At 34.4% G+C, this 104,921-nt stretch overlaps 4 protein-coding genes across 4 annotated transcripts; 3 read left to right on the top strand and 1 right to left on the bottom strand.

Moving 5' to 3' along the window:
• The first annotated feature begins 16,621 nt into the window (after positions 1 to 16,621).
• Positions 16,622 to 17,958, top strand: LOC131622140 (uncharacterized). Its single transcript, XM_058893173.1, has 4 exons — positions 16,622 to 16,740; positions 16,825 to 16,945; positions 17,077 to 17,149; positions 17,589 to 17,958. Exons 1-4 carry the CDS (start codon positions 16,710 to 16,712, stop codon positions 17,835 to 17,837), a joined length of 474 nt encoding a protein of 157 aa, XP_058749156.1. The 5' UTR covers positions 16,622 to 16,709; the 3' UTR covers positions 17,838 to 17,958.
• A 245-nt stretch (positions 17,959 to 18,203) lies between these two features.
• LOC131622139 (phosphatidylinositol 4-phosphate 5-kinase 5-like) lies at positions 18,204 to 22,049 on the top strand. Its single transcript, XM_058893172.1, has 8 exons — positions 18,204 to 19,849; positions 20,007 to 20,174; positions 20,270 to 20,435; positions 20,519 to 20,635; positions 20,756 to 20,949; positions 21,071 to 21,201; positions 21,291 to 21,363; positions 21,522 to 22,049. Exons 1-8 carry the CDS (start codon positions 18,600 to 18,602, stop codon positions 21,808 to 21,810), a joined length of 2,388 nt encoding a protein of 795 aa, XP_058749155.1. The 5' UTR covers positions 18,204 to 18,599; the 3' UTR covers positions 21,811 to 22,049.
• A 2,370-nt stretch (positions 22,050 to 24,419) lies between these two features.
• On the bottom strand, positions 24,420 to 27,606 carry LOC131622170 (uncharacterized). Its single transcript, XM_058893200.1, has 5 exons — positions 27,424 to 27,606; positions 26,950 to 27,339; positions 25,894 to 26,865; positions 24,994 to 25,821; positions 24,420 to 24,911 (listed from the first exon to the last, which is right to left on the bottom strand). The coding sequence occupies exons 1-5, from the start codon at positions 27,604 to 27,606 to the stop codon at positions 24,420 to 24,422; spliced, it is 2,865 nt and encodes a 954-aa protein (XP_058749183.1).
• Positions 27,607 to 55,809: 28,203 nt separating this feature from the next.
• LOC131622195 (ferredoxin-dependent glutamate synthase, chloroplastic-like) lies at positions 55,810 to 79,743 on the top strand. Its single transcript, XM_058893218.1, has 33 exons — positions 55,810 to 56,215; positions 57,335 to 57,647; positions 57,998 to 58,440; positions 58,527 to 58,658; positions 60,506 to 60,604; positions 61,558 to 61,628; positions 62,245 to 62,341; positions 62,811 to 62,903; positions 65,466 to 65,611; positions 66,154 to 66,313; positions 67,453 to 67,563; positions 67,668 to 67,883; positions 68,752 to 68,909; positions 69,336 to 69,465; positions 69,947 to 70,005; positions 70,190 to 70,295; positions 71,612 to 71,708; positions 71,873 to 71,988; positions 72,073 to 72,270; positions 72,431 to 72,541; positions 73,445 to 73,684; positions 73,774 to 73,872; positions 73,991 to 74,086; positions 74,176 to 74,373; positions 74,455 to 74,529; positions 74,705 to 74,833; positions 74,938 to 75,036; positions 77,424 to 77,566; positions 77,659 to 77,752; positions 78,429 to 78,667; positions 78,791 to 78,869; positions 79,006 to 79,089; positions 79,209 to 79,743. Exons 1-33 carry the CDS (start codon positions 55,958 to 55,960, stop codon positions 79,368 to 79,370), a joined length of 4,851 nt encoding a protein of 1,616 aa, XP_058749201.1. The 5' UTR covers positions 55,810 to 55,957; the 3' UTR covers positions 79,371 to 79,743.
• Positions 79,744 to 104,921: the final 25,178 nt, after the last annotated feature.

Raw genomic sequence — 104,921 nt, 5'->3', positions numbered from 1 at the left:
CATTGTTATTGTCATATTCTGTTAAAACTTGTTTATCAAGTAGGACAAGTTGTACCAAACATCTCATTCAACATTTGTCCCTAGAGGAACGAAATTTTAGAAACTAAAAAGTCATCTTATGACTTGAAGGAGAGAAACATACTCATTTATGTATTAAGCACAAAAGTGTATTATTCAATTTCACATCATAAGACTACATAGTCGGTGTGGAATTATCTTCAAGTGCTCTTTAAGGGTATTGAAGATTTAAATAAATATAAAATTAACATGTTGACTGGGGAGTAGGAACTATTCAGTATGGAACCTGGTGAACTCGTGGAATCCATGCATATGAGTTTTCTTCATTTAATCAACAAGCTAGGAAATTTGGGTAAATCTCTATCTAACTAGGATTGTGCTAACAAAATTTTTAAATCTATATACATGGAATGACAACCTAAGATAACCTCTAATAAGGAATCACACGATCTCAAAAATTTAGATGTTTCAACCTTGTTTGGAAAAATTAGTGAGCATGGAAATGAATTGAAAAGACTTGTTAGAAGTGAAGTCAATTTTAAAAAGAAAGAGAAAGAAAAAGAAGATAAGTGGGACATCTCCTTGAAAGCTTTTTCTTCCAAGGCAAGAAAAGTAGAGGAAGATGGTGAAAGTTCTTACTTAGACTCTTCAAAAGAGAAACAAATAGGTTTATTTTTCAAGCGCCACAATGGATATATAAAGAAACACTGGCTTAAGAATTCTGAAAATAATATGATTAACTTTACGAAATCTCATCCACATAAGAAAGAAGAAAATAAAAGGAAGAAAATAACTTAGAATCCTTAAAGGAAACACATGCATCTCTTGTATGCAAGTATCTATGTGTTTCACTTTCAGATACTTTAAAAGAAAGGGTAGCTAAAATGGAATGTGACATTTTTCTAACTTTGAAAATTGAAAATGAAAACCTAAAAGGACAAATGGCACGTGTCATTTCACTATCTAATGATGTTTCTACATTTTCAAGTGATAAAGGGCATAATTTTAAGAAAAACACTCACTACACTAAGAAAGATAGAAGGAACGTTTAATCTAAAGCTACTTGTAATTATTATGGTGATAAAGGTCAAATTAGGTATCTTTTCCATGTTAGGAATATCAAAAATCATAATGGTATTATGGCATGGATACATAAGTGTCATCTTACTAACCCTCCAGGACCCACTAGCTGGGTACCTAGATTACACGTTTGACTTCTTATAGGATGGTCTTGCCTCCGAAAAAAGGATGTGGTTCCTATATAGCGGATGTTCCAGACATATGACGGGGAACACTTTGATGTTCATCAAGTTTGATCACAATGTACACGATCACGTCATGTATGGAGACAACAATAAAGGTAAAATTCTAGGAGAATATGCTTTGGAAAATCTCTCCACAATCGTCATAGATGGTGTTTTATTAGTTAAAGGGCTTAAACATAAAGCGTTAGTCAATTATTTGGAAAGGGGTATTCAATTGACTTTGAAACCTTGAGTTTCCTAATTAAACACAAGTGTAGTAAGAGTCTTGTGTTTAAGGATTCAAGGGTTAATAATATTTATTTACTAGACCTAGATGATGTGTCAAGGTATGGTACTAAATGTTTGATACCTAAGAATGACGATTCATGGTTATGGCACCAACGTTTAGGACACATACACTTTGACTTGATAAACACGATAGTTTCCAAAAACCTAGTAGTTGGTCCACCTAACATAAAATTTTCTAAAGATAAGTTTCGTTATGCTTTCCAAATGGGAAAATAAATGTGATTTTCTTTTAAACCTAAAAATGTTGTTTACACACTCCACAACATAATGGTGTTGTTGAGCGCAAGAACTCCGTTTTAGAAGAATTGACCCAGACAATGATAAGTGAAATGATCTTACCCAAGTATTTTTGGGCGGATGTAATTAATATCGTGTGCCATGTCTTCAACAGGGTAGTCATTGACCTATCCTAAAGAAGACACACTATGAGCGAGTTAAAGGTAGAAAATCTAGTATTTCCTATTTTTATGTTTTCAGCTCCAAATGCTTTATTTTAAATAATGGTAAAGAAATACTTGGTAAATTTGATGCAAAGTCTAATGAAGGAATTTTTCTAGGGTACTCATCATTGAGTAAGCCGTATAAATTTTTAAACAATAGAAAATCCTTTTTTGAAGGGTCAATTCATGTGGATTTTAATCAACTACCGGGATCCCAAAAATATTTTTTTTGTGATTTTAATTCAAAAATGATAGGCTTCTCAAGGTTTTAAGTGTGTGTGTGTGTATGTGTCTGTGTGTGTGTGTGTGTGTGTGTGTGTGTGTGTGTGTGATTTAGCAGTAATTTTTCCAAACATTCCCTTGTGTCTTTACAATATACTGATCACACAGACAGACATGATTAATTGAGCTTTCACACTTTCTCTCTTTCACACTCTGAAGCTTTAAGTCTTGACATCATTATATTTTATTTTTTTCATCACACAAAAACCTTAAATCTTCTTGATGAGGTTTCTGATATCTTCATTTTGATTACCATCATCTGAGAGTTGAGAGGTAAAGTTGTCGATAATCCTTAAAACTCGAGTCTTCACTTGAAAATCGTTGGACTATAATGTTGACCTTAAGCAAATTTTTATCTTGATTAAGGAGGATATCTTAATCAACTTTCTTGTGTATCTTTTATCGCTTGAGCTATCTTTAACTATTTATTGACTTTAAGTGTTATCATCATCAAAGCAAAACAACTATTGGTTGACTTACGTCCTTGTTACCCCTATGATTTACCATCTTGGATCAATTCTTAAATATGCATACAAGTACATAAATCCACACATGGCTCGGGGTTCTCTGTCTCCATCGTCACTATGATTGGTTGTTGTCTCTCTAGTCTCCGACCATTTCCCAAATTTTATTGCTCCCCAACCTTTCTCCACCTCTTATTCTAGGAGTTCTTCGTCATAATTGATGTAAGGCTAGGCCATAATCAAGATATCGTTTAAGCTAATTGTTCCTTCTAACCGTAAAATCTCGGGGAACAAGCAGTCTGGTGTTAATCCCTTTTTATGTATCTAACACTTTAATATATTGTTTGCTTCCCTACTTCTATAGCTAATTTGGTAAACCAATTAATGTACTCATGTAAGGTCTCCTTATTTCATTGTATCCCACTATGTACGCCTATCATGGTGAGATTTCGTTTTCAAGTAATGGATTCAAGATTAAAAGAGTGACAAAGTTCCTTCCAACACTTTATGCTTCCGTCAAGGAGGGCCTTGAGTCATGTCATTGTGGCTCCTTTGAGGGTTAGCACAAAAATTTACATTTCATATGCACCTGAGTGTGGTAGTAGTCGAGTCTGGTGTCTACATGCTCGATATAATCGTCTGGATCTCTAGTGCCATCATAGTCGTCCACCTTGAGAAGTTTCTCAAGATATTATAGGGTCCTACTATTGAGGATGCTCTTCGAGAACAAATTCCTTTCCCTTTGATGTTGCGTCTTTAGTCTCTACGGGAGTAGCGTGATAGTGAATGGTGGGGACAATAGATTTCTGGTGGAGTGTGAGTGCATCCTCTTCCCCTAGACTCGCTGGTGGTGTATGATGTTCTCGATGTCGGATGCGATTTAGGGATTAAGGACTGCTCTACATGGAGAGTTGGTGTCAACAAGAATCACTTCTAACTGAACTCCCTGATCGCCCTGTGAGATTGCCTTGCTAACATAATGGTCCCTAAGAGAAGCATACTGTAAATTTTCTTCGATCTGAAGTACTATTTAGGCTAAAGAGTGTGAATTCTATTGTTGCACCAGATTATTGACATTGTTAAGTAGATAGTTGGCCTCTTGTGTACCTATATTAGCTTTTAGTTATTGGAGGCTTTGAAGCATCTCTTGTCTGAAATTCAACAATTGTGATGGAGGTTGTTTCGAGGTCTGTCCTTGAAGTGGTTATTGAAATGATTGAAAAATCAGAGGGACTAAGAATGTGTATTGGCCGATTTTTAGAGGGAATGGATTTTTTAGTTGAGGAACAGAAGGAGAAGTCACCATGAGCATATCATCATCGAACATATGAGGAATCAAAGCCTCCCTTGTGAGACTTAGAGCATTGGTTTTTGTAGCGACTACATCACTGACGTTGCATTCAGTGGCTAATTGAGTATTTTTCAATGTTCTCATAGTTTTACGAGTCTTATTAGTGATTCAAATAACAAATATATCATATATTTGTCGAATTTCTGCGAAGAGGTTGTGGTTTCTCGTGGTATTTCGCAGGAATTATATGTCACATTTCCACCGACAATGCCATTGTTCTGTGTTGGAACCAAAAATAGTTGATGAAAAAATGAGTTAGGGTTCAGGTGCGGTGGATTGTGCTTGCGATGCGACAAAACAGGATGGACCAACAAGGTTAACACTCCAATGCTCAAGTCAGGGAATGAATGAGAAGTAATTTGAGTGTGAGAATGAATATAATATCTGAATTTGGCACGTGGAGAGCTATATATAATTTGAGCGATTAGAACCGCTTTATCTTAATTTGATGCTTGCGTGGATCACCGTCCACTTGGATTTAACGGTGGGAAGTCGACATTAGGTTAGAATTACGTGTTTCGTGCTTTAGCGGAGTTGCACCTGTTCCTCATACTTTGTCTCGTGATGTTTGTGATTGGACCTTGATGTGTGGACCTTATGAACAGCCAAGAACATATATGATATGTGAATGGTTTGTAAGAAATGCATAACATATTCATTTGTAGTTTCTTTGGCATTGGAGGCACCGACAATTCTCTTTTAACTTTCAAAATGTCTTTCTTAGCGCATCTACATAGAGAGAAATTACTGTGCAGATGATTAATAATGGATTATTTGTTGTCATCAATATGTTAAAAAAATATTCTAAATACTTTTTTAAATATTAAAAAATTAGACTTAGGCTCAGTTTGATAAAAATAGCGGTTAGTTTATAAGTTAGCTGATAACTTATAGTTTATGACTGAGGGTTGATGATTTATAGTTTATAACTTATAACGGACGGTTTATGATTTATAGCTGATAAGCTAATTGATGTGTTTGATAAAATTAACGGTTCAATTAATTGATAAATTAAAATGATATAAAAGACATTTAATATATAATTTTTATTTTAAATTAAAATAAATCATAAAGCACAGTAGTGGATTTTAGTTAAAAGAACGAGGACAAAAAAGGAAGAAAAAATAATAAGTTAAAACACTATTTGAAATAGCTTTTGAAAAATAAGCTATAAGTTAGTAAAATAAACTATAAACTCGTGAAAAAATTGTTATCAAATAGGTCTTTTATTCTCATACAAACTTATAAACTATAAGCTCAAAAAATAACTTGACAAATAGAGTTTAGAATTGTTATATAACTTTTTTGGATTTTGACTTCTATTTGTATATTTTCCTTTTCAATATATTATAGTCTATAAAATAAATAATTTAATTGATTAATTAATTTTATATAAAAAAGATTTAAAAAGTGTTGACAATCTATTATTATCTATTTAGATAATTTATTTACTTACAATTTATAGCACAAGTGCATAAACTACTTTTAAAATTAAACACTACTAAAAATATTACATTTGGTTACAAGATTTTACATCAGGTATAAATATAACTGATGTGAAAAATATATGTCAAAGAATTTTACATCGGGTTTTATAACAAATTGATGCGAAAAAAATTTGATTTAGGGATTTTACATCAGACATTTAATGGAGCTGATGGGAAAAATAACTCAAAAATTAGAAATCCAATACACGGTGGCATTACTGTAAATAAAACGAAATTTTTTATAAAGGCTTTTACATCGGGCCATATAATACCCGATGGAAAAAGTCTACCAGAAAGGAATTTTCCATCGGCCCATATAATACCCGATGGGAAAAGTCTACCAAAAAGAACTGTTACATCGGCCCGTATAATATCCGATGGGAAAAGTCTCCCACTATTTCCAACTAAACCCTAGCCTTCTTCACTCACAAAACCTATTTCTTTTCTTTGTTCCCTTTCTATGCGTCTGAACAGACATAGCAACAAAAATCCACGACAGCCGGTAACACCCAGCAGACTCGCCGGTAACGCCACCGTCGTCGATCCATGACTCCGCCAACCCGCGTTTCTGGTCTTCTACTGTACCTCACCGTCTCTGCGTTAGTGTATGATCTCTTCCTCCTTTCTTTATTGTCGTTTCGTTTCAATCTTTCAAACTCGCTTCTCTCGGTGTCTCTCAAACTCACAGCATTGTCACTCGAATCACTTTCGTTGTCTCTGATTGATAGAGGCTCGTCTGTGACCCTCCCCGTCTCTCAAACTTGTATTGTTTTCAAATCTCGCACCTCTCTCTTTCTCTCTCTCTCTCTCTCGATAACTCCTCTGGTTATTCTACTTCAGGTAATTTACGTTTCTCTTGTCAGAACTTAGAACTCTTATACCATTGCATTCATTTTTTTTTATAAATTCATCAAGTAAATAGGAGAATTTATCTTATTGTTGATGTTATGATTATCCTTTTGTTACGTAGTGGTTTAAAGAGACGTGTATAGTTTTAATCAGTAATTGATGATTGAAGGAACTCAGGTTGTGTTGTTGATACCCGGCTCTCTGATACATAACATAGCACGTTTGAAATTGAAGGAACTACTTTTTGTTTGTGAAAAAAATGGAAATTTTATGATGGGTTTTGAATTAGAGAGTTTAGTACTGGGAAAATAATATTTTGCTTAAGACATATCTTGGTAGTTTTTCAGGATCTCCGGCTGGGAATTACGGGGTCCTGTTATTCTTCCTCTAGAATTGGAAAGAATTACTCATTCTCCCAAAGATACAATAAAGCCTAAAGAAGGGTTTCTTTTGCTAGTAAGTTTTAACCCTTATGTGACTTGCCTTATGTTTATGAGTTTTCACAATTAGATATGGAGATAACTTGATATGTTGTTTTGCTCAACCCGCTGCTTATTCCTCACTCTTAACTATGCTAAACTTCTATGCTTCAGAAAATTTCATGTCAACAGTAAAAGTAACAGTCATGTGCACCATGGTCACTGTCCTATCTCGAGAACCATATAATGAACAAAAGGTTCTTAAAAATCTATAAACATGCCCATACACGAGCATCTGAGCTTGGTTTTGATTGCTTCTTTGGAAAATAGGAGGTTTGAAGACACGAGTGAACTTGGTACGTTACGACTTTACGGAACTACGATACAATAACATGACATAATAAGAACTACGACTTGTCTGTCGGGTTTTTAAGATTTGCATCAAGTTGTTATGCTCTAGTTAAAGGGTCTCATGATGAAAGCAATGTTATGGTTTGTAAATCATTAGCTATTTTTGTGTCATCAATGATGGCTTTAAAATTTCAAAGATAGACTGCTAAGTCAGAAACTGAAGTCAAACAAGCTGTAACTTTACTAGATACTAGATATAGCTGGGGAGATATGAAAATGTTGTTTTCTTCATTACATTTGTACCTTATATATTAGTTTTTTCTAATTAGTCTTTTCCTTGTTTCAGGTCTTGGTGGTATTTGTGATGCTGAGTATGTCAAGAAAAACCTATTCATTAATATGATAAGCCACTCAAAGTTCATTTTTTGCACCAATGATGCAATAGGTATGTAGTTTCTTCCCAAAATATTTTAGTTATTGATGATGGAACCATTGTGTATCTAGTTTTGGTTCTTTTATCAGTTTTTGGTATTTTGATTCGTGTTGGCATGTGTTGAGATCTTTTAATTTAGTATACTTAATCTTGTTTGAGTCATTATCATCAAAGTGATTAGTTTTGATTTTATCATTTTTTTGTGTGCATTATACTCAAACTTCTTGGAGTCATTTTTTTTGTGTGCTTTATATACCAAAAAAATGTCATCCTTAGCTACTGGTGGTGTTTAGATATATGTTTAGATATATCATATAGCTATTAGTGGTGACGTTTAGATATATATTTAGAAAAGAGAGTGAATGTACCAGCTTTATTTGAGTTTTGATTGAAGCAATTAATTTAGTGTATTCCTCTATCTGCCTGCAATACAAAAGTGATTCATATATATTATAGTTAATTGTTTTGGCTCTTGTTTTACTATTATACTATTTTTTTTTCTTTATATATATTATAGTTAATTGTTTTGGCTCTTGTTCGAGAATCCATTATTTTAGAGTTAATTGTTTTGGCTCTTACTCTAAAATTATTTTCTCGAATCATTTACATGAGTATGAGTAATGTCGCTTCCTCAATTTGTTCTTTTTTATGTGCGGGTTAGTAGGTAACTAACGGTTGGACCGGCAAAAGTTATTTTAAATTCAACACTTTATTATATTTTATAATCATATATATATATATATATTAACAACATATGCCATATACTGTATGTGTAGTCTCATTTCACTATTCCAGACTGTTGTGTTAAAGATAAGGATGGTAAAGTCAAGGATTCATTGAAGAAAGAATGGATTAAATATGCGGGAGAGAGATGAAGAGGTTTTAAGACATAACTCACAAACGAGTATGAAAGAGAGCACGACAAAAGAACATTTGTAGACAAGGAAACAACATAACTCTAATGATTGTGGATACTATGTGATGAAAAATATGTTGGTAGTTGTCTCTGCCAATATAACTGAATCTTGGATGCAGGTAATAAAATAACTTTAATTTGTTATTTACTTTGCGTTTTGCAACTTAATGTGAATTTTCAAAGAATAACTCTATTGTTATTGACATATTATAGGTATTTGATGATCCTACAGAATTAACACAAGAAGATTTGTATGATTTGCGACTCCGTTGGGCAAAATGTTTCTTTGAGTTATATAAAGAATAACTTTATGTTTCTCGTGGGTGCATGTTGGTTTTTCAAGTGCGCGGAAGGACTTAAATGGTTGGATATTTCTTGTGTTGTTATTTTGTAGTAGAAAACCGTGTGTAAACATTTCTTATCATTTTGTACACTTGTGTATCCTAGATTAATATTTTTGTATATTTTGACACACACACATATATATATATATATATATATATATATATATATATATATATATATATATATATATATATATATATATATATATATATATATATATATATATATATATATATATATGCATCTTAGCTATTTGGTGCAATTAAATGTGGTCTGTGTGTTGTGGGAAAAATGTGCAAAATAACGACCTAACTTTGGTCTGTGTGGTATTTGAATCTTATATGGAAAATTAGGTACAAAAAAAAATACAGGTTAAAATAGGAAAAATAGGAAAAACAACCATTATATGCTTAAAAGTAGAAAATATATTACATCGGGCATTATGAAAACCGATGTAAAAACCAGTCTATTACATCGGGCAAAGTTGAAAATCGATGTAAAAACTATCTATTACATCGGGCAAAGTGGACAACCGATGTAAAATATGGCGTATATTTTTTTATAAACAAATTGCATTATTTTTCACATCAGACATCTGAATTCAACCGATGTGGTATGTTAATTTTTCACATCGGGCCAAGGCCCGATGTAAAATGTCTCAGACTTATTACATCGCCTGGCTTTACATCGGGCCCAGGCCTGATGTAAAAAGTGCTTTTCGCCCGATGTAAAAAGTACTTTCTGCACTAGTGAAAGATAAATAAATTAAATTATTTTTATCTATATTATAAGTTACTTTTGTAAATAAAAAACATAATAAAAAATAAATTTAATATAGTTCACGAAAAATGTCATAAAATATTTTTATAAAACTCATATAATTTTTTTTATAAACTTCATATCAAAAGAGACACACTAGTGCAGAAAGTACTTTTTACATCGGGCGAAAAGCACTTTTTACATCAGGCCTGGGCCCGATGTAAAGCCAGGCGATGTAATAAGTCTGAGACATTTTACATCGGGCCTTGGCCCGATGTGAAAAATTAACATACCACATCGGTTGAATTCAGATGTCTGATGTGAAAAATAATGCAATTTGTTTATAAAAAAATATACGCCATATTTTACATCGGTTGTCCACTTTGCCCGATGTAATAGATAGTTTTTACATCGATTTTCAACTTTGCCCGATGTAATAGACTGGTTTTTACATCGGTTTTCATAATGCCCGATGTAATATATTTTCTACTTTTAAGCATATAATGGTTGTTTTTCCTATTTTTCCTATTTTAACCTGTATTTTTTTTTGTACCTAATTTTCCATATAAGATTCAAATACCACACAGACCAAAGTTAGGTCGTTATTTTGCACATTTTTCCCACAACACACAGACCACATTTAATTGCACCAAATAGCTAAGATGCATATATATATATATATATATATATATATATATATATATATATATATATATATATATATATATACATATATATGTGTGTGTCAAAATATACAAAAATATTAATCTAGGATACACAAGTGTACAAAATGATAAGAAATGTTTACACACGGTTTTCTACTACAAAATAACAACACAAGAAATATCCAACCATTTAAGTCCTTCCGCGCACTTGAAAAACCAACATGCACCCACGAGAAACATAAAGTTATTCTTTATATAACTCAAAGAAACATTTTGCCCAACGGAGTCGCAAATCATACAAATCTTCTTGTGTTAATTCTGTAGGATCATCAAATACCTACAATATGTCAATAACAATAGAGTTATTCTTTGAAAATTCACATTAAGTTGCAAAACGCAAAGTAAATAACAAATTAAAGTTATTTTATTACCTGCATCCAAGATTCAGTTATATTGGCAGAGACAACTACCAACATATTTTTCATCACATAGTATCCACAATCATTAGAGTTATGTTGTTTCCTTGTCTACAAATGTTCTTTTGTCGTGCTCTCTTTCATACTCGTTTGTGAGTTATGTCTTAAAACCTCTTCATCTCTCTCCCGCATATTTAATCCATTCTTTCTTCAATGAATCCTTGACTTTACCATCCTTATCTTTAACACAACAGTCTGGAATAGTGAAATGAGACTACACATACAGTATATGGCATATGTTGTTAATATATATATATATATATATATATATATATATATATATATATATATATATATATATATATATATATATATATATATATATATATATATATATATATATATATATATATATATATATGATTATAAAATATAATAAAGTGTTGAATTTAAAATAACTTTTGCCGGTCCAACCGTTAGTTACCTACTAACCCGCACATAAAAAAGAACAAATTGAGGAAGCGACATTACTCATACTCATGTAAATGATTCGAGAAAATAATTTTAGAGTAAGAGCCAAAACAATTAACTCTAAAATAATGGATTCTCGAACAAGAGCCAAAACAATTAACTATAATATATATAAAGAAAAAAAAAATAGTATAATAGTAAAACAAGAGCCAAAACAATTAACTATAATATATATGAATCACTTTTGTATTGCAGGCAGATAGAGGAATACACTAAATTAATTGCTTCAATCAAAACTCAAATAAAGCTGGTACATTCACTCTCTTTTCTAAATATATATCTAAACGTCACCACTAATAGCTATATGATATATCTAAACATATATCTAAACACCACCAGTAGCTAAGGATGACATTTTTTTGGTATATAAAGCACACAAAAAAAATGACTCCAAGAAGTTTGAGTATAATGCACACAAAAAAATGATAAAATCAAAACTAATCACTTTGATGATAATGACTCAAACAAGATTAAGTATACTAAATTAAAAGATCTCAACACATGCCAACACGAATCAAAATACCAAAAACTGATAAAAGAACCAAAACTAGATACACAATGGTTCCATCATCAATAACTAAAATATTTTGGGAAGAAACTACATACCTATTGCATCATTGGTGCAAAAAATGAACTTTGAGTGGCTTATCATATTAATGAATAGGTTTTTCTTGACATACTCAGCATCACAAATACCACCAAGACCTGAAACAAGGAAAAGACTAATTAGAAAAAACTAATATATAAGGTACAAATGTAATGAAGAAAACAACATTTTCATATCTCCCCAGCTATATCTAGTATCTAGTAAAGTTACAGCTTGTTTGACTTCAGTTTCTGACTTAGCAGTCTATCTTTGAAATTTTAAAGCCATCATTGATGACACAAAAATAGCTAATGATTTACAAACCATAACATTGCTTTCATCATGAGACCCTTTAACTAGAGCATAACAACTTGATGCAAATCTTAAAAACCCGACAGACAAGTCGTAGTTCTTATTATGTCATGTTATTGTATCGTAGTTCCGTAAAGTCGTAACGTACCAAGTTCACTTGTGTCTTCAAACCTCCTATTTTCCAAAGAAGCAATCAAAACCAAGCTCAGATGCTCGTGTATGGGCATGTTTATAGATTTTTAAGAACCTTTTGTTCATTATATGGTTCTCGAGATAGGACAGTGACCATGGTGCACATGACTGTTACTTTTACTGTTGACATGAAATTTTCTGAAGCATAGAAGTTTAGCATAGTTAAGAGTGAGGAATAAGCAGCGGGTTGAGCAAAACAACATATCAAGTTATCTCCATATCTAATTGTGAAAACTCATAAACATAAGGCAAGTCACATAAGGGTTAAAACTTACTAGCAAAAGAAACCCTTCTTTAGGCTTTATTGTATCTTTGGGAGAATGAGTAATTCTTTCCAATTCTAGAGGAAGAATAACAGGACCCCGTAATTCCCAGCCGGAGATCCTGAAAAACTACCAAGATATGTCTTAAGCAAAATATTATTTTCCCAGTACTAAACTCTCTAATTCAAAACCCATCATAAAATTTCCATTTTTTTCACAAACAAAAAGTAGTTCCTTCAATTTCAAACGTGCTATGTTATGTATCAGAGAGCCGGGTATCAACAACACAACCTGAGTTCCTTCAATCATCAATTACTGATTAAAACTATACACGTCTCTTTAAACCACTACGTAACAAAAGGATAATCATAACATCAACAATAAGATAAATTCTCCTATTTACTTGATGAATTTATAAAAAAAAATGAATGCAATGGTATAAGAGTTCTAAGTTCTGACAAGAGAAACGTAAATTACCTGAAGTAGAATAACCAGAGGAGTTATCGAGAGAGAGAGAGAGAGAGAGAGAGAGAGGTGCGAGATTTGAAAACAATACAAGTTTGAGAGACGGGGAGGGTCACAGACGAGCCTCTATCAATCAGAGACAACGAAAGTGATTCGAGTGACAGTGCTGTGAGTTTGAGAGACACCGAGAGAAGCGAGTTTGAAAGATTGAAACGAAACGACAATAAAGAAAGGAGGAAGAGATCATACACTAACGCAGAGACGGTGAGGTACAGTAGAAGACCAGAAACGCGGGTTGGCGGAGTCATGGATCGACGACGGTGGCGTTACCGGCGAGTCTGCTGGGTGTTACCGGCTGTCGTGGATTTTTGTTGCTATGTCTGTTCAGACGCATAGAAAGGGAACAAAGAAAAGAAATAGGTTTTGTGAGTGAAGAAGGCTAGGGTTTAGTTGGAAATAGTGGGAGACTTTTCCCATCGGATATTATACGGGCCGATGTAACAGTTCTTTTTGGTAGACTTTTCCCATCGGGTATTATATGGGCCGATGGAAAATTCCTTTCTGGTAGACTTTTTCCATCGGGTATTATATGGCCCGATGTAAAAGCCTTTATAAAAAATTTCGTTTTATTTACAGTAATGCCACCGTGTATTGGATTTCTAATTTTTGAGTTATTTTTCCCATCAGCTCCATTAAATGTCTGATGTAAAATCCCTAAATCAAATTTTTTTCGCATCAATTTGTTATAAAACCCGATGTAAAATTCTTTGACATATATTTTTCACATCAGTTATATTTATACCTGATGTAAAATCTTGTAACCAAATGTAATATTTTTAGTAGTGACACTCAAATAAGTTAATCCAAAAAATTTGTATATATGTTGGCTACTTCTATATTTAAGTTAAGTTGTTGATCAATCATTTACTGCAAAAATTCAAAAAACATGTGCTTCTATATATTGCCGCAAGATTCAATTCCAATAGATACAAAATTTGGTGTTATGCCACACACTTGTGCTATAAATTGTGTCAGAAGAGATAAGAGAGATATGGCAGGGTTTAAAAAAATTCTAAATATGTATTTTTAGAATAGATTAAAATCATTTTGAAACCAGTTTTTAAGAAAGTGAAGTTTTCAAATTAAATTTTAAAAATATAATTTGAAATGCTACTTGTTATATATGAAGAAGTAATTGGTGATGAGAACAACAAGTCAAGAACAATATATTGAATGGATGATTAATTTAAGATTCATTTCTTTTGTAGTTATTGGAGGCTTTGAAAAGATTGAAAAATCAGAGGGACTAAGAATGTGTATTGGCCAATTTTTGGAGGGACTGGATTTTGTAGTTGAGGAACAGAAGGAGAAGTCACCAGGAGCAAATCATCATCAAACATAGGAGGTATCAGAGCCTCCCTTGTGAGACTCAGAGCATTGGTTATTGTAGCGGCCACATCAATGACGTTGCATTGAGTGGCTAATCGAGTATTTTTCAATGTTGTCATAGTTTCACGAGTCTTATTAGTGATTCAAATAACAAAGATATTATATATTTGTCGAATTTCGGCAAAGAGGCTATGGTTACTCGTGGTATTTTGTAGGAATTATATGTCACATTTCCACCGACAATGCCATTGTTCTGTATTGGAACCAAAAATAGTTGATGAAAAAATGAGTTAGGGTTCAGGTGCGGTGGATTGTGCTTGCGATGCGACAAAACAGGATGGACCAACAAGGTTAACACTCCAATGCTCAAGTCAGGGAATGAATGAGAAGTAATTTGAGTGTGAGAATGAATATAATATCTGAATTTGGCACGTGGAGAGCTATATATAATTTGAGCGATTAGAACCGCTTTAGCTTAATTTGATGCTTCGTCCACTTGGATTTAACGGTGTGAAGTCGACATTAGGTTAGAATTACGTGTTTCGTGCTTTAGCGGAGTTGCACCTGTTCCTCGTACTTTTTCTCGTGATGTTTGTGATTGGACCCTTGATGTGTGGACGTTATGAACAGCCAAGAACATATATGATATGTGAATGGTTTGTAAGAAATGCATAACATATTCATTTGTAGTTTCTTTGGCATTGGAGGCACCGACAATTCTCTTTTAACTTTCAAAATGTCTTTTTTAGCACATTTAAATACAGAGAAATTATTGTGCAGATGATTAATAATGGATTATTTGTTGTCTTCAATATGGTAAAACAATATTCTAAATACCTTTTTTTTAAATAATAAAAAATTAGACTTAGGTTCAGTTTGGTTAAAATCGGTTAGCTTATAAGCTAGCTAATAATTTATAGTTTATGACTGAGGGTTGATGATTTATAGTTTATAACTTATAACTGACGTTGATAAGCTAATTGAAGTGTTTGGTAAAATTAACGATTCAATTAATTGATAAATTAAAATAATATAAAAGACATTTAATATATAATTTTTATTTTAAATTAAAATAAATCATAAAGGACACTAGTGGATTTTAGTTAAAAGAAAAGGAAAAAAAAAAAGAAAAAATGATAAATTAAAACGCTATTTGAAATAGCTTCTGAAAAATAAGCGATAAATTAGTAAAAAAATTATAAATTTGTGATGAAAAGATTGTTACCAAACACATATTTTATTGTCATACAAACTTATAAACTATAAGCTTAAAAAAAATAACTTGTCAGCCTTAGAATTATGATTATATAACTTTTTAGGATTTTGAATTCTATTTGTATATTTTTCTTTTCAATATATTATAGTCTACAAAATAATTAATTTAATTGATTAATTTTATATAAAAAAGATTTTAAAAGTATTGACAATTTATTACTACTATTATCTATTTAGATACTTTATTTATTTATAATTTATAGCACAAGTGCATAAACTATTTTTAAAGTTAAAGATAAAATAAATTAAATTATTTTATCTATATTATAAGTTACTTTCGTAAATAAAAAACATATAAAATAAATTTAATATAGTTCACGAAAAATGTCAGAAAATATTTTTATCAAATTTATATAAATTTTTTTATAAACTTCATATCAAAAGACACACTCAAATAAGTTAATCCAAAAAATGTGTATACGTTGGCTACTTCTATATTTAAGTTAAGTTGTTGATCAATCATTTACTGCAAAAATTCAAAAATCATGTGCTTCTTTATATTGCCGCAAGATTCAATTCCAATAGATACAAAATTTGGTGTTATGCCACATACTTCTGCTATAAATTGTGTCAGAAGAGAATAGAGAGAGATGGATTAAAAACATTCTAAATTTGTAATTTTAGAATAAATTAAATTCATCTTAAAACCAGTTCTTAAGAAAGTGAAGTTTTCAAGTTAAATTTTAGAAATAAAATTTAAAATGCTACTTGTTATGAACAAGTAACTGTGATGAGAACAACAAGTCAAGAACAATAAATTGAATGGATGATTAATTTAAGATTCATTTCTTTTGTAATAATTTTGCTTGTTACCTAAGATATCCAATGTTCTATACCCTAAGAAACAAGTTTTATTTAGCTTTTATTCTCTATAAAGTTCCTCTAATTTTTGTTTCTCATTGTCACAAAATCTATCTCTATTAACTCAAAACAAAACAAACAAACAAAATGGGCCAATCTCTGAAGAAATTATCATCTGGTTCTATATCTAACTCTCTCAATTTTTCTTAGAAACTGGTGTTTTTTATAAATAGTTTTTTTTTTTAATGAAAATTTGATGCAGGAACTGATGAAAAGAAGGCTAAAGAACTTGGTCCTATTATAAATGAATTATATGACAAAAATATTAAAAATGCGTCAAAAGACTTCCCTGATTTCTACAGAGGAGTATGCGAAATTGTCGAGTACTTATCATTTTTCATATTAAATACTTATTTAAGTGATTATTTAGCATAAATAGTATGCACTGATTATTTATTTATTTTATCAGATATGAAACTTTTATTAATTACAAATTCTTATCATTCTATGGCAGGGAACTTAATAAAAAGCTTGGATACACCCAGTTCAAACTCCCAAAAACGGATGAACTTGAGAAGGCATACAATGTATGTGCATATATATTTCTCTCTTTATCTTATATTTAAGATCATATATAGTTTTGATGCGGTGGAGTAAATTTTTTGCGGTGCGGAGTGGAGGCTAACCTGCTAGTTAAAGAGTACTTTAACGGACAAGTTAGTTCCCGAGTAAAAGGTAGCGCGAAAGTAAATTATGGTTAGAACATACTTTAGGTTTTGTGCGTGATCCTTTATATATGAAGGGCGGTTAGAGACCTTCTTACTTTTTAGAGTGCTATGCGAGGAGCCGTTGGATGACATTCATCAGCGAAGGATGATCCATTGTGTGGTCACCCATCGCAGTTTTGATACCAAATACTATTTGCTTTAATATATAACTCATATTCATAAGTGGTTGGCAGATAAAAAGAGTAACATGGTGTGTTTATGATTTGTGTGTGATGATCTTTTAAATCTTATATTATAGGAACATCACAATGAGAAAGACAAGGTATTAACAAAAGAAGAATTCCAAGATATCATGAAAGAGATGGTTAAGAAATCAGGATTCACAGGTGTGGGAGCAAAAGAAGCACTTTTGTACATCTTTGGTGTTCCTGTGACTGCTCTCTTTATTAAGCAGAGAGTCATGCCTCAAGCAATTCCAAATGAATTTTTCATTCCAGGAATCACTTCTGTTACTGTTTTAATTCTTGCAGCACTTAACAAAATATGATATATTGTAACCAACCTAGCAACAACAATGTATTTGCTTGTAACCGAAATGTGATCGCACTTTGTACCGCTATAGACCTCTATATATACATAAAAATTTCGACAGTTGACACAGACGTTTAGATCTTCAGCTCACACCAATTGTGACTAGTTTTTATTATATTAAATACAAATTTATTATATATTATTTATTTGATTCATAGTTTAGAGCATAAGATGTGCTAAAAAATACAAAATAGAAATTTTGTTAAATAGTCCAAAAATAGCATGCAAACACCTTGATTTCATGACATGGCTCCATTTGTCATGGCTCTTAGAGGTTGTAGAACATGAACCACGCTCTCTTTCATGAATGAATCACAAAAATACACACAAAACATTATGAATTTTAACAAACTAACATGGTATACACCAAATTAAGGTTAGTTTGCAATTGACAGGTGTAAAAAATTTGACTCAATTTGTGCATCTCCTGTAACAATTAACGAACATGTCCCCAATTTTTTGGAAACATGAGAAAACAAAAAAAAACATTACCACAACATCAAATCTGGTTTTGAAACTTTTGGTATGTTCCCTCTGCATGCATGTTAGTTACATGACATTGTTGGTTTCATGAGATTCAATTCAAGCTTATCGTCTGTTTTGTTTGTTAACGACGTATGCATGAAATCATTTGAATTCATGTATTCATTCGAACGAATGTTAATGGAGAAGGGTAACGAAAAATAAACGAAAAGCATTGGAAGGAAGAACACACACGATGATTGGTAAAGATGGAGGTGTTTTTAAGGCATGGGAAGCCACGGTGAGAAGAACGCATGCAGTAGCTAAGAAACGCGCGAATAGTATATTTGGGATTGGGACGTTATCGATATCAAATACAGACGAAGAAGAACACCACATCGACGATCATGAAGATATCGGAAATGATACGTTGGAAGTATATAATGAAGAGAAATTTCTTCCCAATGGAGATTATTATACAGGACAGTGGGCGGAGAATTTTCCGCATGGAGAAGGAAAATATCTATGGATAGACGGGTGTATGTACGTCGGACAATGGTTCAAAGGAAAAACAAAGGGAAAAGGTAGATTTAGTTGGCCTTCGGGAGCTACATACGAAGGCGAGTTCAAGAGTGGTTTCATGGATGGTGTAGGAACATACACGGGTTGTAACGGTGAGACGTATAAAGGACAATGGGTGATGAATTTGAAACATGGTCATGGGTTTAAGAGTTATGTTAATGGTGATTGGTATGAAGGTGATTGGAGAAGAGGGGTGCAAGATGGAAAAGGGAGGTATGAATGGGGAGATATGAGTCATTATATTGGTGAATGGAAGAATGGTACAATTTGGGGTAAAGGGTCATTTTTTTGGCCTAATGGAAATAATTTTGAAGGGTTTTGGGAAGATGGTTTACCAAAAGGAACTGGAACTTATAGATGGCAAGATGGAAGCTATTATGTTGGAAATTTTAATAAAGATGGTAATGATGAAGATGGTGAAAAAGGAACACTTTGTCCGTTTGATCCGTCATCTGATGAGACGCATTTGGATTGGGATCCTCAAGAGTTGTATCGCGAGTTGAGTTGTTATTCAGTGTGTCCTGGCGAGAAGGTTTTGGTTTTGCCATCACAAAAGAGACTTGCGGTGATGAAGTCTACAAAAGGATCGGATTTTGGTAAAGCTAGGAGAATGTCGGTTGATGGAAGGGTGAGTATTAGTGGGGATAGAGTGAATTTGTGGGATGGTGGTGGGAGTAGTCATGGAGGAGGAGGAGGTGGTGGAGGAGACTTTGATGTTAGTAGCTGTGGAAATAGAACTCCTCCCCCTATTTTAGGGAGTGATCATGATGATGAATCAATTGGTTCAAGGGTTGATGATGCTAATGATGCTTTGAATCAACTTCAACCTTTGAAAGCACCTAAGAAAGCAAAGAGGCAGGGTGAGACTATTTGTAAAGGCCATAAAAATTTTGACCTCATGCTTAATTTGCAGCTTGGAATTAGGTAATGTTGCTTTGGATTTTTCGACTTTCGTGTTACTTATCTTCTAGAAAGAAAACACTACTGAATTCTTGTTTTTTCTAAACCTGTTGTTGATGCGAAGTATCTACCGACTTTGTCTGATTTATTGATCAGTTTACAATTTGTCCGGACTTTCTAGGCACTCGGTTGCAAGACCTGCTCCGACTGCTTCACTTGATCTTAAACCTTCGGCTTTCGACCCGAAAGAGAAAGTATGGACAAGATTTCCACCAGAAGGATCAAAATATACTCCACCACATCCATCATGTGACTTCAAATGGAAGGACTATTGCCCTGTAGTTTTTAGGTCAGTCCCACTAATACTTTACATATAGTTTCTTTGTGCATGTTATAAAGTTCTTCCATCAATAATCATGATTTTGTATTACAATCTGTCTTCAGGACTCTTAGGAAGCTATTCAATGTGGATCCAGCTGATTACATGCTATCCATATGTGGAAACGATGCTCTTCGCGAGCTTTCGTCTCCTGGAAAAAGTGGCAGTTTCTTTTACTTAACCAATGACGACCGTTACATGATTAAGACAATGAAGAAAGCCGAAGTGAAAGTGAGTTTCAAAACTTAAACTTTGTCACGTTTGAAATTTCACATTTATTTTCATAATTTAGTTGCTTCGGATTTCGATTGCAGGTCCTCATAAAAATGCTTCCGGCTTATTACAATCATTTTCGAGAGCATCAAAATACGCTATTAACGAAATATTATGGCTTGCATTGCGTAAAGTTAAATGGACCAATCCAAAAGAAGGTACACATTTCATATTATTAGTGTTACATAATCTTCATGTAACATAAAAATGAATTCTAACATTTATACCTCTTTATTATAATTCGGCGTAATAAGTTTTATAATATGTTTGGTTTTTAGGTTCGGTTTATCATAATGGGAAACCTCTTTTGTTCTGAGTATATCACTCATAGACGCTATGATTTGAAGGGCTCTTCGCTTGGTCGCACGTCAGATAAGCTTGAGACAGAGATTAGCGAAACTACTATTCTTAAAGATCTTGACCTTAATTTTATATTTCTACTTCAGAAATCGTGGTTCCAAGAGTTTTGCAGGTGATATAAAGTTTCTGATACATCAACTTATACAATTGCAAATCCAAACATGTTTTGCAAATTTTTGTTTCTTATAAAATTATGCTAAGCATATGAAACATGTATTTGTTTTGTTGTACAGACAAATTGATAAGGACTGTGAGCTTTTGGAACAAGAAGGGATTATGGACTATAGTCTTCTACTTGGCATTCATTTCAAAAATATATCACAAGATGGTGATGTTATTCCTTTAGTATCGCTTACTCCAACCGGTAACTTTCTTATCCTACACGTAGTAATGTGCATGCGCGTGTTCGTATTTTGACAATTTAGTACAAACTTTCTTACTTTTCAACGGCAGATGAATCAGAGAACGAAGGAACTCCATGTACTCCGGTAGAAGACATAGATCAACTTCCTTCCGATCCTTCAAGGTAAGATGTCCGTAAATAATTCACATTAGAAAGTAAAATAAGTAATCTCAATCGCTAAGGAGAAAATCAAATCAACGGTTGATATTCAAACGCCCGTGATTTGTTATGCATAATAGTTGATTTTTTTCACCAATATTTGTCTATCTGGTTATATGCAGTACACTATTAGGTGTGAATATTCCAGCGAAGGCTGAAAGGACGGTAAGAAGAGGCGATATCGAAACACAACTAGTTGGAGAACCGATTGAAGAGTTCTATGATGTTCAACTTACTTTTGGTGTCATAGACATACTTCAAGACTACGATATCAGCAAGAAGCTTGAGCATGCTTACAAATCAATCCAATATGACCCTACCTCAATATCAGCTGTTGATCCTAGACAATACTCGAGGCGTTTTCGCGATTTTATATTTCGAATTTTCATCGAAGAGACTATTGAAACATAGAACACGGCTCTTCTATTCCTCAAGTATATTGTTGCTTATCATAGTTGATGATTTTTTGATTTTTTGTATAGTACATTATGTATATGAGCACATTGTGAAGAAACTCTAAAAGCATGAGGTACTGTATGTATATGCATATTGTACACATTTGATAGAATATAATATTGTATCTAGGATTGTTATATTCCAATATTTTGTATCAGATTGGGATGTATATATAGGTGAATGGAAATGGATCAATGTACATGTTTATTTTTTTTTTCACTCCTTGATGTACTTAGTTATCTCATCAATCAGTATTTGTCATTGATTAGTTAACAATCAAGATCACTAAGATGGACTTCATTTAATGAAAAGGCTCAAGTTTGAGTTTAAAAAAAAAAATAGCTAATCGATTTAAATTATCACGAAAAAGACTGATTCAAGTCATTTGTGTTTTTCTTTATCTCCATTTAGATGATTGTTAACATTATGAGTAACTAAGTTTTTTTAGGTTAGGCCATCTTAGATGAATTTGCCATAAACTTGTTTGATTAATGTAGTTCACTGAGAGCCAAAGATTAGATGGAAACTTTGTTCAATGGTACCATAATTTCATGAGAATAGCTAGATGAGAAATTTGGATTATATTCGGCAAACAAATATGTAGATAAAATAGAGAACATCACCAACTTCGAGTAAGGAGATGGTGAATCTCTCTACGATGCATGGAATAGATTCAAACTTAAGCTGAAAATGTGTCAATCACACAATCTCGATGAAATGGCTCAAGTGCAATATTTTATGAGGGACTTGGAGGTAGCACTCAAATGCTACTAGATGCTTATGTTGAAGACATTGTGAGGAACAAAATTAATTATAAAAAATTTAATTATAAATATTTAATAATAAATATTTAGTCATATAGTAAATCTTTAAATATTTAATTATAAAAATAAATATTAGCAAAAATTTATATTAAATAAATAAAATCAATAAGGTTAATAATACTAATATTATATATAATAAAAAAAACATAAAACAACAAATATTTTCTTTTCCTTGGTGTTTTGGAATTTTATTAAGCATAAAAAATTAAGTTTCAAGGATCGAACCTGTGTCCTTGGTAAGCTAAAACATTCCACTAGCCGCTACGCTACATATACAATATATTCTAACTTTTTGAATTAACGTATATATAATAAGTTTTATTAAATTTCATTAAGCCCACACCCCAAAATTTGAGGCCCCTCTTTTTTTGAGACCCTGGGCTGTGGGCCTGCTTGCCCTAGCCCAGGGCCGGCCCTGGTTCTACTGTAAGCTAATATGCCTGTGAGATAGATAACACAAGAATAAAAGATGAATAATTCAAGAAGTTCATGAAAATGTTCAAGTTCTTACAAGTAGGCATTCCTTTTTTAAAAGTATTATAAAAAAAGGTTAAATAGTGTTCACCCCCCTGCCAAATAAGCGAGATTCGGTTTTCCCCCTTATTAAAAAAAAAATTAGCCTTTGCCCCTTAACAAATAAAGATTCTCCAGAGGGAAACCTTATTGAGGAAGATTCCATCAGACATGCCTACGTGTAATGGATCTTCTTGCTTATGTGGCTGGTTGTGACACGGTGGCAAGGTCTCCTCATATAATTTGGGATTTAGGGTTCACGATGGTATTCATTCTGATTTTCTTCCATTGTTGCTCCTTCAATTTCTTCTCCCTCAACGTGGGTGCGTTTATTCCCAAATTTTAGGGTTACGCAATCTCTTCTGCCTTCTTCCAGTTGCTTCATCCTCTCTTCGTTCATACTCTCAATCTCTTCTGCGTTCTTCCAGTTGCTTCATCCTCTCTTCGTTCATACTCTCACCGGTGGAAATGGAATCCAGTAAAAGTATCGGTAGCTGCAATTCCTACATCTCCAACTTGAAGATTCCCACATGTGGATGCAGTCGTCCTATGAAGATGTGGGTAGCCAAGACGTCCAAGAATCGCGGACGGAAATTTTGGAAGTGCAAGAATGCAGGAGTAAGGTTTTAGTTATTTCATTTTTTATTAAATGGGTTTACTGAAAATTGATTAAGATTGCTATTTTGTAATTGTTGCAGATGGAGAATAGTTGTGATTTTTTTATTTGGGATGACGAAATCAGCAGTTCGGAACATTTATGCAAGGACTGTGAATTGGCAAATATGAAGGTTAAGTTGATGGAAGGAATTCTGGAAAAAACCAAATTGAAGCAGGTTGTTTTGAAGAGAAGCATTTCTCATCTGAAAGTGGCATTGTTCATGTCTTGGTTTTTGTTTGGTGTAATGTACACATATATGTAATGAAATGAATTCATATTTGAGATAAAAGATGTAACCTACAGTTATATGCAATGTAATGTGTTTTGGTTGTTCAATTAATGTGATTTAGTATGATTCATTAAAGTCTTATAATTTGTTGAAAAGTTTGGTTGATAATGTAGCATAAAATTACTTAACAGACAAAATGGATAACAAATGGACAACCATTGTACCATTGTACCAACATTGTACCAAAATACATCATCATTGTACCATAAACAAATGACATAAACAAAATATTGAAGTTCACTAGCATTATACATAACTAGGACTTATACATAATCATGACTTAATACTTCTTCTTCAATTTCTTCTTCCCACGCCTTGACTCATCATTGTTCTCTTCATCAGTCACTGATAATGGTTCTTCAGAGCTAGCACCTGGGCCAGTTAATGGTTTTTTAAACCAGAACAACTTCTGTCTTTCACTTGTCCTCCTCTTGATTGGCTTGGTAGGTGACATCTTTTTCTTACCTCTCCTTTGTGAGGTTCCATCCACAGCAGAGCATTGGGTAGAGTTAAAGTCTGGCAGGCTTGAGATCACATCATCAGTGATGTCTCCAAAAAAATCAGTCTGAAGTGTCTCAGTTTGAACTCCATCTGTTGCAGCAGTTTGAACTACATCTGTTGCAGTAGTTTGGGCTACATCAGTTGCACCAGATTCAGCTTCATGAGTTGCAGCAGTTTGAGCTCCATCTGTTGCAGCAGTTTGGGCTACATCAGTTGCACCAGATTCAACTTCATGAGTTGCAGCAGTTTGGGCATCCAACTTAACTTTTTTCTACATGAATGAAGAACAACATTTGTTAATTTCATATACAGGTTGAAAAAACAGTTTGAGTTGTGATAGGGACTAGACATACCTTTCTTTTAAGTGCATTGGGATTCTGAGTTGTGCTTTTGCAAGTTTGAGCATTGTGACCAAATTTGTCACAAATGGTGCACCTATAAGACACACCTGGTAATCTCCTTCTTCTAGCACCTTCTTCTCCACACTCTCTAATCCTTAATTTCTTAGGCCTGCCAGGACCTCTCTTGTACATGGGGGGCATTATTGGATCAGCTTCTACTTCAGGCCACATTTCTTCACCATTTATTGGACTTATAGCAAAACTATAACATATGGCATACTTGTCCCTATGATAACAACTGTCTACAAAATCTTCTGGATTCTGTTGTCTGAAAGACAGAGCAGCAATAGCATGTCTACAAGGGATGCCAACTAGCTCCCAGAAATTACAAGTACAACTTCTCTTAGCAATGTCAACTACAAACTTCTGACCATTATAAGAATGATTCACCTCAAAGGTCTCTTCCATTGCCCAAGTGGGCAACCAGTGTCCACTTAGCATGACTTCTTTATCAAGCCTCTTCCTAGGTATTGGCATTACTTTATGAGGCCATTTTTTTAGCTTGGCTGATGAGGCAGAACATCTATTTATCAAGTACAGCCTAATCCACTCACACATGGTCAAAATAGGTTTGTCTCTTACACTTAAAATGGTAGCATTAAATGATTCAGATATGTTATTCATTAGTACATCACATTTAGGGTAAAAGGAAAAAGCATGCTTACACCATGATTTTGGAGGAACACCCATTAACCATGTCCAGGCATCAAGATCTATCAACTTTAAACAAACCCTGTGCTCAATTCTCTCAAACATCTCCTCAAAGACTGCAACAAGACCCTGCAAGTTGAATTACATTAGTAACACACAACAATAACTATAGAGGTTGACAAAAGTCTCATGAAAACATACCTTTTGTTGGTCTGATATGAACACATATTTGTTGCTCTGGCCCACATCATTTATCAACAGCTCCAAGAACCACTTCCAGCTTTCTTTTGTTTCTGTCTCCACAACCCCAAAAGCAAGTGGAAAATACTGATCATTAGGGTCCCTCCCTACAGCAATTAGCAACTGACCACCATACTTTGTTTTAAGATGGCAGCCATCCACTCCCACAAAGGGCCTACATCCATTAATGAAACCCTTTTTACATCCCTCAAAGCAGAAATAAAAGCAACCAAATCTTGGTGGGATTGTTGGATTAGGCCTTTCAACAGTTATAGCCAAAGTGTTTCCAGGGCTGGCCCTTAATAACTCTGCAGCATACCTCCTCAATATTGCATACTGCCTATCTGCATCTCCCTCCAACATCTTCTTGGCTATGAGTTTTGCTTTCCAAGCCCTACAAACAGTTATACCTACAGAGTAATTTTGCCTCAGATCTTGTATAATATCAGTGATTCTGACATCCTGTGAGGTCTGCATCTTCTTCAAAACAATCTTAGCCACCCACCTTGAATTTGCAGATTTATTGTCTAAAACCCTAGCACAAGTGTGTTTGTCTACAATGGTTTTTATAGCAAATGTCCTCTTGTGGCTCACTTTGGAGCATAGCATTAAAAACCCACAATTGGCCCTGCACACCACCCTAACCCTGTCGCTTTCATTTTTGATAAAAGTAATTTGTCTCCCATTTAATACAGACCATTCACGTATGGCATACCTAAACTCATCTAGGGAGCTGAATTCCATACCCCACTGAAATTTAAAATCCTTATTTAAATGCTCCTTTTTGAATTTTTCAAACTTTTGGACTTTAGCTTTCTCACTATCAGACAAATCAGGATCAGAACTTTCCAACTCATCACTAATATATTCATCTTCCTCACAAGGTTTCTCTTTACTAACACTAACATATTCAGCAACTTTTGGTATCTCTTTCTGTGGTAAACTTATATCTACCCCCTCAAAACCATCAACAAGCGCAGTGGCCCTCTCATCTTAACTATCACCTAGCCCCTCAACCTCATCTTCATCACTTCCTTCCATCTCACCAACCTCATTAACACACCTAGGAAGTCTTACTGTTGCTTCCATATCTACAACATCATGCTCTATAAAAAGTTCCCCGTCTATTCGATTCGCACAGTTATATGCAGCAAAGTCATAACAATCGTCATCCTTTCTAATCTGAAAATAATCTTCACATATTTCACGAATTAGAGTCCAGATTCTATATGTCCCTTCCCGGTAACCCCAACCCATCACCAACCTATGTATACTATCCAAGGTAAACTCTTCTAAACGGAGTTCCGAAACTAACGACGACATACCACCTCTATAAATCGTACGACCGTCGTTCAAAAACACAAACTCCCCACCATATTGGAGTACAGCACTGAACTTATCGTTAAACTGAAATAAGAATAATCATACATTACAAAAACCCAACATTTACCCTAATCTTAACTGAAAAAACAAAAGACTAACTACACATACCTCCTCATCACGAACGGAGGTTCCTCCTTCTTCGTTCTTGTTTGCATGCCTGACTTGCTTCTCCTTCTTGGACTTTACCGGCTCCTGCTCCTTTTTCTTCCTGTGCTTGGACTGTGACGGCGGTTTGTTGGCCTTTGACGGTGGCGGAACCTTGTTCTTACACGCACGCTTCTTCTTCCCCATTTCAAGTTTCTAACAATGTTAAACCCTAAAATTGCAAGGGGGATTATGTATATAAGGATGAAGAAATATTAGGATACCTTGCCACCGTGTCACAACCAGCCACATAAGCAAGAAGATCCATTACACGTAGGCATGTCTGATGGAATCTTCCTCAATAAGGTTTCCCTCTGGAGAATCTTTATTTGTTAAGGGGCAAAGGCTAAATTTTTTTTTAACAAGGGGGAAAACCGAATCTCGATTATTTGGCAGGGGGTGAACAGTATTTAACCCTATAAAAAATGTATGTTTATGCAAAATTTACAAGTAAGCATTCCTTTTTTTAAAGTATTATAAAAAATGTATGTTTATAAAATATTATCTGACCAAGAAAATGAGACCCCTCCACAACAAAATTGTTGATTTATCTAATAAGTGTAGTGTGGTGATCCAAAAATTATTTCTCTTGATGGTTAACTTGTATATGAAAAAAACTAAAGGTGCAAGTCAAACCAAGGTTGCATGACATCTCATCATCCATAATGTATTAACTATGGGAGTGGATCAGTTATGTCATTGTTTGGTAACTAAGCCTGGGTGATTAGAGGAATGATCATGAAGGTAGATCAAGATTGATATCACATGATGAATTTGTGCTCAACAAAAGTATGAAATTGTAACTTCCCTGTCTGAGTGTGTGAAGTTTGCTTCATGTGATTTTTGTTGGTGTTCTAGTGTTCATCATCAATAGGAGGGTTGTCTGTCTAAGACATGGGAAGTTAAGTCTTGTACATGGATTATTGCCTTAATATTATTGTCATTAAGATCTTGTGTGTTGGTTAATCTTGTGGAGATGATGTATCTCGTGTAAGATTTTAATGTCAGACAACATGTCTTGACATAAGGACTACCAAGCTTTGTGTCCTTGTTGTTGTTGTTGTGATATTGGGATGACATGTATGGTTCTAATCATAATTGAATCGTGTAAGCCCTTGTCTATTTGGAACACTTAGAGGGACAACATTATGCATAAGAAAATATATTTTCCTCTCCTGCTTGAGGCGTGACTAAAGAAGGCTTAAGTAGGGGTGTACATGGTTGGTTATTTTCAAAAACCAAACCATAACCATTTTAAAACCATTTAAATGGTTTTGATTTATAACCATAACCACATTTTAATCAAAACTGGTTATAAAATCGGTTATAAATTTGGTTATGATTATATAACTGATTTTTTTAAAAAATCCAGTTTTGAAAAATTTTTTTTCCGAAATTTTTTTTTTCAATTTTTTTTTATTTTGAGAATTAAAATATTTGGATTTGGATAATAATCTGATTATAACCGAATCCAGAATAATTTAACCGGTTAATAACCATTTAATTATATCCGGATTATATAAATAGATAACCAAACCATTAATAACTAACCCGGTTAATAACCATTCAATTATATCCGGATATTTAAAAGTGGTTTAGGTTTGGTTATGGATTTGGGCATCACAATTGGATATTTTGCACACCCCTAGGCTTAAGGATACAAGAGAAAGCACACAATGTCTGAAAAGATGTTAGGACATTGTTTAGGACTTGGGTCTCTCAATACCAACAAGAGAATATTTTGGACAGTGCAATCAAAAAACACATCAGAAGTGTGTAAAACGTGTCTGTGCATGCACATTTATTGGAACCAACGTTTCAAGGGAATCGGTCCAGGGTCAATAAAGCATTCAAAACTGACTTAAACGGTGTATAGTTATTTGCGATGATATTATATTCCTCAAATAACGTTCTCTTTGACCAAGACCATCGTTACTATTAGGGATCGTTATCTCTACTCATTTGGTGTTATTCGCTTTCTAAATAGGGTTATGGCGTTTGTTCGGGTATGGGTGAGTATTTTCTAGGTATGGATCTGTGACAACATTCTTTGTCATATTTTGGCTAAAAAGGGGGAGAAAGAATATGCTCTAGGGTTTGGTTTTAGGTCAGTTTTCCTTACCTTCCTTGCTTCATCTGATTTTATAGGGATACACAGATGTCGAATAAGATGTTCCATCATGGGTCGGATTTGTTTTGTGTCTTGTGATCTGAGTTATGAACACAGTTGTGTCCTGAGTTATGAGTTACATAGGTTGACTGGTGGGTGCCTCTTAAGGGGCCTGTTATGCCACTTAATGGGTCTCTTATGCCCTCTGGAAGCGTTATCCATCAGTAGGGAAAATTGGATACTTCCATCAGTGGCAAGACTTGGTTTCTACATTGAGGGGGAATGTCAGTTATCTTCTTCCTCATGTACATCAAATGACTTCAGGACTTTCTACTCCTTTCCTAAAGTTGTTGGTTTGTGGTGTGTGAGAAAATGGAGCTCATTCAAAATGATGTGCAAAGATGTCAAACATGAAGTCCTGACAACCTTCATATGAATGAGAAGAAAACCAACTCTCTAACATTTAGATCTTCTAATAAAGTCTCAAGTGGAGAAGATATACTTGAGGAGTGCATGAGGACTCTAGAACACTGCTGGACATTTACGTTTTTATTTTGTTGCTAAAATCTGATAGTAATATGTAAATTTGTTTTATCCAAAATTTGCCAAAGGTGGAGATTGTTAATTCTCTGACTGTATGGTTGGGATTAACTTCACTAAAACAAATTAGACAGCAACATGTTAGTTAGAATGTTTACAAGATGTTATATCTACTGCATCTGGTATAACATGTCGAACAAGATGTCCAATGCAAGATCATCTGACATCGTGACTGAGTGTTAAGCTGGGCTTTTGGATTCTGTTTAAGTTGTTACAGATACATAATATTTGGAAAATATTATGCAATCCAATATAAACGCTTAATCTAAGGATAAAAGATTTTATTTGTCTTCAAGATATATTCATAGTTTCTAAATATGAAGAATATTTAGGAAACTAATGATCGGATACCTATTTTCTTGGAGAATATTTTGCAGATTTCTAGCAGTCTTCCTACTGCATTTTAAAGCCCAAGTCCATGCCAGATGTGTACTTTAAATATAAGACTACAAACCTATTTGAAAAGGAGAGCTTACGATGTAACAGGTTAAGCTTTGTGTGCTTATTGTGAGCCTCTCAAATATCATTTTGATAGAAGAGTAGGACTGGTTTTGAGTTTTAAGTTCTGTCATGCATTCATAAGCTGTTAAGTATTGAATGTATGTGTGTGCGTGTGTGTGATCTAGCGGTGAAACGCTTGGGTCCTGAGAGTGTGCTCCTCTCAAGGTCTCAGGTTCGAAACCCGCTAGGTTCAAATTGCTTATTAAAAAAATATTGAACGTATGTGTATCACTTAGGTATCATTGATACACTTATCTAAGTGTGTGTTGCTTGTGTATCAAGTTATTGTTCTTGATCGAAGCTTTTAAGAAAGATCAAGTATTTGTTGGTTAAGGGATTCTTAATCGTGTATTATTTGTAGTTGAATATTTTGGTAAAGGGTCGTCAATATCAGTAACTAGGGTAGTTATTGTAAAACATCACTGCGGTGATTGGAAGTGAGAGGGGTTTCTCTTATCTAGGAAGTTCTTAGGTAGAAGTTGCAATGGGTAGGGATTAAATGAGAAGTTGTAAACCAAATGTTGTTTAGCTTCGAATTGATACTGCTAACAGTGGATTTCCTTCCTGGCTTAGTAGCCCCTAGAGTAGGTATTGTTTATACCGAACTGGGTTAACAATTTTTGTGTTCAATTACTTTCAGCCTTGTTTTAAAATCATGGATATCTGGCCATTGTATGTTGTTCAAAGATCAATGCCTCGACATCTCTTAGGACATCTGAGATTTGAAGACCAGAATCTCACGTTATCCTTTGTTGCCAAACTTACTACTGTTAGAGTGCTCCTTTCCCTTGCCGACATTAAAGGATGGCATTTAGAACAGTTAGATGTAAATAATGTCTTTTTTACATGGGGACTTACATGAAGAGGTCATATGACTCTTCCACCTGGTCTATCTAGTTTTTTCCCTCAAAAGTTTGCAGATTGCAGAAGTCCTTGTATGGTTTAAAGCAAGTCAGTAGACAATGGTATTCAAAATTATATGCTTTTTAAATATCCCTTGGTTATCACCAGTCAAAGGCTAACTATTCTCTTTCTGTTAAAAGTGATGCTCATCATTTCACTGCCCTATTAGTATATGTAGATGATGTTGTACTAGCGGGTAATTCCTTAGCTGAGATCAAACATGTCAAGTATCTCTTGGATCAACAGTTCAGAATCAAAGACCTTGGGCTGTTAAGGTACTTTTTAGGTTTTGAAATTTCCAGATCAACAGAAGGCATTTTCTTAAACCAAAGGAAATACACCCTTGAGCTGTTGCAGGATGCTGGTGTTCTAGTTGTTAAACCATCATCTATTCCTTTTGATCCAAACATGAAACTTTGCATTAATGAAGGTGCCTTATTGGAAGATCCTTCTTCTTAGAGAAGATTAATTGGTAGATTAATCTACTTGACCAATTCAAGAGCAGACATGTATTTTGATGTCCAACACTTGAGTCAGTTTATGTCCTAACCTCGATTACCACGTTTTTCAGGCTGCAACTTAGGTTCTAAGGTACCTAAAGTCAGTTCCAACTATTGGTATTCTATTTTATGCTTCCGGTGACTTAAAGTTGTTAGGATTTTCTAATTCAGATTGGGTTCAATGCCCTGATACTAGGAAATCCATAATAGGTTACTGTGTAATGTTAGGATCTTCTTTGTTGTGTTGGAAATCAAAGAAGCAACACACTACATCTAGATCATCAATTAAGGTTGAGTATCAGGCTTTAGCTTCCATCACTTGTGGAATCCAATGGTTACAGTATCTGTTTTATGATCTTCTTGTTGAATTTACACAACCTGCTTCATTTTTCTGTGATAGCAAGTCACCAATATACTTGGCACATAACCCCACCTTTCATGAACGTAGCAAGCACATTGAACTGGATTGTCATGTTGTGCGTGAAAGACTTCAATCCAAGCTCATACATTGGTTCCTATCTCTACTCATGACCAATTGGCTGACATGCTAACAAAACCCCTTCATTCTCCTGCCCTTAAGAAGACCTTTGTCAAGTTGGGACTTTGTAGCATCGAAAGTCCAACTTGAGGAGGTTGTTAGTATAGATAGTAGTTTAGTATTATACTTGATGTAGTATTTGCATTGTATAATAGCTTCAGCCTCTTGATAAAGTAATTTTAGTTTACATCATATTCCCTTACCTTATCTTGTTCATATATATTCAACCCTTGTAAACTATAGAAATAAATCAATGAGAATTCAGTTACACTTTAACTGATTCATAACAAACTTTTTCCTTGCTTCTTGTTCTCCCTTTTTCTTCATGGATTGTCGTGGTGAACTGAACTGACCACTATTAACAACATGTTTAGAATACATGTGAAATTGAGGACAAAATTACTCAAATTACAGAGACATTATAATTTTGTTAAAACTCTTAAAGAGCATGGTGATTATGTTAAAATTCTTTTAACTTTATTATTCTTATATAATAAAGATTGTTTAAAAATATATGACAAAGAAATAATAAAAAACATCAATATCTTTTATTAGATAGTAAAATCAATTATTTTAAAAATTATATTTATTATTTTAGAAGACACAACATTATTATGCATGAGTCTTTAAATCCTTTATAAAAAAATTATTTTTGGTATTAGAAAACCAAAAATAATAAAAATAATGGTATAAAAATATATTAATTGCTAGATATGAAATCTCAAATTCTTAGTTTCACCGGTGAAAAAACTCTAATCAAATGTACACATACTTACACTAGAAGATCGTGTTAAGTGTTAAAAATTATTTTCGTATAAGATAATTGTGTTTATTTGTTTTGTCGTTGTTTAAGCATATTTGCACCCTTCTATAAAATACAAACAGTTTTGGGAGACCAAAAATCATGACAAGAACCCTTGTGGCTAGAACATGATATAGTATATCTTTCTTTCTTTCAAGGTGAGAAGGTGGAACAAGAAACCGTTATCTTTAAGGATAGTAGCAAAAAACAAAAATTGATGAGGACATCGTGTCACTCGTTTTGTCCCAAACTGAACAAACGAACGTGACTTTCGAATGCTGGAAAAGCCACCTTTTTTATTTTAACAAGTTTGTATTATCATCACAATTTTGAAAAGAAAAACAGCTTAGGCACACACACGTTGTGTGTGGTAGTAGTGTACCAAAAGTCCACAAGCATGTGAAATAAGTAAGATATTTTGTTTTTGTTATATGTCACAGCACTGGATTATTCAATTTTTGTGGCGTGACCATTTAAGAGTTTCTCTATGCATAAAAGGGAACAGAAAATAAATAGATAGATAAAGTGGCTATGGTGCTTGCTGCTTGTATAAAACCGTAGCCGGAATGATATCCTAACTTTATACGCAAATAGGATATAGACAAAATCAGGTTGCATTTTAGAATGAACCGACTTTAGTTTTTTTTAAAATAACATATTTACTTGTTTACATGTAAACTTCCTCTCTACCTTTAAATGAAAACAAAAACTAGAAATTGGTGCACAATCTGATGCTTGCGGTAATATCTTAAATAGTCTTTTGGTTTATGTAAGTTAACGTCTTTTTGAATTTTGTTTTTGTATTTTTTTTCTTTGATAAAGTCTTTAAATATTGAATTTTTTTTAGATTTTGTCCTTAAAATTAAAATATACTGGAAAATTTGCAGATTTCCTCGAATTTTCCTTCAAATTTTTCTGCGAATTTTAATTTTAGGGACTAAAAAAAATTAACATTGAAGGATCATTCCCAAATATATATATATATATATATATATATATATATATATATATATATATATATATATATATATATATATATATATATATATATATATATATATATATATATATATATATATATATATATACGAAAATCAAAAGCACGCTAACTTAGAGGGACCAACTGATTATTTAAGTCTATCATTATATAAGAATTAATTTTGAAATTTATTTTGTCTTTCTTTTTAAGTTAAGAAACTAATAAATTAAAATAAAAAATTAAATTAATGATTTTTTAGAATGTATAAAAATATTCAAAAATCAATTGATAAAAAATAAAGAAACAATGAATTTTTTTATAAAATAAATAGATAGTTTATTAAAATTACACTATGAAATTACACTATGAAAAATTAAAAAATATTATTGAAATGTTTAAAAATATATACTAATTTAAACTTGTAAAATTAATATATAATTACGTTACACTGGTAATTTATTATCTATATATAATAGGGTTAAATGCAATTCCCTCCTGCCATTAGGGTGTGTTTCAGAATTGCCCCCCTGAATAATTTTTTTAAAGATCACACCCTTATAAAAATGAAAACCCAGTTTCACCACACCCTTTTACTACCAGTGCTGACTGGGCATTTGACTATTGGATGACGTGACAAAGAACCAATTTTTAAAATTAAAATTCGTGAACCTTTCTTTATGTTTACCCCCCGTGAAATAGAAATTCTTGGGTTCATTGTTTGTGTTGGAGAAGACGACTCGGAAGCAGAAGGAAGTGGAGGAAGACGAATCAATGGACGGCAACGGCGAATGTTCAGAGGTTAGTTCCATTAATCGATGTCTGTAACTTGCTTGTATCATGGTTTGCAAACTTTTTTCTTACATTACGTTTTACATTTCAGCCCAATGTGCTTTTTAATGCTGTGTTTCGACATGGAGGAGAGTTTATTGATAATAATGGTGAAACGATTTATAGGGGTGGTGTTTCTACTCTGATTTCTAGGGAACATATAGAGGAGTGGACAATGCATCATGTTCTTAACTTAGTAACTGGGTGGGGGTACTTAGAAGGTTCTTTTAGGTTGTGGACCAAGATAGTTGACATAGACCCTAATTACTTTCAGATTAGAAATGATGGGGATGCCTATGATTTTGCTGCATATGCTTGTGCGATGCAAGTGGATGGGGAAATTTTTGTGGAACATGATCCAAGTGTAGTTGGTGTCACCCCTAAGTTTGTGTCTGATTTAGAGGTTAGTGATGAAGAGGTTGTTGAAGGTTTTAATGATAGTGAGGATGAAAGGACAACTGCCATTGTTGATGGGTTTGATGATCTTGATGGTATTGATGTAACTGTACCAATTAGGGAGGGTCTAGTCATTGCAGGCTTGTTACCATGTCCAAAGAAGAAGAAATATGATGATGAGGAGGAGGAGGAGGAATACCTTAGTGAAGAGCTTAATAGTTCTGACCCTGATAACTCAGAAGATGACAAAAAGCCTAAGTTTGAAAAGTTCAAGAAAGAACAACTTACAAAGGATTTTAAGTTTAAGTGGGGTATGGAGTTCGCTTCCCTAGATGACTTTAGGGAGGCTATACGTGAGTGGACAGTTTTAAATGGTAGGGAAATATTGACAATGTGTGAGTGGATTAGGAAATATCCTAGGTGTGATGTTTTAATGAATAATATCTCTGAATCCTTTAATGCAACAATCTTATGTGCTAGGGATAAATCAATATTGACAATGTGTGAGTGGATTAGGAAATATCTAATGAATAGGTGTAGCCAATCTACTTTGAAACTTGATAAATGGCCATACAAAATCATGTCAATCCCTAGGAGGAGACTAAATGTTGAGGTAGCTATGAGTGGTCAGTGGTTACCAACATGGGCAATGGGGGAAAAATTTCAAGTCACACATGCTTATAACAGCCAAGAATTTATAGTTGACATAGCTAAAAGGTCATGTTCATGTAATTTTTGGCAGCTAGTTGGTATACCCTGTAGGCATGTTGTTGCTGCCCTAGGATTTAGACAGCAAAATCCAGAGTTGTTTGTTCATGAATGTTATAGTAGGGAGAAATATGCTTTGTGCTATGGTTTTCCTATTAGTCCTATAAATGGACAAGACATGTGGCCTATTGTTGAAAGTGAAGATCTCTTGCCTCCTGACTTTAAAAAGGGTCCTGGTAGACCAAGGAAATTGAGGATTAGGGAAACTGGAGAGGAAGATGCTAGGAGGAGACTACCTGGTGTGTCTTACAGGTGCACTAGATGTGACAAGATTGGGCATAATATTAAGTCATGCAAGAGCAAGGTGCAAGATCCAAGTGCCTTGAAAAGAAAGGTATGATCTTAATGGATATTGATATTGCTTTATGCTTTAAATTCTACTTCTGATAGTGTAATTATGTTGCAGAAAAAAGGACAATTGAGGACTGCTACTAATGCAAGTGTAGACACTCCAAGTGCTAGTGCAGTCAACACAAATGAGGTCAATGAGTTCAAAACAAATGTGGTCAATGAGGCCAATCCAAATGAGGTCAATGAGGCCAATCCAACTGAGGTCAGAACATGTGAAGGCAATACAAGTGAGGGCAATGCAAGTGAGGGCAATCCAAGTGAAGGCAATGCAGGAGTAGTCAATCCAAGTGAAGGCAGGCCAAGAGTAGTCAAAATCAGTCAAGTCAAACCAACTCCAGCTGAAGTCAGTGCCAAAAACAAAGGAAAAGCTCAAGTGAAACCAGTGAGAAAGAGGGTCAGTGAGAGAATTAAGGAAAATTGGTTTAAAAAACCAAAACCTTTCACAGGCCCTGGGTCTGCACCAGAACATCCATTTTTTATAACAGGAGAAGAAGATAGCAATGAATCACAAAGGAAGACGAAGACTACTCCTAAGAAGAATTTGAAGAAGACCCCAAAAAAGAAGTTTATCAATGACTTGTAGTTTAATATGTCTGTTTACTATGTCTGTTGCACATTTTGGTGCCTTTTGTAATGAACTAATTATGCACTATGTCTGTTTACATATGTGCTTTTTGTATTGAATGAATTGCACATTTGTGCATTAAGTGGTTTTCTGGATTATGCACATTTGGTGCTTTTCATGTAAACAGAATTATGCACATTTGGTGCTTTTTATGTAAACTGTATTATGCACATTTGGTGCTTTTGCTATCAACTGAATTATGCACATTTGGTGCTTTTGGTATCAACTCAATTATGCATTTCTGTTATTTATATATGATTTGAATTATGCACACATGTGCTTTTGGTTATTACAGAATTATGCAGTAGTGTGCCTCAGCAAATTGATACCAAATTAAATGTTAAAAAAAGCAAGAAGCTCCTTCCATTAAAAACATGTTTCCAAGTATATTACACATCATTGAAAATTACATCATTCAACCCTAACTAAATAAGACAGATTACATGAAATTGTAAATACAACCAACAATCATACAACACACAAAAAATTCTATCCTAAGCTGCATGTTTTTCCTTTTCTGAACTTCAACCTTCATCTTCGCTTTCTCCAATTTGTTTGACACTGATTCCAGTTTCATTTGCAGTATATCACACTTCTTACAAAATGGTGAAGTGACAGTTTCTCCTTTGCTGAAATGGAGTATTTCATCATCCCATAGAAAAAGTTCACAGCTATTCCCAGTCTACACAAAAGGAGATGGAACCTGAGTTAGCATATAGAAAAATCAATATTAGATGATGACATAAACATACTCACCCCAGCGCTTCGACATTTCCAGAATTTTCGATTGGGGTTTTGCACTATGTTGGCTCTCCACATCTTCATCATTTTACCACACCCACATCTGGGCAAATCATGCGATGATACTGACCCAACCGTGCTCGTGCGTGAACTGCTTCCAACCATGGCTCTGCGATGAACGAATTGAACAGACGAGGAAGAACAAGGTAAGCACAGGGATGGAAATGAATCTCGTACGAGCAATTTTCAGATTGGGGGAGGAAGCTTACCCTAGAAATCTAAAGAAAACACAGTCAGCATTGGTTCTTTGCCACGTCATCCAATAGTCAAAGCCCAGTCAGCACTGGTAGTAAAAGGGTGTGGTGAAACTGGGTTTTCATTTTTATAAGGGTGTGATCTTTAAAAAAAATATTCAGGGGGGCAATTCTGAAACACGCCTTAATGGCAGGGGGAATTGCATTTAACCCTATATAATATGTATATTTACTAAAAATAATGTTGAGCGAATAATGTTGAATGGCAAAAATTTGGACGATTTTTGCATTGTTCATAAGAAAACTTTTCTTAAACTTAAACTCTTTTTCTCCTCCTCTTACTACTATAATTTCTCATTGTTCAATCATCATGGAAGGTGTATCAATCTCTTGACCTTGTCTTAAAGAACAAGTTGACTGCCATTTAGAAGGGAAAAGTGGGAGGGGGACATTTCACTTGGTAAATATTTCTATGAATTCACTTTCTTCTCTTTTGAAGATGTTAGAAAGGTTAGATCAATGACATCATAAAATTTGGAGTATGATTTCCTGAAAAAAATTATTGGTTTAAAATTTTTAGCCTAAATGTCAAAAAATACCAATGTCTAAGTTGGAGTGACACTCTATGGCCTAGTCCAAGAGTACTGGAGACAAAAAATACTTTTCACCATTGTCACTAGTCTTGGTACTCCAACTTGCATGAATTTCACAGCTTCCAAGGCCATGTGTCATATAACCTTTGGTCAGTTTGTCACGGTGCTGCTTGATTTGGACATGGCTTATTCACTAAGGTATAATATTTTAGTTGAAATAAAAGTTTGGAGTTTGACTATGAAAACCTTTTAGAATTTTGCAATCACTACAAAATAATAAGGTGTCATGTTACTAGAAGCAAAAGATTAGTAAGGTAGGAAGATATCAAAAGCAACAAGGAACTTCAAATGAATCACAAACAACTAAAGAATTATGTGTAGACAAAATATGGTAGACAAGACAGCCAGAAAGTCAATTAAGTTATTAATATGGACACTAATGATCCTTCTATTGATCCTTCCAAGATTGTAGACTTCCCTGATATAGATCTAAAAACAAGCCTCATACTTTAAAATTTGACACTGCAAGGATATCCAAAAAAAACATTATGGCAGTTGATACCCAAAATAGATTCAAGGACCTAGTTGACCAATCTGATACTAAATCAAAATTGAACTTGGAGAATATGGATAATAAAGGCATGAATGATCATTATGAGGTCTATAACAATAATGGTTTAGAATTTATGAATGTCACACAGGCACCTCATGATGGGGAGGGAGGGCAGACTAACATCAATATTGGATATGAAATAGAAGACAATTAAATTCAACTAAAACATGATATTTCTGAAGGACTCTGGGCTAACATTGTTGAATTGGAAGATAACGAGGTCACTTTAGTTGAGGCAAATTAAAAATAAGCATCACCATTTAACTTTAAGATGGTTGAGCCTATAACAAGTAAGAAAACGTCAAGTCCAAAGGGTTGGTATGGAACAAGATTAAAGGATGGTGCTTTGAGACCGTCTGAATGAAGAGGCTTTTCGGAACATAAAGGGCTTGGCCAATACCCCTTCTAGATTGACTCTTAAGAGAATTACTCTCACTCATAAACCTAACCTCGTTTTTATTGCCACACCTCATTTTTCATTTTTATTGCATAACCTTATATAAACCTACCCTTTTATGGCTCCAAAGGTTTGGCTTGAAATTATTTCTCTAGGATGAGAAATTTGATTTTCTCCCAAACCTCTGGTACATCAACAAGGCTCACCATAACCCTGATGTGATATAAATGGATGATTAGTTTGTGGCTTCCACTCTTTCTGATGCAAACATTACTCTTGGCATGGTTGTTATTTATGCATCAACAAGAACTTTGTGGTCAAAACTAATGGCATTGTGCACCCTTGTTGATTTAATGTAATATTAGTAGCCAATAAACATAAAAGAAATCATTCCCTTGCGCAGTTGCCAATGCCTGATTTTCAAGATTGGACTAACTCATTCGAGCTTCATCACTTGCCTACCAGAGGTTCCTGTCTCACTTGGACTAATGCTAAACAAGGCAGGGCTTTGAATGGAAAGAGATTAGATCAGGAAATTTATAACCATAAATGGATAATCCAATACGCGAGCGGGCTATTCCTCGTACCCCCTTTCAGGCGATTGTTGAAGATAATTTATTTTTTAAAAGTTACAATCTTTAACTTTAATAGAAAAATAAATGATGAAAAAAATGATAATTCGATTAGCGAGTTTCATCTTGACTAGTGAATTTGAGAAATAACCAAAAGGGTCAAGAACAAGGCAAATTTAATGGACAAAATTTTAGCTTACCCCAAAAATTTAAGGCGGAAAATAAAAATTGGTTGATAATACTTTAGAGCTAAGCAAGCCAAAGGCAAGATTCATTGGGAAAAATATTGCTCGCCCAACAAATGTGACTAGATATAGAAAATCTATAAATATGGGAGCTTGGAAGTTCATATAAATATCATAATATTGTTCTGTCGAAGGATCCAACCCAGGACTATCTGATTGTTCGAAAGGAAAGTTCAACTTCACACCTTATATATAGATAACAATGTCACGTGTAGCTAAGTTATCTTTTGTTTGAGTTACGTTTGTATATTATTATGTATTTTATGTACTTGATGTGATCATAGAATTATGCCTATATTAATATATCAAATATATTTGATCTTTCATCTTATTATTAATACGTGTTATATCAATATTATGCTTGTAGACTTATAAGGTGTCGAGAGAGTCTCACAGGTTTAGACCATGGGTAACTTGTGATTATTCCTAAAAGGTCATGATAGTTTATAACATGATATATCGATCTAGATGATGTCGGGAGGTTCTGTTAGATTTATACCTAGGGAATCATATATTATGAACTAGAGTTTAAAAATAGATCTAGACGTGGTATTCACATATACTGTCGAAGCATAATAATTTTGTATCATTTATTAGAATGTCAATTGTCAATAAACAATGTGAATGATATCACGATCTTATTTCACACATGGATGTTGCTGAGCAACAAGTGATAATATGTATTGAAGATTAAAGGTAGCATAATCTGTCATCTAATAAGCATAAAATCTCTCTCTCTCTCTCTCTCTATATATATATATATATATATATATATATATATATATATATATATATATATATATATTAAAACAGGCTCCAACATCTTATGCCACATCATTAACAATTTATGCCACATCAAATATATTTCTTTGTGACACCTCTAAAAACTCATCTTCATTTAAAAAAAATAATCATTTTTCTATTAGATGTCATGGGTTCAACATCATGTAACGATAAAATCTATTAATTTAACAACTAATTACTAATAACTTCAATATAAAATAATTTATAAACTTTAAAAAATTGTTTATATATTTTTCTTGCAATCTTTTCATCTATTTCATCATTATTAATAAATTCTTGAAAGATAAAATTAATTATACTTGTTTACTTATTTAAATCAATATAATACAAGTTTTATTTAGAAAAAACAATACAACTAACTACTTACAAAAACTTAATTGATAGATGAACATATAAAGTAAGACAAAAAAAAAAGTATCAATCTTAAAAGATTTACACTAAAATTTTACTTTCGAACGTCTCAGACTCTATGTAACCAATCATCACCGTTAAAATCAAGATCTAAGATAAACCTCTCATTTTTTTTTTGTAAGAATACACTTTTAATTTTGTATTTTATTCCTCAAATCATTAAGTTATATCATAAAATTTTATTAAGATGGGGTAAATAACCTTATTGAAATAGACAATTTTTTATCTTTTAATCTTTGTTGAATTTGTCTCTCAATCATAAAATGATGAAGATTTAACATTTTAAATAATATTGGAGTAAAAAAAAAAGAAAAGGAAATATAAAACAAAACTATTGAAATTTTTGACTATGATGATTTGTTGTACAGAGTCTGAGTTGTTCGAATCTAGAAATTTTCCCATTCATAAAATGATGAAGATTTAACATTTTAAAACATATTGGAATAAAACAAATCAAATATGAAACAAAATTATTGAAAATTCTTGGTTGTGATGATTGGTTACATAGAGACCGAGTCGTTCGAATGTAGAATTTCTCTTATCCATAAAATAATTAATATTTAACATTTTTAAAAATATTGAAAAAAAGGAAATATAAAAGAAAATTATTGAATTTTTTTTATTTCTTTGTCATTTTAAAATTTAAATTGTAACATCTTACTTATCATTTATATAATTCAAATATATTTTTTTTCGTTTAAAATTGTTCTCTCTTTTTTATTCTCTTCATCTTATCGTCTCAATTACAATTCTTACAATACTAAATAAAATTAAAATATACATATAATCCAATATTACTTAAAAAAAATCATCAATACCCAGCGCATCGCGCGAGTGTCAGCCTAGTTATAATAATAACTACATAACTACAACACCTAAATCTAGAAATCTTTATCACTGTCATTTATACTATTATATTTTATTTTATTTTTATAAATAGATATTTTTTTTCAAATTAAACCCCTTTTTTAGACTTAGAATTGTAATCATTGCAAATACTTTATATTTTTTACTCTATGTGAATTCGATAATTTTACTCACTACATTGCAAATTTTGTTGATACAACTCTTGTAAATAATATTTTCTAATTAAGTACCACAAAAGAAAAACAACATTAACACTCATAATATAAACATAATCATATTACATAATTCAAACCATAAACCAACACATCACACATAAGGGAAGATTGACATATAAACTACGTTGCATAATCTATTATCTCCACATCACGATGAGCGCAACAAAAACACAAGAAAATGGGAGTTTGATTTGTGTTTAAAATCTTATATGGTTTGGGCTATGAGAATGAGAAAAAATCATGTTTTTTATACAATTCTCCCATTTTGTAGTATGTATTTACTAAGCTGTGTTTCTGTATATATGTTATTATGTGCTCCTAGTGTTGATATTGATGGTTCTCTGGGAGATTTTGATGGTATCAAAGATCTTGGTTCAAAGAAGAGGTACATTATTTTGTTTACCTTTTATTTCTCATTAAATAAGTTATTTAATGTTCCTTTCAAAAATAGGAAGTTGATATTAATAAAACCAACACATAATCTACATGTGTAGTGTAGTCATCCACTTAACATCAAGTAAATTACATGTTTGAGTTGATATAATTGAGTTAAATTGGCAATTTAATTTGGTTTTAAAATGAATAATGAAGATAATAAGTAGTAGGAGGATTTTTTCAACGACATCGATACAAAAATTTCTCTAACAAACCCTATTGCATGAAGTGATTTATTTACTACAATATAAAGGTGGCAAGTAAGTCATTGCTTTGAATGTAGAATTTGAATTCCAGCTAGTTGTGACCACGGTTTGAAATGTAGAATTTGAATGTCGTACTGACTAGATGTCAGGTGTATGTTATAACTATTTTGACTTTATCCATGTTCTGACTGTGCAGCTAGTTTTTTGTGGTAAGGAAGTTATATGTAATAGATGCCACCACTGTTGGAACTTTAGCTGATCCAAAATAGGTAACTTCTCTATAAAATTAAATCATTTGCTATAGTTTGACATGCTGTTAGAAATGTTTACATAACTGAATTCAGGGCTTAAATAAGTGCAGAAAAATGTTTATAGTTTGAGATGCGGATAGAAATGAGTGCAGAAAACTAGTTGTACACATAGATGCAGCAGATCATATATGCAAAGTATCCATATCACTAAATTCTAGAATAAATATTTGCCGTGTGCAGGCAAGGGCTAGACTAAGAGAGGTTCTTGACTTACATTGATGGCAATGAAAATTGGCTCCGTGCAAGTAAAGTTGCTTTGGAGCATGTAAGCTCTTGATTATGTTTGTTCACTATACTTGTGATATTTCTATAGTTATGTATCAATATGAACTTAGTTTTGTTGTGAAAAGATCATGAGCTTGTGTAACCTTAGGGAATATGCAAAGAGGAACATCCATGCTATTGACAAGTTTGCATAGAAAGGTCTTCGTTGTTCATGTTGTATTTGTTCATGTTGCATTTGTTCAATTCTACATTGTACTTGAATGTTGTAAACTTGTAATTCGAATTAAGGTGATTTGGACTAGTCATTGATTGTATAGGTCATTGATAGTACTTGATAATACTATTAGTACTACAATCTAATTTAAACACATGATGCTTTCCCTTACAAAATCACCTCCAAGATGAAAAAGTAACACACACAAAAATCCAATTTAAATGGAAAAATATTTTTTATTTTTGGATCATACCACATGTCAAACTAGCTCTACTTTTGACCCCACACATAAACTTACAAACAAATCATACTATACAAACAACAAAAGCTAGGGATGACAATAGATAGAGTATGGGTTGTGTACTATAGATAATTTTTGCGAATACCTACTAAGAATGAGTTTAATTGTCACCCCTAACACTAAAAAAAGCACAATAAACAAACAACACATTAAATAAAACAACAAAAATTATACATGTTAGTCACAACCAATACATGAAAATGATTAAAAAATGGGAACATACATTCACCTTCACCGTTGCTAAAATTAGAAATGAAGCAAGAGAGACTCTAACTAAACAAAAATTATGTTTCAAATTCCTTCACCGTTGTTATGTTCTTTAAGATGTGAATTTTCTTTTCAGGCATAATTAGCTTCAAATTCCTTTAACTTAATTTTATGTTTCACTTTGGTCCCTTAACTAAAAAAGGTTACATACTGGTCCCCTAAAAATTATTCTGTTACACAAAAAGGTCCCTGCCGTTAAAATTTTTGAAAAAAACATTAGCATAGCTACATGGCGTGATAGGTAGGCAAATTGAGTCAGCATATATATTTAAAAAATGATATTTTGTTTAAACTGAAGAGGTTTTATTTTGGGAGGCTAAACCCCCCGTAAAATATTAATAATGTGTACAAAATTATCAAAGGCTTCCTCAATGTCACAGATCTCATCATTATATTAGATACAAATATGAAATACAAATCTAGAAAAGTACATGAATAGATCATAATTTGTTGTTGTTATCTTCATTGCAACCAACGAGTTCCCTTTGAAAATCTCTATCTTTCTCAATTGCTTTCCCATAACCAGCTTCTGTTGCTATGTTTGTCCTCAAATCAGTTGGGTATTTTTTGTCTCTCACATATAAAAAGTACCATTCTTTTCTCCCATTTTAGCTTTCCCTAAAACCTAAAATTTATAATCTATAAACAATAATTCATATAAAATTCAAAGGTGGAAGAAAGGAAAAAAAAGAAAACAACGGGTCTGAAAAATTTGATTGGTTTCATATCACTTAAGTGACTGTAACTTGTTTGAAAAAATGCTTCTATGAAATTATGAATTGCTTATTTTGTTCATGTGTGTGTTAAAATTATACTTGTAAAGGCAGCTGATAAACACTTGTTGAGATCTTAATAGTAACTCCCCAGGCAACACATCTGGTTCTCTTAGCAAAGTCTAAATTTTCAAGATATAAAATACATGGTATCTTTGTAAACCTAACTGCATACTAATTAACAAAACAAAAGTTACAACAAACCTTAAGCACGAACCAAAGCAATGAAAAAAACGAGAGGTTGGTGCCAGTACCTAGTTCAAGACGATCAACACGACTCGAGAACCAAGAAGAAGGATTTGAATGGATCTAAAGTGTCTTTAAAGCTTGTAAAGTGTCATCCAAACGTCTTTCTTCACTCAATGGTTTTAGATCTGAATGAAAATTGAGGGTTTTGAAGTCGTGAATGTGACTTTGAAACTATTGTTTTGGGGAATGAATGAGGGCATACACAAAAAATCAACCTTATCGTTGAGGGAGAGGAGTGAAGGTATGTAGAAGAAGAGTGAAAGTGACGGCTAGGGTTCTAAAAAAAGGATGACAGAAAATGATAAATAATATAAGAATATAATTTTTTTTAATAAAAATAACTGGATTAATAAAGTTAGAGGAAACAAACAAAAAATCATGTCACAATTTAAAAAGACATAAGAATTGTCACGTAGGCGATATTTAACATTTTTTCTAAAAAATTTAACGGAATGGACTAGTTAGGCTAACAAAATAGTTTTAAGAGATCAAAGTATAACGTATTTTAATTAAGAGACTAAACCGAAATAATAAATTAAGTTATAAGACAAAAAGATAAATTAAGTCTTCTTTTTAAGACGAGATGAACACGTAAATTCCGAGGCTTAAACTTTACTATTCTATTGAATTTGTAATTCAATTTTCTTAGTGGTGAATCCATAGTATATTTGAGTGGAGTTCATTTATGAAATATCATTAAACTACATACGAGAAAAATGCCAATTTCGATATGAATTAATTTTTTGTAATTAATGTTAAAAATTTAAACATAATTTTTTTAATATAGAATAAGGAAAAAATGGATATACACTGAGTTTTACACTGTTAACCGATGACGACCATGTATTTTGCCAAATCATACTGAAAATTTTAAATAATTTATATGATATGACAAAATGATATATTCTTATTGAACGACAGTGTAATACATATCCATTAAACCTATATATTAAAAAAGAGTAACTACAAAAATAATATTTTAACAAAACACAACCAAAACTATTAATAAACAATTTATATATTTAAGCTTGGTAATTAAGTTTTTTTCAATTGCACATTATGTTAAAGATAGTGTATTATTTTACACTGTTCTGTGCATATATTTTTTTTCTCACAAATTATTTTTCACTTTTGATTTGGTTTTTTCTTTACCCACCTCCCTATGGGGGTCACCCCCAGCGAAAACTCCAATTTACCCCTGCTTCGGAAATGAACTTTCGAAGTATTTTTTTTTTTTAAATTTTTTCAGACTTCGGAAGTTCATCTCCGAAAACACCAAATGGGGGGTGTTTTCCGAGATGAACTTTCGAAAACACCTTTTTTTTTTCAGATTTTGGGGGGTTTCGGAAATGAACTTCCGAATTATGCAGAAACAGTGTTTTTTTTTTATGATTTTGGAAACAGCCTCGTATTTTTAATTAAAGAAAGACGGCAAATAAAATAAGCGATATATAAACAGAAAATACTAATATACTAATATGATAAGAATAGTGATATATACAAACCGATCCGATCCAAATCCAAATAATAATAGTGTACGAAAGATACAATCTGAAAACAAAAAAAAATAAACCCGACCACTACTGGGTATGCCTAACCCTCTCACCCCGGGCCCTCCTCTGCCGCCCGTATGCCGCCGCACGGCCCGCATCAGTGACGATCATCTCCATCACGGCGACTGCCTCTGGACCGCCCTGATGAACGACACCTCGATCCAACGCGTCCCGCCCAATCATCTCTATACGCTGGCAGATCGGCAGGAGATCAATGACGTGGTCATCCTCGACCTGCTGGTTCTCCAGGACCTCCTTGTGTGCTGGCATAGGAGCGACGGGAGCGTCGGGTGTCAGCAGAGGATGTGACACCCGATAGAACCATGTGACATACCCCTCCACATTGTGCCAGTCCTGGGTGACCCGCATGCGACGATACTCCTCCGGTACCACATGATGCTCCTAATCCTCAAACATGGCAGTGAGCTGCACTCTGGTCACTGTGTCGGGAGCAGCCTCAAAGGGTGACCTGGGTATCATCTGCACAAACCCGAACTGCCGCATGCACCGCTCAGGGAGATACCGGACCATGATGGTAGTCCTACATGCCAACCAGCCAGAATATAGAGATATGCCGTCAAAGGGGACAATCTGAGTGTAGTCGCTGAACGGCCTCCAGGTGACGTCATCGTGCATCGTGTGGTCCAAGTACCCACGGTATGGTCCCACCGCATTGTTCCCCCTTTGGAGAACGTATCTGGAGGCCCTGGGCATGGCGTCAACGTACGCAGGATCGATGTGGAAGCCGTGGATGCGGGAGAAGTAGGAGATGATCCAGCTCTGAAACATAAATAAATACGAAACATAAGTAAATACGAAACACAAATACGAAACATAAATAAATACGGAACAATTAAAATGAAACGTACCGTGAGTAGTGTGCAGGATCCGGTCAACTGCCTCGTCCTCCAGTTGGAGGCCTCATTCAGCTTCTGGTATAGGTATGCCAGAGTAGCTGCCCCCCAGTTCCACTGGTGAACGGTGGTCAAGTCCACGAAGTAGCGGAGGTAGGTCACGTCGACGTACCTCGCACTCTTGTCCACAAAGATCGCAGCGCCTACCACATGCATGTACCAGCACCGGAGAGCGCAGCCACGGTGATAATGTGTAAATAGCTCGTCACCAGCATCCTCAGCCTCGGCCGCCGCCACCAGGTGGTGCTCGAAGTAGCGGCTCAGTGTGGTGAACCGGATATGAGGCCCAGATGTCGTGGCGCACTCAAAGTCAGCAACTTCGGGCTCCATACCCAAATAGAGCGCCATCCACTCAGTGGCTTCGACCCTCTGGATCCGGGAGTGGGTCAACAGTGGCCCCCTGATCGGCAGGTGGAGAAGACACTGCACATCATGCAAGGCGATCATCATCTCCCCAACCGGCAAGTGGAAAGAAGACGTCTCCTTGTGCCACCGCTCCACAAAATCCCCCTGCATGCCGTGACTGATGGTGCTGTACCCCGTCATGCAGAGCCCACTGAGCCCTGAACCTATCACAGCGTCGTTAAACCACTCGGCAGTCGGTTTAAACAGATTGAAAATCTTTCGGGCATGGTTCACCATTTTCAACGACTCTCTCTCCTGTTACAAAAAAACAAATAAAAAGTATGTTAAATAGACGGTTAATAAAATATTGAATAAACGTCTAAATTATAAACGGTTAAATAATGTAGTCGGGCAAATTATAAAAAATACCTCTTCCTCCCAGATCCGCCGAGCGACGTGATCGCGGTAGGATATCAGCACTGAAGTGTCACTGGGCCCTCCCGGAAAGCCCTCCTCCTGCTCATCCTCCTCCCTGAGTGGAGGGTCAACATCCGGTACATCCTCCACCTCGTGGTATGATACTGCCACCTCCGGTACCTCCTCCTCCCCCTCCTCTTGCTGGCGGGAAGAAGATACCCGAGCCAGACGACTCCTCGATCCAGATGTAGAGGTACCCTCGTCCATCTCCACGGGAACTCGCACACGTCGTCCTCGGCCCTGCCCCCGTCCCCGTGTCGACGCCAGCTGCGCCGCCCGCTCGCGTCTAGCCGACGCAGTCTGGGTCTCTCTACCATGTCTGATGCGTGCTAGGTTGTCTGACATGTTCTTGAAAACAATTGAAATCGATTAATATGCGAGACAACATAAAGAACTAAAAAAAAAATTACACTTCTGATACAATTCGGAAGTTCATTTTCGAAACTGGGAATGAAGGTGTTTTCAGAAATGAACTTCCGAAACACCCTTGCGAAGAACTTCTTTGCAACCTCCAATGGCAGACTCCAAAATCCTAAAACATAACTAATTTTATTCATTCTAAACAACCTAAATAGCAGTTTAGAGTTTGACTAATGGATCTAAACAACCCAAACAACCCTAATAGAGATATAATAATGGATCTAAAAATTGAAAAAAATGCACTAAACTTACCACTAATAGAGTTTGGGATGATTTAGATTGAGATTGGAAGAAGATGTTGGCAATCTCTGATACTTCACACTTGCTTTTTGCAGAAATTTTGAAGAGAGGTTGAGTTTAGAATAGGATTAGGGTTAAGTGAATGGGGGAGGGGGCTGTTTTCCTTAATCTGCAAAACGCCCAGTATTTCAGAAATGAACTTCCGAAATGCTGTTTTCGGAAATGAACTTCCGAAATAAGACAAATTTTGAAAAAAAAAAGGCGCTTTCGGAGATGCATCTCCGAAAACATCTTTTTCTTGCATTTCGGAAATGCATTTCCGAAGTCAGAGGTAGTTTGAGCTTTTCACCAGAGGTGGACTAAAAGGTTGGGAGGTCTATAAAGAAATTCACTTTAATTTAATCTATTCTATTTTATATTTGTTAGTGATAAATATAATAATTTTTAATAAAACTACATACAGTAAAGGATCAAGTTTCGTTTACTTCTGTCAAAAAAAAAAGTTTCGTTTACTTGATCGACGGCTACCGGAAAATACCAGTCATTCCCGCGAAGTGGATTACGTCAACGAAACTGGAAGTTGTCGGTTAAAATGCGCGCGATTCATTAATCTTCTTGACGTGAGCAATGAAACAAGCAAATAATTTATGACATAAATAGCATTAAATAAATATGTGATCAACAATGATTCTTCTAGGGAAGCATCTTCACTTAAGGAAATAATCTTATACATCCAAAATATCATTCAATCACATTCACTCACCTATTCAATAATACAAATGCAAATTTCCATTTTCTTAAAATAATTACTTTTACAAATTGAATAGTTATCTTTTTGAGTAAAAAAAAGGAATCATTATTATTACTCTTTTTTGTACTTTACGTATGGAATTAGAATTTGATTTGTTGAAAGTAAAAAGTAGCATAATTCCACCAGTAACAGTAACAGTAACGTGATCCCTTTTTCATCCGATCCAATAAGGAAATTCAGTAGGTTCTATTTAGGCAATTAAATTATAGTAGTGGTGTGAATACATAAAATGTTATAGATTCAAATCGCGACATTTCATTTATTCACCTTTAACAATTCAAATTCCAACTATAAAGATAGTTATATGACAAGACAAAAAAATGGAAATATAATAGGTTTAATTTAATCAATTTAATTACTCTCTTTATTCTACGATGAATGATTTATTTGAAACTAGTAGGAAACCCGTGCTATCGCACGGGTCTGACAGGACTTCACATTACATGTACTTAATTATGACTTAAAAAGTTCCTTTATATATAGCAAACATATATATTTAACCAAAATGCAACAGCCTGCACCATATACCTGCATAGTAAAATGCAGATGTATATTTATCAAAACTTTGGAAATAAATAAATAAAGTGTGCAATATATATAGATACAAAGAATGAGTAACATTAATATATTTATAATTTATAATCATTTATCAAATTTTAATTCACGTGTTAGGAATATCAAACATAATATAACTTATTATGTCGTTCATAAATATTCACGTAATTTCAATTATATATTAATAATATGTACCAACTTCATATTTATAATAAATCGTACAATTATTTTTATAACTTCAATTTTATAAAACAGTAACAAAAGAAATAGTTAAAAGATAGACATTAAAATGATCGATCAATAACTGGTATCTCATAGATACGTTCACATCTACCCGTCAATTATTTTTATAACTTCAATTTTATAAAACAGTAACAAAAGAAATAGTTAAAATATAGACATTAAAATGATCTGTCAATAACTGTATCTCATAGATACTTTCACATCTACCCGTAAATTCAGATGAGTTAAGAAACCACAGTTGAATCCAAATGAGTTAATTCTTAAAAAATTTAAATCTATTTAAGATATTAGCACATTTTCCCAACTATAAAGTGTATGACAACTCCCGTCAAATGCTTAAAAGTTTCTACATTTAGTGCATATTATTATAATATGAAAAATATAATTTATAAGTTTAAAAAAATATAATTTTAATTAAAAAATTAGACATAGTTAGAGAATAAAATTTATTAAACCTATTCGAGATATTAGCTCATTTTTTCAAACCTAAAATGTATGACAGCTCCCATCAAAATGATCTGTCAATAACTGTATCTCATAGATACTTTCACATCTACCCGTCAATTCAGATGAGTTGAATCCAAATAAGTTAATTCTAAAAAAAATTTAAACCATATTAGCCTATTTTCCCAAATATAAAATGTATGACAGCTCCCGTCAAATGCTTAAAAATTTCTACATTTAATGCATATTATTATAATATAAAAAATATTATTTATAAGTTAAAAAAAATATAATTTTAATTAAAAATTAAACATAGTTAGAGAATAAAATTTATTAAACCTATTTGAGATATTAGCTATTTTTTCAAACCTAAAATGTATCACAACTCCCGTCAAATGCTTAAAAATTTCTATGTTTAATATATTATTATACTAATTGATTTGCATAAAAAAAATAATATATGAAATTATCATTGATTTAGTTTCCAATTCAATAATAATGATTTAATACAATTTTTTTAAAAGAGACACAATATATAAGTTACAATTGCTTTATTTATGTCATTTTATTTATCGATTTATATTATTACCTTAAAATTAGTGTTATATTACCAAATTTGAAACATCATTTTTCACTATTTGTTATAAATAATAATCTACATATCTAAACATTTCAGATTTTTTTTTTATCAAATTAATGCAATATTTTTTTTGTTGGGTAATATTTTTTTTAATTAAATGCTCCATATATTTTCCAATTTAAAAAATAAATTTTAAAATTTACCATCAACATTTTTTTACCATTGAACAGAATAATTAAAAATTGGAAACATTCAAATATTAAATACAATAAAAATTAAATATAATAGCTATGAGTGAAAGTGGACACATTAGACACATCAATTTTCAATTTAGTTTCTATCTCCATCACATATTTATGTTAAACATATTTTCAATTCGTTAATTATTATAATTTTTATTTATTGGAAACGAAATAAAGACATCTAATTGAATATTATATTATTATCTAATTTAATAACATATATCAAAATTATATTTATTATACTACTTATTTGTCTTAAAATAAAAGTTATATTTGATAAATTATTATTTATGTAAACAATATTTGATTTATAAATTATATTTAAATTAACAACAATTATAAATATATTTATTAATTTTGATTTTATGTATTTATTACTACCACAATTCATTAATGACTCTTATGATATTTGATAATCAGAAATAAAATAAAATAAATAAAATAAAATAAATTGATAAACACAACATAGGAGTAGACAATATAGTGATATATTATGATATTACAAGTACAACACAACATAGAAATAGACAATATATTATCTACACAATGAATGCATTTGTTTGTAGGATTTATTGGTTCATTATAGTAGTGTTTGAGAATGAAACTTCCTTCTAATCAAACTAAATGCCAAAAAAACAAATCAAAAATTATAATTTCATAAACCTCAAAATAAACAAATAAAAAAATTATAATTTCCTAAACCTCAAAATGTTCTCAACGTAGTTAAGAACCAAATATTCCAAAAAACGTGATAGAAGAAATGAAACCACAAATCGCAGATGGTGGACAAATCGAAATTTCTATAATTATCCTATTCATAGTAGCCTTGTCACCTCAATGATATGAAAATATAACAAATCCAATTATAATAAAAACTCGTTTGTACTTCAGCCTCCAATTTTGGGAGTTTCCCATGCTTCACCTTCCTTGCTTAGCCATGTGTTATGGCTTCATAGAGCTTCAAAACCTAATACAAAATAAAATAAATTGATAAACACAACATAGGAGTAGACAATATAGTGATATATTATGATATTACAAGGACAACACAACATAGAAATAGACAATATATTATCTACGCAACGAATGCATTTGTTTGTAGGATTTATTGGTTCATTATAGTAGTGTTTGAGAATGAAACTTCCTTCTAATCAACAACTAAATGCCAAAAAAACAAATCAAAAATTATAATTTCATAAACCTCAAAATAAACAAATAAAAAAATTATAATTTCCTAAACCTCAAAATTTTCTCAACGTAGTTAAGACAATAATCAAAACCAAATATTCCAAAAAAACATGATAGAAGAAATGAAACCACATATCGCAGATGGTGGACAAATCGAAATTTCTATAATTATCCTATTCATAGTAGCCTTGTCACCTCAATGATATGAAAATATAACAAATCCAATTATAATAAAAACTCGTTTGTACTTCAGCCTCCAATTTTGGGAGTTTCCCATGCTTCACCTTCCTTGCTTAGCCATGTGTTATGGCTTCATAGAGCTTCAAAACCTAATACAAATAACAAAATCGATAGATTTAGAAAAAAAAATTGTAAAACCATTCCAGAACCAATAGATTAAAATTGAAAAAAAAAACAAAGGACTCATCAGTGGTGAGTCACGCGAAGAGATGGAAGAGGGAACAAATTAAGTTTTGGAATTACAAAAAATTTGCAACAACAAACAGATGGAATGACAAAAAAAAATACATCTTGAAAAACAAATATGAAGAAGAAGTGATACTGTTGCTTAAAAGGCTGCAAGAACAAAACAAAATTTACTTGATTTTTTAAATCAAAATCAAAACCAAAAATAAAAATTGTACATCTTGTAAAACAGATAGGCAGAAGAATGAGAACCTGAAAAAAAGATGGAGTGAAGAGTGAATTTCCATTGGTTTAGTAGTAGATATATAACCTAAGAAATGTATAGAAATGTTATAGCATTTTTCGGAGGATTTTATGTTTTCAACGTAAAAACGGTTGATCAAAATCATGGGAAAAGTATATGTATTGAACATTACATTTAATATAGAAATTTGGAAGGCCAAAAGTTATTGCATTTTTAGGTAGAGGATGATTTTATGTTTTCAACGTAAAAACGGTTGATCAAAATCAAGGGAAAAGTATATGTATTGAACATTACATTTAATATAGAAATTTGGAAGGCCAAAAGTTATTGCATTTTTAGGTAGAGGAGGATTTTATGTTTTCAAAGTAAAAACGGTTGATCAAAATCATGGGAAAAGTATATGTATTGGACATTATATTTAATAGGAACATTAACATTTAATAGCTAATAGGGTTTTGTAATATATATTTTAGAAAATAAAAATAAAAATAAAATACCAACAAAAATTAAGAGGGTGACACATCACCCGTAATTAATGTCAAATCAATAATATTGAGTTATTTTGTTAAAAGTCTTTTCTACCCATGGAATAAGAAAAGTTTTAGTAGTTTTTTCAGAGGGCTTTTAGTGTAATTTCCAGATACTTTTGTTTTTATATATTAATAATAGATAAAATGATATAATGAATGATCCATTTCAATTTTTAATACACTTTTTCAATTTTACCCTTTAATTAATAAAATTTTTATCATTCCCAATGATAATATAGTAAAAATATAATTCTCTTTTACTTTTAATTACTTTTCTTAATCTGTATAAAATAGTGGACTGAGTCACTTACTCTAAAACCTAGGGAGTAATAGTTATACAAAAATCAGTGAGAAGGTAGATTCAAATCCACAACATTCTATTAATCAAACAAAAAAAATTACATGAAAAAAAAATAGGAACCCAATCTATGATGGTGCTGACGCGGCGCATTGTGTTAGCGTAGACCACACCACAGAGAAAAAAAAACCCAGTGATAGAGAGTGTGTGCTCACTTAACATTTAACAAACCAAGATGGAAAGGAATGAGAAGTTGGTGGTGTGTATGAGCTAAGCATTTTGTGACCTCTCCCTCTAGTTCTTTTTATCTTCATTACTTCATTCTCACTCACACACTCATTTATTCAAACACTTACCACACACTTTCATTCTCTCCCACTCTCTCTCTCTCGCGATGGCGCTGCACACAGTGTCGTCCGTTTCTCAAGTGCTACGTCTCTCCGATACATTCACTCCGATCGGTAACCGTCACTTGCTCGTTGACTTTGCGCCTTTCCGCCGCAAATCGAAGAGGTATAATCGCAGGTTGACGCCGTTTGTTTCTCCAGCTAGCCTCCGTCGGAGCCCCGTCAAATCGGTTCTCGAGCTTGATAAACAGCTCAATCCCGCTCCTCCTCCTACTTCTTCTTCGACTTCCGATTTAAAACCACAGGTCCGTTTTCATCATCTGTTGCTATTTTTGCATAACGAGTTTTTTGGTTCTTTGATTATTGTGTTTCGAAATGTTTCGTTTGATTGAACTGAAGGCGGGGGTTTGGAATTAGACGATACTTAATCAGCTCAACTTCAACACCTTGCTTAAAAATAAGCACTTATAAAAAAGCTTGTATAAGCTATTTTTCTTACAAAAGATAAAATAAATTTATATGATTTTTATACGTCCTATAAATTGTTTTCATTAGTGATTTTTGAGAACTTATAAAAATAAGCTCAAAAAAGTTTATGAATAATGATATAATAGCAGTTTTGATGAGCTCTTTCAAACACTGTCACAAAATTTATGGCATAAGATAAGCTCAAATAAACTAATCCAAACAGGCCCTAAGTCTTAACATAAAACAGCTTTTTCTACGGAAACATTGCAGTGAAAAATCATACCAGAAAATGAATCTTTTCTAGTTTATAGAGAATTGAGCTCACTAGAGTTTTTCTTTTGAAACGAAAATCCAAATTTGAACGAGGATGAAATGTCTGTTGGAAAATTTATAGAGTATGTAAACTGGAATAATATACATCCTTGGATTCTATGGTTTTAAACTGGGGTAGCTTTGCTAGTAAAATAAGACCTCTGCCGTCACATTTATCTATAAAAAACTTGTTGCAGTGGTCACTCTCAATTGCTATTTTAGTTGTAACAAAAAGAAGATTGTTTTGTTAAATCTTTGAGGCCTCCGTGAAACTTGGAAACAAGCCAGCAATGTATGAGAATTGAATTTTATCATTCAAGCTTGGGAAGTGCCAAAAGACTAACTTCGTTAGATTAGTTTTTAACTAGGGGTAAAAGATAACTTAAAAAACTGGGTATAGAGAGGTCATATCAAATGTGTGTTTGTTGAGAATAGAAAAGTATCCCAAAACTAAAGCTCTGAGAGGTCAACATCTTGTCCCCCTTCCTAAGTAGCTGCTGTCCTTTGAATCTCAAGACTATGGCTCCAAGGCTCTCTATTCACTATTTCAAAAATTATAGCTGTTGAGTGAGAGCTAGAAACTCATGTGGTTTGTAATTTGCACGGCAAAATGTTTAATGATTCTAGCTCCGCTTGTTGGTCAGGTTGCAAATTTGGAAGATATACTATCAGAAAGAGGTGCCTGTGGTGTTGGATTCATTGCCAATTTGGAAAATAAAGCATCATATGAGATTCTCAAGGATGCTTTAAAGGCTTTAAGCTGTATGGAACATCGTGGGGGCTGTGGTGCAGATAATGATTCTGGTGATGGTTCTGGGGTTATGACTGCAGTTCCATGGGATCTATTTGACAATTGGGCAAACTCGCAAGGGATTTCATCCTTTGATAAGTTGCACACTGGCGTCGGAATGGTTTTCCTACCCAAAGATGTAGAACTTATGAATAAGGCCAAGAAAGGTAATAATTTTTTTATTATTTTGAAAGGCCTGATTTGTCTAAGCGTGCATGATGTCTTTGTCTTATATGGTTTCACTAAGATCAGCATGTTTATGTGTTTGTGAACAACTTAATTTCTGTTTGATGCTCTCTCTCTACCCACACACACCCACACCCACACCCACACTCTCAGATGAACACATTCACTCATTTGGCTCATGGATTTTTCTTTTTCTCTCGTTGATCCATTTTGCAAAACTTTGTTGCTGCAGTCATAGGTTGTGTAGTGCACTCTTTTAGATGCATCAAAGGGAATATTCAATTTAACACAACAGTTTGTGTTCTGACATATTATTTTCATTTTTCTTTAGTTATTGTAAATACTTTTCAGAAAGAAGGTCTTGAGGTGCTTGGATGGAGGCCAGTCCCTATAAATACTTCTGTTGTAGGTCGTAATGCAAAGGAGACCATGCCCAATATACAGCAGGTTTTTGTTAAGATTGGGAAGGAAGAAAATATTGAAGACATTGAACGAGAACTATATATCTGTCGGAAGCTGATTGAAAAAGAAGTAAGCTCAGAAAGTTGGGGAAATGAGCTTTATTTCTGTTCTTTATCCAATCGAACAATAGTTTACAAGGGGATGCTTCGCTCAGAAGCTCTGGGGTTATTTTATTCTGACCTTCAAAATGATCTTTATAAATCCCCCTTTGCCATTTATCATCGAAGGTATAGCACAAATACTAGTCCCAGGTGGCCTCTTGCACAACCCATGAGACTTCTTGGTCATAATGGAGAGATCAACACCATACAGGTTTAGCTCTTTTTTTGGCATTAAAAATCTTCCAATGGATTTTACCTTGGAAGGATTTATGAATTGACTACATGTATGTTGTGCAGGGGAACTTGAACTGGATGCAGTCACGAGAGCCTTCGTTGAAGTCACCTGTATGGCGAGGTCGTGAAGATGAAATTCGTCCATTTGGAAATCCAAAGGGATCAGACTCGGCAAATCTTGACAGTGCTGCAGAAGTATGTCAACAACTCTTTATAAAGTTATTAATTCATTCTGCTAAAGCATCATGATGATAATAATGATTCATTTAAAATTAGTTGTTGAAAAGAAATATGATCCTCATACTCTTACACTTTTATTTGGGGGTTTCATTGTCTATTCTAATCTGTATGAAATTTCAAGATATCCAAGTTATTAGGCTAAGACTTTGATCATGGTGCATGCATTTGTATAAACTGAAATACTTAATACAGTTATTATAATACTTCTTTGATATAGTAAGGTCTCATGTAATCCTGCTGTCTGTGCTATGTCTTCTTCCCTTATGGATCTTAATAGATAAAATAATATTTTTTATTTGTTTTAGTTTTCAAATTGTTTTGAAGCCTTGGAAATGGCCTTCTGGCATTTTTGTTAAGCAATTGCTATTTTTAACGACAAATGTTAGTATTGTTAGTATTATGCTGCGGGTGGAGATTGAACCCTTGACCTCCTTATCACTCCACTCCTCCACCCCAACCACCAATCCAATATTGAATCCTCTTGTTCAACAATTGATCTGTGTGGTTTTTTTGATGTCCTTGAACTTTATTGTGTATTTATTTTAAAGGATATGGTTGGAATAAGTGGAGCCAACTATTTTGACCACAAACTTTGTCGAGAATCCTACATTGGATGGTGGCATGATCCAAATAGTGGTTATAAACAAGACCTTACAAATTGATTTTGTGGTGTTGAGTTATTCCCAACCCAAAGTCAAAGATATTGTTAGAGCCTATCCTATATTGATTGAGCCACCCATTATCGAGTCAATGGGCCGCACTTTAGATGTCTAATCTGGAGTGTAAGTGGGGTGTGTTGCGAGTCTCAATTTGGATAATAAATATGGCCTCTGTAAGGCTTTATAGAGGCAACCCACACCATACATGTCGATTTTGTGAGATTGAGTTAGTTGCAACCCAAATTCTACCAGACTTGTTTGTAGGGTTTTGACACTTATGGATGGGTGATTGTTTTTTAGAATCTTCTTCCTACACTTCACATATATTCTATTATAGTTTTTGGACTTATGTTTGTATTGATGGAACATAACGGAGCGGAGTGGAGCGGAACATGACGGAGCGGAATGGAATATAGATCCCACTCAATTGTTTGGTTAATTTATTAAAAATCTCTCATTCCATCACATACACCCCAAATTGGATGGAACAAAAAATTAGAGAATTGGATGAAATGAGGTGGAATAGATTCCATCATATTCCATTCCATTCCATCAATTATTTGCAAATCCAAACAATAGAACCTCATTAATTACCACTCCATTCCATTCCATCATATACCACCGATCCAAACATATTTACAAATGGGGGTAGTTGATAGTTTTTTTTATAAGTTAATGTCCAATAGTACTGGGCGTGAGGGGTGGGGGTGTATTGGAAAAACCAAGTCCCAAAAAGATTAAGGATAGACTTAGATATGAGTTTATAAAGAGACACCCCTTATCTTTTAGGCTGGTTTTGTAAGGTTGAGTTAGACCTGATATAAAAGTTTAATAGTTTCATTTGAGAACTTCTAGAGGGATAGGTGAGTGGGCTCTTTAGAGTTACTGAGCTTTTGTTCATGTGTTTTATTTGTTCGGTTTGTTTGCTCTAGGCAGATCTTTTATCCTTATTTGTTTCTATTACTCTTATTTGTTCTCCCTCTTTATCTGTTGTATTTTATACTTTATTATATGTACAAATTCCTCATTTGTACTGTTTTGTGAGCCCTCTGTTTTTGAGATTTTTTCTGTGCATCAAATTTTTGCGAGCCTTCATTAGTCATGTTTATATCTGAATCTGAATGGTTTCATCATATGGTTCAGTTATTAATAAGAAGTGGTCGAAGCCCTGAGGAGTCCATGATGATCCTTGTTCCAGAGGCTTACAAAAATCATCCAACACTGACAATCAAATATCCTGAGGTATTTCTTTCCCCTTTCTTTTAAGTAAATTATGCATTATCTGCACATTTATGCTTAGTGTCCCCATTTCGTGATTATATATTCTCAGTTAAAGCATGCTCTATCCACGTCTTTTATCAAGATAAAAACACATGCTCTTTGGTCTATTGTATACCATATCTCATATTTGCCATAGTACTACATTTGTTTATCAAATAAGACAGAAAAATTGCAGAGATTCCTCGTGCAGTTGGGAACAATGGTATTAAGGGCAGATAGTTGTTCATCGTGGCAAGCCTACACTCTGTCCTAAAAGTATGTTATATGGATTACGACCTATAGCCGAAACATGACAGTGAAATATGATACACTCCCTCCGGCCTTAAATATAAGCAAAAAAAAATACATGTATCTCATCCAAATTTGCTCTAAATACATTACCTTCTTGCTTATATTTAAGACCGGAAGGAGTATATATAAAAAGTCTACTAAAATACTGCAGAATATAATAAATTAAAAAAGAACTAATAGCCTATTTAAAACCAGTGAACCAGAAACATATTGCAATAAATGAAAACTAACCAAAACTGTCATTATTAGAATCCCTTGTACAACTGAACAAAGTTGACATAATCACAAAAAGAAAGAAATAGAGATAGACCAAGGAATATACAACAGAACAGGGGAGACAAAACAGGGTTTGAAAATAGGAAAATGCATAAAAAGGAAAGGAAGAATAGAGTGGGTTGATCATCCAAGACCTGCAATTTGTTGAAAATTGATCATTTACTGGAAAAGGGCCACTTGTCCGAGATGGCAGAATGATGTGAGAGCAGCTGAACAGGGTCACTTAAGGACATCATTGTTCATGCTTGTCATGTGGATGCTCTGTTCATTCTTACTATGCAAAAATTAAAACTATGTTCTTTTATTGCATCTTATCATATCTTACAAAATGCTTTTTTAATTCTCAGGCAGTTGACTTCTATGACTATTACAAGGGCCAGATGGAAGCTTGGGATGGACCCGCCTTGCTTTTATTCAGGTATATAGATGAAAACAAATCCAGTGGAACATGTTTGCATTGGTGGTACACCACTTTATCGATTCATCCTAATTAATACGACATGACTATAAGAATATTGAGCAGTACTAGGGTTCAACAATGCTAGAAAATGAAAGATTGTCTTGAGAATTAGGCGAGAGAGTGCTGTCTGATTCTGAACACTACTTTAATTGAATGAAAAACTGATTACAACTGATGTACATATATATAGAAGACTGTAACTAGCTAGATAACTCTCCGACACACATTAGATGTCAGATGGTGACAAATCTGACAATAATTGTTGAGTACAGTTTTTAGAATCTGACTTATTAAGCTACAATGCATCAACCAAACCAACTCAGAACTGTTACTGGAAACTTCAATATTAACTAAACAACCGAGTGTTTACTGTCATTACTAATAAACTCTGTCACATTAGGGAACAGTTCGTCCATTGTTTAATAAACTCTGGTTCTGCTCACTGTCATTAGGAAACAGTTCGTCCATTGTTTAATAAATTAACCTGAAATTAATAGGCAGAGAAATTTTTTCAATATTTTCTCTAAGCGTTTATTTTTCTGCGAGTGTTTGTAATCCGATTTATGTGTCACAGTGATGGAAAAACTGTTGGTGCATGCCTTGATCGAAATGGACTTCGACCTGCTAGGTATTGGCGAACATCAGACAATATGGTCTATGTTGCTTCTGAGGTGAAGTCCCTAACTTTTATCCAATATGGTTGATTTAAAGTTGTATGATTTCATTGATCAGATGGCAGCTCTATTTAAACAAATTAATACATGTATTTTATTCACAACTTTGAAGAATATTCGGATATATTTCTACAACATGTATACAGTATATACAGACACACTCAAGGACAAAATTTCCAATATTAGTTTTCTCATATTTCTTCTGTTCTTTTCTCTATGCACATCCTGTTAGTGCCGGTCTTTCTTTCCCTTTGCTTCTGATGTCTTTTTATATGTCTTAACTCAGAATATTTAAATCTAATTATTTGGCCACTTTAAAAAAGTGATTTTTGAAAGCTGCATCTTAATTACTAATATGTAGTAATGAGAGTCATTATTCTGAAGTCAACGATTTAGTTTGATGACTTTCAGTTACAGGATTTAAGATATTATGTTTATTTTTTTTTTCTTTCTATTTCTGTTTTAGGTTGGTGTTGTACCAATGGATGAATCAAAGGTTATCTTGAAAGGCCGATTAGGTCCAGGCATGATGATAACGGTTGATTTACTTGGTGGCCAGGTTCGCACTGCTATTTTTCTTCTCTTGGTTATCACACTTTTGAACATAGAATTTTTTAGCTTGTAATGGATGTTTGTTCCTGCATATGTGAGTATTATTTATTTAGATATTTATCCATCTTAGAGTTTTCCTTTTATTTGAGTATTATTTATTTAGATATTTATCCAACTTAGAGTTTTCCTTTTATTTGGTGCATTGTTTTGTGCGCCCCAATGTGAACCACACATTGCCTCTCCATTTGTATTTATAGAGTTTTCCTTTTATTTGGTGCATTGTTTTGTGCGCCCCAATGTGAACCACACATTGCCTCTCCATTTATATTTATAGCCTTATCTGTTGATACTGGAATTTCATTTATCAAGTAAAGATTTATAATTATAGTTTACAAGAAACGTAGGGGGTCATAGCCCTTTAACTAAAGAAGAAAAGGGGTGGGTGGGGTAGTTCAGCTGACACTTGCTAGTTGGGTTAAAAAAGTTGTAGGTCCAGGGTTCAACACTTGGCAGTGGCATTTACCTGTAACTTAGTGGAGATATGAGAACTACATAATATGAATTAGTATTAGTATAAGAGATGTAAGCGTTTCTTTTGAAAGCATATAAATGGAAGTTTCATGGGTCGTCCTAAAAATTCTGACTCAAGAATAGCTCATCTGATGTCATTTTATGTCACATTGGATAATTATGTTTAGTTGACTGATAAAATCATTTATATCATTTGTAAGATAACATTAATATATGGTGAGTGTCACGTGAGGAGGAGGAGAGGGATTTTAATGAAGGGGAGGTGAGAGATTTTTTTTAATTATATATATGTTTGGTTCAAAAGAGGGGAGGGATGGGAAAGGAGAGATTTTAATAAAAAATATGTTAGGTTCACAAGGGAAGGGAAGAGATTTTATTAATAATTTACATTTTTATCTATATGATCTTGTATAAATCATATGATATTCAAAAATTGAAAAATTCATAAATATTTTTTGATAATAACATATGCATAAATAGTTAAACAAAAAACTTATATTGAGTGATTAAAAAAATTACAACTTATTACATAATGTTAAAAAAATTGAATACACTTCATTTATAATATAATTCTCCGACACAAATTAAACTATGTGTTCATAACAATTTTTAAATCATGATGAACCATCTTGTTAAGGAATGTGGTTGGGCCTAACTCAACCCTACAAAATCGGCTAGAAGGGTGAGGATTGCTCCCACTTATAAACACATGTTCAGACCATATATTATCTGATGTGAGACTCTTAATATACCCCTTCATGCCCAGGACTAGACAACTGGAGCGTGGAAATAAATGGTGGGTGGCCCGATTGCGGAAACCTGATAGTAGGTGGTCCATCGGATCTTAAACGAGGCTCTGATACCATGTTAAGGAATGTGGTTTGGCCTAACTCAACCCTACAAAACCTGCTAGTAGGGTGAGGATTGCCCCCACTTATAAATACATGTTCAGTCGGGCCATATATTGTCCGATGTAGGACTCTTAACACATCTAATAAGAAAAATACATAAAATAAGTTATTATTAAATAACAGAAAAATAAAAAATATTATATATAATTTATATAGCTTATATTAAATTACAAAATATTTATATTATTAAATATTATATATAATTTATATTAAATAATAAAAAAACAAAAAAATAATTCGAAGGTAGAGAACAATTATAATAAATTGATGGAAGTAACATAGAAAATCACAAAAAAAAAGTAATACGAAAGAAATGAATAATTTAAAAATATTAAAATAAAACTGAGGATATTATAGTAATTATAATAAGTTTTTAAATATCAAAGTTCAAATTCCCTCCCCTCCCTCCAAATCTCCCGATTTGGGGGGACGCAAAAAGTGTGTTTCGGAGGGGTTTTGCTCCTCTCCCCTCATAAAATTTGAACCAAACACATTTAATTAGAAATATTTCCTCGTTTCCCCTCCCCTCCATTTACCCCGAACCAAACAGACAAAGACAAGTTTCAGTCTTATGTTGTTCATTGCTGTATTTATTATATTAGAACAATTGTTTGTACTATGGGCATGTGATAAACGAAATCCACAGCCCAATATAGTGTCCCAGCTTTTTTATGATTCTTTTAGAGCTAGTTTATTGTTGTACCTATTTCTGTTATTCAGTCTCAGTATAAATATTAAGATTCAGCTGTATCCCTCAGTTCAGTTCTAATGCATTCAAGGAGATAGGGATTAAAGGAGTTAAGGGGTTAAAGGTCCAGGGTTTGAATCCTGGCAAGGGAGAAAATACTAACATAGCAATTAACATATTAACATTTGACATTAAAAAAAGGCTCTAATGCATTCAATTTACATTTTCTCTGACGTTTTCTCTCAATTTCTTCCCTCTGAATTTCTAATACAGTCTGTGATTCCAATGTCTTAAATTGTGGATATTGATGCCTGTGCTCTTGTATGAGAACATATTTTCTCTTTTTCTTTGCCAAACAATATGCTCAATTTTCATTTTAAAAAGGCTGGATATTCTCTTTCGCGGGCTTAATTCCCTTTCCAAACCTTTTATGTGGCAGGTCTATGAGAATATGGAGGTTAAAAAACGAGTAGCCTTATCAAACCCATATGGGGACTGGATCAAGGAAAATCTGCGGTCTTTGAAGTCTGGGAATTTCCTTTCATCCTCTGTGATGGAGAATGATGCAGTATTAAGACACCAACAGTGAGAGTTCTATGTAGATTTTTCTCTTAGTTTATATCTTTGATGAGGGAATTTGTGTTTTAAAGTGTTGACATTTTCAATCCCATAAGTCTCATTACTTTACTCACTGTTATTGTCTTAACAATCCGTGTGCTTTTTATTTACTTTCTTGTTTTTTATGAGGATTCAAAATCTGGTTTGATTGAAAACAGAGATTTAGACAATAACACGCTCCCTTTCTAAATTAAAATATTCTTCTCTAGGTTGTAGGTAAAGGACCTTTATTTGTAGTGTCCCTTGTTTTTCAGTATCAAGTTCATTGAATTGAGGCTGCTTCCTGTGATTTATGTTGAAATTTTATAAACTAATGTTCTATGTTGATGGGAAAGTGGGTTCACTCTTCATTTCAACTTACAATACACCATCTTTATGGCATGTTGATGTAATGAACTTTAGGCTAATGTTCTATAGCATGTTGATGGGAAAGTGGGTTTGCTCTTCATTGCAGCTTACAATGCAACATCTTATATGGTTCTTACTTAACCGCTCTTTGGTGAGACCAGGGCATTTGGGTACTCCAGTGAAGATGTCCAGATGGTGATTGAGAGTATGGCTTCTCAAGGAAAGGAACCTACATTTTGTATGGGAGATGATATTCCATTGGCAGCGTTATCTCAGAAACCTCACATGCTTTTTGACTACTTTAAGCAGCGGTTTGCACAGGTAAGCAAGACCACTTTCCTACAATTTATTTTGCAAAGTAATTCCCTCTCTTACAAAGATTCCTCTTCAAAAAAAGATTACTCATTCACAAATAAAATAACATAAATAAGAGAAAAAGCTTTTCAGTCACAATTCAAATACGAATTCAGGAAACAACGGAGGCTAGTAAATATATTCAAGACACAAACACCTAGACTTCTAAAATAGATCTCGCAAAGGAACCCCCTCCCTCCACAAAAAATTACTCCTTTTAGATAGTTACTAATAAATATGTCGATTATTCTCATAGTTATACGTGGTATCTATCTCCTTTACTAACCGATGTACGCTAGCTCCCCTTTATTCTTTATCCTATCAATGTAATGTGGATTCATGCATATATGTTTAGTTTCCTTGCTTAGTTACTGAGATATTGGTAAGCTCTCTTTGTCTAATTTATTAATGTACCTTTTTCTCATGTTTTCCTTCTACATTACTTTTAGAAAAAAGCAATGTAGTTCTGTTCCTTTTTTTTTGCCACCTTGAAATGCGTGGAGGTTTTTTTAGGAAACATGTTTAAATGATACTATCCACCTTTTAAACCATTAGCATCTTATTTTGAATGTTTAATAGTTAATCTTGTTGATTGGTATTATGACCTAGAAGAGTCATGGATATTGCTACTGGAAATTGGAATGAGGAGTTGCATCCAAAATGTATGCGCGCGCACGTTCATACTTCACCCACACATATAATATAAACACAGTTTGCTCTGTTGGTGTTACACAAGAATTTGTTTTAGAATTAGGGTTGGATGGGGTTAGAATGGGAAGTGTTGGGATGTGTGGGTATTCGGCATAAGAGTTTGTAGTTCCATGTTTAAAAGAAACACCAGAAGACATCTTCTGAACATTGTTTTGAACAAAGAGAGCGACTATGATATACCATACATGAATCTGGATCTGACTGGACTTTCAATTGACCAACTTAAAGAATTTTTATTAACTTTTGGGTTACCTATTAAATTCCTAAATTTTAAATTGAACTTGCCTAGGCTTCAGTAACTTATCAAATACGGTAAAGCTTCATTCTGTTGCAGTTAAGATTTTTACTGGTTTTTTAATTGATCTTTGCATGTGATATCTTTTTTATGCTAACAGGTTACAAATCCTGCAATTGATCCCCTTCGAGAAGGGTTGGTTATGTCTCTTGAAGTAAATATAGGGAAAAGAAGGAATATATTGGAAATAGGACCAGAGAATGCTTCACAGGTATTTTTGCACACATCGGTAATGTTTGTTAGTTATAATCAAATAATACCCATGGTTTTGATGCCTTTTCCTTCACACGTGATGATGGTATGTTTCTGGAGCAGGTTATATTATCTAGTCCGGTATTGAATGAAGGGGATCTTGAGTCATTGTTAAAAGACCCCCACTTAAAACCACAAGTGTTGCACACATTTTTTGACATAACTAAGGGGATTGATGGTTCCTTGGAGAAAGCATTAAATAAGCTTTGCGATGCTGCAGATGAAGCTGTTAGAAATGGTTCCCAGCTGTTAATTCTTTCAGACCGATCAGAAGCACTGGTAAGAACAATCAAATAGCATCTTTATATTTTTAAAGAAGTGTATATATAATAGCTCTCAAGGGTAGAGTAGAGTTAGACGTGATTAGTTGGTACGTATTTCATTTGATGATTACTAAACTCTATATGCTATTGTTAAGATCCAACTTTAGGATTGAGTTAGACCCTCACATCTATAACTCTGACTCTGAGGCATAATCAACTCGCTCTAAGTCACCGTCTGCCTCCCCTCAACTGAAACTTTGAATAGTGCTTTTATCTTGGAAAATGAGATTTTACCAGAGAGAACAAAGGAAATTGAATATCACATTATTGCACCAAGAAATGCTATTAATACGCTTTCTATACTTTATTATTGGGTGAAGTTCTAGATGGGTCCACTGAATAACCAAGTCTCACTATTGGCAAGGCCTAAATGAGATTTTACCTAATAATAGAAAGAGTGTATTGTTAACATTTATTTCTCTTCTTACATGGATAAATATACTTCATATTTGCGTTTATAAATTTTGCATTTATAATGAAGCACGACTCATGTAGTTTATCATTTTAGATTGTTTGGAAATATGTGAAGTCCGATCATAACAGGCTAAATATTTAAGAGAGATCGAATTAAATTGATTGTAGTTGGACTTAATTCTTAGCAAGGAATTTCTAGTGTGGTTTGATCTATGTATTGCCTCCTTCTAGCTGAAAAAAACACCGGTTGTTATTCTTGTATGAAGTATGGGTCATTACTGTTATTGTGCTGTGGATAGCCGCCACCAACTATCTTTGTATAATGAGATTTCAATAGTACAGTTGGAACTTCGATTGACCTTTTCTGTGTGGGGCGGGGCTAATTATACAATACATTTTCTTGGTTTCAGGAACCAACTCATCCTGCAATTCCAATACTTCTTGCTGTTGGTACTGTTCATCAGCATCTAATCCAGAATGGTCTTCGGATGTCAGCTTCAATTATAGCAGATACTTCTCAGTGCTTTAGCACTCATCAGTTTGCCTGTTTAGTAGGATATGGTGCAAGGTTATTCAATGCCTTTACTTAAGCCTCTGTTAGACATGTTTTAGTTAATTGTTTCTGCCTTGTTTTAATCTTAGCTTTGGAATTATGTTTTTTTTCTCTAATTTTGATGTGTTAGTTCTAAATATGAAATATGAATTAGGCTGGGTCACTGATGGTTCTTTTATTTGTGTTTTTGTGTTAGTTTTCCATTTTTATGATACAGTTGCAATCTTACCCTTGTAACAAAGCTATTTTTGCATTTGAACTTGAATAAACCTGATTGTCTTACTTTTCCATGAAACAATTGTTTAATGCTGTTATTGGAATTAGTTCCCCCTTGTATTAGTTGTTTGCAGCAAAGGAAACCGGGAATCATGCTCTGTTTTAATTCCTTTTCTCTACATTTTTGAGCATGTCATGACATGTCTGTCTATCTGTTTGTTTTAGTGCTGTGTGTCCATACTTGGCACTGGAGACATGTCGTCAATGGCGTTTGAGTAATAAAACGGTAAATCTGATGAAGAATGGAAAGATGCCAACTGTGTCAATTGAACAGGCGCAGAAAAACTACTGCAAGGTTAGTGCTTAACTTCAAGCGACTATTATGGATGCGGAACTGAAAAGCAATGTCTTAATTGTTAGTTGCTGTAATTGTGACGGCTATGTGCTTTCCTGGTTATTTAGATTTGTATTTAAAATAGTAGTCTTCAAGGACACGAAGGAAAGCTGCATTTGATTAAAACCCAAAGTGAGATTCACCAATACCATCAAATGGGTTAACTCATTACTTAACTTTGTATGGGATCACAATTCCATTTTAACATTATTAGAAAAAGAAGGAAGTATAAAGAAAAATGAAGAAATAGGAGTCAGAATGATTATTGTTATGATATTATGTGTGTTGATTGACAATACACTAATCTTTTCTCTCCTTTACGATGTCTATTTTTTGTTTCATTGTTCTTCCAGTTAACGAATTCCTCTTTCAGTACTATTACTATTACTATCACTATCACAAGATAGCTAATGGCAAATTTTGCAATTTTCCTGCACGACAGGCTGTAAAAGCAGGTCTTCTTAAAATTCTTTCCAAAATGGGCATCTCACTGCTTTCAAGGTACATGATTGATGCAATTATGAGAATAAAGGCATGGAATGTTATAGTCTCTAAACTTGAAAATGTTGTCTCAACGTTTTACATGGAATTAATATTTTCTCAAATGTTTATTGTTTTCTTTTCTCATATTTTCTTACCGATGTCATGGTTTTGACAAATCTATTTTTCAATTCCTTGTATATAGTTACTGTGGTGCACAGATATTCGAAATCTATGGACTAGGGAAGGAAGTTGTGGATCTTGCATTCAGCGGAAGTGTATCGAAAATTGGTGGATTAACTTTTGACGAGGTGAGCAAGAATACATAAATCAAGCCTATATGTGAGAATGAAATATTACTACTAAACTATTTGAAGTAGAAGATTCTATTCAATATGAATAAATAATACCTTTCATCAACAATATTATAGATATCACTCAATGGCCGTAGGTATTACAGCTAATTAAACATTGCTTGGATCACCATAATAGGACCTCTCTCTCTCAAATATGAATGTTTTTGGTATTTACCTAATATTAAATTGGTAAGCTCAAAAAATAATTGTTGAGTCTCTAATAGAAACTGTATTTTGGCAGCAAGAGTAGCTGCAGGTTTTTGTGCGGAAAGTCTTGATGTTTAATAATATTGCAGTATAACTTCTTCAAAGTAGCTCATTTAGGACCAGTATTTGACACCTTCCTTTTATTGGTTCAATTAATAGATGCTTGCCAAGGGAATTATGGATCTAATGTTAGAATATATGGAAATATCTTATAACATCTGGTATTAGCAGTAGTCAATTCAAATATACCTTTTTGTTTGATCCCTTAAATATTAATGATGTTAATATACGTTATTATGTTAAATTAAGATACGTATCTTATCATTATATCTTTCTTTACTGCAAATGTAGCACTCTTGGACAATGTGTTCATATGGATAATATAATTTGCTATGTATGTTACAATGAAAATAATAAATTCTTTGATTTCTTACCTAATACCAAAGAATAATATGAAAAGTCAAGAGTTTAAACAAGAGAGTAGTAGCTGCGCTTGTATTTGGATGTAGCTATTCTGGCTGTCTCTGAAAATTGTACTATGGAAAGCAATTGTGTATGATAACAAAAATGGCGGGAAGCAAAACTTTATACATTATTTTTATATATCCACGATCTATCAATTTTTGTCAATATTTAACTTTACTCATGATTTCTTATCCTTCTTTATTGTACTTCTCATTTAGTTCTCTTGTTGAATTCTTCTTTAATAAAACTTGTGTGTCTAAACTACACCATTAAGGTATATTATATAGACTAAAATTGATTTGTAATTGTAACAGATTACTTTGAATGACTCCTTCATGGAGAATTTGAGGTTTGTGATGTAATCTTGCAAATTCAATATTAATTGCTAGGCTTTTGATACTTACCTTCGGTCTTCTCTGGGCTTAAAATCTCACGTGTCAACACTATTAGGGGAAATTATGCACTTTTTCTTTAGCTTAAGAATTTGTGAACAAATGTTTATGAGAGTATCAGTGGAAAAATACACATGCTTTTGGAATTTACTATATGATGGAAATCACTGATAACAAAACTTCCCTCTTACTCTCTATGTGGCACAGCTAGCTAGAGAGACATTGTCTTTCTGGGTGAAGGCATTCTCTGAAGATACAGCAAAAAGATTGGAAAATTTTGGATTTATACAGTTCAGACCAGGAGGTAGGAATTACTGCTTAATCTTTCAGAGTTAAAAAATCAGTAGACATTTTTGCATGGTTTCTGGAAGCACAGAATAACTGTTATGTTTCTATTGATGAAATTGCATTCAAATTAATATCCCTGGTGCATTATAAATTGACCGATTTTGATTTACATTTTTAAAGGCGAGTATCATGCAAATAATCCGGAGATGTCAAAGTTGCTCCACAAAGCTGTTCGTCAGAAGAGCCAAAATTCCTTTTCAGTTTATCAACAATATTTGGCTAATCGACCTGTGAATGTGGGTTCTAAAAATCACACTTCTGGACATTATTATTGATTTTATTATAGCAGGAATATGTGAGATATCTTTTATTCCTTGCAGGTTCTCCGTGATCTTCTCGAGTTCAAAAGTGATCGTGCCCCCATACCAGTGGGGAGGGTTGAACCTGCTTCATCTATTGTGAAACGGTTTTGCACAGGGGGGATGTCTCTTGGAGCTATATCTAGAGAAACTCATGAAGCAATTGCAATTGCAATGAACAGATTAGGTGGAAAATCAAATTCCGGGGAAGGTGGTGAGGTAATATAATTGTCATCCCAATTTAACTGTTGGTATAGATGCATTTGTATTCCGTATAGGCAATTTTTTGTTTTTGTTTTTATTTATTTATTTATTTTATTTTTTCAACATTTTACTTTTTAATTCACCACGACTTCATATATTTGTATATTGCATTTAGGATCCTATTCGCTGGAAGCCACTTACTGATGTTGTTGATGGTTACTCTTCAACTCTTCCACATCTTAAAGGTCTTCAAAATGGGGATACTGCTACTAGTGCTATTAAACAGGTTATTGCACTGAAACTTTAGAAAATAGCTTCATAAACTTTGTTGACTATAGTAAATTTGTCTTGTTTATTGCAGAATGGTTATGGCTTTATTTATTCCTTCTATTATCAAAATTAAAATGCTTTTCTATTTTATATAATCCTTATTGCACACAACTTCTCAAAAGCTAGCATTCTCAGTGTCAAACTAAATAACGTGATCTGATTTCTTTAGCCAATGCCATGCAAAAACATGATTTTGACGTGATTCGTAAGAGCTAGTGCCAACTCCGCCACAGTATCCTGTAACTGTGTGCACACTTAAATTAAAATTGGTAAAAAGAAAGGATCGGAACAAACTAATGTTATTGACTGATTGTCTTGTGAATTAAAGAATAAACATCAAAGAACATCAACTTCTAAATTTGTTCTGCATTCCTGAACATGAATATCAAACTCGGATCCTCAAATAGTATGGATAGTCTTCTTGTTCCCACTCTCTCAAACCTAGGTGAGGAATGTGGAAATCTTTTGTGCTCTTCCTACAATTGAATAGGCATGTGGGAAGCTCCACCAATGGTAGAGCTTCCAACTTGTAAAGGCATTCCCGTAGTATTAACTTAATAGTTCAGATGCAAGAAGGAAATACAGCAAAAGTTTATAAGTTATAGATCCTGTCATACAAATTGCATATTCTTTGGAGGTGTGACTTACATTTTATAGACAAATAAGTAAACATTATGTGTTAAAAATTTATGATCTTATTTATGTCATAATCCAATTGGATACTAGTTAGCTTTTATAATCATTTTTCTGGCTGATTTAAATTGTATTTGATCAAAAACTGGCCAAGTAATAGCTCTAGCCATATATTAATTATGGTGAACAATGGTAATCTGATAAAATAAATTTTCCTTTGGATCAGGTTGCTTCAGGAAGGTTTGGTGTCACTCCAACATTCTTGGCAAATGCTGATCAATTAGAAATCAAAATTGCACAAGGTGCAAAGCCTGGTGAAGGTGGACAATTGCCTGGGAAAAAAGTTAGCATGTATATTGCAAGGTTGAGAAATTCTAAACCAGGAGTTCCTCTTATATCTCCACCTCCTCATCATGACATTTACTCTATCGAGGATCTTGCTCAGTTGATATTTGATCTTCACCAGGTTACTCTCTTGCATGTCTATTCACTTGTCTCTTTTGAATGAAATCTAGTACAATGGGGAAACATCTCTTTCATTCACTGTTTGAACAGGTGAATCCTAGGGCCAAGGTATCTGTGAAACTGGTTGCTGAAGCTGGAATTGGCACAGTTGCATCCGGGGTTGCAAAGGGCAATGCGGACATTATACAGGTTTCTACTGTGGCCTGAAATCTATTATAGTTTTAGATGCATCTATAGTTTTATTCTCAGACATCTGTTCTTTCATTGTTTGTGAAGCATAACATGTTATAATGCGATCGACTTGCAGATTTCAGGACATGATGGAGGAACAGGAGCAAGCCCTATAAGTTCCATCAAACATGCAGGAGGTCCTTGGGAACTTGGACTTACGGAATCTCACCAGGTTATAATTGAGTCATGAAACTGTGTAATTACAACTTATTCTTCATGAAAAGTTATTTTCCATTTGATTGTGGACTACTTTTCTTTCAGACACTCGTTGCAAATGGACTCAGAGAAAGGGTTATTCTCAGAGTTGATGGTGGATTTAGAAGTGGAGTTGATGTCATGATGGCAGCAATAATGGGTGCCGATGAATATGGGTTTGGTTCAGTGGCAATGATTGCCACTGGCTGTGTTATGGCTCGCATTTGCCACACCAATAATTGTCCAGTTGGTGTTGCCAGTCAGGTTGTTAGAAAACTGATTTGTCATTACATGCTTTTAAGTACTTATGACTTGGTCAACATCTAATTTGTCATTACATTTCAGAGGGAAGAGTTGCGCGCACGCTTTCCTGGTGTTCCTGGTGATCTTGTCAACCTCTTTTTATATGTAGCTGAGGAGGTATTCTGGGGCTGCTATTGATATCTTTCATGTTCATTTTTCCATGTTTCGAAGTTACCTTATTGGTTTTAATTTTCTCGTTCCAATTTAAAATTTAGATTAATTAGTGTTTTCCTCTTCCTGCTTAGAATAAATATGATTATTTTTACTATTTTTATCATTATTATTTGACCAGGTAAGAGGCACGTTGGCACAACTGGGGTATGAGAAGTTAGATGATATAATTGGCCAAACAGACTTGCTGAGACCAAGAGACATATCTCTTGTGAAAACTCAGCATATAGATCTGGGTTATATCCTCTCTGTAAGTATAGCCTATAATCATATATTTCCCCCCCCCTTTTTTTAGCCTGAGTTTTATAAGGACCTGCTTCTCTGACTTGTATGTTGTAAAATTTTCCTTTTCAGAGTGTTGGGTTACCTAAATGGAGCAGTACAGAAATCCGGAATCAAGGGCCACATACAAATGGTCCTGTTTTGGATGATGGTTTGCTAGCAGACGCAGAGGTAACCACTATACATATAAAGTATAAACAGCTATAGGTGTTGACAATAAGACTAGTTTGTAGGCATGAATCATAGTTAGGGCTTAAATATGAGGACTCTTTATGAACCTGTAATTAACTATTGAAGAATATAATACAAGAAGAAAAAAATTGAATCTACTACTAGTTATTGAAGTCTGAACAGAAAAAGAACAGACTCTCCAAGGATTTCCACTTCAGAAAAAAAGAGTTTCTCCTTCAGCTCGTGTCCCGTGTTAATCAAACTTGCATCCTTTCCTGCCTGTCTTCTCTAACTGCTCCTAACTAATGTACATTCCGACAAACTAACTTCTTTAACTAATGGCATTTACTTCTGTTATTCCTAAGACATGTTGGGTTCAAGTGTGACCCATATACTCGATGCTTTATGTTTTTTTGGTGGAGGCATGGTGTCTCGATCTCTTGGTGGTCCTGGTCATTTTTCTGTTGTTTCTCCCGATACTCCCCGAACTCTTCAACAAGTTGTATGAAAGCCCTGATTTAGCTTAGTGAGAGGGAGTGGATCTTGGTGTATTACATCCTTGTATCGAAAGTTTTTCTGGTGGTGTAATCTGTAGGCATATGTTGTTGGTTGTAACGGAGGTGCAAGTGTAGGATGTGGGGGACTCACTTGAGGGAGAGATTCTCGGGTTCCAGTGTAAGTAGTTAGTCTCACATCCACTATGAATGATCTAAATGCTGGATATGTAAGGGGGATGACATATATCCAATGTCTTAAGGTTTTAGATGAAGATGTGATGTCAAAGTCTCTTGTTAGTCTTAGATCGTTGGCCCGTTGTTACTCTCGGCGCTCCCCCTAACTCTCCAACACGACTCTACTTTGAAGTTAAATTTATTCATAAGCCACCCGTGCAAAAAGTTATCTTACAATCTCAACTTCATAGATAGGATCAGGAATTTCCACCAGAGTTAACACTTGTGGCTTTCTAAATTTACTTCTTACATTAGCCTTTTAGTTTATATCTAATTAAATTGGTTTTACTCATGGAATTTATGAGAATATACCAATCATATTTAGCCTTCAAGCCTTTTTGAGTTTACAGTTTCTAAAGTTTGTACGGTTCTAAATCTCTTGCTTAAGATTACGATTGATAGACAACATAGAACATGACATTTAAGAACCCATCTTAGCATTTGGACTTTGAATCTTAACCGAATCCTACAAAACTTGCTTGTAAGGTGACAAAAGCAAATATTCACTCATTTTACATGGGGAAAAAGAAGTAATTTTAAATGCTAGAGGGAGTGAAACCAAAAAAAAAAAAACACAAGAATAAGGACAGGTTTGCTTGTTATTCTTCTTCCGCCTGGCAAATGCTTGTCATTATTCTCTTCAGCATAATAAATAAAAAGGTCCAGAAACTATTCAAATTTTATTTCCATCCATTACTTAAGGTATAAAGAGTGAAGGGGACTAGAGATTACTGGATTCCTACTAGTGTATTTTTAAATGTAATCTTTATCATTTATTTACTTGAAGTTGATCGCAAAGTTCTCTTCATTTCTGAAAAAGCACTTAAACTAATGTGTTTCCAGACGAGTAATTCAATTTTTATAAAGGGTGTTTCCTGATGCGTAATTCAATGGGTTAAGTATGTTTTTGGTCGTTATAGATATCTCAATTTTTTTTTAGTTCTTATTAAAAAAATGAGATATTTGGTCCCCATAAAATTATTATGCACGTAGTTTTAGTCCCTACTGTTAAACCGATGTGTATTTTTAAATGGTTATTTTACAAACATGTTTAGAACGTTATAAAAAGTTCCTCGAAAAAAAAGAAACTCAATTTGATTTTCAAGTCGAGATTTGTATTACTTTTATCATTATTTTTTGAAAATTAAAAAATTCATATTTAATTCTTCTCATTATAAAAATGCTATAATTTAGTAAAGAAATATTTTATAATATTCTAAATACGTATGAAAAAAATTATTCAAAAATTTAAAATTTTAAGGGTAATTAAACAGTTTTCAAAATTTTAAAAAATAACGGGGCCTAAAAATGCATGCATAAAAATTTTAAAAGGACTAAAATATGTCATTTTTTTAATAGGGACTAAAAATGAAATTTGAGATATTTATAGGGACCAAAAACATACTTAACCCTAATTCAATTTATATTAACAAAGGGTTGCGAAGGTGCAATCTAACTATGAAATATTGAATGAAACAAGTTCCTACTATGCTTATCTCTCAAAGCTGGATTCCCAGTATCTCTAATTTCATAAGTTGTTCTACTAACTCTCAGTAGTGTTTTCAATAGAAAAAATAATAGAAGGAAGAAAATAGTTTTTGTACTTTATAGAAATATGTCATACACAAGTCAGTAATATAAAATACTTTTGTCCAGATTGCAGATGCCATTGAAAATGAAAAAGCAGTTAGTAAGACCGTAAATATATACAATGTTGATCGTGCTGTCTGTGGTCGTATAGCTGGTGTTATTGCAAAAAAATACGGTGATACTGGTTTTGCTGGACAGTTGAATTTAACGTAAGATCTCCCAATATGTAGTTTCAACTCTAATATCTTGAAACTGGAAGTATTTAACTGAAAGCTAACTATGTTTTTCTCCATGCTTCCAGATTTACAGGAAGTGCTGGGCAGTCATTTGGATGCTTTCTGACACCAGGAATGAATATTCGCCTTGTGGGAGAGGCTAATGATTATGTTGGAAAGGTATTGTATTAACTCTGCAGTGGTGCCTTAATTGCAAATTTCTTTTGAAAATTTTGTACTTAAAATATGTTGCTATGATTTCCGCTTATCTAGTGATTTAGAGTGAGAGGCTTGGGCTATTAAATTTTGAGAGTGGTAAGGGAGTGAAGGAAGTCAAGAAAATCCGAGTGGAGAGTTCTGTAGAAACTGTTATCAGAATATGTTATTTAAGTTAATAGTAAACTGTTGGAATATTCAGATTACAGTTTCTATAGAAATCTTTAATGTTCCACTTCCCTGGACCTCTTTAATGTTCCACTTCCTAAGTGGTTTAAATTCACTGTTCAACAAGAAGGTTAGGTAATCCATCTCAGGGAATATTGATAGTTTGACTACACATCTTGTAAATTACATTTGCATTTATATTCCTTGTAATATTTATGTATATAAAGTAGAGTTACATATCTTTTAGTTGCTATAAAATTGTGACCTAAAAAATTTCTCCTAAATTAATACTTACACCTTTACTAAATAAAAAACAGAGAAATAAAAAGTTCTCCTAAATTAATACACCTTTTCTAAATCACCATGATGGGTGAAATTTATGTTTTTGTTTTAAAGTACCCGTTCTGAAATTTTTACTTAGATACTTAAGTTGAGGCACATTTTTCTCATGTTTATTTGTGACTGCTGTTAGGGAATGGCTGGAGGAGAATTGGTTGTCACTCCAGTTGACAAGACAGGGTTTCAACCTGAGGATGCAGCTATTGTGGGTAACACTTGCTTGTATGGGGCAACAGGAGGGCAGGTCTTTGTAAGAGGGAAAGCTGGTGAAAGGTTTGCTGTCAGAAACTCACTTGCTGAAGCTGTAGTTGAAGGCACAGGAGATCATTGTTGTGAGTACATGACTGGTGGCTGTGTGGTTATCCTAGGAAAGTGAGTAATATTTCTTTGTACTCTTCTCATGCTCATCATCTACCCCTCTTTCTTGGTGTAACTTTTCATTCAAGTATTTGAAATAAGTTGATTGAGGTTTTCACACATTTTATGCCTTGACAGAGTGGGAAGAAATGTAGCTGCTGGAATGACAGGAGGGTTAGCTTACATTCTTGATGAGGACAATACTCTCATTCCCAAGGTATAATAACCCATTTCACTATGCCTTCTCCATTTTAAAACAAATAGGAGGAAAATATAATAACCTTGAAAGTGATCATTCTTGTTGCTTGAAATGAAATCTTGCTGATCTTTTGTTTCTCTTTTGTCTGAGACAGATAAACAGAGAAATTGTTAAAATTCAACGAGTATCAGCGCCTGTGGGGCAGATACAGCTGAAGAAACTAATTGAAGCCCATGTTGTAAGCTCCTAATACAAATTCACTAGAATTTATGCATGTGCAATTATAATATAAGCAGAAAATCACAATTTTATACAAGTTAATAATCACAACGCACTATCATTTTTTAACCTATGAAGGAAAAAACGGGTAGCAAGAAAGGTGATACGATCCTGAAAGATTGGGACAAGTATTTATCACTATTTTGGCAGTTGGTTCCACCTAGTGAAGAAGATACTCCTGAGGCTAATGCCAAGTATGACATAACTTCTACGGAACAGATCACTTTGCAGTCTGCTTAGGGAGCAAAGCAAGCTTAGATTTATTGCGCCAGGCTATGGAGCTATATTGTGTCCCTTAGTTTTATAGGGATGGGGAGGCTATCAATGGGGTGAAAATACTAACCAAATTATGGGATTAAACTTCCCGTTAAATCGTCACCGGGCTTCATTCAATCTCAAGATTATATATTCCATTCTGCACCTGGAAGAGGCCTTCTCTCTCTTCAGACGCTTTTGTATAGTCATTTGAAATAAAAACTGTAAATAAAATACAGTTTATTCAAATCTGATAGCAGGTTTTTGTGGATGGTAAAAGGTAAATTAGCTGGGGCATGATTCTCTGTTCATCTCCCTGTCATTTCATGAAATGAAAATTATTATTCTCACTTGCAAAGTCGATGAGTTCCTTCGTTGCACTAATTCAAATTGGTTGTTGTGATGCGTGCATTGCTGCGTGTTCAATAAGACCCTCTAATCATTACCAAAAATAAAAATAAGACTCTAATGGCTTTATTACGTTGATGTTTTTGAGCATAACTGCAAGTATGAATTGAATACTGTATTGAAATTAGGGATTTGAGACTGTTTGTAAGAAGAAAAATGGATGTGAAGTGAGTTCTTTTATTGAAATGATCATATAATATTTTTTGGCAGTTAAGCCGTTTCATTCTAAGAGAAAATAAGATAAGGGATACCACCATAGTGAAAACAGCTGTGTTCGGACATACCCCATCCACACAACAAAGCTAGTCTTAAAAATTAATTCAACTTTTGAACAACAAAACACAAACGCAATTGACACACAACAAATGCCTAATAGGTTGTTTAGTGAGGTATGCATGTAGATTATTTGAAGTTTGAAGTTAGAGCATTTGAGCATGTTCTGTTTATGCATTTTCTGGTTTCTGGAGCATACGAAAGTTAACTTTTGAGTTTTGTTGTTCTCCATTGCAGAAGTTAACTTCTGTTTTTTGTTGTTCAACATTGTTTTTTATTTTATTTTGCTTGTTATACCCTCCATATTTGGCTTTTTTGATTATGATATGATTTTCTAGTGTAATAATAGGTAAAATGATTGACAACGTCAACATAGTAAGACATGGTAGAGTGACCTAACATGCTTCCGTTCGGAGGGAAAGATTTAGACCCTATCGTCCAGTCGTTGGTGCCGTTTTATTTAATGTAAAAGCATCATCTTCCAGTGTTCACATATCTCCAATACCGTCCTCCGGAGACATGAGTCCTATGCTGCTGCCCTAAATGGCCTAGAAATCCAACTTGATGCTGCCGTTCACAGGGCCGGCCCAAGGGCCAAGCCACCGAGGCTAGGGCTTTAGGCCTCAAAAGTTTGGGCTTAAAAAATGCCTCAAATTTTTTTATTTTGTTATAAAAATATATAATGACACATTAGTCACATATATAATTGTAGTTGAATTGTTAAAATTTAGACCTCTTTTCTTTTTGGTCTTGATTTTAACTCTTAGCAACCACAAAATTATTATTCAAAAATATATTTTAAAGGTCTCATTTTAAAGTTTGTTTTAGGCCTCTAAATGGGTAGGACCGGCCCTGGCCGTTCATGATGTTTATCTAGGAGGTCCCTCAGACACCTCATTACTCTATTTGTATGTGGATCATGCGACTAGGCACGTGTGAGAAAGATAAGTAAAATAAATTTGTATTTATTCTTTTAAACATATATATATTAAAGATTTGAACTTTCTGACATTGATGTATTTTTTACAGTACCACGAGTCGTTAAAATGTATCAACTACAATAGGAAGATTGTGAAGTAACCATAGCCTGGAGAACCATGGTTTACAAATGTCATGCAACTATCTAGGTTGCAAGATTAATGCAAGACTGAGTATACTTTTATTAATCATGGTTTGTTGTCTACTTTTATTGAGAGATCACACTTTGAGATTTCTTCATTCCATCTTTTGATCGGCGAGATGTCCGTCGCACTTAATGATGTGTCATCTCTCTTATATCTTTTGGCCAGGAAAATATTTTCAAACTATTTAAGACTTAGTAGACCTGAGGCACTTGACACGATGATGTAAATATTTGAGAGTTGACCCAAGTGATGCCCAACAAAAAATAGAGGACACTAGAGAATGTCATGCCATATTTGAATTTTTGAAGAGGCTGTACAAATACCACCTGGATGTAGTAGTTAAAGCTGATGGCGATGAAGCACTGGTATCACATCATAAAGAATGTGCATTGAGGTCATTCCTCTTATATTTGGTTGACACATCCATATTTATGGACGAAAGTGCATACAATGTCGATGTTGTCTACCTGAGACACTTCATTGACTTAGAGAGGATTCATGAGTACAATTGTGGGCCCCTGTTTGGTTTACCTCTACTTCCAGTTAGGTGAAGTTAGTTTATGGATGACTTGACAATTGACAAAACAAAAAAAATATTTACAACAATATATTTGCACCTTTAATGTAACAAAATTTTCCTAACACTTGTGCTACGCCATTACTGTAAACACAAGCCTCTCAATCAAATGGTTTTGATGAAGACAACATGGATATCTAACTATCAAGAAAGGATGAGAAAAAGATTCAAAGAGCATTCAATCCAAGTCTCAATATAGCATCAAGATTGTTAAAACAACTTTTGAAGACTTTTGGAGTTAAGGTATAAACATGTTATTATCTTGATAAAATAGTGCTCAAAATACATACAATATTGCATAAAATCACTAAGGTCTTTTTCTAGAAAATGTTGACATTTTAGAAGTCTTAAGAAACAAATTTTTTATATCTTCTTTCAGTGTAACCGGTTACGGTTATAGGCGTAACCGGTTACGGTCACGCAGCCAGATTTCCTTTGCTACTGGTTTTCTTTTTCTTTCCAGCGTAACCGGTTACGGTTCTTGGTGTAACCGGTTACGAAAACGTATTTTCAAATATTCTCTTTATAACGGTACAGCGTAACCGGTTACGGCCATTCTCGTAACCCGTTACGGCTGAAACAGTAGCATTTGTTCATTCTTTTTCAGTGCATACGAATCAGATTTTAGTTCACTCAAACATTGCATCTTTTCACATAATCTTACCCTTTCTTAAAGGTGTTAAGGCACTATATATACTCTCATTTTCAGATATCATATTCACCTCTTTCACTTTGCAATTATACACATTTATTCTCTCAAATTTCACACCAAGTGCTCTTTAATATTCAAACTTTCACATTGATATTTTTTCTGCATTAGTGTTCCATACATGTCCAGAAAAAATTCATATCATTGATCATAAACATTGAGCACTATACTATCATTGATAATTGCTTGAAAGGGAAGATCAATCAAGAGATTGATACATTGTTCTACTATTCAAACTCTTATACAAAATCAAATACTTGTTGTATTCTTGTTATCCAGGATTGTTGGAAACAAGTTAGACACTTTGAGAGGATTGTTCTCATAAGTGGTCTTAGTGAAAAATCCAAGAGGATTGTTCTTGGTCCAAGAGGATTGTTCTTGGTGTTTGGTTAGGCTTGTACAAGATACCAACTATATTGAAATCTCTTACTGCGTAAGGGGACTGGAGTACTCTCGGTTTGTGAGGGGAACCAGGATATATCCTTGTGTCATTTATTTTTCTGCACTTTACATTTTTAGTAACATCACCATAAACCAGAAAAATAATCACTTTACACCATAAAACCGAAAAAGTTATAAAGTACCTAATTCACCCCCCCTCTTAGGCATATCTGATACTTACATTTGACATCAGAGCAAGTTATAGGTAACTTGTTCCTAAAGATCCAGAATGGCTTCCGCAAATCAAAGACCGGTTTTCAAAGATGGTGGTTCTAACAACAAGCCTCCATTGTTTTGTGGTGAATATTTTGACTTTTGGAAAATCCAAATGAAGGCTCATCTAGAAGCACAAGGAGAAGAAGTTTGGGAGGCTGTCCTACAAGGTCCTCATGTTCCTACAACGGTCGTTTATGGTGTTGGATCGGAGAAACCTAAAGCGTCATGGGATGATAATGATAGAAAAAGGGTTCTTGCTGACAAAAAGGCGATCAGTCTTCTTCATGGTGCTCTTAGTATGGATGAATTCTTCCGAATATCAACATGTACAACATCAAAAGAAATTTGGGATACTCTTGTAGAAACTCATGAAGGTACCGCTGAAGTTAAAAGATCAAGATTGAATACTTTAAGCCAAGAGTACGAACTGTTTAGAATGAAGCCTGGAGAAACTATTCTCGATTTGCAAAAACGATTCGTACATTTGACAAATCACTTGAAGGCACTTGGTAAGACTCTTACTACCGAAGAACTTAATCTTAAAGTGCTCAGATCTTTGACAAGGGAGTGGCAACCAAAAGTGACGGCGATATCCGAAAAGAAGAATTTATCAAAACTTACTTCCGCAACACTATTTGGAAAACTTCAAGAATATGAGACAGAACTTGGAATATTGGAAAAGCATGAGAACTTAGAGAAGAAATCCAAAGGCATTGCATTAAAAGTAGATTCAAAAGAAAGCAAAATGAAAAATGCATCGGATGAAGATGAAAACTTCTTGCTTCTTGTAAAAAGGTTAGGCAAATTTTTTGGTAATAAAAATAATATTGATAATGCTAACTTTGTCAAAAGGAAGAAATTCTCAAAGCATAAGGATAAAGAAGCATCCACTTCATCACAAGAAGTAACATGCTATGAATGTGGGAAACAAGGACACATAAAGCCGGAGTGTCCAAAACTTTCTAAGAAGAATGTCTTCAAAGGCAAGAAGGAATTCAAAAAGAAAAGTGCCTACATAGCATGGGAAGATAATGAAGTAAGTTCTTCATCGGACTCCGATAGTGACGAAAGTGCAAATCTAGCATTGATGGCATCACACCACTCCGATGATGAAGAAGGCGAGGTTAGTTACGATGATTCTCTTTTTAATAATGGTGCACAAGGTGCAATAAATGAATTGTTAAATGAGTGCAAAATTCTCTATAAAACTATCTCATCTCAAAAGAAGATAATATCATCCTTAGAAGAGAAGGTTAAGATAATTGAAGAAGAACATAAAGATGACAAAGAAAAAATGATTAGTGTTCAAGAAGAGAATGTCGCATGCAAGAATTGTGAATCACTTTCCTTCCAAATTGTTCAATTAAAAAGAGTTCTAGAAAGATATGAAAAGGGACAAATTGGATTGGAAAATGTTCTTAGAACACAAAGATACTCAATTGATAAAAGTGGACTTGGCTTTTCAAAATTTGATCAACCAAGTTCCAATAAAACTATATTTATCGAGGCTAGTGACCAACCAATTCAAGAGAAAGTGAACAAGCCTAAAGTAGTTCAACATTATCCTAAAAGGAAGAACTTTGTTAAGAAGAAATCTTATCCTCCTAGATATAGAAGTAACTTTGAACCTACTTGTTTTTATTGTGGTATTATTGGTCACACACCCATCTCATACCCCAAATTTGTCCTACCCCTTTACTTCTAACTGGCTTAGGCTTTGCATTCATGTACATACATCACCTAGGTCATAATCCATACCCATGCATGCATATTATTGGTGATATTCAAAGGCTAGCAAGAAAAAGCTCTATTGCAAAGAAGTTTGATCAGAGAACAAGAAAACTGAGGTATAATCATGTGGCTCTATGTTCATTGAAGTCCTCCTGGATTGGGGTGTCTCTCTGCTTCAAATCAGGGCATTGATTAGAGGGTACAAGCTTGCAAATCATCTGGTTCTTTAAATCAGGGTTTCTTTGACCAAAGTCAACCAGTTGACTTTCTGGTCAACATTTAATCAGAAGTGGCTTCTATGTGTGGAAAACTTCTCATAATGACTGTGTGGACGTGTTTGTTTGACTGGATGTGAGTGGAAGAGATTTAATCGGGAATTTCATCAATAGTCGGAAAAATCAGAACAGTTGACTTTTGGGTCAAAATCGGGAAAATTATTCAAATATTGACTTTTGGTGGAAAATTAATCAAGAAAAGTCGAAGAACGGATAAAATCGGGAGTTCGGCAAAAAGTTGGGAAAAATAGAAAAAAGGACATTCCAACACTTAGAAAATTTTTTGATGTCTTAAATCTTGTTGAGCAGTCCACTTCAGCACCAGATTACACGTGGCAAACGGCATTTTTCGGAGAAATTTCCAACATCAAAGTTGTTCCTCTCATGGAGGAGAACAACTTTATAGTTGGACACTTTTTCATTTGAAGCTTGTATGAAGAGTTAAAGTGGTGTGAAGTTGCTGGAAACTCATTTGAATCAAGTCACATTCCAGGTCACCAGTCAGGTCATGACCTGGCATTTTCACAAACACATGGCATGCCAAATCTCCAGTCATTTTTAGAGCTGTACAGAAGTGATATGAACGCAAACTTGGTATCATTCTCTTCTTTGCCATGTCATCTATCCATAGAAACAAGAATTGGGACAATTGAGCAAATATTGAGTGAGATACAAGCCTTCAAAGTGGTGCCCCAACCCTGACCAAATTCTGCAGGCAGCCATGACACAGAATTCTGGGCACGCAACGCATTTCAGCAAACACGTGGTGGACCAAATGTCAAAGCCTATTTCTTCCTCCACAAGTCTCTATCTTAAACAAGCCCAGTTCTAAGCTATTCCTTGCCATGTCCTCTATCCAATGAGACCAGTATCACTGATTTTGGACATGTATTGATCGAGATAGAGAGGCTCAAAGTACCACCCTCGCAGAGTCATGTTCTGACCATACGCATGGGACAGCATCTTGCTGGGCGTGTGCAGTGGTGATTGCATGAGTTCAAGGCTATTTTTCTCATACTTCCAAGCCTTATCTTGAGATATTTTCAACACCAATCTTGTTCTATCCCATTCCCTCTTTGATATGACACCATTCTTGCTTCATTTAACCACCCATGGCTTGAGATATAAGTGTCTAAAGTGAGCACCACGGCATGAAAAAAAAAACAAAACAACACACAATTGCACTACACACACATTAAAGTCCCACATTGGAAAGATGAAAAAGTTGTGCTACAAGTCCCACATTGGAAAAATGAGAAAGAAGTATTGCAAACTATTCCAAGTCCCACATTCAAGGATTGAGAATCACAAACTAATGGTTGGCAATATAAATAGAAACTCATACATCAACCATTTCTCACCTCCACTCTTCACTATATCACTATACCTCTCTCTCTCTCTCTCTCTCTCTCTCTCTCTCTCTCTCTCTCTCTCTCCTCTCTCTCTCTCTCTCTCTCTCTCTCTCTCTCCTCTCTCTCTCTCTCTCTCTCTCTCTCTCTCTCTCTCTCTCTCTCTCTCTCTCTCTCTCTCTACAACTCAATCCAAGATTCTCCCATAGGTAAATCTCACAAACCTCTTTGCATATCATGTAGCAAGTTTATGCATATTTTGTCCGACATTAGAAATCTTTTATTAAAAACAAATAAAAATAATTTTCTCCTTTATCTTTTTCTTTGCAATTTATTAATTGTTTCTTCTTAAATAAAAAACAACAAAAAAGATTTTCCACTAATTAGATTGTTAGTTTTTTTTTGACTCTCTAGACTTTAATTGTTTTTTTAGAATTTAATAGACTTTTTACATAAAACCATAAAACAAAAATAATGGTTTTTATTTTATTTTATATATTTCAAATTAGTATCTCTTGCATGAAATAAAAATGAGATAGTTCATGAATATATTTTCACAAATAGTTTAGATTTAATTCTTTCTTTCTTTGTGAATATTTTCCATATATGTGAAATGTCTAAAATGCCCTTGATCCTTAGTATTGTCTTTTCCATTTAATTGCTTTTTCCTCCCTTATTTTCTTGTAGAATTAGAACAACATAGAATATAGAAAATAGGCTAGTCTCCCCCTTTTTGCATTCTTTTTTCTTTTACAACCATAAAACATTAATAAATACTTGAATAAAATCCCCTTAAAATACACCAACCAAAAACACTTCAAAAAACCTAATAAATGTTCAGACTTAAAACAAAAGTGAGGAAGTGATGCGAGACCTTGTAGTAGGTTCTCGTCATCATGGAATTACCCTAAAAGACACAAACCAATCATTTCTTTTTCTTTCGCCTGCTTGGCACCTAAGGGCACCGTTATCTCCGCTCCATTGCATCCTAGGTCGATCCCTTATGCAAGAGCGTGAGCGTTAACTCCGCCCAACTAAAAAAAACAAAAACAAACGGAAAATCGTTAGCCGAGCTACGGTAACTCTGATTCCTGAAAAGGATACGTAGGCAGCGGGGTAGGGCCCGTGCGAGTACAATTCTTTATTTTCCCTACATTTTTGCATTCATTTCGCATTTAGATATAGACATAGTACATACCCTTTAGATAGAAACAAACATAGGTGGATACCATCGAGTACGATGGGCGTGAGGGGTGCTAGTACCTTCCCCTCGCGTAACCGACTCCCGTACCTAGATTCTCTGGTCGCAAGACCTTGTTCCTTCCTTTGTTAGGTTTTCTGATATTCCTTTCCCTTATGGGATAAATATATTGGTGGCGACTCTGTTCATTTTTCGCGAGCGTGCGACAGCTGGCGACTCTGCTGGGGAAGTTGCTAGACCTATTGCGGGTCCATTCTTAGCGAGTCGATCCTAGCCTGCGTTTGTTTGTTTATTTACTGGGTGTTTACTTGCTTTATGTCTATATCTTGTATATATGTTTGCATGTTTATTTTCTGCTTGCATATCATGTCTATTTCTGTTTGCACATCATGCATATGGATTATATTCTGTGTTCCTTGGGGTCTTCTGTTCTGTTTTGCAGGTGGGGGGTTTTTGAGGTAAAAGGCCCACTACCCAGGCCAAGTGACACCTAGGATTAGCGTGGATGCTCATGTTGGCTCCCGTAGCTCTTGCTACGATCGAGTTGATGTGGGGTACCACAACTGGGCGAGGTTCTTTCATGGAACACTGTGTCTGGCACTCTTGTTGCCTCAAACACTTTGTACCCCATGGGAACTATAGACCCTAGTGACCATTAGGGACCACCTGTCCGTGTCTAGAATTCATACCCGTGAGTTTGGGGAGGGACAGGATACTAGCCTTCATCATACCCGGATTTCCATTTCGCAATCTGAAGCCGAAATTTTGAACCTGTTACAATCAGTATTACCCAGATATTCGGAACTGCAAGAGACATTCAGTCTCTCACTACATCACGCACACGACACATCATGCTATTGCATCCACCTCACTTCATTTGTGGGGGATCCTAAAGTCTATTTCCAAAAAAAAAAAAAAGGAGAAGAAGAAAAAGGAAATAGAAAATCAGAAAAAGAAAGGAAAAGATATTCTATACAAAAAATGCTTTGATTTCAAAAAAAAGGGAAAATAAAAGAAAAAAGAAAAAGTATGGAAAGACTTTAGGATTCTCCATAAACGAAAACATTGCATTCATACTATCATGCATTTTCTGGTTCTCTCATAAGCTTGTGGGGCCCTTTCTACTCAAGTTCTGACTTCAACAACTGATTTGACTTCTCACCGCCACAAGCTCTGAGATCAACTATGGAACAACTCCGTGAGGTTTTTGACTGAGATGAGACTAGAAATGGGGATTAACATGAATCAATCTATGGAGGCTCTTCAAGTTTTTATTTTAGACACGAAGAGTTAAGACAAGTTCCTCAAAGGCCAAATGCAAACGTTGATCTCACCCATGAGAAGGTCTTATGTATCAGAATGTTTGAATTGATGTTGAGATTCTTGTTCTTGGTAAGGAGAATTCGCATCATTGAAGTCTCCAAGTTTCCGAGTATTGAAATTGACAAAAGGTTCCACCTCTTGGAGAAAAGATTGAAATCCATAAAAGGTCGTGACTCCTTCAAGTTAGACATTATGTATTTGTGCCTATTGACTGGTATCAAGAGCTATAAAGGTCATTTACTCTCACTCTGATTGGTTTGGATATTGAAGCTAAAAAGGTAATCATCTCCTGTACGTGTGTGGAAGTTGCTTGGGGCTCCCGCACGAGGGATAAGCAAGACACACTCTTATCTTGAGCATTGCATCATTCGCATTGCTCGAATCCCTAAAGCATTACAAATTCTTGGGTGACTTCGTCAGAATCTTCTTCCGTGTGATAATCAAGAGTGTTCTACACAACGCTTCTCATTCTCAAGGTTCTACTTCATATCTCAGTTGCCTCTTCTCAGGATTTCCTTCTTAATGGCCTTCGCATGTTAACAGAGACGAGAAGAATATGAGAAACAAATTGACGTGATTCTATTGCCTCGTTCCCATTCGCCTCCCTGTTTGTTGGAACTTCAATTGGCTAAGATTCGAGTATTGGGTCCTCTTCACCACAAATAGATCTCTTCAATTTGATGACCATACAAGGCTTGGGGCTCCCGCACGAGGGATAAGCAAGACGTACTCTTATCTTGAGCATTGCATCACTCGCATTGCTCGAATCCCTAAAGCAAGGCAAAAGTTTACAACTCATGGGTGACTTCGTTGGAGTTCTCTTTTGGAGTAATTTGAAGTGTTTGGAAGGAACTGCAGAAAGTATTCAAGAGCAACAAGTCCAGACGGAGTCAAGTCTCCTCAACAATGGCATTCACCTAGTTTCTTTATTGCATTTTCATTTGTAACATTTCATTGTTTGTTTAAGCATTGCTAGCATGTAAAACTTGTTAATTTCTGAATGAAAAATCATAATACATTGTTTATGTTTGTCTTGAAGAAACCCATTCGTTTTCACTCATAAAATATTTTTGGCATTACGATACCAACTTTTCTAATCTCTTGCTTAGGCAAAAAGCGGAGGGAGAATGATGAAAAATAAAATGCAAAATCTCTGACCATGTGTTTTTGAATAAAACCCTACTGAGGATGTACAGGCATTATTTCAAATCCCCAAACACTGGAGATATAAGGGAGATAGACCCTCGTTAACCCCTTTGGGCCTTGAAGTAGGAGTTTCTTTTCTAATTATAAAAAACACTTATTTTAACCTTGGGGCAGGGTAGTGTTCATTTAAATTGATCGAGTGTTCAAAACTCACCAGAAGGGCATGCATCTAAGGATACAACAATGGTTATCCTCCAAAAGGTTGAGGAATGTCAAACCGCAATGATTATCCTTATTCCATCAAAAGATCAAGAGATGACGATGCCACAATGGTAATCCTTCATCAAATCAAAGGAGTGAGGCGGTCGCAAGCACCTCCAACGAATCAAAGATAATGCGAGGTCACACGACTTGTTCAAAAAAAAAAGAGCAAAAAAAAATGGCGAAAAAATAATGAAAATAAAAAAAATGAAAAGAAAATGGCAAAAGAAGCATGAAAAAGCGATGAAATTGCCAAGCAAGAACAAAGTCGTGTGACAAGGAATCAGAAGAATAAAAGGTGAGTGACCGCCATGTCCAAAGAACCTCATTGATTCCTCAACCATTTCAAATTCCGTGTGAGGGATGAACACTCGTGTCAAGTTAATTGAACATAGGACTGGAGAACATCACGAAGGGGGTAGGTACAAATAATTTTGAGCCTAAATATCCTTTGTTTCTTTAAACCGTGAACCTGGCCAAATTACAACCCTTAAAAGTCCTAATTGAAGTAGGGTCTATTTCAAGAACGCACTCCAAAGAGATAACATTTAACTGACTCCCAGTGAAGCGTGACTCATATCCATGTTAGTATCGTACGTTTTCTTTATCTTCCATATGCAAAAATCGAGGTTGTGTCAACTAGTGATCCATTCACAAGAGGTCGCAAACTCATTTCACAAAAAAGGTTTTACAACTTCAAGACTAACATAGGCTTTGCATTAGAATCATCATTCTTAGAATTAACATTCTTTTGCATACAAAATATGTGCTTAACATCAAGGAAATTACCATGACGAGAATCAGTGAGTAACTTGATCATGTCAAAGTACAAGAGACTTGAGAACTCCGAGGAGGAAAAGCTAATCATCTTAAATGTTGACCATCAAGGGGCAAGTTATCCAAAGAACTCCGTTGAGCATGAACAGTTAATGCTTCCCTTGATTACCTTGAGGGGAAGAGTTTGAAGACTCCGTTGAGCGTGGTAAAGTTTTTTTCATGTTTGTTTGACTTCAAAACAATGGAAGCTTGAGGATTCTAGTAAGATGTACCTAATCAGGGGCAATTGAATCGAGGTTTCACCTCTCAAATTCAGCATATCTGGGGCAATCATGTCGATAAATCTCCTCAAGCTTTGATCAATCTGGGGCAATCATGTCGAGGAATCTCTCTTAAGTTCAACCAATCTGGGGCAGTTACGTCGAGATTTGGTAAATCTCTCCAAGGATCCTCTGGGGCAAATTCCTCCATAAGTCACGAAGCTTGGGGCACAATTCTGAGTTTTTTGTCACTCCATGACTATAGGAGTTTACTTCTCCTAGAAATTTGGTCTCTCCCCAAGCATAGAAGTTTATTTCTCCTGAGAGTTGTTCCATTTCTCCAACCTGGTGCCCTTATGCGGATACTCCCCAACATGGTGAATTGAGGGAATCTCCTCAAGTTGAAAATCTTCCAAGCAGTGGCACATGGCGAGAAGTCCGAAGTCATTCTACATTCTGGAAGGCAACAACAAGAGTGTGCTCTTACAAGTCAAAGTCCAATATCTTTTAGCACCTCTACATGGTCCTTAACACTAAGGGGATTCTCCCCGGTGTTTACCTCACTAATGCCTTTATTTGGGACTCTGCATATAGTATTCACTGCATATAACATTGCATCCTCAAAAGCGTAGCATATCCGTCAAAGCGGATCATTACGCCATAGAAAAACTCAAACATGCATACAAAGCATAAGCCAGATAATACAAATCAGCACTCATTCAAGACAACGATACTTTCCCACATAAAAAGTTGTCCTCACAAACTCCGCTTGATATCTGCTACTCCATTACAAATCTCCTCCAGCCATGGTGCCGATACTTGGTTTTCTCAATCCCCAAAAGAAATCTCCCCAATATGGATCGGATGCAATGTCTTTCTTCTTCAGAATCGTTGTCTCCGAGGTTATTTCCCGTGTGCCGTGCGAAGTTAGAGTGCGAATGAGGATGAGCATTCAACCCATCTCATTTTTCAATCGTTTGAATAATCATACTTGGTGTGTGGCGATTCGAACGATTGCCACTCTTGAAGAGTTACACCCCGCCTTTGGCCTGAGGGATTAATGTAATTCTTATGCTTCGTAAGCATCAACATCCCCGTAATCCCCCGTGGTTACTGTCATCTTATTGCCGAGCCTAGTCGTCCCTAGTCTCGGTGATTCCTTCCCTCGTACGGGAAAATTTTTCAGATCCAACCCCCGTGTTGCCTATCCTTTGCCTTCCGTCCTGGCAAATCATTCCAAGACTAAATCCCAATCCCCAGTAAGTCCATCTACCAAGTTTCTCAAACACTCGTCTGTGTCATTCTTTCAATACTCGTCTGTATCTCCTTTTGATGCTCGTATGTGTCATTCTTTCGATACTCGTCTGTATCTCCTTTTGATGCTCGTTTGTGTCATTCTTTCGATACTCGTCTGTATCTCCTTTTGATGCTCGTATGTGTCATTCCTTTGGTACTCGTCTGTATCTCCTTTTGATGCTCGTATGTGTCATTCTTTCGATACTCGTCTGTATCTCCTTTTGATGCTCGTTTGTGTCATTCTTTCGATACTCGTGTGTATCTCCTTTTGATGCTCGTATGTGTCATTCTTTAGATACTCGTCTGTATCTCCTTTTGATGCTCGTATGTGTCATTCCTTTGGTACTCGTATGTATCTGCTTTCGATGCTCGTCTGTGTCGTTCCTTCGATACTCGTCTGTATCTTCTTTTGATGCTCGTATGTGTCATTCTTCCGATACTCGTCTGTATCTCCTTTTGATGCTCGTATGTGTCATTCTTCCGATACTCGTCTGTATCTCCTTTTGATGCTCGTATGTGTCATTCTTCCGATACTCGTCTGTACCTCCTTTCGATGCTCGTATGTGTCATTCCTTCGATACTCGTCTGTATCTCCTTTTGATGCTCGTATGTGTCAGTCTTTCGATACTCGTCTGTATCTCCTTTTGATGCTCGTCTGTGTCATTCTTTCGATACTCTTCTGTATCTCCTTTTGATGCTCGTATGTGTCATTCTTTCGATACTCGTCTGTATCTCCTTTTGATGCTCGTCTGTGTCATTCCTTTGGTACTCGTCTGTATCTTCTTTCGATGCTCGTATGTGTCATTCTTTTGGTACTCGTATGTATCTTCTTTCGGCACTTGTCTGTGTCATTCTTCCGATACTCGTCTGTATCTTCTTTCGATGCTCGTCTGTGTCATTCTTCCGATACTCGTTTGTATCTTCTTTCGATGCTCGTATGTGTCATTCCTTTGGTACTCGTCTATATCTTCTTTTGATGCTCGTATGTGTCGTTCTTTCGATACTCGTCTGTATCTCTTCTTTTGATGCTCGTATGTGTCGTTCCATTGGTACTCATTTGTATTTTCCTTCGATACTCGTCTGTATCTCTCTTCAAACATTCGTCTATGTTACTTTATCTTTCTATCAAATCCATTTTTTTCCAATCATTGTCACATACATCAATCACCTCCTTTAAGAACCTTGTGTTGGCACCTTGGTTACGTTAGAAGCTATCACCATCCAACTATTGCTTACCGTAAATCCATCCACCAGAAAAAAAATTCTCTTTCCCCAGCAGATATCAAAACAAAAAAAAAAAAAAATGAGGATAACATTTACACCAGCTTCTCCTTAGGACAAATTTCTGGTACTTTGATATTTAATCTTCTTCTACCTCGAATGTTCGAAAGGCTAATGCCAATCTCACCTTCAGGTTTAAGACGATTAAATAGGGGCAGCTGTCATACCCCAAATTTGTCCTACCCCTTTACTTCTAACTGGCTTAGGCTTTGCATTCATGTACATACATCACCTAGGTCATAATCCATACCCATGCATGCATATTATTGGTGATATTCAAAGGCTAGCAAGAAAAAGCTCTATTGCAAAGAAGTTTGATCAGAGAACAAGAAAACTGAGGTATAATCATGTGGCTCTATGTTCATTGAAGTCCTCCTGGATTGGGGTGTCTCTCTGCTTCAAATCAGGGCATTGATTAGAGGGTACAAGCTTGCAAATCATCTGGTTCTTTAAATCAGGGTTTCTTTGACCAAAGTCAACCAGTTGACTTTCTGGTCAACATTTAATCAGAAGTGGCTTCTATGTGTGGAAAACTTCTCATAATGACTGTGTGGACGTGTTTGTTTGACTGGATGTGAGTGGAAGAGATTTAATCGGGAATTTCATCAATAGTCGGAAAAATCAGAACAGTTGACTTTTGGGTCAAAATCGGGAAAATTATTCAAATATTGACTTTTGGTGGAAAATTAATCAAGAAAAGTCGAAGAACGGATAAAATCGGGAGTTCGGCAAAAAGTTGGGAAAAATAGAAAAAAGGACATTCCAACACTTAGAAAAATTTTTGATGTCTTAAATCTTGTTGAGCAGTCCACTTCAGCACCAGATTACACGTGGCAAACGGCATTTTTCGGAGAAATTTCCAACATCAAAGTTGTTCCTCTCATGGAGGAGAACAACTTTATAGTTGGACACTTTTTCATTTGAAGCTTGTATGAAGAGTTAAAGTGGTGTGAAGTTGCTGGAAACTCATTTGAATCAAGTCACATTCCAGGTCACCAGTCAGGTCATGACCTGGCATTTTCACAAACACATGGCATGCCAAATCTCCAGTCATTTTTAGAGCTGTACAGAAGTGATATGAACGCAAACTTGGTATCATTCTCTTCTTTGCCATGTCATCTATCCATAGAAACAAGAATTGGGACAATTGAGCAAATATTGAGTGAGATACAAGCCTTCAAAGTGGTGCCCCAACCCTGACCAAATTCTGCAGGCAGCCATGACACAGAATTCTGGGCACGCAACGCATTTCAGCAAACACGTGGTGGACCAAATGTCAAAGCCTATTTCTTCCTCCACAAGTCTCTATCTTAAACAAGCCCAGTTCTAAGCTATTCCTTGCCATGTCCTCTATCCAATGAGACCAGTATCACTGATTTTGGACATGTATTGATCGAGATAGAGAGGCTCAAAGTACCACCCTCGCAGAGTCATGTTCTGACCATACGCATGGGACAGCATCTTGCTGGGCGTGTGCAGTGGTGATTGCATGAGTTCAAGGCTATTTTTCTCATACTTCCAAGCCTTATCTTGAGATATTTTCAACACCAATCTTGTTCTATCCCATTCCCTCTTTGATATGACACCATTCTTGCTTCATTTAACCACCCATGGCTTGAGATATAAGTGTCTAAAGTGAGCACCACGGCATGAAAAAAAAAAACAAAACAACACACAATTGCACTACACACACATTAAAGTCCCACATTGGAAAGATGAAAAAGTTGTGCTACAAGTCCCACATTGGAAAAATGAGAAAGATGTATTGCAAACTATTCCAAGTCCCACATTCAAGGATTGAGAATCACAAACTAATGGTTGGCAATATAAATAGAAACTCATACATCAACCATTTCTCACCTCCACTCTTCACTATATCACTATACCTCTCTCTCTCTCTCTCTCTCTCTCTCTCTCTCTCCTCTCTCTCTCTCTCTCTACAACTCAATCCAAGATTCTCCCATAGGTAAATCTCACAAACCTCTTTGCATATCATGTAGCAAGTTTATGCATATTTTGTCCGACATTAGAAATCTTTTATTAAAAACAAATAAAAATAATTTTCTCCTTTATCTTTTTCTTTGCAATTTATTAATTGTTTCTTCTTAAATAAAAAACAACAAAAAAGATTTTCCACTAATTAGATTGTTAGTTTTTTTTTAACTCTCTAGACTTTAATTGTTTTTTTAGAATTTAATAGACTTTTTACATAAAACCATAAAACAAAAATAATGGTTTTTATTTTATTTTATATATTTCAAATTAGTATCTCTTGCATGAAATAAAAATGAGATAGTTCATGAATATATTTTCACAAATAGTTTAGATTTAATTCTTTCTTTCTTTGTGAATATTTTCCATATATGTGAAATGTCTAAAATGCCCTTGATCCTTAGTATTGTCTTTTCCATTTAATTGCTTTTTCCTCCCTTATTTTCTTGTAGAATTAGAACAACATAGAATATAGAAAATAGGCTAGTCTCCCCCTTTTTGCATTCTTTTTTCTTTTACAACCATAAAACATTAATAAATACTTGAATAAAATCCCCTTAAAAAACACCAACCAAAAACACTTCAAAAAACCTAATAAATGTTCAGACTTAAAACAAAAGTGAGGAAGTGATGCGAGACCTTGTAGTAGGTTCTCGTCATCATGGAATTACCCTAAAAGACACAAACCAATCATTTCTTTTTCTTTCGCCTGCTTGGCACCTAAGGGCACCGTTATCTCCGCTCCATTGCATCCTAGGTCGATCCCTTATGCAAGAGCGTGAGCGTTAACTCCGCCCAACTAAAAAAACAAAAACAAACGGAAAATCGTTAGCCGAGTTACGGTAACTCTGGTTCCTGAAAAGGATACGTAGGCAGCGGGGTAGGGCCCGTGCGAGTACAATTCTTTATTTTCCCTACATTTTTGCATTCATTTCGCATTTAGATATAGACATAGTACATACCCTTTAGATAGAAACAAACATAGGTGGATACCATCGAGTACGATGGGCGTGAGGGGTGCTAGTACCTTCCCCTCGCGTAACCGACTCCCGTACCTAGATTCTCTGGTCGCAAGACCTTGTTCCTTCCTTTGTTAGGTTTTCTGATATTCCTTTCCCTTATGGGATAAATATATTGGTGGCGACTCTGTTCATTTTTCGCGAGCGTGCGACAACCCAATGCTTGTTATGTAAGAAACTTTAGTGTTCCTAGTGGACATTATGTATGGGTGAAGAAAGGAACTAACTATGATGAACCCAAAGCCATTTGGGTACCTAACAAAACTTAATTTGTTTTGTAGGCATGCTTGAAGACCACCTCAAACCTATGGTATCTAGATAGTGGTTGTTCAAAGCATATGACGGGTGACTTAAACCAATTTTCAGATCTAAGGTTAAAGGCCAAGGGTTTTGTCACTTATGGAGACAACAATAAGGGAAGAATTCTTGGCAAAGGCAAAGTTGGTGCACCACCTTTCACATCCATTGAAGATGTTCTTTATGTTGAAGGACTAAAGCATAATCTTCTAAGCATTAGCCAACTTTGTGACAAAGGCTTCAAGATCAAATTCACTAAGGAGGAATGCTTGATCATCGATGAAGTCACCAATGAGGTAAAACTCAAAGGTACAAGAATTAATAACATTTTTATGATTTCTTTAAATGATTTATCTTTGAAAGTAAAATGTCTTTTAGTAAACAATAATGAATCATGGTTATGGCATAAAAGAGCAGCCCATATTCATATGGACCATTTAAATAAATTAACCAAACATGATCTTGTTATTGGCCTACCTAAGATAAAGTTTGTCAAAGATAAATTATGTGATGCATGTCAAAAGGGAAAGCAAACCAAATCATCTTTCAAACCAAAGAATGTGGTGACTACAACAAGACCACTTCAATTGTTGCATATGGATCTATTTGGTCCATCAAGGACAAGAAGCTTCGGAGGTAATGTATACGCTTTAGTTATTGTTGATGATTATTCTAGATATTCTTGGACTTTGTTTCTTGTGCAGAAAAGTGATGCTTTTAAAGCCTTTAAGAAGTATGCAAAACAAATCCAAAATGAAAAATCATTAAAGATTGTATCCATAAGAAGTGATCATGATGGAGAGTTTCAAAATGCATCATTTGAAGAATTTTGTGAAGAACATGGTATCTCTCATAATTTTTCAGCACCAAGAACTCCACAACAAAATGGAGTAGTTGAAAGGAAAAATAGGTTTCTAGTAGAACTTGCAAGAACAATGCTTAGTGATGCAAATCTTCCTAAATATTTTTGGGCGGATGCGGTTAGTACGGCATGTTATGTTGGAAATCGAGTAATCATAAGACCTATCTTAAAGAAGACTCCATATGAACTCTTCAAAGGAAGAAAGCCAAACATTGCTCACTTTCACATTTTTGGATGCAAGTGCTTTGTTCTCAACAATGACAAAGACAACCTTGGTAAGTTTGATGAGAAATCCGACGAAGGTATATTTCTTGGTTATTCTCTTTCTAGTAAAACATATAGAATTTATAATAAAAGAACTTTAACTATTGAAGAATCCATGCATGTATCTTTTGATGAGACTAACACTTCCAAAGAAGAAATAGTTGTTTGTGATGATGATGATCCTTTAGATTTACCCCCGGAAGAACTTTCAAATGATACAATTATGAAGGCACCGAAAGAACTTTCAAATGATACAATTGTGAAGGCACCGGAAGTTCAACAAGAAAGTGCTCAACAAGAAAGTGTACAACAAGAATCAAACACCAATGATCTACCAAAAGAATGGAGAACTCATAGAGATCATCCTATTGATAAAGTTATTGGTGATATTAGTCAAGGAGTTGCAACAAGATTAAATCTCAAAGATGCTTGCTTACACATGGCTTTTGTTTCTCAAATTGAACCTTCCAAAGTTGATGAAGCCTTAGGAGACGATCAATGGATAAATGCAATTCAAGAAGAATTAAATCAATTCGAGAGAAATCAAGTTTGGGAACTTGTTCCTAGACCAAGTAATAAACACATCATAGGTACTCGATGGGTGTTTAAAAACAAACTTGATGAGAATGGTATAATTGTTCGAAACAAAGCAAGATTGGTGGCCCAAGGTTACAATCAAGAAGAAGGAATCGACTTTGAAGAAACATTTGCTCCGGTTGCAAGGTTAGAAGCTATTCGTCTTTTACTTGCTTATGCATGTTCATTAAATTTTCAGCTTTATCAAATGGACGTCAAGAGCGCATTCTTGAATGGCTACATCAATGAAGAAGTCTATGTCAAACAACCCCCGGGATTTGAAGACTTCAAGAATCCTACACATGTCTTTAAGTTGAGAAAGGCTCTTTATGGCTTAAAGCAAGCACCAAGAGCATGGTATGATAGACTTAGCAATTTTTTGTGTGAAAAGGGTTTCGAAAAGGGTAAGGTTGATAAAACTTTGTTCATTAAGAAAATTAAGAGTAACACTTTATTGGTTCAAGTCTATGTTGATGATATCATTTTTGGATCGACTAACAAAGAAATGTGTGAGAAATTCTCATTGATGATGCAAGGAGAATTCGAGATGTCTATGATGGGAAAGATGAACTACTTTCTTGGACTACAAATTAAGCAACTCAAAGATGGAATCTTTATCAATCAATCCAAATATTGTAAAGAACTATTGAAGAAGTTTGATATGGACAATTGTAAAGCAATGAATACTCCAATGGGCTCCGGTACATATGTTGATCAAGATGAATCCGGTACTCCAATTGATATTACCAAGTATCGAGGTATGATTGGTTCTTTATTGTATTTGACGGCAAGCCGTCCTGACATAATGTTTAGTGTTTGTCTTTGTGCTCGCTTCCAAGCAAATCCAAAGGAATCACATCTTATGGCGGTTAAAAGGATCATGAAGTATCTCAAAGGAACAACCAATGTTGGCTTATGGTATCCTAAAGGTAGTGTTTGCAATTTAATTGGTTATTCTGACGCGGATTATGCAGGATGTAAAACTGATCGTAAAAGCACAAGTGGCACTTGTCACATTCTTGGAAATGCATTAGTATCATGGGCTTGTAAAAAGCAAGCATGTGTTGCTCTTAGCACGGCCGAAGCAGAATACATAGCAGCGGGTAGTTGTTGTGCACAAATTCTTTGGCTTAAGCAACAACTTCGTGACTACGGACTTGATCTCGGATGCATTCCTCTTCGATGCGACAACACAAGTGCAATTAATATCACAAAAAATCCGGTCATGCACTCAAGAACCAAACACATAGACATTCGACATCATTTTCTCCGAGACCATGTTCTTCAAGGAGATGTCGAAGTAACTTTTGTTGACACACACAACCAACTAGCAGATATTTTTACAAAGCCGCTGGCCAAAGAACCGTTCTTCAAAATTCGAAGAGAACTCGGTATTTTGGATGAATATGATATATGACAAACTAAAAAAACAACTCATCCTCAAATCAAGTTCATCATTTAAGGTGCATGCTATCCATTTCTTCTACTTTAAATAGTTCATTTTTTATTATTCCTTTCAATATTAGAAATATATCTAAATAATATTTGATTTATGTACCTTCCTTTAAATATATTTTGATTTTTCACTCAGTGTAACCGGTTACGGTTATATACGTAACCGGTTACGGTTTCGTGTTTTGGCCTTTCAGCTTTTCTGTGTGTCTCTGTTTCGTATGCGTAACCGGTTACGCCCCTATACGTAACCGGTTACACTGTTCAGGTTTTTAATTCTTTATATTTTTAATGCTTTATTTATACTATATGTTTTGTGTTTATTTTGGTCAAATGATTCATTGTATCCACCTACCTCCATTCATTCTTCTTAAAATTCATTCTTATCTTTGACCACTCAATTAAATCCTTCCATTTACCAACAAAATCTCATTAAAAAATCACTATCATATATCTCCTATATATTACAAAACCCAAATAAGCACTTCCTCCAAAATCACTTATTTGGTACCAACACACCCAAATCCGAAAATACCATCCTTAAACCCTAACTTTTCAAAGCTTCATCAATGGCATCTTCCAAGAGAGCTAGAGGAAAAGAAAAGGTTGTTGAAATCTCCGAGGAACCTCCAGCTCCTAAAGATCCTTCACTGAAACAACGCAGGTTGCTCGCAAAGTTCCGACAGCGTCCTCTTATTGAACCAAAATGTGGTAATCTCTCAACCTTTAAACCTCCAAGTTTTAATTTTCCAGAACTTCTTCAATATCAGGGGCTTGCTGAACTTATAGCTGATTCCGGTCCATTTTACCCGGACGCAGTGAAAGAATTTTATGCTAATTTTCATATTGAACCTGGTTGTGTCCTGACATCTAAGGTTCATGACACTACTCTTAGGCTGACATTAGAAGAATTAGGAACCGTTCTGAATGTGCCTTCTACTGGTGAAAGAATTTTACCGGGCTTTGTTCCAGGTTCTCAGGCTTTTGAAAATTATGCCAAAATGGATTATTTTTTCAGTATAGCTCGTATCTCACAGGAAGAATTTTATGCTCGTCGTGCTCAGTACAGTTCATCCCAAAGAATAATCCTACCAAGCAAACAACTTTCTGTCAGTGACCGTATGCTTCACTATTTTCTTGCATACGTGCTTGTTCCAAAGAGTTCCAATCAATCACAAATTGGTGACACTGAGATGCAACTGATGTTCGCAATCAAAAACCGACTCAAGGTAAATTGGGCATATGTCTTTCTTTATCATATGGATCATCAAAGGAAACTCACATCTGGCCTTCCATATGCTCGACTCATTTCAAAGATTTTGGAAACTTGCAACATGCGTATCGGGAGAGAACCGGTCAAACCTATGGGTAGGAAACATATGATAACATCCTCCATTTGTGACAAGAATATGGGAATTTTCCGAGATAGTAATGGCCTCTACAAACACCTTGATGAAGCCACACCTCCACCTACTAATCCAATTCCACCTTCAAACCCAACTCCACCTCCACCCGAAGGTTACACTAATGAGTTCCTTTACAACTATATGGTGGCAATGGAAGCTCGCTACAACACACACCTTGACAATCATCGTGATGAAATTCTTGCCGCTATCTCCAATGCCAACCATAATGCAGAAGAAGAAGATGATGATGAAGGAGATGAGGAGATGCTAGATGATGACCAAAATATTTGATCTATATTTGCTTTATCTATGCTATTTCTTAGCTCTTAGTTTAAGTCTTTAGCTTTCTATGTTTTTATGCTTAATGTGGTCTCTTTGTTGGTTGTATTTTGCTTCTTTAGACAAAAATCGTTGGTTTACTTATAATGTTTAAAAATACCTATTGCTTCGTCGTTTTTAATGATAATCATCTATGTCTTGGTAATTCTGTATGTGTATGATTTACTATGGTATAAATTTCACTTCTCTTTTTCCCCATCCTTTTTGATAATAACAAAGGGGGAGAAGAGATTTGTATGTTGTATGTTGTTTGTTCAAAATTTGCAGGCCCTTGTTAAATGACAAATAGATTCAATCCCAATTTTCAAGAGAATCATGGACTTAGGGGGAGTCATCAACATAGGGGGAGCCTTACATATTACTTAACAAAGATCAAACAAAAACAACATTCAAAGCTTGGTTGTCATCATCAAAAAGGGGGAGAATGTAAACACAAGCCTCTCAATCAAATGGTTTTGATGAAGACAACATGGATATCTAACTATCAAGAAAGGATGAGAAAAAGATTCAAAGAGCATTCAATCCAAGTCTCAATATAGCATCAAGATTGTTAAAACAACTTTTGAAGACTTTTGGAGTTAAGGTATAAACATGTTATTATCTTGATAAAATAGTGCTCAAAATACATACAATATTGCATAAAATCACTAAGGTCTTTTTCTAGAAAATGTTGACATTTTAGAAGTCTTAAGAAACAAATTTTTTATATCTTCTTTCAGTGTAACCGGTTACGGTTATAGGCGTAACCGGTTACGGTCACGCAGCCAGACTTCCTTTGCTACTGGTTTTCTTTTTCTTTCCAGCGTAACCGGTTACGGTTCTTGGTGTAACCGGTTACGAAAACGTATTTTCAAATATTCTCTTTATAACGGTACAGCGTAACCGGTTACGGCCATTCTCGTAACCCGTTACGGCTGAAACAGTAGCATTTGTTCATTCTTTTTCAGTGCATACGAATCAGATTTTAGTTCACTCAAACATTGCATCTTTTCACATAATCTTACCCTTTCTTAAAGGTGTTAAGGCACTATATATACTCTCATTTTCAGATATCATATTCACCTCTTTCACTTTGCAATTATACACATTTATTCTCTCAAATTTCACACCAAGTGCTCTTTAATATTCAAACTTTCACATTGATATTTTTTCTGCATTAGTGTTCCATACATGTCCAGAAAAAATTCATATCATTGATCATAAACATTGAGCACTATACTATCATTGATAATTGCTTGAAAGGGAAGATCAATCAAGAGATTGATACATTGTTCTACTATTCAAACTCTTATACAAAATCAAATACTTGTTGTATTCTTGTTATCCAGGATTGTTGGAAACAAGTTAGACACTTTGAGAGGATTGTTCTCATAAGTGGTCTTAGTGAAAAATCCAAGAGGATTGTTCTTGGTCCAAGAGGATTGTTCTTGGTGTTTGGTTAGGCTTGTACAAGATACCAACTATATTGAAATCTCTTACTGCGTAAGGGGACTGGAGTACTCTCGGTTTGTGAGGGAAACCAGGATATATCCTTGTGTCATTTATTTTTCTGCACTTTACATTTTTAGTAACATCACCATAAACCAGAAAAATAATCACTTTACACCATAAAACCGAAAAAGTTATAAAGTACCTAATTCACCCCCCTCTTAGGCATATCTGATACTTACAATTACTAATATTTCATTTGAACCATTTTTCAGGCATGGATCTCCCAACATTTTTCATGCTTCTCCTGCGCGATATATATGGATAACTACGGGGAGACTTTATCATGTCCTTGCTCCTTCATACCACCACTCAAAGGGAATCAGGCGACCGAGCTGTTTTGAGTTTATCTTGACAACATCACAACTGATGATATAAACTTTACACAATACGGCGATTACCGTGAGACACACTGTGTAATGACATTTACATTAATCTATACCTATGTAATGACAAGCACAAAACATGTTTTTCGGGGAATAATACTAACTTGCTGCCAGCCAAAATGCAGATAATTGGAGCTTTTCCTCTACCTTGGCTTCCCATCTTATATAAAACCTTACCTTATCTTAGAAAACCTAATGCCATTTATATTCATTTTGTATTTCTTTAATGCATGTACTGAGCCCGATTATACAATACTAATATACACTACCCATTTAATGCTAAAACATTATGACAATCTTAGGGTTCAACGTTTCTGACTCTTGCTTCACTAACTCATCATGTCTAACTTAACTTTTCTTTTTACACAAGATACAATATAGTGATCAGTATGCACGTGAATTTGAAATGTCTTGCTATCAGTTATGATAACATATTTGCACGTTAACTTACAAAAGTAATGTCATAATTAATCTACATAATGTACACACGTGAATGTATTACTACATAAGTCCAAATGCAACAACTTTTATTATCAATTATATAACATTCATGTTCATACGCGGCCTTCTTACTACATAAATTCAGATGCATCAAATTTTATCAATTTTATCTCATGCATACCATATTGTTACACATACACCAATTATCACCCTTTATATACTATTTCATTATGTGATAATTTCATAACACTACTTTTTTAACTTTTTCTTTGAAAAACTATAAACCACATAATTCTTAACAACAAACAATTACATATAAGTTTGAAACGTTCATGGCATCAAACGACAAAGTTCTTATTCATTCTA

Source organism: Vicia villosa, unplaced genomic scaffold (assembly GCF_029867415.1).
Source record: "Vicia villosa cultivar HV-30 ecotype Madison, WI unplaced genomic scaffold, Vvil1.0 ctg.000025F_1_1, whole genome shotgun sequence".
NCBI classification, from domain to species: domain Eukaryota; kingdom Viridiplantae; phylum Streptophyta; class Magnoliopsida; order Fabales; family Fabaceae; genus Vicia; species Vicia villosa.
Note: the sequence above shows the minus strand (reverse complement) of the source record. Positions and strands in the feature narration are given on the sequence as shown.

Excerpts from the sequence above, each read along its gene's own strand:
- LOC131622140 (XM_058893173.1), top strand. The coding sequence starts at position 16,710 with ATGGGCCAATCTCTGAAGAAATTATCATCTG. Across the intron at positions 16,946-17,076 it reads GGAGTATGCGAAATTGTCGA|GGAACTTAATAAAAAGCTTG; the intron begins GTACTTATCATT and ends ATTCTATGGCAG. Across the intron at positions 17,150-17,588 it reads AACTTGAGAAGGCATACAAT|GAACATCACAATGAGAAAGA; the intron begins GTATGTGCATAT and ends CTTATATTATAG.
- LOC131622139 (XM_058893172.1), top strand. The coding sequence starts at position 18,600 with ATGATTGGTAAAGATGGAGGTGTTTTTAAGGCATGGGAAGCCACGGTG. Across the intron at positions 19,850-20,006 it reads AATTTGCAGCTTGGAATTAG|GCACTCGGTTGCAAGACCTG; the intron begins GTAATGTTGCTT and ends CGGACTTTCTAG. Across the intron at positions 20,175-20,269 it reads TATTGCCCTGTAGTTTTTAG|GACTCTTAGGAAGCTATTCA; the intron begins GTCAGTCCCACT and ends ATCTGTCTTCAG.
- LOC131622170 (XM_058893200.1), bottom strand. The coding sequence starts at position 27,606 with ATGGGGAAGAAGAAGCGTGCGTGTAAGAACAAGGTTCCGCCACCGTCA. Across the intron at positions 26,866-26,949 it reads AAGGAAGTGATGAAGATGAG|AAAGAGATACCAAAAGTTGC; the intron begins GTTGAGGGGCTA and ends AGTTTACCACAG. Across the intron at positions 25,822-25,893 it reads TCATATCAGACCAACAAAAG|GGTCTTGTTGCAGTCTTTGA; the intron begins GTATGTTTTCAT and ends TTCAACTTGCAG.
- LOC131622195 (XM_058893218.1), top strand. The coding sequence starts at position 55,958 with ATGGCGCTGCACACAGTGTCGTCCGTTTCTCAAGTGCTACGTCTCTCC. Across the intron at positions 58,659-60,505 it reads ATCTTGACAGTGCTGCAGAA|TTATTAATAAGAAGTGGTCG; the intron begins GTATGTCAACAA and ends CATATGGTTCAG. Across the intron at positions 71,709-71,872 it reads TATACAGTTCAGACCAGGAG|GCGAGTATCATGCAAATAAT; the intron begins GTAGGAATTACT and ends ACATTTTTAAAG.